At 39.2% G+C, this 144,179-nt stretch overlaps 2 protein-coding genes and 1 long non-coding RNA gene across 6 annotated transcripts in view; 1 reads left to right on the top strand and 2 right to left on the bottom strand.

Moving 5' to 3' along the window:
* fhod1 (formin homology 2 domain containing 1) overlaps nt 1-53,971 on the bottom strand; it is an 88,269-nt gene extending 34,298 nt beyond the window's left edge. Inside the window, exons 1-13 of one of the 4 annotated variants that reach the window (XM_031899812.1) lie at nt 53,646-53,971; nt 35,221-35,327; nt 21,227-21,291; nt 19,187-19,254; nt 18,430-18,535; nt 16,852-16,946; nt 15,939-16,050; nt 13,441-13,535; nt 11,782-11,925; nt 8,830-9,188; nt 7,156-7,254; nt 3,996-4,019; nt 1,987-2,040 (exon numbers count right to left, since the gene is read on the bottom strand). In XM_031899812.1, coding sequence (XP_031755672.1) covers nt 1,987-2,040; nt 3,996-4,019; nt 7,156-7,254; nt 8,830-9,188; nt 11,782-11,925; nt 13,441-13,535; nt 15,939-16,050; nt 16,852-16,946; nt 18,430-18,535; nt 19,187-19,254; nt 21,227-21,291; nt 35,221-35,327; nt 53,646-53,810 — 1,493 coding nt within the window. In that variant the 5' untranslated portion in view covers nt 53,811-53,971. 4 annotated transcript variants of the gene reach the window in all.
* An 11,520-nt stretch (nt 53,972-65,491) lies between these two features.
* Nucleotides 65,492-143,875, top strand: slc9a5 (solute carrier family 9 member A5). Its single transcript, XM_002931691.5, has 16 exons — nt 65,492-65,854; nt 83,141-83,443; nt 91,746-91,909; nt 106,397-106,475; nt 106,609-106,786; nt 111,043-111,263; nt 114,403-114,605; nt 122,170-122,259; nt 123,016-123,086; nt 127,277-127,406; nt 131,460-131,548; nt 132,339-132,465; nt 134,326-134,490; nt 139,819-139,885; nt 142,028-142,150; nt 142,632-143,875. The coding sequence occupies exons 1-16, from the start codon at nt 65,674-65,676 to the stop codon at nt 143,102-143,104; spliced, it is 2,664 nt and encodes an 887-aa protein (XP_002931737.2). The 5' UTR covers nt 65,492-65,673; the 3' UTR covers nt 143,105-143,875.
* On the bottom strand, nt 91,686-95,464 carry LOC116410411. The gene is made up of 3 exons (XR_004222373.1): nt 95,429-95,464; nt 93,413-93,491; nt 91,686-91,904 (listed from the first exon to the last, which is right to left on the bottom strand). It is a non-coding gene; the product is annotated as an uncharacterized LOC116410411 (long non-coding RNA).
* Nucleotides 143,876-144,179: the final 304 nt, after the last annotated feature.

Here is a 144,179-nt window from a genome sequence, read left to right as displayed (position 1 = left end):
TCAGTTGCTCAGACAAGGAAACTAAATTATTCTGGTCAAAAAGGCATTCATTTTCTATATGTATGTGAACAAATTATTATGAAAAAACTTGAATAACTAGGACTTGTGGCTCCTATAATTAGCATATTATAATTATAATATATAATAAGTAACAGCAATATGTATTAATTAAAACACTTTTAAAGTTATTTGAAAATGTCATTTCAATTAAAAGAAGAAGTTGTTTATGCCTTTTTGTTTGGATTTCTGTTTCTGACTCGTAAAACTGTGTGGCTTCTACTATACTGCGTCGGCAATCAGAACCAGTTAGTCAGAGCCAGTAGTGCAGTTATAAATAGCAAGATAGACACTGCTTTCAACAGAATTTACGTTTACACATAACTCTTAAATCACAGAAAAAGTTTAATTACTGTTTACTGGAAAGTCTTTTTTATAATTATTTAATTATACAAAAAAACATATTCAGATTAGAGAAAGGGAACTTTCATTTGAAGCAGTGTAGGTGGTTTTTCACGCAGGGCCGGATTTCTCCGTGAGGCGCCCCGAGGCCGCCCCTGTGGCTGTCCCCCTCTGCGCATGCACGAACGCGGCCCCCAGTGCGCAAAGCGCAAACGTGCCCGCTCCCCAGTGCGCATGCGCAAACCCTCCTTTAAACTCCCATACGGAGCAGTGGGGAGAGGTCCCCACTGCTCCGTATGGGAGCCAAATTTAAAAAATTTTTAGCGGCGGGGCGGCATGCCGCCCCTAAACTTCTGCCGCCCTAGGCCCTGGTCTTTGTGGCCTTTCCACAAATCTGGGCCTGTTTTCACGGTGAGGGCAGTGAGGTTGGGGAATGCCCTTCCTAGTGATGTTGTAATGGCAGATTCTGTTAATGCCTTTAAGAATGGCCTGGATGAGTTCTTGAACAATCAGAATATCCAAGGCTATTGTGATATCTACAGTTAGTAATGATGTTGGTATGTATGGTTTATGTATGTGAGTGTATAGATAGGTAAGTATAGGTCTGTGTGTGCTGGGTTTACTTGGAAGGGTTGAACTTGATGGACTTTTGTTCAACCCTATGTAACCGCCTTCATTCTGCAGCACTGTATTTATAAGGGGTGGCATACGGATGGTCCCTAGCTTGCAAGTCATTGGGCACAAGCTACAAGGAAACTGTACTTATTGCCTGCCTATGTAAGGTGTTAAATACAGAGTTACACTCTGCACAATGCACTGGATTCTAAATGCAGCATGCATGATTAAGAGAGCTGCAAAAAAAAATTCAGCGACTTTTAGTGCTAATATTCCGAATTGAAAAGAAAAAAACCAGATGTTTAGTAAATGGGCCCCTAAGTGTCCAATAAGTGCTCATCAAAAAAAAAGTTGTATCTATGAAGCCCACATTACTCAATCACCTGCCACAAACCAAAGCCCCTTTTCTACCAGTGAGTAATGTGCACTGTGTGCAGAAACAGAAAAAATCTCAACTCATATACAGTAGAACCCTGATTTATGTGCCCGGATTTTACTTTTTCCCGGAATTGATGCTGTTTTGTCACAGTCCCAATCAGGCAAGCTGTGGTTTTTTCTTTCCTGGATTCAACCATTTCCTGGAATTTATGCCACTTTGCCAAAGCTCCCTTGGGAAGCATAAAATAGAGGTTCTATTGCAGTGTATTTAAAAATACACATTCATGGCTTATTATAATGTAACTTTACCCCCCAGGCAATGACCAACTCACTTTTGAAAGTTCTTTACAAGAAGACTTCAAAGCAAAAGAAGTTTCTAATGCTTTCAGCTCTGTGGAAAAAGTCCCAATCTAAGGTGTCTGGCATCTGTTTAAGCAGGTTCACAATGACTGTTTCTTAATGTTTTTCTTAGCTTTGCAACCCAAAAGTTGGTTTACAAGTAGTTACGCACTGTATTTTGTAATTTTCTGTGGCAGAAGAAATTACACTATACTGAGGTAAATGCAAATTTGCATGCAGTTCCAAAGTACTTACGCAAATCTTTTGAAAATTGGCTTATCATCGCACACATTACTATTCTTCTCATGGCTGTGGGAAGAACTCATTAGTCAGTAAGTGAGCTTTGCATGACCTGGGTCACAGTGCTTTTCAATGACACCAAAAGTAGCAAATCCATGCAGTATTCACACCTCACACACCTCAAAACAAATAGCCTGTGTGGCCAATGACTCACTACAATGTGTTCAAAAAGTAGCTGGAGCTATAATTATAATTGCCAGTCCTAAGAACAAGTAACAGGACTGGTGCAAATTAATAAACCAACAATAAAATTTTTCCTTATCTAGTACAAATAAGTTCTGCAGACTTTACAGAAATGATACATAATTCACATTAGTCCCAATTGGAATTTATCACAATCATACACATTACGGTCAATTTTAATCAGGAGTCAATTAACCTGCTTTTATGTTTTGGAGCATGATAAGAAACCAGAGTGTCTAAGGGCTCTGGCACACGGGGAGATTAGTCGCCCGCGACAAATCTCCCTGTTCGCGGGCGACTAATCTCCCCGAAATGCCATCCCACCGGAGATTTACATTTTCACCGGTGGGATGGCATTTCGGGGAGATTAGTCGCCTGTGACGTGGCGGCGCGATTTCAGTGAAATCGCGGAAGTAGCCTTGAGAGGAAACGATTTACATTTTCGCCGGTGGGATGGCATTTCAGGGAGATTAGTCGCCTTCGAACAGGGAGATTTGTCGCGGGCGACTAATCGCACCGTGTGCCAGAGCCCTAAAGGAAACCTACATAATTAGAATTGCACCTAAAACCCCAATGCTAAGACAGCAGCACAAATCATTGCACTACCATGCATATATAATTAGAAAAATATTATAGGCTTATGTGTGGCTGTCAAGATAGCACCTTTTAGGATAATGACACAAGTTTTGTTGCCTGTGCTTAATCTCTTAGGGCCGTGGCAGACGGGGAGATTAGTTGCCGCGCGACAAATCTCCCCGATATGCCATCCCACCGGCTTGAATGTAAATCGCTGGTGGGATGGCATATGCGGCCCTGCGATTTCCCGAAATCGTGGAAGTTGCCTTGAGATGGCCGCATATGCCATCCCACCGGCGATTTACATTCTAGCTGGTGGGATGGCATTTCGGGGAGATTAGTCGCCCGCGACAAGGGGGATTAGTCGCCCGCGACAAGGGAGATTAGTCGCCCGCGACAAGGGAGATTTGTCGCGGGCGACTGATCTCCCCGTCTGTTACGGCCCTTAGACTGGGCAACTAAAATAAATAAACATTTCCTTTGTCAGTTTCAATCTCCACCAGTAAAACAACTGAATAGCCTTTTTCTGCAGTTTTCTGGCAATGTAGTTACTGATGTGTTTAACTGGCAGCAATTTACAGTGACAACAATAGAAAGGTATTTTTTCAGCAAGGGTAATGTTTTGTTGCCCAGACTGAAGAATATTAAGCACAGATGACAAAACGTACAGTGTAATGACCTGATCCTTTACTGTTACGATAATATAAATATTTAAGGGAAATACAAACTATTTCTACATAAGATTATTTCGATTATCTTTCATTATATTCAATATACAATATATGAAATTCATACAAGATTGCAAGTAAAAACAAGATGAACATCAGCCAGAGTTAGAGATCACAAGAACATGCAATGATATAACACAACAATGTTAAAGCTAAGAAAGCTACTCACTGCCAAATAATCCCATGAAAACTAATCACACTATAGCTCAAACAACATGTTATACACTCTCTGGCATTATGTAAGGTACTGACTAAAAAGTAAAATAAAACAACAGTACAGGAGTGGGGCTTTTAACACTTAAAAGAAATAAGTAGCTGTTAAAAAAACAAACAATACAATTTACATCTTACATTTATTCATAAAACCATTATGGTTAACTTGCTGGTTAAAAGAAAACAGATAGTAAGGGAAAAGATAGCAACAGAGCCGAGGTCAGGGTTGGCTCGGTGTGTTAGTGTTGTTGAAAAGCCACTTACCAAACAGGCTCTGTTTGGTGAAGTCTGTAAAGAGAGAAGTTTGAAAAAGAAGGAAGAAAAAGAGTTTTGAACAGAGAATATGGTGACAAATAAAAAATTTCAAACTGACCTATTTAAATAATATTATATTACATGTTTATATTCAGTTTGATCTTGCTTGAAATTTTTGCAGAGCCCAAAACATCTGAAAGGTGAGTGAAACTGAAGTACAGGTATAGGACCCATTATCAAGAATGTTCGGGACCAAGGGTATTCCAGATAACGGGTCTTTCCCTAATTTGGATCTCCATACTCCAAATTCAATAAAACATTAAACACAATAGGATTGTTTTGCATCCAATAAGGATTAATTATATCCTAGTTGGGATCAATTACAAGGTTCGGTTTTTACTTTGATTTAAATGGAGTGTATGGGAGACAGGCTTACCGGAATTCTGAGCGGGTTTCTGGATCCCATACCTGTACAATGAACACTACAGACATATTATAAAAAGTACCTAGAGTTCAAGAATAGCCACGAAAACATCTCTGGATTCAGAACATGCTTACCCCATCCATTTGACACAGAATATGTACAGTATGTGCTGCAGGTAGTATTCAGGCCCTTGAAATTTTGGTACTAATAACACTTGTTCAGGTGAGCGTTATAAGAGACGTTATACTTTATTGCAACAGAATATTTTAGTTTCCTTAACACATCACAGAACTGTTTGCTGAGACTATGACAATTCTAAAAACACAAATTGCTTAGTATGGCAATGGATGTGTCAGACAATCTGTCTGTCAATATTTCTTCATGAGATTGAAAAATACTCTATGAAACTAAGGGTCATGACTAAGCTTAGAAAAGAAGAGCTTAATAAGGTCTCCGTTTTGAACAAAGGGTATAATGCTCAACTTGAAAGCTTCCCCAGGCAAACCACAACATGCCGCTAAACCAGACTGGAAATAAGGACAATTAATTTTTAAACCCCTAAAACTGAGTTTAAAAGATTTTCTGTACTTAATTATCATAACATAGTTCACGGTGAATTAATTTGCATAGTAAATACATTTGGGGTAAAAATAAAATGGACTAATTGTCATTTACGCTTTATTTACATTAAGTAGTTAAAGTGGAAGCAACAGGTTACATAGTATGTTTATGCCTTGTCTGAAACTTGATAAGAATGCTTGAACATGCTTTAAAGGAACAGTAAGACTATATAGGTAAAGTATATTTTTATATACTTAGCAATTATGTACTTTTGCCCTGAACTGGTAAAAGTTGCGTATTTGCTTTAGTAACAGTACTATTTTATACACTAGTTTATATAAATAAAGCTGCTGTATATTCATGTGGGTAGCTATTCAAAATGAAATAGGGCTAAATAGCACAAGTTACACAACAGAAAACAGAAAATCTCTGTAGAATACCACAATGTTTTACAGAGATTATCTTTTATCTGCTATGGATCCTTTAACTCCTTTTTTCCAGCTTGAAATGCTCCTTCCATGGCTACACAGCAGCTTATTTTTATCAGCTACAGAAGTCTTTTTGAAGCAAACACTTTTAGGGCAAAGTCAGATCTGACATATGGTCTACTTCTCTCTGCCTGCGTTTTAAAGTGGAACAGTTCTCATTTGCAGCTCCATGCAGCTACACTGACAGACACACAGCCAGCTTTTCCTCTTTTTGGCCCGATCTTCGCTCCATGTACCTACACTCAGGCCAAAGCTGTGTCTTCTCAGTGCAGCTACACAGAGCTGCTGATGAGCAGATCCACTTCTCTCCGCCTGCATTTTGTAGAGAACTTTATGCCGGGTCTGGCTTTGCCCTTACCAATGCAGGGCAGTAGTAAATTGTACTTTAATTGCTTTAAAAACACTTATTTTTTTGGTGTTACTTTCACTTTAAAGCACTTGAGCAACACAAGTCACAGGACTTTGATCAAATGTACAGCCAATGCACAATGTGCAAAGCCATATTTCTAATAACCATTACTTAGATAGGTGTTAACAGGAGGATTATACTGGCAATTTTGCACATTCCACCCATTAAATACAGCACCAGAGGATTCCTGTTCGCCAGTGGACCTCCACTATGTGCGCATTTGTCAAATGAAGAACTTCCAGAAAACAAACATTGGTCTAGAGTGAAGATAGCTTTGAAATAACGATTTATTAAAAAGTAACCGGCTGAACTCAGCATTATATTGTAGGTTCATTATTCAAAAACAACTGATGACGGAAACACTCAAATAATATAATTCTAGTATGAGAAAGCAACCGTTTACTTACTGCATATTATCTCAGGCAAATCTGCAGGACTGAGATAATGTTTATGATAAAATAATTAATGTCGGTCACTGTGACTGCAGGAAAAAACCTTACTTATATTCCTATAGCTGTGAAAAAGTTTTATCCCATTTTTTTTTTTTTTTATAAAATTAGACAAACTTAAAAATTCACAAAAGAAGCAAGGCAAGAAATTATTTGTTTCTTTAAAGAACAATTGTTTTTCTCATACCTCCTAATGTTGGAGATGTACATCAAGCAAGCAAGATTCAAATTTGCAGCCCAAATATTATATATATATGTTTAAGGTAGCACTCACCGTCATAACTGGAGACATGTCTGATTAGAAATCTCTTTCCCTTGAATGCTTTTATTCCCAGAGTTAAAGCATGGGAAACCAAAACTCAGACATTACCATGGTAACCCCCGAACGACAAAGGCCTTTCCTTTCTCCTCCCATCCCCCTTCTCTGACCACTCATAAGAGGGACAGCTGTATTGTAGTTAGTTGTTAAATGAAATAACTGCAGTTAGCTAGGCATAGGCTAGGCTGCCAACATGATCACATCTAACCCTCCCACTGCTGGAGTTAAGGAAGTACTAACCATAAAAATATAAGTGAAGTGTCAGTGATGCTATAGTCTAATGTCACAGATACAGAGGCACAAGCTTTCTGTCTCTGTGATAAAGAGATTCCAGAGCAAGTGGTGCCAGAGATTTAAGGAAGCAGTATTACGTGTATATAGGAACAAGCCCATATTTATGAACATCACCTAGCTAGCAGCTTAAAACGCTGGATTTCACCCGTGAAGTATTTAAACAGCAGGCATCAATTGGCTGATTCTGTTAAACATAAAACATCAAGAAGCTTATACTAAACTTACTTAAATATACTCCTGTCACCAATGTTAGCCAATTTATCCAACTCTGGGATGGGATTTGAAAGGGATAACGTGGAGGTGCTGACATTTTCAACAGCAGATCTGTAAATCAATAAGAAATAGTATGAATAATACATTTCTAGCTCTAACAGCTGCAGCATAAATCTATTCAGCTATGGAAGAATGTTTGCATTCCACAAACAGAACATTGTATGGGACCGGTTATCCAGAATGCTTGGGACCTGGGGTTTTCCATAATGTGGATCTCCATACCTTAAGCCTTCTTAAAACATAATTTAAACATTAACCCAACAAGATTGTTTTACCTCCAGTAAGGATTCATTAAATCTTAGTTGGTATCAAGTACAAGGTACTGTTGTATTATTACAGAGGAAAAAAAAAGGAAATCATTGTTAAAACTTTGATTTATTTGCTTAAAATTGAGTCTATTTAAGATGAACAAATTCAGAATTCTGGATTTCAGGTTTCTAGATAAGAGATCCCATACCTAAAGTAGGTTTAATATCACTAACATTTTGGAAACATTATAGATTTCAGTGTAGAATGATTGCACCTACTGTCACTGCTCTGTGGCACTTGGGGTATTTATATTTAATCAGCAAAAAAATCTTAAATACCAGAAAAATAAGATACTGCTAGGACCAATGCCTGTGGATCTGGCCTTTCCTCAAAATAAGTCTCAGTTTATCCATTGACATTACAGCCACAATATTACCCTTAATCATACCTGGATTTCAGAAACAGATTAACAGGCTAATGATCTACTAAATAGAAATAAATGGCAATAATAAATGAACAAAAATAAAAGCATTTGGAGTGGTAGTAGAATAAATAAATGTATGTGTAGATATAAAAATTCTTATACTAATTCTACAAATTGTAGTGAGACTGTGTCAAATTGCTTATCTGGGCTATACATATTAAAGTGTTTTTTTTTATAGTGCTTGCTAAGTAGGCCTGATCATTTAGCATTTATGTATTTTATTTTCTGAGGTTATCTGTATAGGCCGCAACATTCTACCATAACATTTTTGCAGTGTATTCTATATTCTTTTAACGCTTACATAACAAATGTATAATTTTCCTCGAGGTAAATTTGGTTTAAAGAGGTGGTTCACATTTAAGTTAATTTTTCTTAGAATTTTTCAATTCTAAGTAACCATTCTAGTAGTCTTCAATAGTTTGTTTTTTTTATTTGCCTTCTTTTTCTAACTCTTTGCAGTTTAAAAAGGGGGCTGACCCCCACAGCAAAAACAATTGTTCTGTGAGGCTACAATTAAATATTTATTTTTACTGCATATTACTTCCACTAGGTCCTTTCCTGTTCATATTTTAGTCTTTCATTCAAACCACACCCTGGTTGCTAAAGTAATTTGGATCCTAACAACCATATTTATGGCTGAAATTTCAAGCTAGAGAGCTGCTAAAACGTAAATAGTTAAGTATATGCAAATAATAAAAAATGAAGACCAATCGCAATTTGTCTAAGAATATTACTGTCCATATCATACTAAAAGTTAACTCAAAGGTGAACAACCCCTTTAAAAATCTGGGTGCAAAGTACTGTGTTAGGTACTGAATACCATGCAATTGAATGTGCTAAGAAAGCTACCAAAAGTAACAAAAGTAGCATTGCTCTGCTAGCATTGCACTTACAGCTCAATACTATTCTCATTTGGAGCATAAGAATCTGCTTTTGTATATGAATCCTTGCACACTGGAGAAGCTGATGGCTCTTCTTTGGCAAGCTGGTTTGGTGGTGATGGTGGCACAATGCTGAACTTAGGGACTTGAAGACTGGACTCTTTGATAACAGGGGTTGGGGCAGCAATGTTTTCATCCTGGGGTTTTGTCACTGAAGAAGTGGAGTTGATTTTTGCCCAAACTTCCGCACTGTTCCCAAGCGAGCGCCTAGAGCGTCGTACCTCTTCAACACCCAATGAGTTTCGTCTACGCTCTTTACGGGCAGTGTTAGATGCTTCCTCACCACCCTCATCTTCCTGTTTTAATGCACTCTGGTTATTCAAATTAAAAGAAGACAGTTAGTGGAACAAAAACATTTTGGTGATTACTGTAAATTAGTGTTGAAAGGTCCAGGCATTTTAGTACACAACTAATTCAGAATAGTGAAGTGTCCTAGTTTACAGTTTTGGAAACACTGATGAGGTATCCGTGCACACAACCTAACCAAACTGTATGATCTGCATATGCATAAAATACTACCCTAACCTTTGTTGACCAGTTTGCCAAGCAAGTATATATTTAAAATATATCCACCACCTTTGGCATGAGCTCATTTAGTTAAGCTTATGAACAAAATGTGCAAAACCACTGTCTAAACTTGAATAAGCAGACATATCTGATTCCTTAAATTGAAAGGAAACTATGATAGCTGTTTGTGATTGCTTGCAGTAAACATCTCACCATTCCCATAGGCTCACAGTCAAATATATCCAACCTCTCCCTCCCCTTGTTCCATTATATAGTGATGGATTCTTATACTTCCACAGTGGGTGATGCATATACTCTGAAAAGAAGATTGATTTAAGTACCAGAATCTATCATTTCACAAAAGGAAATATGGGAGTATGGGAGCAGTTGGACTACTCAGTAAGCCTAAGGGCTCTGGCACACGGGGGAGATTAGTCGCCCGCGATTAACTCCCTGTTCGCGGGCGACTAATCTCCCCGAGTTGCCTACCTCTGCCATCCCACCGGCGAACATGTAAGTCGCCGGCGGGATGGCAGACGCGGCGGCGCGATTTCGGAAATCGCCCCGCCGCGTCTGCCATCCCACCGGCGACTTACATGTTCGCCGGTGGGATGGCAGGGGTAGGCAACTCGGGGAGATTAGTCGCCCGCGAACAGGGAGTTTTATCGCGGGCGACTAATCTCCCCCGTGTGCCAGAGCCCTAAAGGGAATGCAGAGATAGTTCCTGCAAGCACAGAAACACTTATAATCTAATGAATTAGGTATGTCTGTGTAAAAATAGTGTTTATACACCTTTTTAAGTCTAACTGATTTAGCTCATTCCAAAAAAAGGAGGTATATTTTTCCTTTAACCTATTTGATCGCCTAAGTAAGGAAGCCTAATTGGGTTGATCTATTGGGTTGAGTATTTAGCTTTTGGGTCAGCATGGGTTCCCAGGTTATCAGGTGAGAAACTCAAACGATTGTATAGCTCAACCAATATATCGCCAGCTATCCCTGATCACATATAGTTTGGGGACACAATTATTTAAGGTCCATACTAGGCTAGCAGACATATGATGATCCAAAGAGGTGAGACAACAGCCAATGTCTTTAGGCTATATATTTTACTACCATTGAGCAATGTACTGCTCATTTTATTAAACCTCCATAGCTGGCCAAGACAGACAATTATGAGAGCATAGTTTGCAGTATGCACAGAAAATTCCTACTCTGCATGACTGCATCTATGCAAAAACTGTAGAAATGTACACTTATATGAAAAGGTATTTTAAAAACAAACTGTAGTTATTTAAGACATGTTTCCCACAGGTGTATTACAGATGTCCCTATAATACTAAAAACTTAAGGCTGCATGTAAATTCACCACTTTTATATACTTCTACTTTACTTTGCTGTACTTAGAATCTCATGCAGGGAGGAAGTTTAACACTAAGCTGTGTAAGTGACATTTCATCTTCATACAATCATGTCTGAAAGCGTTGTAAGCCTTAAACAAACAAGACAGAGAAGTTTACAGATGAAGGGTTATGTGTGCCAGAAAATATACTGCAGGTTTTACTGTAAGCCAGAGGAGCCATATGTTAGGCTCAAAATCCACTCCAATGGGACATTAGAGATATGCCAAGTATGTATATTAAATCTCTTGCTAAATCAATATTTATCCCACACAGTGTAAAGGGAATACCTTTGCATGCCTCAAACTATAAATAATTTTTTAAGGCTGAAGCATGTAGTGTTTGACAAATCAAATATTATTATATAACCTATAGTTTTACAATGCACCGCTTTCTAAATATCCTCAGAAACATCATATTCTGGTGCTTAAATGTGCAGTGTAAAGCTTACAAACAATAGCGCGGGGATACAAAAGATTGAAAGGCCTAGTGCTGGGGCTTGACTGTGCCGGTGCTGGATGTTGTGCATGGTAAGGAAGGTGTTGGAAGGTGTTGGTGGGGCACCTTTTGACACATCTTTAGGCTAAAGGGTATATTTATCATGCTGTGTAAAAAGTGGAGTGAAGCATTACTAGTGATGTTGCGCGGGGCAACCAATCAGCAATTAGATTTCAACAGTTAGAAAACCAAAGGGGTACTTGGGTGCAAGTGACCCTCTTCCTCTTTCTTCAAAAATCCCAGCTTCACTCTATGACACATGCTTGCCCGCCAGTATCCCAGGCTGGTGCAGTTTTCTGCTAACAGGAGCACCAGCCCAGGGTACCAGGAAGGTGATTACAATCACTGGGGGTGCCTAACCTTTGGCATCCCCAGCATTTCCCTCTCCATTAAACTATTGTTTTCAGACAGTATGAGAACATTAAATATTTAAGGTATTAGAGTTCTGCCCAAAGTATATGTGCAATGTGAAATATTAAGTGTTTTATGAGAAAGCAGTTACCTCATACAGTACAAGTTTTCGTTTCAGGTCTGGGTCAGTTGCTTTGTTGTTCATGTGACGCTGAATGATTTTTTCCATCCCCTGCTGCTCCAGACAATCAGTAACATCATAAAATGAGTCCTGGTCAGGAAGTGCTGAAAGAGTCTATAGAAAGCCAAACAAATAGTCATGCAAGTTCGTAAGAATGTAATATAATCAGCTAGAGCTGACTAACGGACAATATACGGACGGCTATAACAATAAGCAGGTGCCCACCAAAGCAACAACAGTGTCCAACCAAAACTTTTACACCCAGAATAAGGCCTTTCCTAAAACCAAAATAAGTAAGGCAATGAAATGTAGTTCACTGTTTTTTTCAGTGCCTGTCAGTCTTTTTAATAACTAATTTATTGTTATAACTCTTGAATGTTAGAAACACAACCCTACATGTAAACTAAAATGAATCCCATCATGTTCTGTTGTACAGCTTACCACCCCATTTTTCAATGTGAATACTAGCAATGATCAGATTTTTAGTAGTGTCAATGCCAACAAAACTAAGCAGCTGCCAATTCTATTTATATCTGCATCAGTAATATATCAGGTGACAAGTTTCTCGGGCTAAAATTATTTCCCAAATATTTATATAATCATGGAGACAGTTGATTACATTTTTGGTAATATTTGTCTGGTGACCCATAGATGATGTCACAAGGCTGAAGACATGGAGACAAAAGGAAAGGAAAGTAAGCAATATATTCAAAGGTCTCTCCTTCCACACCAATTATAACAGCAGATAGGCCACTAGGCAGGCAAGGAGGTTTCATCTCTACTTTAGCAAATGTTTGGAAAAACATCTGGTCAGTATAATCACTGCAAGATGTTTTAAAGTTCGTGTAGGTCTACATCAGAATAATTTATGCAGACATGCTCATTTTCATTTCTAATGTAGCATGATGTTCTCTGTAACCTTGATCTTTTATTTCTATCTGTTTTAAAAATTATGGCATGCCATATAAAGTTCAGAACCCCGAACAGTTATGTAAGAAATTACTCTGATCCTCTCTATGTGAGAAGGGGGTTAACCCTCTCAACAAAACCCTGTGTTTGCTTCCTTGCTTCTCATGTGGCTAAAGCATAGATATATTTGTCATCTCATCACCCAGAGTAATTAAAGAACTCCATTCATCTCCTTATTAGAGAAACTTATTACATGGCCAAACAGTGGCTGATGTAGCATGATATCTGACAAAATGGTTGTATGTATAAGATACATGGGGCCAAATTCAGTTTTGGATAAATACATGGGTTAAAAAGTTTTAAAATATTGTAATTAATTTATATTTTTCTACATATACTTTCTTTGAGTTTGCTATTTATTTAAGCATAGGCAACACAGGTACAAAATGCTTAAAATCTATCCCGTTCAATTCAGCATTCTTCATGTGCACTCACACAAGTCATTCTGTGTTCATTATAAGCATTTTGTCCCCAGTCCACAGGGCTACTAATCTGAGAGGAGATAATTCTTGCTTGAGGTAAAATCTCAAAATTACTGAATGCGATATTTCCCTAGGATGTTGCCCATATCCTTATGTGTCACTAAGTGTCATAGTAAACAAAAATATCACACTTATAAAACAACTAACCAACAACTGGATATAATATGTGCTTACTTACCTTGTTAATGAGAGTCATTGTGAAAACTAGCAGCTCTGAGTCAGCTCCGTTCTTTTCTTCTAGGATATCTATTAAATTTGACCATGGACTGCAGGCTGAACATGAAAAATGACTTAGGTGTATAACTACAAATTACAACACATTTGAAATTGAATTAACATTTACTGCTGGAAGGCAATGCATTTTAAATGAATGACCCCAGAGAAAAGGATCCCACCCTGAGACCTGACTTATGGTTTTTGATATCCCAAGTACAGCAAGGTGTATGCATTGGTCATCTAAAGCTGCCCATACACGGGCAGATCCGCTCGCTTGGCGATGTCGCCAAGCGAGTGGATCTTCACCCGATATCCCCACCTACGGGTGGGCGATATCAGGTAACATGTAGGCGAATTCATTCATTTGGCCCTGGGGCCAAACAATCAATTTCTTTCGGAGGCAATGGGGCAGTCGGTTCGGGGACCGCATCAACGAGCCGATGCGGCCCCCGATCCAACTGAATTTTCTAACCTGGCCGGTCGATATCTGCCCAATTTCAGGCCAGATATCGGTCGGCCAGGCCCCTCGTTTCTGCCCCTACAAGGGCCTATAAGCTGCCAAATCGGTCCAAGCAACCGATATCGGCAGCTACAATCGGCCCTTGTATGGGGACCTTTAAGGTCCCCATACACCATAAGATCCGGTCGTTTGGCAATGTCGCCAAGCGAGCGGATCTTCTCCCGATATCCCCCACGGGTGGGCGATATCGGGAGAATCCAGGGTAAGCCGATCGTTTGGCCCTGGGGCCAAATGATCGAATTATAACAGCAGGTATAGGAAAAGTTGGTCTGGCGACCGCATCGGCTCTTTGAACCGACTAGATTTTCTAACCCGCCTGATCGAGATCTGCCCGATTTGAAGCCAGATATTGGTCGGGTAGGCCCGTCAGGAGTGTATGTACACGGGCCGATTAGCTGCCGAATCGGTCCGAGTTATGTTTTATTTATTTTTTACACATAATGGAATGAGTCATATATTACAAAATTCAATGCATTACATGACATAAAAGTCTTGAGTTCAATTTCCTCACCAAATATGCAATGCGTGTTGATGGGCCTAACAAAGACACATACAATCTCTTGCCACTCTTCATAGGGTAGAGTGGCTGTGAATTTCTCTTCCCAGTAAAGCATTTATGGGCACTTTGGATAGTTTTCAGTAGGCACCGTAATAAATAGATTATAAGTATTGCTAATTAATATTTTCCAAAAAGGGCCCTACTTAAAAACATGATCAAAGAATTGAAGTTACTTTTTTAACATAATTTGATACTTGAAAGTATTAATAATGTGGTGCAATAGTTACTGCCAACGCTTCTTGTAACTGAGGCAGTGTTAACTGTTATCAGGGGTTATAACATACTATATGTGCAAAGTGCTTTTGCTATGTGAATTTAGCAAACAGGGACTACCCTGGTTTTAACTGTTAATTAAATTATCTTCCAAAAAAATAAGAAACCCCTAATATTAAGTAAATGGTAAGGTAAAATATATATTTTTTATTCAAAAAGCCATTAACAGGGACTATACTGAATGTGTGCTAACGGGGTGCAGGAGTAGGATGAGGATGGTGCTAGGTTTAGGAAAATCTTACACAGGTGTGGGATCCATTATACAGTTACTCATGATCCTGAGAGCTCCAAATTACAGTAAAATCTCCCATTGACTCCATTTTAATCAAATAATTAAAATGTTTTAAAATTATTCCCTTTTTCTCTGTAATAATAAAACAGAACATTGTACTTGATCCCAACTAATATATACTTACTCCTAACTGGATTCAAAACAATCCTATTGGGTTCAACTAACATTTGAGTGATTTTTAGTAGACTTAAAATGTAGCAATGTAATTAAATAGATTCAAATTATGAAAAGACCCCTTATCCAGAAAAACCCAGGTCCTGAATATTCTGGATAACAGGTCCCAGCTAGGCCTGATTCCTTTTAGCATATGTGATTACAAAAGGATGCTTATATGTGCACAAGTACTGTGATTTACATTATAAAGGATTTTTTGCCACCATTTTATGAAGTGCATCTCTTTAGCATTACACATGCTTTACAGTGGTTGAAAATGGTATGGTATGGACTATGCTTACTAGGTAATCTAAACCTTTACTAATTTCTTTTATTTAGAACATATGGATTATGACTGATATTGACATACGGATAATGAATTGTCTAACAGTAAAAATACAGCATAACTTACTATAGGACCAAGGGATTAGCATGTATACACAGAGAAGTACTTATTGTATGTTCAGACCAGCCATGTATAATACGTTACTCCCTCATATTTGTGTTCATTTTGGGTGAATCAAAAGGAAAACAAACACAACCTAGAAGACAATGAATGTAAAGTCTGAACAAAAACACAGTTGACATGTTTTTTTTATTAAACCGGTTCTGAGAAAAATCAGCTTGAGACACCCAAATTGTAAAATGCAAACAACTACTTACCCCGGCGGTTATCTACAGTATTTACTGCTTTAATAAGAAGAGGAGCATTCACCTCCGCATATTCAACAAAGACTATCAGAAGCTTTAAAGCAGTCTTTACCACAAGTCGGTACTGTAAAAAACCAATTGAAGGAATTTGTTAAAAAATGATAAGCATTCTTAACTTATAACAGCAATAATAGTAACTTTTAACAGTACTTTAGCCACATAAGTTGTGTTACCAAAATGAATGAATACAGAGCCAAAGGTTCAGTAAGTAAATAAATATGGGTCGGGAGCTACCTAAGGTATACAACAAAAGGAGGATATTAGGAGCACACAAGAAGGGACAACTATTCACATTACACTGGGAATACATTTGAAGGTTCACTCATTTGGCAAGGCTGCCAAATAAGTGGATTTTAATCCAGTCTGGTCAGATCACAATGGCGGCCTGCGATGACCAAGTGGGAGAGGACTGCATCAATGTGCTGATCAATGTAGCCTACTAGATAGAGAGTAATGGCGCCGGGCATGCCATCCCACCGGCGATTTACATTTTCGCTGGTGTGATGGCATTTTGGGGAGATTAGCCGACCGTGACAACGGAGATTTGTCGTGGGCGACTAATCTCCCCATGTGCCAGAGCCCTAAAGGTGAAGACAGATGGATCTGCTAGTAGCAGCTACTTGTCATGGCTATAAAAACAGACAATGCTGATCATTTACTGATAATTGTCTCTAAGTGTGTTTTAGCAGAAACCATTCTCAGTATTGTCTATGGCATGGTATTTTCTGTCATTTATTAGCAGTGACAAGTAGCTACTACTAAGTAGCTCTGTGTTTTTGCCATAATACTGCTGTTGTATTTACACACAAAATATTGAGAGCAGATTATACATAACTTCTCATTAAGATTACAGAAGGAAACTCACTGGACTGCCACAGAGAGTGTAGAGCCACTGGATGGTCTCGTTGTGATTGATCACACCATTCATGCCATCAACAAACAGCATTATCTGGCTCAAGGCTGTGGGAAAAAAATCAGACCTTTAGCATATGCAACTGTCTTTTACCTGCTCCAGCCAGAAACTTAACGCTTATGTCACACTTGGTGTTTACAACACGTCCCTAAACACAAGGGTCATTTTCATACAGAGACTGCTGGTGTGCCTTTGCAGACCAAAATGCACAAGCACAATGCAGTTGAATTGAAGTCTGCGTTGGCGTTATTCACAGAGTTGTTGATGAAGAAAACGGCATGTGTGACATTAGCCTAAGGGCACTGGCACCCAGGGTATCCTGTGGGTTTTGTCTGCTTGCACACATTCTGCACTCATTTGCCAACACTGTGGAAATTTTCACCTGGGCAGCAACTTATAGCAACCAGATGCTAAGGGGCCCGTTTGCAAAAAATGAGCACAGATATGTCCTCTTCAGTTAGTGATTATTTTCAATCATATAAGAAATCAAACACTTTGCAAAATATGGGGAACTGAATTTTTTACCCTTTCATGAAGAAGAATTACCATTTAGACCATTTAATATTCCATGTGTTTATTCATTTTTCAACATGAAATAGTCACAAAAAAAAAAATCACTTGCTGGCCTGAAGCCTGTTCTCAAAGTGTCCCTTCATCATCCCACTGCAGGATCTGAAAACAATGCAGGACTTTCAGACACAAATTCATTCCTTCCTCTCTAACACAATACCTTTTGATGACAGGGGAAGCTTCCACCTTTGACTCATAATTAGCTTTTGGGCTTTTGTCAGGAAGAAAAACACAAAAAGTAATTTATATCAACTAATTAACCAATGTTGAAATTAAATAGGCACAAATAGTTCAAGAACATTTAAATTATTTACACCAATAGAACTTTACTGGAGGTACACATTGAGTCTATTTTTTCTATTTGATTGAACAGGGAATCTTTTACCAAAGACTTGTCTAAATACCATACAAAGCCCTTATTTGTATAGATAAATTACATAAGCTTAAAAATAATTGCAAACCAAAGTCAAATGGCTTAAAACTAACATGACATTATAGGGTTTGATTTGGTTTAAGTTAGCACTAGGTATTCACCCAAATCCTGTCGAAAGATGCGATGCATCCCTAATATATGGGCAGTGTCACATCAGTGAACATCAAGTAGAATCCCTTTACCAAGAATCCAAAGCAACTTCCCAGCAACCCTTTCCTACTGCTGGTAATGTGCCTAGAGCCTTTTCTAACTTTAAAACTTGGACAGAACATTTTCTTGCTGCATTTAAACACAATGAGAAGCAACTCAGGCTTGGAACTACTATGGCTTTACCTATACTACTCCCAGAGGAGGCTGCATCAGCTGATACAATACTTATGTGTGCGGCAGGTGGCATTTCCCAACCCAAACTGTAAGCGTAGTGCAATAAGCAGAAAAACTGGAAACTGATCACTGCCATAACATGCAAACATAACAAAAGCATTATGAGGCGTAGTCAAAGAAATATTGTATGGTAAATGAGAAACCTCGAAGAATGTAGTTCTGATAGTTCTGATCAGCTTCTGCTCCCACTTTGATTAGACATGTTAAACCCTCAGAGTTGACAAACTCAGGAACAAGATCCTTGTCTTCCTGTAGAAGGAGGGAGATATGATAAGTGTCACAGACAAGCAGCACTTTCAAACATTTTCACTGGACTGCTATATACCAATAAAATAATACAGAAATAAATACATACATACATACATACATACACACATACACACATATACAAACATACACACAGGTATGGAACCTGTAGTATTACACTATGATGTTTGTGAAACATGAAAATGTTTAGATATTGTGAGTTTCCATTACTTTATAGCAGTGATCCACAACCAGTGGCTCTAGAGCAACATGTTTCTCACTGACCCCTTGGATGTTGCTCTCAGTGCCCCAAACCAGGTAGTTATTTTTGAATTCCTGACTTGGTGGCAAGCATTGGTTGAATAAAAACAAGATTTACTACCAAATAAAGCCTCCTGTAAGCTGATAGTGTGCATAGAGGCTACCTAATACCCAATCTTAGCCCTTATTTGGCACCTCCAGGAACTTTTATGATGCTTGTGTTGCTCTCCAAGTCTTTTTACATTTAACTGTGGCTCACGAGTAAGAAGGGTTGGGGAACCTTGGTCTATAGCAATCTAATGTAGCAATCAAATTCTTAGCTAGATACACATTTCACATTTAATGCACAATAACATAGTAAGGAAAAATAATAAAACTGTTTTAAGTCCTCACCTGAAAAAGTTGCTTGAGAGAGAAGAGAGACCTTCTCAATTCAGGCCCATTGGAATTGTATAATTTTTCTGAAATTAAAAAATACTTTAAAATACTTAATTTTAATACAATTCATTCATTTGCAAAATATACACATACTATGTATATCCTTAATTATTCGCAAGAACCTCTTGATTAGCACCTGGTTTTCTTTATTAGTTTCCCCGTTTATAGACAGACTATTAATACAAGCTTATTTGCTTTATATTGATTCTGCTATAAAATTGTAATATTTAATATTTGTGATGCATTTATTTAGTATTTAGTACTTAAGTTTTAAAAATCTATCATGTGATGCTAATTATTTTCTCAAAACTAAACAAATGGGACTGTTATCCAGAATGCGGGGACCTGGGGTTCTCTGGATAAGAGGTCCTTTGTAAATTGGATCACTAAAATGAACCCAATAGGATTGTTTTGTAACCAATAAGGATTAGTCATATCTTAAGGATCAAGTGCAAGGTACTGTTTTATTATTACAGGAATATATGATTACAATGGGGTCTGTGGGAAATGATTTCTGCATTATGGATCCCATAATGATATTATTATATATTTTATTTAAAATTTATCCCAAATTAAAATGTATAATGATGTCAGAAGATTTGTCCTAAAATATGTCCTAAAGTAGCAAATTCACCAGTAGGAGATCTTCTCCAGATTTCAAATGTTTTGCATTTGGATTACAGTCTGAATGAGCAGCATTCTACTATAGCCTCTCATATTTGTATTACTACAAAAACTGCAATAGCTAGGGTGTGGGAAAATATTGATCCACCCTCATATTCCCAGTTTGTCTCTGAAGTCAGTACAAAAGCTTATTATGAATATGTACTCTGTAGTTTTGGACATCACTTGGGAAAGTATAATAAAAATATGCAACCCAGACAAAGTAAATATAACAAAATAACCCCCCACATGCCTACCATCCAATAGCTGAACGGAGCAATGAAGATCAAGTTAGGTCATGTTAAAGCAAGTTATTGTATTTTTATGTATTGTTATTTCATAACACACTTGCTGTGTTTATCCGAGGTAATGTTTATCACTGTTTATTCATTCACTATTTGGTTTGCATTATTTTGGGTATATAGGGTATGGCAGGGTGATCATGCTTACAGTCATCCACAGGTTGCTAAACAACAACTCTAATAACAACCAAAGTAACAATGTTGTTAAATATGTCCTAACTGATAAAGTAAGAATTTAATTCCAAAGCATTTGGTATCAGCCAAATTCGGTCATTGCGTGCAAGATTTCACAGTTTTAAGACAGCTAAAGGACTGCAGGCTGAAAACCTCTGAAATAAGTCCCCTGAGACCAAGGCCAAGCTGTAAGGCCATATAAAGTCATTGCAAAGCCCAGGAATACAATATATTTTTTCTATTACCAATGAAGATGTTGTGCTGTCAATAATTGTGTGACTGTGTGACTGAGGAGGCAGCAAAAGCAATAGTCAAACCGGGGGTTTCAAAAGGGGGCTGGATTTTAGTGTTCCTGTGGCTGTGTTGCTTATTTTCTTACAAAATATCCTATCGTGTCCTGTTGGTTTCATTAAAACATTCTTAGGTAAAGAAAAACCAAGCCACAATGGTTTTAAAACATAAAGTACCATAATTACATAAAAATCATAGCTAATTAATATTGCATAACTAGTTTCTAAAGCTATGAAATATACTTTATACTTTCATCAGTTATATAAATGCTCAGGCTCTACAGCCAGGCGTGATAACTTGGCCACCTATGACAGAAGTTATAGCAACTAATTTATTAGGCCTTTGCAAAGACATAGAAGTTTGAAGGCATGGTATTATCTATGGAAATGAATGAGCTGTGCTTGTGTTCATCATTAATGTCTATACATAACAAAGGTAAAAGCTCAGTCTAGTTAGTTATGTATCATGCATTCTCAATTCAGGGCAATTCTTTTTTTTTTTTTTTTTTTTTTTTTTACAGTAGTCACAAAGGTGAAGGTGTTCACTTACACTTTTACACACTTACCAAGAATAGAGTGAACTCTCACTGACAACTGTGTACGGAGAATAAGTGTAGGTCGTCTTCCTTTGCTAGAAAATAGAATGGCATTTGTAAGTTACCAGTATAAACTAGGTCTACTTATTAGTAATCACAACTGAGCAGTACATTTTTCTACAGGTTCATCATGTGTAGTTACTGGAACCAGCTAATTTGTTTGCCATATTCTCTTTACAAGCAGATGTATCATCCATCCATGTGGTCCAGACATCAGATCCATCATTACATGTGCCTTATCCCACTTCTGGTATGACCCATTACCTGATATAGGCACCACTGGGTATCTCTAGCCAACAAGGTATGCTGTTAATGGTTATCAACTCAGAACTTAAACAATGAAAATGTTTACTCAGGGGTCCAAAACAGACCAAGAATTATTCTGTTCATTTGAAAATTACTGATTTATATAAACTGCAGGCCACATGTCACTATATTGTCCACAATTTGCCACAAATTGCTTTCTCATGATATAAATATATGCTGTGCAATAAGCTACCTTGCACACAGATTTACTATGGTTCGTATTTTATTTTTTTCATGATTCGTTTTTTTTTTTTTTAGCTAAAACTCTGATTTTTTGCGTAAAAAATACATACTTTGTGAATCAGTTTTAGATTAGACATCTAAAACTTTAGACATACTTTGTGATTTATTAAGCAATAAAAACAATGAAAAAAACTTCAACATCTAAATGCTGTCTAGATCATGTCAATTGGAATTGTCCTAGGCAAACGGAAAAATCTTTATTCAATTTGTGCTTTTAGAGGTTTTTGGGGGTTTTCTTGTATGAAAGTCTCCAAAGATTCGTGCAAAAATGTAAAATCCACGAAAAATGTGTGATTTCTGTTTTCTTTTCAGTTCACATTTTAATTAATTTGTGTTTCTTCAATTTGTATCTTTCAATAAATGACTAGACATTCACAGTTTTAGTGGAAATAAGTTTTATTTCAAAAAACCTCTAAAACCATGAAAATAAGAATGTTAAAAAATTGCCTCCATGTGTTTAGCTAAGAATTGTTTACTCTGAGTGAGAAAATGTGCTGTTAAAATTACTTCTGCCCATGGGGTCCTGCCAGGTTATGGGTGAAGTTGTAAGCCCCATATCCACTGTATATTTCGTCTAGCTGTTTTGGTTGACTACCACTAGCCTCCACGCAAAGATATAAGAGCCCATTTTATAAAATTGCAGTCGGTGTAATTTTATTTTTTTTTATATTTACAACGCAACACTTTCACAGTCAAGCACAAAATGTTGTGGCAGATGCCAGGAGCACAGAGATTTATGCTATGAGGGAAAGGAAAGCACATGAAAGCGGGGCACAGGCATACATACCACAGGCAAGGGAAACCCTCTATATACCGCTTGGTCAAAGCAGGTGTTAGTTACAGGGCCCATTTGTTGATGCACACTGCACCTTACACCAGTTTTAAAGGAATTAATAGCTTGCGAAGTGGCGCATAGAGCTAGAATAGATGATTGCAATAAGGTTTAGGTGCAACATCTAATGCAATGTAATGGAAGCAGTTCTGCATCTAGCTTGCGGTTAGTGATTTTAAATGAGCCTTAAAGTCTGCTATTAGTTACACCAGTGATGCTCAAACAGGGTGCAAAGAGTCATATGTTTGTTCGAGAACCCAACATGGGAAAGCAAATATTACTGACAAGCCACTAGGGGCTTAAGCCAGTGGCACACAAAGTTACAGTACAGTATGTTTAGTTTATGACATAAATGCTATCTTGGTGGTGTCAAGGAAATTTATGTCATACAAGCTAATTTCATAACACTGTTTCCCTTTTAAGTAATTGTGTGCAGAATGTTTATAGTAAGGGCAGAGTTGCATGGGTTTTTTTGGCAACTTTGATATTTGCTGTTTTGCATTACATGTTATATCCATAAAACTGCAGTTTATTCACAAAAATGTATATTTAGCATTTCCCATGCACACAGATATGCTGATGCCATGCCTGTCAGTGTGCACACAACACAGGGCACGACCAGACAAGCATTATTTGCACCACTGGCCTTAGAATAAACAGCTGTTTTTATAGATAGAGCATGCAATGCAAGGAAAGCAAGCAACAAAGCACAGCAAAACAAAGCCACACAAGTCTGCCCTTGCTATACAAATTTTGCACACAATTACATAAAAGGGAAGTTTTAGTTAAAAAAATGTTATGACATAACATTATCACTTATCACTGTACTGACACCATGTTAGCAGTCATGCCATAAATAAGACATTCTGTACAACACATTCACCAGGGTGCAAGCTCCAGATTAATATCTTTACTGCACTCTCTTCTGAATAGGGAATTTCCACCTGTGAATGTTACAGGGAGGGACTCTATAGGGCTATTGTGTCTTCTAGTTGCTATGTTACAAACCAACAACTACAAGGGAAGGTTGATGATCTTATAGTGGGTATAGTCCAGCAGGAAAAAGGATTAAGCAATAGGAGACAGATGTCAGAGCTGTATTACTTAGTGGTAAAGAGCTCAGTTGTTCCAAACCAATACTGTCTTCTAAAGCCTGTATAATACTTAATCTGCAACACAGTGGGGAATCTGGCTACAACATAAACTAAAGGAAACTTAGATTAAAAAATTCCTCAGGCTCACCAAAACATTTTAGAATAATGACTATTACATTGTGCCAAATTGACTGCGATGGGTTAGGTTTAAATCATATGGGCTGACTAGTAAGTTTTTCCTTTGTGGACTGTATTAGTGAGTGCTTATATGTATGAGTACTTGGGGGAAAAAAAGTAAAAAGTTTGCTTCCTGCATTTTTGCTGTATCTCCCAGCTATTAGAAATATGAGAAAAGATTTATCAAAGGTCCAGATTAAATGTATTTCATTATCAAATGCATGTAAAAAATACTCCTGCGGACCTCAGATTATATATGCGCCCAGTGTTTATCTTTTTCACAAATAAGCAAAAACCCTCCTCAGGTTGTCACCAACACGGCAACAGGTTATAGAGTTACCTATTTAGGAAAGCAGTTTCGTGGTGTGTTAGCAAAACAGCTGCTAGTTAATCATTGAATAACAGAATACTTAAGAGTAGAATTTAGTTTTAAGAATTTAACGGTTCACTACATCTTCAGATTTTCTTGTAAAATTGTGTTTACTACAGCAGAACACCTATATTCACAGTTTATGATATTCCCTTGTAAAGAGTCTGATAAAACATAGGGGTTTGTTCTGCTATAAAGAGAAAGTGATTAATAAACATTTGGCTGAGAAATAATAGCAGTTTAGGCAAGTCTTAAACTGCAAGATGAATCAGGAATCAGTAATCAGTAAAAAATAAATTGTGTTTCCACTAGATGATTTGCTGTTTCTGAGCTGTGAATGCCCCCCTCTGCCACAAGGCCCCTACAGCGGTACCCCCCCTTTACCCACCGGATGGCAGTCTTGGTCACTGGCCTTAAGACTGCTTATCATTTTACTTTTTAAAGGGGTGGTTAACCTTTAGTATGTCAACCTTCCTAATGCCGCGACCCTTTAATACAGTTCCTCGTGTTGGTGACCCCCCAACCATAAAATTATTCCTAAAACCATCGGAAATATGTGCTTTCGGATGGTTTTAGGCGACCCTGTGAAATGGTCCTTTGACCCCAAAAGGGGTCGCCACCCACAGGTTGAGAACCGCTGAAAGACCAATTCTTTGTAGCTTTTCAATCGGTCTTCATTTTTTACTTTTTGTGGGGACCCCCAACGGGCCTCCATTACCGATATCTGGGTGAAAATCACCCATGTCAACCAGGCAGGCTTGATTTTCCCGTTGGATTGAGGACTGCACCAGTCCATTGATGTGGTCCTCACTCTCATAGCTCATACACCCCCATTTGTAATTTGATTGTTTGGCCCTAGGGCCAAATGTTCTAATTAGTCCTAAAACCTCAACATATGCAGGCATATTGAGAGAAAGATCCAGTCATTTGGCGACCTTGCCAGACGAGCGTATCTTAGCGTCTGGATTACCCAGTCATATAAAGATTCACTCATTTGAAAACCTTACTATAGGAGAATTTCTTAAAATGTATGGCAAACGTTAGAGTTTTTCTGGTGTGCACATTAATAAACTTGTGTTTTCAGTCCCGAATGCATGTTTTGATGTGCATCTATGCCTTTAAAGCATTGTAGGAAGCTGTTCTCATATTACTATCCTTAGCACATGAGTTCTTGGCTCAGTCTCCAAGGACAGTGGCTTCCCACAGTGACTCAAGTCTTCTAAGAATATCACTGATGGCAGAAGGATGACTCACAATCCAAACACACAAACAAAAAAAAAAATCTATACTGTAAAGTCCATGCCCATGTATATGTTTTGTATTTTATATTAATTAACATGAAAATAAAAAAAAGCCTTTTACAAAGTTGCAATACCACTGTAAACGCAGTAAACGCTCAACTTGTGACACAGCAGGCAGCCCCCTTTCAAGAGAGCTTACGTTGACATTTCTGGTTGGAGGCTGCTTGTCACTGCTGCTGGCGGGGGTACTGCAGTGGGGGAAAGGGCCCGCAACTAGTGGTAGGTGAAAGAAGAGGTACCTGTCTGATTTTTAAAGTTATTTTATTTTCAGTTTAGAAGCTATCCAGTTTGGAGTATCAGCAATTATATGGTTGCTAGGGTCCACATTACTTTAGCAACCAGGGAATGGTTACAAAAAGTAATAGCAATAAAACTGTAGCCTCACAGAGCAATAGTTTTTTAGCTGCTGGGGTCAGTGACCCACATTTAAAAACTGAAAAGAATTGCAAGAAGAAGGCAAACCATTAAAAAACTGTAACAAATAAATAACAGACCAATTGAAAAGTTGCTTAGAATAGGTCATTGTAAAACATACTAAAAGTGAGCTTAAAGATGAACAACCCCTTTAATACATAAAAATTCACCGATGTTCTATTCATTCCTATGGGATTTTTAGTGGCAAATCTATCAATGGGTGATCATTAGAGTTCACCATTTGACAATTACACTTCTAAAAATCCCATTAGAATAAATAGAATGTGGGCGAGTATTTCTGTATTAAAGGAAAAGGAAAGTCATTTTGACATTTCACTGCCATAGATTAGCCACATAGTGCCACCTAGAATGCTATATTTATTCTGCAGAAAGCTTTACCTACAATGAAGGATTTTTCAGAGAGAGGAAGTTTGATACAGAAGTGCATGTTTACACAAAAGAAGACAAAGAAAAGCTCTATCAAAAGAATCACAGGATTTCTTGAGTGCTTATGGCTGTATTTACATAGACCTTTCTGATAAAGCTTAATTCGTTTTTACCTTTCCTTCTCATATAAATGATTGTTATCACTTAACACACCAGCTCGGGGTAGCTGCAAGACAGCAATCCTCTTCAGTCTGTCTTCATTCTTTCAAATCCCCGGGCCAGCACATGCACAGTAGGGTGAGAATGCCAACTATCTTGTTAAAGTTTGGTTTTTAAGGGGGCAAACTATAAAGTTTGTTCTTTTACTCTACTGCGCATGTGCAGACAGAAGAAGGAAAAGGATTGCTATCTTGCAACTACCCAGGGCTGGTATGGTTCTCTCCCAATAATTGTACCTTCCCTTCTCTTTTAAGCTCTAAACTTATTTTGATAAATCTGCTCCCACTGTGTATGTAGGAAATAAGATTTACTGAGGTGAGCCAGCTTTATCATTTTCTAGGAGTAATGGAAACAAAATGGATGAGTTCTGCTAACAAATGTAAAGAATTAAGCACCACACAGGTTATATCCACCTGCCAGAAAATCTCTCAGTAGTTCCAGAAAATCAAGGGCATTACTAGTTACTCCTTATGTCATTCAGCAGCGATGGAAAGTTTCTTGCAAACTCATGTAAAGAACTAATCCAGCCATGACCACCAGCTGGAAAGAATTATTTAGACCTCGCCAACTTAGTACACTCCCCACCCCTCAAAAAGAAAACTGCCAATGACAATGGTAATTGTTACAACACTTTGGAAAGACAAGAATTAAGTCAGTCTGATTTACATAATCATCATTGTATCCAAATGATTCTTCTTATAAATACCTAATTGTAGAAATATGTACGGAAAAAATGAAATGTAAAGCAAGGCGCAGGCTCAAAAATACTGGATAATTCAGCCATAAGGAAATCTGTTTACTGTCCATCTGTATTACTAGTCTCTCTGGATATAGCTACACACCAGACCGACAGCTTTTGGCAAGGAAACCTGTTCAGTACAGGTCATTTGGGACTTGACTGCCCAAAACAGAGAGTAGCAGCAACGTCTAGGAATAGCAGCAATAGACACAGACCCTAAATTTCTCTTAAGGTGAATATGGAGACATGCTACAAACCCTAAAATCAACTCTCTACTAAGCAAATCCAAAAACGAAAATATTACAGCATAGTGGCTGTTTAATACAGAATGTTTTATTCACAAATGCCAAATGTTGTCATTGCTAAGCAATGTCCAAAGAATGTGGTCTTGCCTTTATTGACATACCTTTGAGGAGGTATTTTGACATTTAAAGAGTCAAAAGGTCACATTTTCTTAAAGGGGTTAGTCATCTTAAAATTAACTTTTAATGTGCTATAGACAGCAGACTTATAAGCCAATTTGTAACGGATACTTTTATTTTTAAATTATTTACATTTTTGTTCTGAAAAGCTAAGCTTGGAACTTACACTTTTAGCTGTTTACTAGTGGTTAATAACGAGGAAGCAGTTTTGAAACCTAAATTAAAGATTAATAATAGAGGGCCTTATAAATGAAAGATTAATAATAGAGGGCCTTATAATAAGAATAACAGTAAAACTGAAGCATCAAAGCTATCCCCTTTTGGTTGCAGGGGCCCCAACAACCAGACAGCATTTTCAGCTGCAGCCTGGAAGGCACCTGAATAGGATGGCTAATAATTCAGAAATATATAAAATATACTAAGCAAGTTTTCACCGGGGCTTCATTTTTATAAGTTAAGTTATAACATAATTAATGTTATGTAACTGTGAACTTCCCCTTTAATTCACACTTGTAATCATAAAGAAATTTCAGCTTGCACACATGTAACACAAATTCTCTCATTGAAGGCCAATGCAGTGATTCCATATAAATACAGGTATGATGTTTCATTAAAATCAGGCAAAATCCCTAAAGAGCACATTCATTACACACTTTCTAAACATCTGCACAAAGAATTCTTTTTCACGCCAGTGGGGCACAGGAGTAGAGATAAGTTAATGAAGGGGCATGCTTTTAAAACTTAATAAAAATACATAAATGAGATGTCAGTTGAAGGGTAGTTTTTTTTTACCAAGTTGTACTGTGTTGGGCTTTAACCAACATGAAATACAATAAAAATTCCTTTTGAGTAATCAAGTCCACGTATGAGGCCCCTAAAATCATGTACATGTTGTAGGTAACAGCATATGTTGGCAGCAACTTATTTTGAGAATGCTTTCTCTTTTAAAATTTATCCAGATTCTATGATGTTCTGTTCCCAGTTTGTTGCAAGCAATATTTTGTTTACACCCTTTTAGCGAAAAAGAACAAATAAACATTTGCACATGTGAAATAGATGGTTGGCACGAAGACGCTGTATTCTTTTCTGTTGGCTTTAGGATTCTAGTTTCACTGGCCAAACTCCAAAGCAAGATAAAACAGAAATCTGTGCTGCCTACATGTGTAGCTGCTACACAAGGTATCATTTTGTACATAATATATAAAGTAAACAAATGAAGAGTTACGTCTAAATCATATTGAATATACAGGGACTGATTTTTGTGAACTCCCATGTAGTGGGAGGAACAAAAATAGACAGATTTGGGTGGAGAACTCTTTTGTTGAGTTTGTTAATGGGTACCTCACATATAGCAATGAAGTTAATTGGCCAACATGGGTTTCCAATTTGGATGATCTCACATGAGAAAGCCACATACAAAAATTATTATAAGGTACTATTTGGGGTTCAAACAAGGGCTTAAAATCTATAAGAGTAAAATGTATATAAATAAAGGTGTGAGATCCATTATCCAGAAACCTGTTATCTTGAAAGCTCCAAATTATGGGAAGACTGTCTTCCACAGATTCCATTTTAACACATTTAAAAATTGAATTTAGTAAAAATGATTTCCCTTTTCTCTGTAGTAATAAAGTAGCACCTTGTACATGATCCTAACTAAGATATACTGAATCCTTATTGGTGGTTTAAACAATCATATTGGGTTTTATTAATGTTTAAGTGATTTTTTAGTAGACATAGGGATTCAAACTGCGGACAGACCTCTTATCTGCATTCTGCATAATAGGTCCCATACCTGTACAGTTTTGCGTATGTAATCTATGAGATTTCTCATTATATGGGGATAATTTACTGAGATAAATATGAAAATGTATTTAATTTTCCTTTGTTAAGACATGTCAGAAATATTAATCTAGGCAGTGTCTTAAAAAATATTGCACAGCTTAGCACAGTGGTTCTCGACCTTCCTAATGCTGCGACCCTTTAATACAGTTCCTCATGTTGTGGTGACCCCCAACCATAAAATTATTCCGAAATATGTATTTTCCGATGGTCTTAGGTGACCCCTGTGAAAGGGTCATACGACCCCCATAGGGGTCCCGACCCACAGGTTGAGAACCGCTGGCTTAGCAAATATTTACCCTATGGCTTCAACTGGGAGGGCTAATATAATACAGTGAAGATTATTCAGCACAGACTACAACACTAGTAAGTAAAATATTTTTCTGACATTTTCCTATTAAGTGATTGCAAATAATTGCATGCATTGAGGATTAATGCAGGAATGCTTCCAAAGGAGGGCCGAAAATACATCTGCAAAGACCAGCATATTTTGGCTTGGGTTTGCTACAAAATAAATTATACATTTCCATGAAACGTGGCCTGAAGGATGTGCAGTGAATAATCATCTGGTATTATAATTTGCTTGGGGGAATAAAATCTGTAATATATATTATATATGTGCAAAAAAGCACAGGAAATTGAGAAAACAAAGTCAATTTGAAGTCAAGTACATGGCTAGATATGTATTGCTTACAAAGCGGTGTTTCTTTTTTTCCAAACTTTCACATCAATAATCTAGTTTAATACACAGGGCACCAAAACAGTTATATTCCATGTAGTGGGCAGAGAGTTCATTATACAGGTAAAGGATCTGAATACTTTGGACCTGGGATTTTGATGAATGATGAAGACATCAGTGGGGTCACTGGGCAGGTCAACAGGTGTGGGAACCTACATATATGCTGGGGAGCCAAATCCAGCCAAGGGGCCTCCAGTTGGGCAGCCAAGATGTTGGGGTTGCATCTTGTACATAGCAGAGACGTTTACTTTAATACTTGCAATTATAAACAAACATTTATAGGAGTCGCCAACCCCCCATTTCCCCAAATTATAGCAGCTGAGCATATACCTTTGCTGCCTAACCTTATTTTAGATGCTTAGTATTATGTCTAGATGTTCTTATATAGCACTAAACCATCAGGATATTTTCAACATAGAGTGTGTCTTCTGTGTGTATGGTGTCTGAAGCATTCAGACGATATGGGCCCAGAGAGGCACTTAGGCCTCTCTTTATCAAGAGATTTAGTTTTTGCAAGGGATCAGCTTAAAAAAATACAGATTTGTGCTGGTGTCTAGTTTTGGGAAGGGGAGAGGGTGATCTTTAATTACTTTATATTACTGGAGGCCATATGTGATTAATTTCAGAGTTTGGAACCATCACATCATTTATTACTCTAAGTGCAATGGCACATGGGGAAAATGCCCTGCCACAGCGACAAATCTCCCAATAACACCCTCCCCCAACCTCTGCTAACATTTGTGTGTCATTGCCCTAAAGCAAATGTCTTCAATAGCCTGGGTTAAAAACCCCCATGAGGGCAAAGATAAGATAAAACTGTACAGATAAAAATAATCACAGTAAAAAAGGTAACCTAAGGAATTAATGTCTCACTGGCTTGCATTTATTTAAGATTGAGGAAACAATCATTTTTAAGACACTAAACACAAGAAAGCAGTAATAGAATCCATACATGCCATAATGTTTTAAAAAGTTCTAACAATATAAAACTTGTTTCACTATCTAGAAACAACCTTGCAGCAAAAGTTACAAATCGTGTTTCCTAAACATGTAGGCTTGCAGTGACAAACACATTCCATGGTATTTCTCTCATAAAATCTTGTTTTGGAAGGATAGAGATTGCTCTGCAACAGCAGAAAACTGAAACAGGATTCTCTATCCTTATGCCACTGTGTAACCATAAAAAGGTTACCTGTGAGCCCTTGTGCACTGTGTTGCTTGAAGAAGATCAGAATACTGAGGTGAATAAGACAGCTAGACAGATATTTATGATAACTAAAACAGTTCTGACATACTATGTCTGTTGTATAATGAAGCATCATTCCAGTTGTACTTGGAAATAAGCACAGAAGATAAATTACTACCAAAAAGTGGAATGATGATGTCAATGGGTTGGACCATGACATCAAGAGAGGCAGGGATTGGGTGGGACAAGGGAAGAGATTAGCTGGTCAAATGTTGCCTGAAACACCTCTGGCATTCCTTGTACACTACAGCAATAGGAATTTCCACTTTAGGAATGGCAGCTATAAAAGAATAGTAACCATAAAAGTAGTTATAAGCCACCAGCGAGCAAGCATCTTTTTAAAATAAATATCTATTACTTAAAGGTCCTTTTGAATGTTCACCTATTGAAATAGATGCTGAAATCAATATAAATTAAAATGCATTTATTTGTTTTTAATAGTAAACATGAGTAAAATGAAAAAATGAGGCATACTGCATGAAAAATACAGTGGAATACAACTGTACTAAAATATAGGTGTGAAGAGGACTGGTGTGGTACAACCAGCCAGAACAAAGTGGAAGTATTCAGCTCATCTGCCCAGGTAGGCCCAAACCTCAAATCTGAAACAAGTGTCAAACACACAAAAAACACTGTGAAAGGACACCTAGGGGCAGATTTATCAAAATCTGAGTTTAGTGCTTAATACATACAAACTCACCCACATCCTATTCATTCCTATGGGATTTTTAGAAGTGTATTTATCAAATGGTGATTTCTAACTTTCAACAATTGATAAATAAGCTTTACATTTTGATAAATCTGCCCATTACTCTTGAGACCTAAAAATACCCTAGGTACTTTCTTTTCAGACTGTACCCTGAAAAAGAGCACAGATTATACTCATATTGTACACACTTGCTAAAAGAAAACATTTCACTTGCTTTAAGTTAAGGCGTGCCTCAGAGCCATTACTCATAATATTGAAATTAAGAGCACCAAAATATTTAGTAACATGAAACTTTCATCCTTTTATAGAATTTGTAGCCCTCCTGAGAATTCCTGGATTTCTTCATATGGAAGCAATATAACCAATGATTACACAAGAAGTGCAGTTTGAGGGAAATTATTTCGATACGGCAAACCACTGTATGGGTACATGAGCAGAATTGTGCCCCTGTGGATTTCAACACTTGCAGATAAACCAATTTCAGTATTAGGAGCAGTGATTGACCTGCTCTTCTACAGGATTGCCCCTTAAATGCTTGAAAAAATTTAATGACACATTCCTATAAAGTCGAAGATTGTGGGGGACATTTATTTTTCTAATTTTGGGCAGAAATGAATACAAAATATTATGACGAATAACAATCCACCCTTTCAATTCTGTCTACACTTGGCGTGCAGCAAGAAAAAAAAAACTTGGCTTATAAAGAGCAACTTCATTCTTCCTGTTTACCAGATAATTACCAGACTAGGGATAATAAAAAGTCAGTGCTTATAAACTGTTTTAATCTGCAGGAACACAGAGAATACCATTTAGTGTAAACACTTGGAAGAAAAAAAAAAATTATGCAGTGCAAGGCTAAATATATTTAAAATAACCTTAATTTACCATGGACATTACACCACCTAGTTTGGAGTTGCATTGGACACATTTTGATGTAAACAATTACATTGTTTGCATGTATTTAAAAAAAAAAAGATAATATATTTAATTTGCAAATAAGGCAACCACATTCTCTTCTTGTTACAATACTTGTGACAATACTACAATGGCAGACTATACTGGTGCCATCTGTAAGAGCATTTCTAGAATTTAAAATAGTGGGACTAGGACTATGAAAGCAATTCTGATAAACTTTATTTATAGATATAGGACTGAGATCATATCCAAAGGATGAGTGTGACCATGATTCGTGACCATGATTCCTGTGTGAGCTGCAGCCTACTTTTTGGTCCAAGTCACAAACTCCCTGCTCCTCAAATGTTAAATTTATACTGTACGCGCTAAAATGCAAAAGACATCAACTGTCAAAACAATTCTGGTGAAATATCTGTGTATATTTTTGTAGCAAATTAAGACCCATCTGAAGCCCTTCTCTTAAAATCTTGCTTATATTCCCTCATACGTCTGCTGGCAGCTGCAGAGTTGTAATGGCCTGTTAGGGTACTGGGTACCAGTTGCTGCAGTTGCAAACCCATTATGTAGGCCACCCCGTTCTGTAAGTTCCATCCCACCACCTGCACTTGCTGTTCCATGTAGGAACATTTCTATGATAATAGCAAGGATTGCAAGACAGTGTTACATACTGTATGATGTACCTCCCTGCACATCTGACAAGCCTATGATCCAGCTTGGCACCAAAGTAGAGAAATGTCTGTTCCCTTGCAGTTCTTCAGGCATGTTCTCTCTACTGGCTGCTGTTGGAGTAAGGTGTCTTGAAAAGGGCCTGAAGCTCAGCACTTGCAATACTCACTCCAAACTTGAGTGAATGGAAAGGGAAAATTTATCTACCTGCCACATGTTATGGAGGCTAAAAATATTAAAGGCAGTGAGTGTTTAACCATCTTTCTTCCTTTTTACAACTACTGTAACTACAATTTTCCCTTGGATGAAAACGCATTTTGCTGGAAATCCAACAACATCTTAACACCAAATATTTTCTGCAAATTTGCATTGAAGTGCAGATGCAATCACACTAGAGTTGTTAGGGATAAAAACTCTGCATTGCGGGTACAAACCATGGCTATTGTGGCCAAAATTGCACCTTGCGCACTGCCCTTGTGTCGCACTCTCAAACTTTCTCTCACTTCCTGCTGTCTGTCATATTTTTATTGCTGCAGTGAAGTAGTTAAGTGCCTGGCCTTAACACAAAAGCTGTTATGTATGAGTTGATCTGTGTTTAGAGTATGCACAGATATAATGCAAATCAGGGGGAAATATTTGCATGTTCATTTTTAAAACATGCGGTGACAAATTAGGATGATCAACATGAACCCATTCTTTAAAAAAAAAAGTAAGTGCCAAAAAGATTTTGTTTTATCTAAGCCAATAACAGACTTGACAAGCAACAGATCTGCTTTTCATTCTGAAACACACGCTTTTGCCTTGTAATTTCATAGTGCTTGCCAAAATTAATTTTGAAAAAAAAAAAATTAAAGCTGAAAATGCCATAGAAGGGGCCAGCAAGCTAGAAAGATTAAAAAAACAATCACTTCCTTAAAAAGAAATTTTGAATAAATAAGTAGAAATGTTATTAATTATATCCGACAATCTGAGTACAATAACTGTGGAGCATATTAAGTGCCCCTAAAAAAATGTATATATATTTAAGGATATATGTAAAATATGTAGCTATACAAATGCCATAAGATCTTAATGGCCTAACAAAATTTAGATTATTTTTCCCACATATGCAAGCTTAAATAACCACCTAGTATCAACTAGTATGTGAAACTGAAGCTAGTAGTGCCCTGTAAGCAATAGATGACAACTATAAAAATACTAGCAGAATTTTTTGAACTTAATAGTGTTCATATCAGGTACATTTACAACCATATACTTAACAGATAAATGAGTGTGTTTTTTTTTTGTTTTTTTTTTTAAACAATACACATCCGAAAAATACATTAAAATAAACTTGTGCCTACCTTATATCATCATAAAAAGCTTCTAGATAATCTCGTTGTTCTGCCAGTGATAGTTCAATATCCAGGTAATTCCCATTGGTAGTTAACTGGAGGGTGCAGTCTTCCAGCTATAATAAATAAATATAAAGTTATAGTAGTGGACAGCCCTCTGTTGCAGGCTAATATGGTGCCAGATCTGATGAGAAATAGCGTTACGAGAGTTTACCATAAGAAGTCACCTTGTGATGAGAAGCCACTAATGTGAGACTTACTCTTTCACTTCCAGGTCACATTTACCCTATTAAATTGCTAATTATCTGGCCCATGAAATTACATATGCAAAAATACATCACAAGGTTTACCATGCATATAACAGCCGCAGGCAACAGCTTTGGTTCCAAGAACCAAGAATTACAGCACTCACAATGCTTCAGAATATTCCCAACACGGAGCATACATAAGGTTAAAATAAACAACAGCGTAAGGACTAAAAGTCTGACATTCTCTCATGAGTATTTTTGGATTCTAAAAATAAAACTTTAAAATCAAATCTTTAAATTGTATATACAATGTTCTATAGCCATTAACATAGATAAAACTGCCTCAAACCAGTTCTCTGTGCATCTTGATGCCTGTATTTTCCTGCCTGACAGACATGTACAGAGTTTTTCCTCAGCTATAATGATATATTCTTAGCGATCAGAGAGCCAATACATATTGGCACATGCAGCAATAATTGTATTACAAGTATTATATTTTCATATATTGCAATATCAGGCAAACTTGGATAAAACTGCCAGAATAGAGGAACAAATTGTTCCACGTTTGGCAGTAAACGTATTATACAACGTACTGTTTAATGATAATTCGTCATTAGTTTTCCTACCCCTGTATATAACATACTGCCTAACTTTAAGAATACCTGACCGGACATATTTGTACAGTTTTGACCACATATGTATATGGCACTAGTGCAAAAAATATCACCAGTCCAGAGTTGGATACAGGTACCAAATCAGTTGACTAGCTATCTTAAAGGAGACATATTGTGTGAAACACAGTACCATAATAATGAATTGTACTCATCTAAATACAGAAGGAATGTGCTTTAAAAAGTAGTGTTCCAGGCTGATTTATTGAAAATTTCTCATAAAGCCCAACTAGTCCTGCCCATCTATGCCACTTCCTGCTGCCTCCTTTTACAGGCTGTGCAGGGGGGCCGGTGGCACACAGCACACTGCACTTTAGTATAGGAACTAATCAGCAGCTAGGCTTCAGGGAACTGAAGCCTGACTTTTGCTTGTGTGACTGCAGGGCTGTGATTGGCTATCCTTCGCCTACGATGCTTCTGACAGATACGCCCACGCCTCTTTTGAAACATGGACAAGGACCGGAGAAGATCTATAGGGAGCTCCAATAAACGCCCATTTTTACAGATAGTATTAATTTGTAGACCAAAGTGAAACCAGCACCAAATATTATTCATAACTGAATAATAATAATTTGTTTATTCTATAAGTTTCCTTTAATTTTCTGTTTAGATGAAACTACCCAGGTGAGAGCAAAGCTTTATTAGCCAGATATTCCAAATAAAGAAATATGTAATATTGTAGTTCAGGCAAGCTATTGCCAACTTACCAAGCCTCAGTGTGTCTGTACTTAGTTTGGATGAAGAGTATATTACTTGTAGAAATTATGGCAAAATGCCCTGTGACACTGTAACATACTGTACAAAAAGAGTATTTTACCTGTTCAGTCATGCCCCACACTGCACCTGAAGAAAACCTATAGTAGGCCAGTGAAGACCAGCAAGGAGCTTGCTTAGTACTGAATCTCAAACATTCCTTGCAATAGTGTAGCTAAACCTCAGGTTGGTAGAGCAACAATATTGAGAAATAACCTTAAAGGAACAGTAACACCAAAAAATGAAAGTGTATAAAAGTAACTAAAATGTAATATGCTGCTGCCCTGCACTGGTAAAAGTTGTGTGTTTACTTCAGAAAGTCTACTATAATTTATATAAATAAGCTGCTATGTAGCCATGGAGGCAGCCATTCAAAGGAGAAAAGGCACAGGCATATAGCAGATAACAGATAAAACACTATTGTACTCTACAGTACTTATCTGTTATTTGCTATGTAACCTGTGCCTTTTCTCCTTTTTTCCAGCTTGAATGGCTGCCCCCATGGCTACACAGCAGCTTATTATATAAATGATAGTAGTGTTACTGTAGCAAACACACCAGTGCAGGGCAACAGTACATCATATTTTTATTACTTTAAAGCTCTTTCATTTTTTGGAGTTACTGTTCCTTTAAGGTGACAACACTAGACTTTAGTTCCCCTTTATCATTTACAACCAGCCCTGATTGATCAGTTTACAACCCCATGTTGCGGCAATAGCAATACCTACAAATTGTATGCTGCAAATTCTCTGTGGAAACAAATCACTGCTGATAGCTGCAATCACTCATTTGAATTCAGTTGTAGTGTTGTGATTCACAATATAGGTGCTAGATTATAAAATATATATTGCTACTATTGTTTATTTTTTTTTAATTAGCATCATACAATTTAAAGTAAAAATTTCTCTGGACCACATGCTGGACTTAACAATAACAAAGGGTTTCAGTTTCAAAAGCTGCGGTTTATATAATGCTTTAATATTTTTCTCTCTCTCCCAGCTATTCACTGTTACTCTTTGGCTTAATTTCATAAAAATTAAATGAAAGCTGAGCACATACTGTTAATTGTTTTATAGCTGGAAAAGCCCCCAGGCCATAGGTCTGTGGCCAACAATGGGAGGGATCAGATTGCTGCCATATACACAAAGGAATGTCAGTGGATTTGTCTTTAGTGATGATTTAATAAAATAGTCTTTATATTAAAATAGCACATTAATAGAAAATGGAAATGAGAGGACACTATCCCTGTAATGCAAAAAGCAATTTCAATTAAAATTTGAAAGGTTTTGTCTCGCTACAAGCAGGAAAGCAAAGCCGACTTCTAGCATATTTACAGTTACAACTATTGACGAGAAAATAAATTATATTTAGTAAACTGCTACCTGGTTCATATGTATACATGACTGTGTGCATTGGTGTATATTTTAGGTTAATTATACCAGTTAGCTAATTATCAAACTAATAAATCTTTGTAATGAACCTCTGGAGTGCTCCTTTGCCATGCTATCAACACTTGGCAGACAAGAAACTGCAACCATAAAACATGCTTTATAAAAATGTGTGCAAGAATCTTTACTTAGTTCTAAGTCAATTTTATCCTCCACTGGAAACATGTACTTGTATAGGATGCAGTATTCTGAAGCATATTTGGATAAGCAAATTTATGAAAATGTTATAATTTGAGAAAAATTTACCCACTTTCTTTTGAAAGTGTATTTAATAGTAATAATCTCTAACTTTCACCAATGATAAATACACTTCTAAAAACCCAACAGGAATGAATAGAAAGTGGGTGAATTGTCCTGTGGTAAATTCTAATCTCACATTTTGATAAATCTTCCCCTAAGTGTTGTCATAAACACACATTAAAAATACTGAATGTTTTAGTCATTGGCTGGGTTTGCAAACAGTTTCACCAGGTTGCGGAAGAAACATCTGTGATGGTTTATAGTGTTGTTATGCCAGTTCCCATTTTTAGTTTAGCTCTGGCACAGGATGCTCTGTTCTAACAGTTTGGCATCTTGTGTAGAATGATCGTTTCTTTGGAACATGATGCCTTGGCTCTGTCACACAATTTAAGCAAGTGACGTTTCATATGCTAAACTGTATTAAAATTATGCCTTTTTATTACATATTCATCTGTAAAGACTTCAATCCACTCTGTTCTTTTGTCTTCAGAGCTTTTCTGCAAGCAGTACAAATGAAATTACAGTATGTCTCAGGACCTCACATCAGTGAGAATATTTAGAGTATTCTCAAGAGACCAATAAGTGACTAACAGATCTGTTCTCAAGGATATAATTAAAACATTGCCACAGGGTTTGGAAACTATGTTTATACCTTTACTGTCTGGAATTTTGTTTTAGATGTGCTGCATTTTTTAGTGTTATAAAAATTAACGCATATTACTACTACTGTCTATAGCATAAAAAAAGCTAATGAGACTTTCACAAACTAGAAAATAATCCTGTAAGATAAAAACAGAGGATGCCGATTTAAAGGAAAAGTAACACTAACATTTTTTAAGTAAAAAATCTATTCTACCCTGCTTCAATAATTGCCCTATCCTTCCCAGCGTTAATTATTTTAAATGCTTTATTAGAAAATACCATGTAAAATGTTGCATCCGGTCATTTCAAATACGGCGATACAGCGATCCAGAAGATGCAGAATCCACTATGTGGCGATCGATTGATCGATCCTAGCCTTCCTTCTGTATATATACATGTATATAGGAAGGAGTCAGGCTAGGAGAAGATGTCGATAGTAGCATAGTGGATTCTCCATCTCTGGATTGCCATATCGCCGTATTTGAAATGACCAGATGCAACGTTTTTACAAGGTATTTTCTAATAAAGCATTTAAAATAATAAATGCTGAGAAGGATAGGGCAATTATTGGAGCAGGGTAGAATAGATTTTTTACTTAAAAAAATGTTAGTGTTACTTTTCCTTTTAAAGAAGCCTGGCTTCTCAGAGTCAGCAGCTTTGGCCTTTGGCATGTACGATCGATCTTCTGTATAAAACCTGGAATTGGACAATGTATACAGGCTGATTGTTAAATAATACAGATTATTAGTACATTGCACTCAGAAACCACTGCAATTAGCATCATAATGATAATCATAATCAGGCCTGTAGCAGCTGCTTATATGACCAACAAACCTCTTGTTCTGCTTCATAATTTGCGATGACCCCTAAGTTTAGCTTCTCAACAGCTGCTCAGAGTACACGGAGCATATAAGTGTCGCAGACACTTGGATCATTACTACTACAGAGATGCTGAAACTTTAGGTTGGTGCAAAATGTTCAGCATATAAAATATGGCACTTCTAGCACAGATATCGGCTTTGGGCACTATAACATAATACACTGGGTATTTAAAGCAAATTTTGGCTCGAGTCATACTGGCCAGGCCTTGGACTCAACAAAACAAAACTGAAACTTTCTATTCTTTTATTATATTCCTTTTGTAAAATGTGAGAATTGAAAGTGCTGTGGAATACTGGGACAGAGGTGATGTAATGACCACTAGTGACTGCGTTTAGTAGCAGCAGTAAGTTTAGATTTATACTTATGTTTCTTTCAACCACTTTCATTCACTTTCATTCATATCAACCATAATCCCGGCTTGCTGTAGAATCTTGCGGATGTTGATGAAACATATCTTCTTCCACTGCATCTTAATGTGGTTAAAGCATAGTTTCTGCATCTATCCATGGTTCTGTTCTTCACCTGTTGCTGGACTGGCTGTGCTCCACAAACTCTTCTGATCCATACAGTCTCTGGGTGTCTTTCACATTGAACACCTACTGTCAAGCTCTGCAACAAGTTAGATTAGCAGGTACTGTAGGTACTTATAGAACAGGTACTTTGGGCGATGAAGGAATGCAGAAACTTTTCCTTTTGTCATCCATTGTGGTCTGTGGAGATCTTTTGCATATCAGCTACACACACTTCAGTCTTTAGGAGCCATACTTTATGTAGTTGCCATTCATTATTCAACTGTTGCTGAACACTTTGTAGTCAGTTCTTTAGAGTGACCAAGAAAGAATTATCAGTGGCTTGAGGAAATTATGTATAGTGTACTCAAGGGTACAATGCACTGTAGGTCAATTAGAGTGGTACATCTTTCCCCTTTATCTCAGAACTTTCACTTTACCTGCAACTCCAACCATCTGAATACAATAAAAGGGACATGTTAAAAACACCAAAAAAAAAAAAAATGCTATGTTAATGCACTTCTCCTAAGCACATTCCTACACATTCCCACACAAAGATTTTATCATCTCCTAGTAAATTCATTTCCTATAACTTTTCACCCTAAAGTGACATTTTTTTTCTGAAAGACAAAAGTCATACATCTTAATTTGCATTTTTCAGAATTATGCTGTCCCCACCTTAACAACATTTTTTGATTTTTTTCTGATTCATCAAAATCCTGAAATGGGTAAAATTCGGATATGATAATTTCTGATGATAGCAAATATCACGAAAATTCTTAGGAAAAAATCATATTGGTCACGATAATATTGTATTGGCGATCCAAAAGTCACGAAATGTTCGTATCTGAACGATCATAAACTGACTTTGATCCTTCTGTGCATGATTTTGGAAGCCTCCCATAGGACTCAATGGCACTTTGCAGCTCCAACCTGGCCAAAGGAAAGTCACAAATCCAAAACTTTTGTACTTGGCGCGACAATACGATTTTGTCTCGCTTTTTGTCGCAAAGTACAAAAAAGTCGCAGAAAATACGCAAAAGTAATGTTTAAAAAAATGTTACTATGAATCCTCCTACACAAAAATATTTGCATAATAAAAAAATATTTTCCATAGACAATACTAAGAATTGCCTCTGCTAAAACACATGTAGAGACAGTTATAAGTAAATGATTAGCATTGTCTATTTTAGTAGCCTCGACAAGTAGCTGCTACTAGTAGCTATGTGTATCTTCACCCTTAACTGTACAGTTGCTCCATTACAGTACACAAAATTTGGGTAATTGAGGTAAATATGTGAGACATGGCAAGAAACTAAGGGTTTTCAAGGCAACTTCCGCAACTTTGGCAAATCACGCCGCTGCATATGCCATCCCACCGGCGATTTACATTCTAGCCGGTGGGATGGCATCTCGGGGAGATTAGTCGCCTGCTACAAGGGAGATTTGTCACGCAGTGACTAATCTCCCCATGTGTCACAGCCCTAATGAAGAAGTTGGGAAATACTTTAACAGAGAAGCATTTTTTCTACTCCATAGATGTTACTTTATGCTTGCCCTGGGGCACATAAAATACCAACCCACAAACAGGCCTGACTGGTTCTTTAATTAGAGTAGAGTCTTTCTCCCAAACAATGCTTTTTTCCAAGCTACCCAACAGAGAGCTATTATCTTCAATTTGTTGGTTTAAAAAACAAACACATTGCACACTCATCAGTAAATTGGTTGTAACTCATGGGCCAATAAAAGAAAGATAAAAAATGCTAAAATGCTTTTTTACGATTAGCAATAAAAAAGGCTACTGTTCTGAGAAGACAAGACTCGGACTGAATTTTGTCCAATTTCCACTGTAATTAAATTACCTTCAGAACCCAGATACATTTCCCAGGGGGAAGCATAAAAACAGTGTAAACTCTGGGAAAAAGAATCGCAAAAAGAAAAAAAAGCATCAGCTATGGGAAACCATTAAGTCTGGGTACGTAAAATTGGGGTTCTACTATCATTTAGAATTTAGCACTGATTTAAGATGGCCTTACAATATTACATCTTTTCTCCTATATTCATTGTAAAGTCGATTCAGGCTAGACATATTTTAACATTTAGCCCTCAGCTTTAATGATAGGATCACAAAGGACTTTAGGCAGTGAGCTTGGATGGATGCATCATACAGCAGATACAGTGTTAGCAAACCTGATTTTTGACTGTAAATATTCCATATCTGTTATTAATGACTACTAAATATATTTGCAGTCAACTGCAATTATTATAAACCTGTTACACTAAAGGTGGCCATAATGGCATACGCGGCGCAGCGATTTGCCAAAATTGCCATCCCACTGGCGATTTACATTCTAGCCGGTGGATGGCATTTCGGGGAGATGCCCTAAAGGGGTCAATCTGTTACAATCTCTAACTGTTTGGCCACAGTCAAACACACAGAGAGCATATTTACATCCCCACATGGTATATAGCCTTGCTGTTATTCTGTAGATATAGCTTCTCTTTACTACTACCAATGCACTTTGCACTGGCAGAAATGGTGCAGTGGTAGATAAAATCGTGATACCTGCCTGATCCTCAGATTGTAGTACAAACATATCCATCAGCATTATTGGGCCACCATTAACACACACAAACACAGATACCTGTTAGTGCATGGCCAGCTTATAAATTTAATTTATAACTAAGATATTCACCTAACAATAGTGGTGATTTTTTTTTTTTTTATCCCCATGGTGCATCAACTACACCTCAAAAAATCGTAAGTTTAGAAGATTGCAAAAAACCTGTAGTTGAAGCAAAATGTGTTGCCAAAAAGTTTATTTGTACAGGAAAAACATCAGGGACTCCTTATATCTGCTGTTCCACAAATATGCTTACTCATTTGAATGTTAAAGGGACAGTGAGAGCAGTAATATTAATGCTGGTAGAAAAGAACAAATTGTTCGATCCAAAAAGTATAAAAATATATATATGTATGTTTTTATTTATACATTTATAAAGCACCAACATACTTTGCACAACACTGTATTACAACTGTGTATGTGTGTGTATGCCTTTTGTACCGCCTTGGCCTAGACAAAAAAAAAAGGCAAACCAAGTTCTGTATGTAGGATCAGAGGTGTCAGCATGGTTACTTCTATGCCAGGCTATATATTCTACACTTGTGGAAAGGGTTAAAGGCATAGGTTCCTACATTCCTTGCATGGCTGGCTGAGCCCAAACCATGAAAATGCTGGAGGGAAAAACCACATGGCCAAACAAGGAGATATTTAAGATAAATGTTAGTTTGTGATCCTGGTTACTCCTGGATGTTTTACAGGGTAGATGTTAGAACAAGTTGTTGTTTGTTTTTTTTTTTTTTTTTTTTTTAACACATCTTGTTATGGGTTAAAGAGGTGAGAAGAAAATGACTGAATATCACATGCAGGGTTGTCACCTTTTCTGGAAAAAAATACCAGGCTTCCTATATTTTTTTTTATCATTTTTTCCTATTAATAACATTGGCATCAATCCACATTTTTACTGGCCTGGTTGGCAAAATACCGCCATGTGGCAACCCTATCTGCATGGGTCTTCAGCCAAAGAAGTGTGAGACACTGGATAGTAAATAAGCCCTTAAAAAAGGACTACTGCAGGTGAAACTAGTGTTGTAAATAATAAACAAAAAGACTAATACAAAATACTACAGTTCTCACAAAAGGATTCAGAGGTTCAGAGTATGACTGATGTTATACTACACAATTCAGCATGTGACACCTCATTGAAGGCCAACGTACAAAGATCTGCCTAAGATGGACGATATTGGGCTAATTCGATCATTTGGCCCTAGGGCCAAACAATCAAAGTAAAATGATGGGTATCAGAGCCGTAATAGCAAGGACTGCAGCGATTAGCCGACGCAGTCCCTGATGCGACGGGAGAATAAAACCTGCCCAATTTTCGTCCAGATATCAACCAGGGAGGCCTATCAAGCAGTAACCCATAGCAACCAATCAGCAGGTAGTATTTGTCACCTATTTAAAAACAAACATTTTATTGGTTGCTACGAGTTACTGCACCTGGGCAAACTTAGTTTCTTTTATTACACATGAGGGTAAGGGCTCTGGCACACGGGAAGACTAGTCGCCCGCGACAAATCTCCCTTGTTGCGGGCGACTAATCTCCCTGAAATGCCATCCCACTGGCGAGAATGTAAATCGCCGGTGGGATGGCATATGCGGCGCCGCGATTTCCCCGAAATCGCGGAAGTTGCATTTCGGGGAGATAGTCGCCCGTGACAAGGGAGATTTGTCACGGGCGACTAGTGTCCCCGTGTGGCAGAGCCCTAAAATGTAACCATTGAAAAGCAACCTATTAAGTTAACTGAATGAAATATATGACTAGTCAAGAGTCAATTACTTATTGGTATGAATGTTTGGCCAGAAGGCAGAAAAAGCAAATTGAGTCATCTGGTCACACACCCAACCAAACAGCTCACATTTAGATGATATGCACTTGTGACACATATAACTTCTTTATCAGGCATGACAGCATTTATTTCAAAATAACAAATACTTTAAAGAAGAACTAAAGCCTAACTAAAGAAGTAGGCTACGAATGTTGTACATAATGTTTTGGGCTTTTGTACCAGCCCAAGGCAACCACAACCCTTTAGCAGGGAATATATGTGCCTCTGAAAATGCCCCCAGTAGCTCCCCATTTTCTGCTGATTCACTATACACTCGCTATGGAGTTTATGCTGCTGTCAGTTACTGAGCTTGGGGACCAATTCACAATATACTGTATATATAGAATTAAAAAAGTCACAACATAGGGCTGATTCAGCCCTGTAGCATCAGCTTAGTTCAACTTAACAGCTGCTCAGAGCACACTGAGCATGTGAGTGTCACTGGCACTTTTAACAGAATCCAAGATGGGGAGTTCCTGCGATAACTGTAAAGACCTGGATCATTAGTACTATAATGCTGAAACTTTAGGGTGAAGACACATTGAGCTATTAGTAACAGCTACTTACTGTCTCTGCGTGTGTTTTAGCAGAGGCAATTCTCAGTATTGTCTATAGCAGGGTATTTTCTGGCGTTTAGTAGCTGCTACTAAGTAGCTCTGTATGTCTTCACCCTTAGTCTGACACAGTAAGTTCAGTGACTAAAACATGGAATTTCTAGCCATATTAATTTTTAGGGTTTAAATAACCCATTACCAAACTGCAAACCGGATAAGTGTGTAGGAATGCTTATCCTATCAATCTGCTGAAACTATTAGGGCCGTGACACACAGGGAGATTAGTCGCGCAGTGACAAATGACTCCGGCAAATCGCAGTGCCGCGTATGACATCCTACCACCGATTTACATTCTAGCCGGTGGGATGGCATTGCGGGGAGATTAGTCACCTGCAACAACGGAGATTTGTTGCGGAGCGAATAATCTCCCCGTGTGTCACGGCCCTTACAATATACTGCTCTATTCCTGACTACATTCCTTCACTTGTGTTTCTGTATGTTCCTAGTCATCTACTCCGCTCCTCTCAGAGCCATAATTTTACCCCATTCTATCTTAAAATAACACATATCCAGAGGTCATAGGCCTATGCCTCCTTAAAACTCTGCTAGACATGCATTTATCAAATTATTATTATCTTTTATCTGCCTTAAGCCAGTATTCGGTTCACACACCATTACCTGCACTAGCCAGAATATCTGTGACCTGGGGCATAAAAAGCTATGTTCCCATCTGCACCTGCTAAAACACCCATCCAGAAGACCTTAATTTTAGGTAAACATGCATTCGTTAAATGCAACTCTGAAATGCATACTAGGTAACACCAAAGAACATATCCAAATACCTGAAATAATTATCTGTGAGAATCTTTCTGCCTCTAGCATAATGTTAAGCAATATATTAGATTTGAAAAAAGTATTTACTCATAATGATGTATTGATAAGAGAAGCAAATGCCAAATTTATATGGTACTCCTATAAAAATTATAAATACTTGATTATAACAGTATAATATAAAAACATACTTCTTTTACTATAGTGCTTGTGCACAGGGGAAGTTGGTGTACAGAACTGCTCTTTGTACTCAACATCCCTCTTAATTAAAGAATTTTCAATGAGCATATTTTTGGATAACAATCACATTTTTGTGGTAATGAAAGACTCATTCATGATATTTTTTTTTTTACTGATTTTACAAGAATATATTTGTTTGCGTCCGAAGAAGATTACATGCAGAATTTAAGTTGCACCACATGGCAATCGTGGGGGTGTCATTTAGTTGTACATAAAGAATTCATCATCTGTGGCAATAAGATCAGTCCATATAAATGCAAATATACAGAGAAATAATGTTCTTTAACCAGGCATGCTCTTAGGCTGGAAAAGGTGCAAATACTTATTGCAGGCCAAGGAGAAAAGCAAAATCAAAAAGTGATTCTGCCTAATAACAATGTGCTCTGAACCTATCATCCTCAAGATAATTATAACATTGGACACCCTGAAAACACACAAAAATGTTACTAATCAAACCAGACTCACAACTTTCTTCTAGTGACTTTCCCTGGGACAATGGCCAATGCACCACAAAAGTGGAATAAAAAATAAATATGCTCAGGACCTTTCAACTAATGGATGGTAGGACACAAACAAATACAAAATATTATTCCTCAGCAACCTATATCCTCAATAGTTTACATCGACTTCAGTACTTTTTAAAAGCTCTAAAAATAACGGACACCCCAGGAAAGACTGAAGTGAAAAGCCATTTCCTTCATGATTTTAATTAATTGTACATTGTGCAATACTGCATCATTTTTTCAGCCTGTAGCCTAAGAGTGAAAATGAGTAAGACTTAGAAGGTCTGACACACATCTACAGCAGGATATGTACTAGTCATAATAGGAAGAAACGGATGAACCCCGACCAAGATATCCAACCACGTTCTTTAAGGAAATGTGAAAAAAATAAAATGACAGGGGAAAAAGAAGAAGTTAAAAAAATAAAAACAAAAAAACCCCCACAATGATAATAAACTAAAGGAAAAAAAATTAGCAGGAAAATAAATTTGATAATTTGATAAGGAAATTTAGCTGGAGAGACTAAATTGCCACTCAGCGTGGAGTATGTCAGACAAATGTTTACCACTACGTGCAGTCCCTAGAATTTTCTTGCTAGGGCCTTAAAAAAAAGTCTGCCAACACCTCCTGTCATCGCTACAGGAAGCCAATCAGCTGACCTGGAAGTGACAGGAGGAAGCACTCCGCTACAGCTGGTTTATAGTGTACTTGGTCGGCTTAAAGGCGGGACAAACAGATCTGTGAAATTTGGCCTTGCAAAATTTGTGCAAGACTACATACTATCCTCTTGCTTGGCCTAATGCTCATATAATAAGAGATCAATGACAATTAATGACACAAGTAGCAAAAAGCATATGGGGCATATTCTCTGACTTTCTTTTTCAACAGGTGAAGAATCATACAAATTTGTCCCAACTATTCCAGATAGCAGATTTCATAGCTGAGATCTAATCCATAATAGTATAATGTTCTAAGATTTTTTGGATACTGCATCTATCCTAATTACGTAAGGATAAAGATAAAAAGGTCAAATTCAAAAGGCCTACAAACTAACTTTTGGCAAGCATACCACAGGGACCAGTTTTGAGACACAAAATTACCAAAGTCCAAACTGAACCCAGTGCCCATATATTCACTCACATATATAACAATATATATACTAAATTTCTGTAGATCTGAAAATCACAATAGCCTTGAATATTATCCTTGTTCAAGATCCAAACCATTCTTAAAGGCATTAATAGAATCTGCCATCACAACAGCACCCAACAAGAAATTCCACAGCTGTCACAGGAGGCCTCTGGTGTGCTAATCCCCCACTATCTGTCATAATGTCTGGTCTTAGGGCTCTGGTACACGGGGAGATTAGTCGCCCGCGGCAAAACTCCCTGCTCGCGGGCGACTAATCTCCCCGAGTTGCCTTCCCTCTGCCATCCCACCGGCGAACATGTAAGTCGCCGGCGGGATGGCAGACGCGGCGGCGCGATTTCGCGCAAATCGCCGAAAAAGACTCGCGAGGCTTTTTCGCCGATTTCCCGAAATCGCCCCGCCGCGTCTGCCATCCCGCCGGCGACTTACATGTTCGCCGGTGGGATGGCAGAGGGAAGGCAACTCGGGGAGATTAGTCGCCCGCGAGCAGGGAGTTTTGCCGCGGGCGACTAATCTCCCCGTGTACCAGAGCCCTTAGAAGTAGCTAAGGTAATTTGGGCCCTAGCAACTAGGTATCTGCTGAAATACTAAACTGGAAACTAACTGAACACAAAGTGAAATAATTAAAAAACAACAAATAAGAAAAAAAGACCAAATGTAAACTGTCTTAGAATATTACTCTCTCCATCATACTGAAAGTTAACTCAAAGGTGAACAACCCCCTTCAACACATCAACATTATATAGGCATAAGGAAAAAGCTAGACTAGGACTATGTAAGTCATCAATCAGGCAAGAACTGCACAAATCCTCACTCTTCCAAACACCTGACCTGAAGATTAAAGGTGGCCATACACATTAAGATTGCCAAACGAGCGGATCTTCTTCTGATGTGCCCAGATGGACGATATCGGAGTGATCGGATCACTACAAATTGGCAATCCATGTAGCTAAAATATCATCTATCAGTCACTTTCAGAGAAAGCTTTTGAGAGAGAGTGAGAGAGAGAGAGAGAGAGAGAGAGAGAGAGAGAGAGAGAGAGAGAGAGAGAGAGAAAGAAAGATACCAAAGCTTATTAAATGTGTAAATTGCATGTTTTTCTCACAGTGCAACATTCCTTACCAGCGCCATTTCAGGGGTCCTATCTGCCTGAGACAGCCAAGTTGATAAGTTGATATGGCCCTCAGGGGGCACATTGCTATTGCACTCTCTGAACTAGAAGAGCTGAAATTCAGATTTAAAAATCAGAATCGGAATATCGGCTCTTAAGTTACCAGGAGCAGATTTTTTGCCACCCCTGGTAACTTGCTGCTGCCTGAGGCGAGTTCCTTACCTAATATTCCAAGAGTACTGTGCCCACTGCAGTCAGGTGAAACATACTTTGCTAGTCTTTGTGTCTCTGTTATCTAGCACAGGTTAGTAAACTGAAGGTATAATTCATTATAAATGTTATTCATATAATGTTATGAGGATTATAAGGATGACACCACTGGGTAGATGGAAATTCAGCACCTTTCAACAGTACATGTACAAATGTATAAAATTCTATACAGAGATGGTTATGGTTGAACGTGATGGACGTGTGTCTTTTTTCAACCCAACTTACTATGTTACTATGTAGATCTTTCACTTATTCTGTCACTCTGTTTTGGAAACACAGTCTTGGAAATTTTTTTTTATGCAATAGCTCTAATGCCAGGCAAATGCCTTGCTGTAGGCCTGTGAATGTCATAAAGCTGGTTCCTCATCTGCCCACTTTAATGCTGTATATAGACAGATAAAAAGGCATAGAAACAGATTATTACTTGCCAGTGAAAATAATTACTCTCCAGACTAAATGGGACCCTTTACTAATGCTCTGATTTTTTCTTTCTGCTTCTGGATTTTTTAGTGCTAAAAGTCACAGAAAAAAAGTTGCGAATTTTTCGAAATTTACTATGCGTCAAAATGGCTAAAAATCCAAATCCAACAGCTAAAACATGCTGAGATCACGTAGAAGTCAATGGCAGATGTCCCTTCCCTGAAGAGTCCTTCTTTTGCTTTGAAACTTGAGGTTTAAGATTTTTTTATGCTGGCTTTTCGTGCGACAATTCAAAAAAGTAGAGGTTTCTGTGCAACAATTCGAAAACCCCACACAAACTAGAAACAATTCTACCTCCACCTGACAATTCATTGCTCTGGCGCCTGAGCAAAATCTTTTGTCCCACCCGATCGATGAGATGACCGATATCCGAAGCTTTTGCAATATCGTTTGTCTCTTTGATCCACCATACATGCACCAAATATCGCACAAAACTAGGTTTCACTCGATAATATGTGTGTGTGTATGGCCAGTTTTAATGTAGAGATCTTCAGATCCTTTGCTGAAGGTTATTTCGGGAAACAAGTTGTTAGGCAATGCAATTTTTTTTCAGTAAAAAACATTTAGTATAAATGGACCATAAAAATAAACACAGAGCTTGTAGGCACTTTGCTTTACATCTTAGTATTTTTTGATTTATACTGCTTCAATATTTTCCACACAATATTTTTCTTAAACAGGCAAACAAGTAGGCAGGTTTCATGCACACAAAAAAACACATTCTTGTAAAAAGGGTATGGGACATTTCCACTTCCACATTTGTAGAATAAACTTTTGTTTATTGTTTGTAGAAAGATTTACTGAAAAACTGGTTCCTAATGACAGTTTCAGCCCTAACACAATTAAGGTTCAAACTCAACAATTACAAATGCCTGCAAGCTATATTGAACAAAAAATTCGGAGAACAATGTTAGTTACTAAGATGCACTGAAAATAAACCTGTTCAAAACACAGGTTTAGACTTCTCAGTCCATTGTATTCAAATGGGTCAGGATTCCTACAGGGGCCACAGAGAAACTAAATAAGGGTGACAGCTTTCTTAGATACCAAACAATATTATTTGAATATCCTTTGTGCCAGTGACTGACGTGTTTTACTCCATTTAAACCATATTATTGTTATTGAAAACTAAGTTGAAAAAAAGGCTAAACACGTGCAGCATATGAAATATTACTTTGATGAAGTCCCAGATTGAGAAGTTTGAGAAACCCTGGCTCAACTGGTATAGCATGTGTCAGGGTGAAGAGAGTCTAGTCTGATTGCTATGGAGACGGAAATCTTATTTAGAAGCCAGAGAGACTTTAACTAAAAACAGAGAGTGATCAAAGGGTCATGTGGAGAGGTATGTTCCAGAGAGCCAGACTGTACCATGCCTGCCAACAGTTACTTCAGCTAAATTTGGGAAACACACATATATGGAAAAAGGGCGGGTTCACATATGTTCCCAGACAAAAACATTAACCATTGCTTGATGGCTCCGCGATGCAGGATTTTTTTTTGTTTTACATCTGGGATTAAGGCAGTACATATTTATACTCCATGGTCAATTTTCATCTGAATGATGACATAGATTACTATTTCTGTTCATCCCAACAAACCTCAAAATATACCAACCTTTACTTTGAGCACATTATTAATGGACAGAACACAGTAGTGTAATGCTAAATATATTTAAAACAATGCATGATCAATAGGGATTCAGTATTTGGTTTGTGTTTCTTAGCTATAAGCATAGGCCTTTACTATAGGCTAGGACTAGGATAGCATTGTTTCATTACAGCCAAAACAACCAGATTTAAGAGGAAAACAGGAGGTGCTGGAACTTCCCTCCTCAGCTTCTCTCACATGCAGATGCTCCATCCACCTGCTGAGAACGGGCATCAGCAGATTATAGAGTTTAGACTTAAAAGGCAAAATCTGCTAATTTGGCAATCTTTGTCTGCTTTGGCAATAGACTCTCTGAAACAGTGATCCTCAACCAGAGGCTTGTGAGCAACATGTTGCTCACCAACCCGTTGGATGTTGCTCCCAGAGGCCTCAAAGCAGTTGCTTAATTTTGAATTCCTGGCTTGGAGGCATGTTTTGGTTGCACAAAAACCAGGTGTATTGACAAACAGAATCTCCTGTAGGCTGGCAGTCAACAAGCGCAAATAAACTAGGGAGTTGGAAGCTTTGACCAGGCTACCTGAACAGTGGATCTTGTCCAACTACAAAACACTTAGCACACGGGGGAATTAGACTGCCTCACCCATCTCAAGGAGGAGTTAGCATCAACACGCATTACTGCCACATGTATGTGCCATAAACAGCACTTTCCCCACTCTAGCTAATGGGAAGCAGCTGTCAGCAGGGAAGGGTGTTTAGATTGGCACAGTTCTTCCACTCTCATACGGCAAGTGTTAGGTGTAGGGGTAACTTTCTCAATACAAACCCTTATCAACCGATAGCAGTAAAACAATGACTAGTAAAGACTGCAGCCACCATAATAAGAAGGGAATACCTTGGCAGGATGCAAAATAACATTTTGAGACAATGCAACTTCAAGAACTGACTTGTCTGCGCAACAGTCATAAACTGATTTAAACAGAATAGCAGAAGCATGCCATTCCTCTTATTACATACAGTATATACTAACAGAGTAAGTCAACACACTTCATCATATGGGGTTAACTATTCCTGCCTTGCAAACACTACAGGCCAAGAATTGAGCAATATGTTGCCCCAAGTGCAAGCCTCCATCACAATGTTGCTAGAACCTATATGACGATATTAATGAGTACACTCTTTTGTTAGAATTACAAGAGCTGCAGAGAATCCTTATAACATATTCGGACCTGTCACAATTAAAGTCAATAATACAAAGTAAACAAATGGCTCTTTTAGATGATACTGGGGGGGGGGGGGGGGGGGGGGTGCTGATTTCAGCATTAAACCTTTTTCACATTTCTAGCCTGGTGAGAGGGGTTTACCAGACACCTGTAACATTCTTTACCCTTGCCTACAAAATGCTCAGCAGATTTGAGGGGAAGGAAAATGCCTTTGGTCTTGATATGAACCTTACAGTTGCACAAGGCAGGCCACTGTGGTTTTGGAGGAATCAGTCTATGTGATGTAGACTCCCAAGCACTGATGTGTCAGTATGAAGCTGGGCAGTGGGCACATCTCTGGTAAAGGGGTACAACTGCTGAAAACATTCTCTACTCTAGTTCAGATAACTCGTAATAAACCCACAGCCACTCAACTAAACTCTAGCATCGCCTGGCAGGCAGCTGGGAATTAGTTATTAGCTATTATGCCGGTACTGTTCCTGTACTACGTGAAAACCTTCATCCCAGCCAGCACCTCAGGGCGAATTGCCAACAACGAGTTTCTTACAGCCCCGCTTTAGTCTATAAAAACTACCAGGATCCGAGCCCGTATCAGTTCTTCTATGTGCCCCTAACTTTTCAGTACCTTTAAGGGTGCCTCCAGCAGCTTGTGTATGGCGGGGAGCTGATCGAGTAGCGGGGTGTTCTCTGAGAAACTGTGCACCGGCGGTCTTCGGGGCTCTGGGAAGTTTGTACAAATAAAGGGGTCCATGTCATCCAGGTACTGCACCCGGCACTGAAGCGTCGCCATGGCTGCAGCTCTGCTAAGGTGGGAAACCTCCCCTGCACTTCTGTCTGCGACCCGGCTCTGCCTCTTACTTTTCCTTAATCTTACACTCAGCTCACTGCTCCGCTCCCTCTAGGGAGCGAGGGCCGGGCCTGACGTCACCAGAAAGCAGTGGGCGGGGCCCAAGGAGGGTGTGAGGGGATTTGTTGTGGGGATGTCGGAAAAGCTTTGGGGGCGGAGCTGACTGTGCAGGGAGATATAAGTGGAGCAGGGTGAATAGTAGCCGGCGGAAAAATGCTAAATAGGGAGGGCATGTGGGGGGTACAGAAAACCAGTGAAGGGTGAATGATAGTAAACGGTACCGGATGGAGCCATATGCTCTTTAAATTGTAAAGGGCAGGGACAGATTAATTTCGTAGCAGCCGTTGCACAATCTTCCCATGCGATACTTTAAGGAAAAGGCTACTTGTCATTGTCAAGAGGGATCTAAGACTGTAACTAGGTATAGGCAGAAAAGGCACATGGCTAGGGTGCAAAGGTGGAGAAGTTCTACCCCATAACCACTTCTCTCACCCACCTCTATTCTGGGCCCTTGTTTTCCTCACAGTATACCTCTCCCACCTTCATCGCTCACTTCAGTGTCAGATTGAGATGGCAGGGGCCCACCAGAAAACCCTGGATGATGGGCCCACTCTCAAAACTTTAATTTCTCCTGTCCTCCATCAAACTCTATTATTCTAGTCTCTTTTCTCTACATAGTATACTCTATTGTTCCATCTATTAAGCTTCCTTGTTTCCATACAGAAATAGGGAATGACCATGAAATAGGCTAAATAGTTAGAAGCAGGAGGGCTCACCGGGAGTTTTCCTGGTATCCTGGTGGGTCAATCCAACACTGGCTCACTTGTTCATGAATGTACACCATTGGGCAAGGTTGCCTAGGTAATCTGCCCTGCATGACCTGCCACTGATTAATGTACAGTAAGACAAATGAAGAAATGTAGTGAGGAGCAGAGGACTGAAGGGCATCGAATATTAGCAGAAGGATTTTGTATACTCTGCTTAACAGGCAGCCATGCTAAAGGTTTTACCTGAGGCTGAACAGGTTGCCTCTTAGAGAGCGGGAAGAATATAGCAGCAGACTTTAAAGGTGTTAAGATCCAGTCATTTGGTGAGGTTGCCTGCAGAACTTCCCATGATATGCCCACCTAAGGTGGGTGATATCAGGTTAAATTGATTGGCCGTAGGAATTGAATTAAAACAGTGGGTATATGGGCCTTCAAACCAAGGACAGTATCAATGAGCCCTAATACTGAGCGGTCCTCTATTCAGCAGAAAATAAAACCTACCTGATTGAGATCTGCCCAACAGATATCGCTTTGGTAGGCCCATTGCGGTGTGCCTATACACTGGCAGATAAGTTGCCAAGTCTGAAGGAGCAGAATCGACAGCTGAAATCTGACCCTGTATGGCCACCTTTAGAATGATTGCAAGTGAAAGAGGTGGGAGTCTGGGAGATCTGTTATTAGCAAATTGCAGTAGTCTAAACGAGGTAGGATAAGGGTATGGATAAGTGTTTCATTGTGTATTCACAAATAAAGCTGGCCATGTTAAAAACCATCCCAATATTTATTGGGCAGGTTTGAAAATCCTCTTGGACAAGGACTGTAATGGTGCTTGGATGCTGTCTTCATCAGACGGTCTCCCTAGGCTGGCTGTATTGCTACACACTTTTGAACCATCCCAATTTGGTTGGCCGGATCAGACAAACATCAGCTAACAAAGAGATTGAATTTTTCTTTTTTTTTTTTTTAAATAGACCTATAACACTATCCTAACTCATAGGCCCACAGTATGGGCAAGTAATCAGATCAGAACTATGTGGGTCAATGTGTGGGTTGCCAAATCAGGCAGAGTTCTGTTTAGAAAACATGCTACCTCCCCCTTCAATAACTTTTGGATAGCCGCATGTAAAATACTTTATATGAGGCGATCCGACTTAATCGTGTGTAGCCTTGTAATATTTACCAAAAGTAATGTAATATCAGAGTATCACAGTATGGGAACATTTAATAAAGTCTGCTACCAGTGGTTTGTCAGAAAGGCTGCTTTTGTCTGTCTTGATCCCCCATTGGCCCGGTATATGACATCGGCCTCCAACAGGCATCAGCAGTCATCATTTCAGGATCCTAGCCTGCCAGACAATATTTTCAATTTTTTCAAAAAAAGGGGGAACAATGTGTAAGCTATTGAGAGTAATTTTTTTTTTAACTAATGCTACTTTTGTCAGAAAAAGGGAACACTGCATGCTGGTGACTGATACAGTTGAGAAAGAAAGGGGTAAAAGGATAGCTAGGGCAAAGCAAACAAAACCACTAAACTTTTAATGGCATACATATATAAAAACTGTATTTGCAATGTGACCAAAAAAAACCCCAAAATTAAGTATAGATCTGATTATTTTATGAATGACACAGATTCTTAGTCTTTTTTGATGGGATCTGTAGTGGTACTGCATAAACATTATTGAGTCCTTGTTTTTTGTGAGTAGATGGCAGTCTACCTTTAAAAGGCGTGCTTCTTTATAGGCATACTCTGCTTTACATACCTGTCTAGGAAGTATCCTAATACTGTGTTGATTCTGTTCAACATTGGGACTGGGGTGTGTGGGTCCAATTGTGCTTCCACCCCAGGAACCCCACATCCCCCAGGGGCTCCCACCAATTAACTGCCACCCCCCCCCCCCAGGTGCATGTACTTGCCACAATCAGGGGAGGGAGGGTAAGCAGGGGAGCGCCAGTGCACTTTGCATTGGCTCTGGGTGGGCAGGGCCTATGAGGGCTAGGACCCACCAGATTTTTCCCTGTCTTGACAGGTATTGCTATTATAACATGATTAGTGGTGTGTATATTGGTGGTGACATCACTCCACACAGCATATGGACAATTAATAAATAACTGTATGGGCTGTTTATTTAAAGACAGATTGATTAGTTACTAAGATGGTTGGAAAACTTTAAATCTATGATGCACATGTAGAATCTTTAAGCAACTGGGCAGATAATGCTGCCATCTGGTGGCGGATTGATAACAGACTGGAAGAAATTGGATATGCACAAGGTGAATTATCTATGAATTAACTGCAGTTGTATAATTAGATTTTTTGTCTTTGTGGCCTGAACCACATGAGTATCTATTTCAGTTGGTTGGCATAAATTATTCTGTGTTTTAACTTGTGCTTTCATATGAACTTTTATAGGTTTTCTAAGCAAACTTCTGCCTAAGAGTAAATACATGTAAGATCTAGCCTTGCTGACAGACATCTTCCTCCCTGGCTTCCATTGAGGTACTGAGAGCCATAGGGCTCTCTTTACTGTGTCTTTTTGCCCAGACTCCCAGCACCATCCATCCTCTTCCATGCATGTGGGGAGTCCCAATAAATTAACATAGTCACCAATTACTTTTTATGCACTTTGGGTGAACCACGTGACATTCCTCTACCAATGGAAGCATACCCACCACCCAATGATCTCTAAGCTAGCAAACCCAAAGTGGTCAGCCACCTTAATTTGCCCATATGGAGCTAAATGGAGCAGATACTGGCCCAAAAAGCATACTTTCTCTTTTTGTGCCAATATGTGCTTTGTGTAGCTTCACACAGACTAATGCTGGACCGGTCAATGGAGCTACGGGGGATGCACATAAGAGCAGATCCTCTTTCTCCGCCTCTATAAAAAAACGCCTGTGGAGGAAAGTGTTCAATCTGCTTAGGGTGCCCTTTCACTTATGACAGTGGTATGAGTTTCTCCACTGGTGAGAATACAACAGCAGATCAAATTTTGTAGGGCAGTCAGAATTTAGCAAAGCTTTCTGGCACTGTGAGCCTTACAGGATTTAAGTGGCCCCACCCTTTCAAGGAATGCTTCTTGAAAGAGCCTGATAGTCTCTTATCATCTTGGTAGCTGACATTACTGATAAAAACATTTGGAAACAGAATGTTGAAGGGCAAATGTATCACCAAAATGTTGTGCTAGAAGCTCCCTAAATATTCATACATGGTTCACACTCGACATCACAAATTCATGCAAAAATATATCATTGCCATATCTTAGTTTACTTTTTTTTTTTAAAGCAAAACAGGATTTTGCTGCAGATTGTTTTCATCTCTTATCACTTCTGGGAATTATTCGATTTATACCTTATGGGACCTAACAATCTAGAATGCTGATCACACACAGACATACAGACAGTGAAATGCGCAGATAATTGGTCAGTTTGGTTGGCTCAGTTGTTTAGTTTGCTCTGTTGGCCAGCATAGGCATAGGCTCTGTCAGCATTTAAATGAATGACCAGATCATTGTTGGACAAGTCAATGTTTGTCTGCTTACCTGCACTAATGCACAAGATGTCTGCTGTTATATGTGATATATATATGTGATATATATATCAGCTTTCAGATTTCTTTATTTTAATTTAATTTTCAAATTTTGCATGTAGCTAGCCATATTCTTCATTTCCAAAGGTGCAACAGCCATTTGACTTGTACTCTGATAAACTTCAGTCACACTTTACTGCCGAGCTGCAAGTTTAAGTGATATTAACCCTTCCCAGCAGCCGATCAGCAGAAGAATAAGAAAGGTAGCAAGATAGCAGCAGAGAGAATACACTTAGGGGCTGATTTACTAATCCACAAATCCGAATCCTGAATGGGAAAAAATTGGATTGGAAACGAAAATTTTGCGACTTTTTTGCGATTTTTTCGTCACCGTCGCAACTTTTTCGTAGCCATTACGACTTGCGCGAATTGTCGCGACTTTTTCATAGCCATTATGACTTTCGTGAATTGTCACGACTTTTGCATAGCCATTATGACTTTCGTGAATTGTCGCGACTTTTGCATAGCCATTATGACTTTCGTGAATTGTCGCGACTTTTGCATAGCCATTAAGACTTTCGCGAATTGTCGCGACTTTTTCGTATTGAGCGCTCGAAAAATTTGCGACAATTTGCGAAAAAGTCGCAAAATACCGATCATTCGGACGCTTTTCGGATGTTCGTGCATTAGTAAATATGCCCCTTAGGGTGAAGACACATGTGACGATTAATTTTTTAAAAGTTAACTTTTTAAAAGTTGCTGCAAATAATCCGCACAGCGTGAACCACACGCAATTAATCACAGCAACTTGTGAAATAACCTATGGCGGGAAAGTCATCGCAATTATTCGCCGCAACTGACTTTTTTGATAGTTGCGGCTACTAATCAGCCCATGTGTCTTCACCCTCAATAGTAAGAAATCCAAGTCTGACTTGGGACTCCTCCAGCTACATGGGAGTAGGAACACAATAGGTTACCTGAAAGCAGTTTTAATGTGTAGTGCTGGCTGCTTCTGAAAGCTCAGAATCAGGCACATTGCACTGAGATGGCTGCCTACACACCAATATTACAGCTTAAAAAATACATTTGTTGGTTCAAGAAAAACATTTTAAATAGTAGAGTGATATATTTGCTATGTTAGCAGTGTAATTTAGAAATAAAACATATACCATAAAAATCATGACAGTATCCCTTTAATGTTTATTAACCCCCTTGACCCAATTAACCCCCTTGACCCCAGCTTTAGCAACTATTGAAATTTAGTGATGATGATGAAGAGCAGCAAATAGTCATCTCTGGTAACTTGCTACATTTCCAGTCCAGTTTTTTACCTAAATATATGAGTCTTTTAATGCATAGAGTTCATTTGGATGGGCGGCATCGTACATGCTTCCTCAGGCAACAGCAGCAAACAAATTGCCCCTTCTCAGATTTCACCGGAGCCTAGCACCAAAAAACTGGAGACTGGATACTTGCTTGAGACAATATAAATAATGACTTTTCTATTCAATGAAAGTGAAGCCTACAGAATTAGTGACACTTTAGGCAAGCCTTGACATACAGTGGCTTGCAAAAGTATTCGGCCCCCTTGAACTTTTCCACATTTTGTCACATTACAGCCACAAACATGAATCAATTTTATTGGAATTCCACGTGAAAGACCAATACAAAGTGGTGTACACGTGAGAAGTGGAACGAAAATCATACAGGATTCCAAACATTTTTTACAAATAAATAACTGCAAAGTGGAGTGTGCGTAATTATTTAGCCCCCTGAGTCAATACTTTGTAGAAGCACCTTTTGCTGCAATTACAGCTGCCAGTCTTTTAGGGTATGTCTCTACCAGTTTTGCACATCTAGAGACTGAAATCCTTGCCCATTCTTCTTTGTAAAACAGCTCCAGCTCAGTCAGATTAGATGGACAGCGTTTGTGAACAGCAGTTTTCAGATCTTGCCACAGATTCTCGATTGGATTTAGATCTGGACTTTGACTGGGCCATTCTAACACATGGATATGTTTTGTTTTAAACCATTCCATTGTTGCCCTGGTTTTATGTTTAGGGTCGTTGTCCTGCTGGAAGGTGAACCTCCTCCCCAGTCTCAAGTCTTTTGAAGATTGCCCTGTATTTGGCTCCATCCATCTTCCCATCAACTCTGACCAGCTTCCCTGTCCCTGCTGAAGAGAAGCACCCCCAGAGCATGATGCTGCCACCACCATATTTGACAGTGGGGATGGTGTGTTCAGAGTCATGTGCAGTGTTAGTTTTCCGCCACACATAGCGTTTTGCATTTTGGCCAAAAAGTTCCATTTTGGTCTCATCTGACCAGAGCACCTTCTTCCACATGTTTGCTGTGTCCCCCACATGGCTTGTGGCAAACTGCAAATGGGACTTCTTATGGTTTTCTGTTAACAATGGCTTTCTTCTTGCCACAACTTTGTGCAGTGCACGACTAATAGTTGTCCTATGGACAGATTCCCCCACCTGAGCTGTAGATCTCTGCAGCTCGTCCAGAGTCACCATGGGCCTCTTGGCTGCATTTCTGATCAGCGCTCTCCTTGTTCGGCCTGTGAGTTTAGGTGGACAACCTTGTCTTGGTAGGTTTACAGTTGTGCCATACTCCTTCCATTTCTGAATGATTGCTTGAACAGTGCTCCGTGGGATGTTCAAGGCTTTGGAAATCTTTTTGTAGCCTAAGCCTGCTTTAAATTTCTCAATAACTTTATCCCTGACCTGTCTGGTGTGTTCTTTGGACTTCATGGTGTTGTTGCTCCCCAATATTCTCTTAGACAACCTCTGAGGCCGTCACAGAGCAGCTGTATTTGTACTGACATTAGATTACACACAGGTGCACTCTATTTAGTCATTAGCACTCATCAGGCAATGTCTATGGGCAACTGACTGCACTCAGACCAAAGGGGGCTGAATAATTACGCACACCCCACTTTGCAGTTATTATTTGTAAAAAATGTTTGGAATCATGTATGATTTTCATTCCACTTCTCACGTGTACACCACTTTGTATTGGTCTTTCACGTGGAATTCCAATAAAATTGATTCATGTTTGTGGCTGTAATGTGACAAAATGTGGAAAAGTTCAAGGGGGCCGAATACTTTTGCAAGCCACTGTATAAGTAAATTCTTGCTTTTTTTTAGAACTACTTTCATATAAGTGTACCTGAAATTACAAGCATAGCTGTGTAGTCATTATATCAATTTTGTTAGGTCTTTAAATGCTTAACTGTACTATGTAAAAAGAACTCTGGTAAGCAATGTATAATCCTTTTAGAGGAATCTACATTGGGGCTTGTGGTGACTTTAGCAGGACAGATCCAACAGGCACTTATAATCAGAAGAAAACAGTCATTGCTTATATGGTACAGTACTTCAACCTCCAGTTCCCCCCCCCCATCCTTTTGGAGAATAATTAAAAGACCATATAATGCCCCCAATGTTTCAAAGTTTTAAACTTGTGCTTAAGAACAATGTTTAATGTTTAGTACAGATATGGGATCCGTTATTTCCTTTTGTAGTAATAAAACAGGACTTGGCCCTGGCACAAACATATTAAAAATTATATGAGAATATAAGAAATTCATCCATGCCTACATATATACAAAGGACCTCTCCCATTGCTAAGATTAAAGGAGATTGTCAGTTTCCTTTTAAATATGCCAAACCCAGAGGGAGGGAACAGCAATAAGTAGCTTACATATAAGGCATTCTCTGTCTCCTGCAGCATGTGGATTCTTAACCTGCAGATGAAAGCAGGACATGAATTTGCCTCTCCACACTGAAAAGCTGATTGATGTGCCTGCACCCAGAGCTATTGCCTCAGTCTGGGTGCACCAAAATCCCCTCCATCTTACTGTACCCAGGTTGATGCAATGGCTATTTATTTGTCTCTTTGAAGCTACTCTACCTAATCATATCTGCCCTTTCCAAAAGACTTAAGAGCTTTAATAAATATCACTTTCTAGAAAAATCTTTTTTTTAATTGTAAAATATTCATGTATAAACGAACATAGTAGGGGTAATTAACATATAGAAGGGCAGGGCACAAAGAGCAAAAACCAAGTGGAAGGCACCACATTATTTATACTTTGCATTCTGATCAGCCATGAAAACCCGCCTGTGGAGAAATGGAGGCTGTGAATTTGCTCTTATGCTCCAAAATCCGCCCCTCTGTTTCAAAACTATTGTTGTGCCTGCACCCAGAGTAATTGCATTGGTCTGGGTGCAGGCACACATATTCACCAGGGAGGAATATGGATGTGCAAAATCACCACTGTAGCCAAAAAATGCTACCCACCCATGCACAAATGCATCAAATGACGTCACTAAACGTTTACTGCGCCTACGTGGTGCAGGACTTCGGAAGTATCAGGAGAATGCTGCTGTGGAAGACCGTCCGAGAGCCACCAAAATCTGGTAACTCCCAAACAAATAGGGGGATTGATATCTCTGCAATAAGCAGGAGCCTTAGGGGCTTAGCTTTGCTCACTATTGCTCTAGCACCTGTGACTGGGGATTTTGAAAATGACCCTTATATATGTTAAACATAACTATACTTTATTCAGTAGTTTTTGGATATACTTTTCCTTTTACTCTGTTTCCTTTCAAATAGATAAACGAAGGAAGGAACAGCTGAAATGATACTTTCTTTTGTACTGGTAAAGCCAGTAGCAGTCTTGTGAGTGATAATAACAGGAAATGTTGTCTCAGGCTTTGCGGTTGCTTGTTTGAGGGAGAATAAAGACTCCAGAGAATTACAAAAGATCTTTGTATAATGTTTAGTTTGAGGAATATAATCTCCTACTGCACCATGTAGTGTGTTAAAAGGAGTATTTTATTTTAGGATGAAAACATTTACAGCTGGTACTTTAAGTTACACCCTGTGGCAAATTGGCATATTATAGTTTCTCCTTTTGCTAATACACAACCCTAGAATTAACCATGGATTGTCAAGTATCTGTAGTGAGAAGTGTGAAAGAGAAATGTGAAAAGTAAAAGGTAAAACAACCACACATACTTTATATTACCTTTTTAATTTATTGGAATTGGCAGCTGAGAAAACACATATATTATTCATATACTATATTTTAGGATTGGCTGGGTGATCCACTTGCAAGAACATAGCCAATGTCCCATCAATTATCTTTGATTTTAATGCCACGCCTACCAATTCAGAAACTTCTTCTGCATAAGGGGGAGAGGGCTGGTATTCACACATCAATATGTTTCTGAGTCAGATAGCTGTATTACTTTCTCAGTGTTAAACACTGGGGTCCATTTACTAATCCACGAATGCGTCCGAATGCATCTTTTTCGTAATGAGCGTATTGTTTGCGACAATTTTGTCAATTTCACAACTTTTTCGTATTTTGCGCAACTTTTTTGTACTTTGAGACAAAATTGCGGCGCCGAGTACGAAAGTTTTGGATTCATTCAAACTTTGTTATCGTGACTTTCCTTGGGTCAAGTGGGAGCTACACAGTGCTATTGATTCCTATGGGAGGCTTCCAAAATCATGCAGGTTTACCTGCATTCTACGATCGTTCAATACGAAAAGTTCATGATTTTCGGATCGCCAATGTGATATTTTCATGACTAATATGATTTTTTCGTAAACAAATCTTCAGAAATTTTCGGATCCAATTTATCCCATTCGGGATTCAAACTCATGTTTTCATGAACGTTCCCCCTTATCCACTAGTTTTATCACCAAAGACTCATTATGCATTAATTTCTCCAAAGCAGAAAACTGATCTCTATTAAAAATGTATGCCATATAGTGACATTCACCCCTCCTGCATTTATTCTCTAATTCAGCCACTTCCTGGGTGACATTCACTATAAATATTATAATAAACACATAACTAATATCAAGGGCATATTTTTAGACCAAATGTGCAACCAGTATTAACCAACGTATTAGGTGTTCCTGGGGGTTTACTTCCTCAGTCCCTGCAAACTGGGCTTTAGGGGAGGGATACACGGGGAGACTAATTGCGCTGCAACAAATCTCCGTTGTCGCAGGTGACTAATCTCCCTGCAATGCCATCCCACCGGCTAGAATATAAATCGCCGGTGGGATGGCATTGCAGGGAGTTTAGTTGCCTGCGACAATGGAGATTTGTTGCCGCGCAACTAATCTCCCCTTGTGTCACGGCCCTTAAGGTTAGTAGATCTAAATTAAACTAACCAAAATCAGGAAATGATGCCAATCCAAATGAGAGTCCCACCTCTAGTACCTGAAACTGTGAAGAGCCATCTAGACTTGCCACCTAGACTGTAAGCTCTATGGGGCAGGGACCTCCTTCCTGCTGTGTCTACCACATGGCACTTACTCCCTGTGTATTTATACATATTTATTTTATTTATTATAACACTTGTCCTCCCTGTGTGTAAATTTGTATATTGTAAGATTGTACAGTGCTGCGTATCCTTGTAGCGCTTTATTAATAAAGTTATACATACATACACCTAGGGTCTCTTATATACAGGCATTTTTTAATGTGTTTAAAAAAAATTATATATATATATATATTGCATAAATAAGTGTTTTTTAAAACACAGCTAAGTGAATTTTTGTCAGCTCCAAATGCAACCATTTATTCTACCGATTTATGAACGTGCATCAAGAGCAAACAAAAGCAGAATGTTGTTTTAAAAAAATGCGATACAATGCAAATGGAGTAAAACTTAACTCATGAGCGGTGTCGGACTGGCCCACAGGGATACCAGGAATATTCCCGGTGGGCCCTCCTGCTTCTAGACATTTGGCCTAATTTATGGTCATTACTTATTTTTCTATGGGAATAAAACAACTAAATATATAGAATAATAGATTATAGTATATGTAAAAACTAGAAAAATATAGAGACTGAGTAAAAAGTGGATGAAAAATAGTTTGGAGAGTGGGCCCATGTTCTAAGGTTCTCTGGTGGGCCCCTGGCATCCCAGTCCAACACTGCTCATGAGCACAACCAAGCAGAATATAACAAAAATCAATTAGCGAATGTGCTCTCAAACATGCGACTCAAATGCGTAAAAAAACGCCCATGAGAATGTGCTCCTTGTTTCACTGCATTTGCATATAACAATTGTGTTGTATACCTAACCATGACCAATAGATGGCGCTGTTACCGTGCTTTTAAAGGATGTCCAGAGAACGTATCCCCTTGATAAAAGGCAGGGAAAAGGCTGAAACGTCGCTATGTGTTCACGATCTCAGCCATGGTAAATATAAAAAAATAAAGGTTTTTTCAACTGTTAAAGAGGTGCTGTCCATTCATAACTGGCATTGCTGGCGGTTCGTGGCCATAAGCGGAACATGCACCTTATTTCCTAAGGATATTGGTGCAGCCCCAGAATCTCAGCCTGCTGACAGGAAACCCATGTGATGCTGGCTACCTGGCTTGCTCTGCCTTCTCATTGGCTTACACAGGGCTTTATGTCATATTGCCACCTCCTTCTCCGATAACCTGTCCTGAAGAGAGAAGCGCTGGAAGATGATGCTGTGTGTGCTCCTGTTGTCTTTTCTACCAGCCCCTCTGGTGTCAGGGACCCCCACTGAATACCGAGAGGATGCTGCCCCAGAAGGTTTCCAAGTGGTACGATGGGAATGGCATACAGTGCAAGCTCCTTATCTGGTGGCTGTGTGGATACTGGTGGCAAGTCTGGCAAAGATCGGTGAGTTATTAATTCCCTGTCTGTAGCCTTACCATGTATGAATGTCCATCACACGGCCATCCAGCTGTTCCTGAACGCACTACCTAGAGAGTCAGAGTGTAATTAGTGCAGGAGGACTGCAGATTGGGCTTTCTTGCCTTGCTCAGTGTTCAGCTGTATGCTGTCCCAATAGGTTTCTTTCTTTTTATCATGCGTTGCTGGCTGGCATGTTATGTTCCAAAGATTATTTGCTGGCACTTCTGCTCCTTGCAGTTCATTTACTGCTACAAGCAAATGTGTATATGTTTTGTGTTCAGGCTCCTCTTTATTCTAGCCTCTAATTCCTGGTACATCTTGTTATAACAACTAGTATCAGTGTTGTGGCTGAATGACAACTTTTTTTTACCTCCCCAGAAAGCTCTGTCTGGGGGTGACTAATGGAAGATATATTTTTACAACAAGATGGCCTTGCTTTTGGCATTCTGTTATCTGATGTGAAAGTTACAGGGTCTGGGGTGTCTCTTCTTAATGGTTCTCTGCTATATGGACATTTCTCTCCCTACTGTACCCCTATCATTTATTTATCTTCTTTGTATTATCTTTCTCACCCTTTCCATGTCATGTATTTTTCTTTAATTTGTTCTTCTTGCGACCTTTCATCGGATTTGCTATTTAATCCATCCAACACTGTACAACCAAACTAATAAACTGAGTTTCTGATATAACCTCTTGGCAGGGCAATGGTTTACATTGGGTGACGTTGCTTGCAGTGTGGGTTTCTAGTTTAGAACCAGAAAGGGTGCTATTTTCAAGAAGTAAATATGTTCTCCCTGCATTTGCATGGGATTCCTCCAAAATATACAGGCAGTATTATTACAGTGCAGAAAATGACCACGGTATGTAGATCAGGGGCCCTGCTGCTATGAGGTGAATTGAGAAACTTGCCCGAGACAGCAGCGCCCACAAGTTACCAGGGATGGGAGCTGCTCCTGGTAACGTTAAGATTCGAATTTCCAGTTATTAAAGCAGAATATTAGCTCTTCTAGTGCAGAGAGTGCAGATGACCTCCAGGGCCCCCTCCAGGTGGTGCGAGAGGGAGGTGGCATCACAGGAGCCACCTCAGGGTAACTCAGTGCATAGAATTGCCCCTGCCTTATATTGCGAGTAGGGACTGATGTTAATGATGTAAAATATCTGTAAAGTTCTGCAAAATATGTTGGTACTATCAGGGACGAGTCTTTCACATGAAGCTGTGTCACTTCTGTTCCCAGCAACCATCTTGGTGATCAGCAAGCAGCGGTGCACAAACTGGGATATTGGTGTAACCCTATTCTGGCTAATAATTGCCAGTACCGGCTAGTAGGTATGAGCACGGGCACATGTGACTCCAACACACAGGCTGGGCCTTCGCAAAACGGAAGAATTACACTTGAGAGGTGTTGCAGAACTACAACTCTCTACTGCCACAACGTGTATATAAGTAATTATGGACGCCAGAGGTTCTTTTGCATTGAACTAGAACTTGGTTTATTGATGGTACACAGCATATGCAGGGTTAATACTCACAGCTTTGAGGTAGAATAGCACATAAATGTCAAATGCAGTTGCAGATAGCAGAAATAGTATGTCACCACTGCGGAGATAGGTATAGGGGATAGCCAGGAGTCCCAAAGGTAGTGTCTGCTTTATCTGGACCGGATCCCTACAGCGACGGTGGTTCAGGGGTTAATAACAGCCTAAATCCTATGTCTGACACTGCGGTCCCTACAGTAAGGCAGCAGAGCCTTGGGTGTACTAAACCCTCTATAGTCTCCTATGTGGGAGCGTATAGCTGCTCATACTAAATAGCCCTGAACTAAGTCACACTCCTAAAGCGTGCTATAACAGAGTCTAACCTGCAAATGACTACACCTCATTCACGGGGTCCCTGATCCCCGACTTAGAATCACTAGATGGATTGGCTTCCTCTAGGGCACAGACTTCTGGGCCAAGTTGAGAACCCAGGCTCGATGTGCAACCTGTTCTGAAGGATAGGAATGCCAAAGAGGAAGTGCCCACACCCTGCAAATCACTATATTACAGTGTGCAGGAAGTGGTCATCCTAACTAAGGGCCAATAAGTGCATAGTGACACATAACTAAAGTGGCAACATTACAATCTGCTCAGTAACAGCAGATAGCACAGTGTAGGGCTAAAGCCATAGGAAGCTTAGTTCCTATGGGTCCCTACATTCTCCCCCGGGAAAACCCATTCCGACCCGGCAATGGAGAGAGAATGCAAACACATATATCAAAACATTAGTTTGAAAATATTGCAAAATAAAACAGTTCCATACAACCGCTTCAGATAGTCTCTCCTGAGATCTATCACGACATAATGGATACTGCAAGAAAAGGCATAGTTAAGGCACAATAGTGAACTGTTACTGTTACGTTACTGGAACATATATACAACCCACATGAGTGTCTACCAGAGAACACTCAGGCCTGTACTTAGAGAACCATGGGATAACTCCTGTCCCTGCTCAGGGTTTCCCAGGCACACACTTACAACTTGGGAGAGTCCTGCTGCCATCAGGCCCACCCAGGCACTTGCTTAGATTGTGGTGAGGTTTTACATAGTTCGTTACACTACCCCGGTTGGGTTTTTCTGAAAAGGAAAAATCATATAAGGCACATCTTAGCAGTGCAAACTTTAATCAACTGGCCCCACCAAAAACCATTCTTCAGTCAATGCATCTCATCCCACCCTAGCCCAGTGTTCATAGAGTGCCAATTCTATGCACTTTGTAGGATATGAGAAGAGGTAGTAAGTCCCACCTTAATAGGCAAGTCAAAATAGAAGTTATGTTGTGGTGGGGGCTCAGCAGTCTTTTTTTAGAGCCAACTATTTACAAAGCTCAAATTAGTCTCTTAGGAGAGAAAAATGAAAATTATACAGCCCAACAACTTTTGGGCAACAGAGGAGATATGGTGCAAGTCTCTAACTCTTGTGAGTGAGTCCAAGCAAAATCTTTAAGGGAAGAGGTTCCCAATAATGAAGATTATCCAGGCATCCTAGAGCCACTGTGGGTATTCAGACTAGGGTCCCAAACCTCTCAACAGTGTCCTCGTAGGAGATATAGTACCTTGGATGCGGTTTGTCTATGCGAGCACCGCTGGGGAGCAACGCATTGATGCAGAAGTGCTTCTCCTCACTGTATTTGCCACAGCTTTTAACAAAATGCTTCATGATGGTACGGCTGTACCACCACTCATTTACGGTGTCGCACAAATAGGTGAGATCTTTTTCTCTTTTCTTTGGATTTGCGTGGAACAAGCCAGCCGGCCCGATATCCTCGCGGCGACATAACTCCCCGTACAACCACTCCTCCAGGTGTCGATCCACTTTATCAAACACCCACTCAGGTGCATACGGCATGAAGTATCCGTACAGGTCTCGAACCCGGAAATTTATTATCCGTTGCACCCGGGAGACTGTGCGGAAGACTTCTGGGTTTGCTCTACCGGGGAGGACCCAAAAGGTACTCTCATCCACATCTGGAAACCGTCGGATGGCAAGGTGCCTCTCACTTGAAGGGCCTACCTTGGTGCTGGTTGTAGCGGTAGTATCGATTTGTTGAGTCTCTGGGGGGTCATCCTGATCTCCCCATCCTGGAACTGACTCTGGGGCAGATTGTTCTGCAGGAGTATCAAGCACACTTCCTGAAGGTGATACCCCCAGAGTAGGTGATGGTCTGGAGGAGCCACGGCCGCGACCCCTCCCCCTGGCGGGTGGCTTGTTTTCAGCCACATCGGAGTCGGAGGACCCCATGATGAATGGGCCTTCCCCTGGCTGGCTCCCATAAACCTCGGACACTGACATGGGAAATGTGCCCTTTTTCCTCGCAATAGTATAGGATGGTTTGCGTAGGTGGCTTGGAGACAGTCCAGTAATAGGCGCACATTCAGGCGCTGTAGCAGACTCTTTGTTAGGCTCTGTGGGTGGCGCTATAGGTGGCTCAGTAGTATCCACTGGAGGGGTAGCTTCCCCTTTAATCTCTGTGTCTGTGGCGGCGATGGCCTTGAGAGACACGCTGTCCAGGGCTGAGACCACTGAGGAGGCTGGTTCACTGTCCTCTGGCTCCACAACAACATTGAAGGGGCCATTCCAGCACTCCTTTGAGCATTGGGGGCAGATGGAGCTAAACTTGTCAAACTCCTTTATGAGCACTTGCCCGCACTTCCCACAATAAGGGGTTACTAGATGAATATTGTCCCGTATCACCCTTATGCCAAAGTTCCCTGCCCATGTGTATCTGGGCTCAAGCTTTACTTTGTCGGGCTCCCGGAATGAAAAGGGATACTTTACCCGGGGCATATCCAACTCCTCCCATCCGTCCCAGCCGGCGTCCGCCATTTTGTTATCTGGGTACAGATGCTGTGGGGTCCTGGAGGTAGTATCCGCCACAGTGAAATGTCCACAACAGCAGCCGCTGTGTTTGAGTGGGGTGGACTGAGCGCTGTAAAAGCTTGGGAAGCTGTTAAAGGCTTTCTTAGCTAAGTCAGGAAGCGATGCTGCAAGAGCTATCTGAGATGCGTCCGCACTCTCAGCAAGTCCGGCATAAAATGGCGCTCGTGACATCATGTCCGGGCACCTCTCTACAGAACCGCACTTGATTGGCTGCCTTCCCCCACGTGACTGGGGTGATGGGCGGCGGTTTCTGCAGCGCGCGTCTCCTGTACCAAGATGGCGGCGGTTTACTTCGCGCCAAATATGGCGGCGCCCACAGCTTGCAGCGTGGAGTAGGAGATAGGCGCGAAAATCACAAAATACAGTTTTAGTAGTCTGGGCACATGGGGCACTCGGGAAGAACCTCAAACCGAACCCACGGCCTTTTATACAGGTATTATTTCAAAAATCAGGCGCTTTGCTTTAGTGAGTCCGTAGCTGCAAAAGCGCTTGTCAGTCACTTTAATAAAGATACACGGCAGTGTGCAATAAGGGCCCCACGTTGGGCGCCATAAATCTAACCCTATTCTGGCTAATAATTGCCAGTACCGGCTAGTAGGTATGAGCACGGGCACATGTGACTCCAACACACAGGCTGGGCCTTCGCAAAACGGAAGAATTACACTTGAGAGGTGTTGCAGAACTACAACTCTCTACTGCCACAACGTGTATATAAGTAATTATGGACGCCAGAGGTTCTTTTGCATTGAACTAGAACTTGGTTTATTGATGGTACACAGCATATGCAGGGTTAATACTCACAGCTTTGAGGTAGAATAGCACATAAATGTCAAATGCAGTTGCAGATAGCAGAAATAGTATGTCACCACTGCGGAGATAGGTATAGGGGATAGCCAGGAGTCCCAAAGGTAGTGTCTGCTTTATCTGGACCGGATCCCTACAGCGACGGTGGTTCAGGGGTTAATAACAGCCTAAATCCTATGTCTGACACTGCGGTCCCTACAGTAAGGCAGCAGAGCCTTGGGTGTACTAAACCCTCTATAGTCTCCTATGTGGGAGCGTATAGCTGCTCATACTAAATAGCCCTGAACTAAGTCACACTCCTAAAGCGTGCTATAACAGAGTCTAACCTGCAAATGACTACACCTCATTCACGGGTCCCTGATCCCCGACTTAGAATCACTAGATTGATTGGCTTCCTCTAGGGCACAGACTTCTGGGCCAAGTTGAGAACCCAGGCTCGATGTGCAACCTGTTCTGAAGGATAGGAATGCCAAAGAGGAAGTGCCCACACCCTGCAAATCACTATATTACAGTGTGCAGGAAGTGGTCATCCTAACTAAGGGCCAATAAGTGCATAGTGACACATAACTAAAGTGGCAACATTACAATCTGCTCAGTAACAGCAGATAGCACAGTGTAGGGCTAAAGCCATAGGAAGCTTAGTTCCTATGGGTCCCTACATTGGGTTACTGTGAATTTAAGGCTGGACTGGCCCAACAGGGCACTGGAAATAAAATTAGTGGGCTCTGGTCCTGTTGGGCCTCTTTTCACCAAACATGTTGGTGGAAGAGCCAGATTGCTCTTGACCAGTAATCAGTGGAGCTAGAGATGTAGTGTGGTTGCAAAGTAGTGCAGGGGGTGGGTCCTTAATTCACTTCTTTCCATGAGTCCCCAAATACACCAGTCTTTTGGATTCCTCATATGTACTTTTAAAAAAATAAAAGTTTTCCTGGGGTAAACCTACTGTTAGAACATTTTTTGGCCTTGAAATATGAAATACAGAATGCTGATTTCTGTACTGGTGCTTTGAAATTTTGGTAGTGTACTGACTTCTGACACATACAAGTCAGAAATCTCCATAAAACTATACATATTTGGCATTGGCACATTCATGAAACATGTAGATTTCTAAATCAGTTCTTTTTTTACAACACATTAAATTAAAGATTTGTTGTGATATATCTATATTATGCAAAAATAGCAATTTCTTTATTTTTTTGGTATTAAGACTCCTAAATGTTGTTACAAATGTGGCTGTACACAAACATTTTCTAAAGAATTAGAAAGCCCAACATGTCCTGAAAATACTGATGTAAAGGTTTCCTAGGTAAACTAAAAGTACTCTTTAGGAAATGCCCTGAAGTGAAATAACTAGCAAATGAAATGCAAAGAATCATTATGACAAAATGTGGGACTGGGTCTGATGGGAGACCAGCAGATTTAATAAGAGCTAAAGACAAATTCATAAAAATGTTGGTAAATGTGGGTAAAATGACTGGGTTTGATGGTAGACCAACAGATTTGACAGAATTTGTTAATTTTTTTTATAACAAATTCATATAAATGTTGGTAAAATGTGATCTAAAAGACAAAATCTGAGAACTGTCTGTTTACAAATTCACAAAAGTGGAGATAGAGGTTTGTTAATAAGGTGGGAAATCCAACAAACCTATCCCCACTAGTGATGAGCCAATCTGTCCTGTTTCGTTTCACTGAAAAATTAGCAAAACTTCAGAAAAATATGCAAAACATGACTTTTTTGATACAATCACAATTTTTTTGGCAAGGCTTTTTTGATGTGACTGTAAATTTTCCACAGTGAAATTTTGCACCCGTTTCACAAAAAAAAAAATAGCTGATGGAGAAATGTGGAAATTTCGGGCTAATTCGATTATTTAGACCTCAGATTAAAACTATGGGCATAGACACTGTTGGCTCGTTGATGCGGTCCCGAATCTAACAATCCGACATCTGGCCAATTTCAGGCCAGATGTCAGTCGGGGAGGCCCGTCGGTGGTGCCCATACACAGGCAGATAAGTTGCCAAATCCGTCTAAAGGACCGATTTAGGCAGCTGAAATCAGCCCATGTATTGCCACCTTAAGAGTGGAAAATGATCAACTGAAAAGAAGGATAATCATAACAGAATAATGAGAAAAATCTAGTGTTTGCATTTTCCTTATTGCCAGGGTTACTGTCCTAAGTAGGTAGATAGCGTTTTAACTTCCAGACTGAAGGGAAACAAAATAGAATGCAAAAGTAGGATCAACATGAAGCCTTCCACCTTTAAAGATATATTTTCCCTTTAACCTATAATTATGCTCTTGAGCACATGGCTACATGTTATTTATCCCTAATTTCAGTAATGTTCTGGACCATACACAAGTGTGTATGCATCCTTTTTCAACATGAGCTGAATAAATAGGGCTTGTGCTGGACATCATTTTTGCCTATTCTTTTGATTAAGAAATATCTTTTTTTTTGTAACTTAAATTTTTATTGGTTCATTTAATGTGTCTTTAAGTTGCACACTGAAGTCATAAATATCAATAATGTTTTATGTTATTTCAGACACTAAAAAAGAATATGAAGCCAGTTTTAGTTTAGCACTTACTGTTACTTCCTTTTATCTGAGCTTGGTAAATACTGTTTCTGTTGAATTATTCAGTAAAGACTGGCATGTACAGCTTCAAAGATAAAGAAGAAATCCAACACCTTTTATGCCATCACACCAGAGATAAATATTAGAAGGCACTTGATGGCTACAGAGATGTACTTTTGAAAGCCAAATGGCTCTCAAAAGTACATTACTGTAGTTATTTGAAGACTTGTTAAGGGATCACATTGAAAATTATGTTCTGGAAAATGATGAGGTTGCAAACAACTGATTTATAAACTAAAGGTGGCCATACACGAGCCGATTTCACTCGTTCTGTAATGAACGATCTAATAGGTACACGATTGCTTGACGATTGGTTTGCCATCCACGGACAACAATTATTTGAAAAGATGTCATCGTATCGTTGTAAAATACAGAAAGATCATACATCATACATCATAAGATCTGATATCATTTGTTGACTTCCGCTGCAATCATGACATGAGCAGGGAACAATTGTTTAACGACAAATGTCTGGCATTCACACCAACAGTGGCCTGACGATCGTTCATACACCATCAACTATACGATAAGTTAACAATATTATCGGATCGTTCTGGAATCTGTCATTTTAAAGTACAAAATTGGCTTGTGTATGGCCACCTTAAGGTTTGTTGGTCTTAGTTATGCTTTTTGTACATGGATAGGAAACTAGCTAAGGATCAGGGTGGTTATAAAAAATGGCCCTAATACAAGTTGATCCGACTATTAGCCCGATTGCTATCAGGAAGAAATCAAGAGGTCAGGAAGGAATTTATCCCCCTGTGAGGCACATTCATGAGATTTTAAGGGTTTTTTTTTGCCTTACTTTGGATTAATTAACAGTTAATTAGCAGTCAAAAAGGTTTTATATATAATATAAATATATATAGACATAAAAGGTTAAACTTGATGGATGTGCATTTTTTTGCAACCTAAGTTATTGTCTTACTATATTTTCCTCTGCAATGGAAAATGCATAACTTGTAAATGGAGTACAACAAGCATAAATGCTAGGCTGTGTTCTGGAATCATGTCAAGATCACATAGTGCTATGTTACATATTGTTTTGACAATTTGAATTCTCTTAGGGAGAACCAAATTCTGCTTAACTGCCTGTCAGAGGTTCCTATGGAAGAGCATAGGAAACACTATGGCTATGACAGACACTGGCAGGTCAAAAATGAGCAGTGATGTTTGTCACTGCCAGTGTCTGTCACTGGCAGAGCTTTTCTAATGCTTTGCATGGTGACTTGCAATTAATAATGTTTTGGCCATGACAGTTCTCCTTGATATTACCTTGGCAATCAAATGGCAAAATGTGCCACGGCCCTTACATATTGTAAAAATATCCTCTTCTATTTTCCTCTACTGCAACAGTAACTTAAATGAAACCTGTTGACAGGGACACCCCCATTTTCCTACTAAACCAAATGTTGTTGCAGTTAGACTATATCGGCCAGGTGCTCCATCTGTTTGTAAATATATTCTGAAAGCCTTCTGGGGATCTGCAGATATAAACTGAAATGTAGAAAAACTTGTGGTTTGTACAAAAAAAAAAAATCTTATTGTAGACTGATTATTTGTAAATGCTGGCTTAAACATTCACAAAATAACACAATACCTAAAATATATTAATATCTGTGTATTTAAAGCCTTCATATTGGAGGAAGAAAATGTACAGAAAATGTTTTCATGGTACAGATTCAGGAAGTCACCGTATCATTAATTATAGAGCCATAAGTAAGAAATAAAATTATGTTATTGTACATGTCTGGGAAAGCTAATGGCATTTTAACTAGAGGTTATCCTTCCAGGATGGGGATGTTACAGCCTAAGGATCTTGCAATTATGTAAATGCTTAAAGGGACTGTTCAACACTTATTTCAGTTCAGTTATTTTCATATAGTACCAGACTTCTTATAGCTTCTATGCTTTTTGTTCTTTATTTTGGACTGTTTTTAACCCCCGACCTGGCAGTCCACCTCTTTTTATAGAACCACGTCTTCTAATTTCATTAAGGGGGTGTGGAGGTGTTGTAAGCGAAATCTGGGCACAGTAAGTTCATTGATCAGGCAAGCTAGAATAGTCCAATGTGTGGTATCTGATGGGTTAAGAGTCTTTTAGTTGGAGCTCAGGCTTAAGGTGCCCATACACTGTAAAATCTTGGCAAGCGAGTAGATCTTCTCCCGATATCCCAACCTTCCGGGGGACCGATATCGGCAGCTAGAATTGGCCCATGTATGCCCACCTTTAGATTGGACAGGCAGCAATCAGGATTGTCAAAAACAGGCAAATTTAAACCCATCCAGGAACTTGCAAGTCCTATAGTTGGCATTAAACCTGGGTCCTCACCATCTATTTATTTTGAATTTTCATGCCAGACACGATGACGTCATGCATTGACAGCGCATCACTAAGTGGCTCTCTGATGTTGTGACATTTCAGCCAAGGGTGCCGCCATCTTTAATGCAAAGTGGACAGCTCCCAACAGGAGCTCTCCTGACAATTTGTGGGCAGGGAAGAGCTCGACCTGAACCAGCCCCGGTGTGGCCCAAAACGTTACGTTATTTTGTATGTTTTTCAGCTAAATAAATTACATATAATACATAACATTTTTTGGCAATTTACCAAAGCTTCAGTGTGCTACTGGATTTTTTATTGTGCATTGTATATGACCCAAATAGAAGGTGAGGATCTTCCAGTATTAGCACCTGACACCCTTACAGGGGATTAAGGCAAGTGGGTTGAGCTCTTGCAAAGTCACATATAGCGTGATAACATCAGTGGCCATATTGGATATAGCAGTGTTTTGGAGTCCATGATTCACACTAGGGATGCACCTAATCCAGGATTCGCCCAAGATTCGGCCTTTTTCAGCAGGATTTGGATTCAGCCAAATCCATGGTCCTGGCAGAACCAAATCAGAATCCTTAAAATCAAGTGACTTTTTGTGCAAATTTGATTTGGTTCAGTATTTGCTCAGATCTTTCGCGAAGGATTCGGAGTTCAATCGAATCCTAAAATATTGGATTTAGTACATCTTTAATTCACACGTTACTATCTTAATAGGAACAGCTTGATGGTATGGAAAAAAAATGGGGGAAATGATCAAATTCTGCTATGATGTTTGCCAAATGTTGCACAATTACTGCAAAAATGACTAGGCTACAAACACAATCTATTCCAGGGAATATTGTCCATAGGAATGTTTTGTAGGCAAGGTATTGGTGATATTGTCATAGACTGTTTACTATTTAATGAATTGCTTTGAGTAGCTGCAAAGTTGTGATGATCATTGTGTAGCCTAGTGACACCAATGCAAGAGTGCTATCTATTTGGCATTATTATGGTGAAATGCCAAAGCTCTTGGTGCCAATTCACATAAAGCCTTGATAAATGACAGTAGCTTTTCGTGTTTCTTGGTCTCAAATTTCTCAGTACTTCTTTGATGTGTTTTTGATCTGCTTGACTTTCTGGTATAGTGACCCCTGGCCTGATTGCTCTTTCCGCTACTGTGCTGCTGGTTGCTTGACTGCTGCATAATGTTTCTTGCCTGAACCTTACTATTTAAATAAGTTCTGCAATTCCCATTTCCCTCACCGGTGCTCAAGGCCTAGCAACCCTTATAGTAGCCACAATCTGTGATTTCCTATAATTATTGCTGGGAGATGAGCCTTTTTGAATTTTCCAGCTATAATTGTGGATTGTGGCTTTTCTCAATCATTCTTTTTGTAGTGGGAAGGAACGCATTATCATTTTGTCTATATTTTTTAAAATATATCAAAAGCTAAAAATGTTAATGGAAAAGGCATTATGAAAGTGGTGTGACTGTATCTACAGCTGACGTTTCATAATCACACATTATTTTTACATTATGTGATAAAAAATACTTTTAAAAAGAGCTGCTATGCATGCTTTCAGATATATGCCACCTTCTCATATTTTTGTTATCTACATTTAAAATATGACTTTAGCTTTACTGCTAATTTGTTTGAAACTGTATTTTGGGATGTTGGAATCTTGCAGACACAAGATGCTTAACCAGCAGAGATTATGCAGTGTAAAGATTTTGTGAGGCAAAGCCAATGAATTATTGCATAAGTAACACATATTGATGCTATACAAAGCTATTAAGAGGAAAATCACATCTTGTGATTCTGAGTCAGTAAGAAGAGAGTATGAATGTTCATTTTTATTACAAAGGCATAGTCTTTCTCACAGAATTTTATTTCTGGCGTGACAGCCTATGATAGAGAGAGATGTACACTAGAATGTAAATCCATCTTTGCAAATACAAAAACCTTTTCAAATATATATGTAGAAAATAAATGCAAAAATCACCTTGTCACAATATGCATCAAAAGTAATACCAGGCCCACTCTGGAGGGATGAATCATACCAGAGTCACATATAATTGCTATACATTGAAATCATAGGCAGACCAAGATGTCACAAAAAGAGCCTGTATCTATATTGGTGGATGTGGGTCAAATTGGGGTGCAGTCCTTTTGACTTTTGATTGATATATGTACATACACAGCATATACTACAGCCACACATCCAGTTTACAATGTGAGATACACTTTCAGTCTCACTGCTCCACATGTTAAATGCGTATGGCTCAGTCCACGACACACTCATGGTCATGCCACTTCACCACACTGAAGACCCTTCAGTTGTTACTTGTGGAATGAAACACAGATGGACATGACAAAAGTATCTTGAATTGCACTTGGATGGACACAATTATGGGTTCATTTTAGAACTTTTGCTTGAATTTATAAATATATATTGAAGTTATGAACACTGCAAGAAATCCTTTACTCATACACAGACTCTCTGACCAGAATCCTTCCAAATATGATCCCAGTAGCTGAAGACCTAATAGAAGATCATGTACATTAAGGGGGAATGCATAATGGTCAAGGTCACAAGATAATCTAGATCTAAACCTCTTTTACCCTACAACAAAGTGTTTATATAATTACTGAAATATCCCTATGATAATTATGCTGTGTTGAATGCTCCTAGTAAATACAAAGAAGCAGATATACATATGTAAGCAGTAAATAACAAATATATTTACGGTAACCACTTCACACCACAAAAAAACGGTGCTCCTTAGCTAAGAGTTTAATCTTTGCTTTTTTAGTAATTAAATAGTGTATTTTGTTGCTAAGGAAACCAGTTCTTATTTTAGGAGTGTGTAATTAGCTCACTGTCTGTTTATAGGGAATGTGTCAAGTTAGAAGTGGTGCACTGTATAATTAATCATGCTGACAAATAAATCGAATGGACCATACGCTTATACAAACTTACTGGAGAAACTGGTAATTCATTTGATTTAAATGTTGATGGTAGTCAGCATATTTTCTTGCATCTTGAAAATTAAGCTATAACTTTGGTTTGCCTCACGTGGTACAATCAAGAAAGCCAAGATAAAGTCTGATAGGGGTCATACATTTCTCCTTATCTACTATATAGTGTAATTTGAATATATGTTATCTAAATAACTGTCTGCCAGCCTTTTCTTCATACCTTTGTAAAGGCAGTTTTATTATGAACCTCTGCTACCCAGCTAGTAACCCGATGACCTGTAGCAAAGTGTAGGGAAGCAGGGGCATGACAGAGCTGTAGGGTTTGTGAGGCCACTCCCAGTTGGTGGGGATTGGTGGCTTTGGAAGTTGCAGGGAGAAGCGTCAGTAGGGGTATAAATAGTGTGAGGATTTTTCAGGGCTGTGGAGGCAATTTTGGGTACCTGGAGTCTGAGTCGGCAAAAAATGAACTGACTCAGACTCCTACTAAATTTAAATGGGAATAAAAAAATAAAATAAAGCAAGTTTAAATGTCCCAATTCACAAACAGTCATAATTAATGACTTCTCTGCTATAAGAATAAAGCCCAATGCACGCAGTGCATAAACGAACATGTTGAGTGACCATGAAGCATGCTTTTCATTGACTGTATGAATGTATAAAATACATTAGCATATTAAAAACAGAGGAGTCGGAGTCGGAAGTATCAGAAACTGAGGAGTCGGAGTCGGAGAATTTATCTACCGACTCCACAGCCCTGGGATTTTTCCCTCTTCCCATTCCATTTTAGGCAGCACAGTGAAACGCCCATCCTCCCTCCCTACACAAGTGTTGGTATTGAAGTGTTGGTGGCGGGGTGGTTGAGTCCGGGAAGCAATAGTTAGGTTAGGAAGGGAGTTGCACAGTTAATTGGGGCTGGCACGCCTGAAACCTCAGGGGTAAGGAAGTGTACCGGGAAGTGAATTTTGTTGGGGAGTAGCTGGTTCCGGGCTAGAATGGCAGTTGGCGGTGCTAGTTGCGTAGTTATTGGGTTGTTACTATGCATGGTTGTTTAAGAGTTAATTGTTTGTTATACAAACATTTGTGTTACGTTCGACTGTGTTTATGAGATGTTTATGATATGCTATTTGTTCTTTATGGTACATTTTAAATTAAAACTTGAGTTGATGATAATAAAAGATGTTTTGCAGCCATTTTCATCCCAAAACTGGTGTCTGTGTGTTTCTTGGGGATGGGAAGTAAAGGGGGGGGGGGGGGGTTAGTTGGCGAGGGGCAGAGCAAGATCCAATGATTTTCGTGTCATGCATCACATCCAATTAACAGCATTGAGAAGCACTGCAGCTCCCCTGGATGGTCAACTATCAACTAAAAATGCACACATGTTTTTGGAAATTACCAGGTCTTAGGCTGGGCACTTTCTACAGGTAGAATCATTAATATCATCCCATGTTCATTTGCTCTAAAGCAAATCAAACTTTTGTTTGACCTCTGGTTGCTGTCCTACATGTTCCTATGTGATACCCATCTATAGGCAAAGGCAGCTTCCATAGCCATGCTTTTCTGTGGGCGGTAGTTATAGAATATCTGATACTTGCCAAGCCATATAAGGGCAGTGACACACGGGGAGATTAGTAGCGCTGCGGCGTGACTGATCTCCCCGTGTGTCACTGCCCTAAATAACACCTTACAAAAGTCTCTATACCCCCTTAACTTACTATGTATGTCAGTAATATTTGTGTGACTGACAATAATCTGTAGCAGCTTTTATATTTATTTTTGGGAAACTAATCAAGTGATCTGGTGTGTCACTTTCTGTGTGATGAAGTTATATTCAAACAGCTGGAAGTCTCCAGTAGTGCACACTGTGTCTGTGTGTAGACCAGTGCATAGAATAAATAAACTGAAGATATGTTGTTACTAGTGTAGCCCACATTTGTTGAGAGTGCTGCTACTTGCTATTACTTTGGCGCTACAGGAGTCCTAAACCCCCGCTTACTATGGGGGACAGGTACAATACAGCTTTATTGGTGCCTCCACCCAGGGGTTATGCTGTGGGACTATAACTTTCAACCCTGGGAACTTGGTATTATGCAGACTCCTGCAGGGATACTCCACACGACCCACGGTACCTTCCCCCTCCTTTGGGGTGTTTGCTTACCGGGCTGTAGATGATCCCTTAGATATGAAGGAGCCAGACACAAGAGGTTATAGTGAACCAGGTGAATCTCTTTATTCAGGGCAGACCTTTCCAGGAATGGAATACATACATCAGGGCACCGTCTCCTTAACTTCACACTTAGAGAACCTCTCTCCACCAGGTACCCACGGTACTCCCACCAGATGACCCTCCCTTGGGAGCTCCCCCCGGTACTCTCGCCAGGAGACCCTCTCATACGGCTCTCCCCGGTAAAACTCACGACTGACGTACCCCTGGATTAGGAATCTCCCTCTAGCAGGGGCTCACTCCACCTGGCAAGACACTTTGGGCCCTGATCTCCAGCTGATGGATTGCTGGGGGGTATTAACCCCTTTATCACTCCTGGAGGGGCAATGTCTGCCCTTTCTAGCTAATTGCCTACATGTCACTCCTAGAGCGACCTATCACATGAACTTTCTGTCTAACACCCAGGCCTGTTGCACACCTCTATCCAGAGGGAGGTCCCAGGCTGGAAAACCTGCTAAGTATGGGAGCTATCCCCTTTTATATCTTTACACACCACTCTGTGGCCGTAACCCAAACTGCAGGGATACTCCTTGTTAACTAATGACATCCCAGATCACTCCCAGTGTCCCCTTTACCAGTACCCCCCTGGGGGCCTGTCCTAGGGTTATCTATCTCAAGGGGCCCCAATTTAGAGATCCCTACACTAGTTTTACACAGTGTGAAGTGGGGGCTAGGCTTCCAAACTTTACAAAATTTACTTAGTTATTTAAACCAATAAATTGTCCTGTGTGTTTCTAATACGTTAAAAGTTCAAATCTACGTCATCTAAAATTTAATCTGGCACTTGTACTTTCTCCAGGAGGATTCACTATGCACTTTGTTTTATTTAGTACCTACTGTGAGTAGCAATATTTAAATGAATACTGTCATGGGAAAACATGTTATTTTCAAAACGCATCTGTTGATAGAGCTTCTTACATTTTCAAAAGCTTAAACAGATTTTTTTATGTTTAATTTTGAAATTTTACATGGGGCTAGCCATGTTCTTCATTTCCCAAGGTGCCATGGCCATGTGACCTGAGCTTTGATAAACTTCAGTCACAGTTTACTGCTGTGCTGAAAGTTGGAGTGATGTCATCTCCCAGCCTTTTTCCCCCCAGCCGATCAGCAGAACAATGGGTATGTAGCATGATAGCAGCTCCCAGTAGATATCAGAATAGCACTCAGTAGTAAGAAATCCTAAGGGCTCTGGTACACGGGGAGATTAGTCGCCCGCGGCAAAACTCCCTGCTCGCGGGCGACTAATCTCCCCGAGTTGCCTTCCCTCTGCCATCCCACCGGCGAACATGTAAGTCGCCGGCGGGATGGCAGACGCGGCGGGGCGATTTCGCGCAAATCGCCGAAAAAGACTCGCGAGTCTTTTTCGGCGATTTCCCGAAATCGCGCTGCCGCGTCTGCCATCCCGCCGGCGACTTACATGTTCGCCGGTGGGATGGCAGAGGGAAGGCAACTCGGGGAGATTAGTCGCCCGCGAGCAGGGAGTTTTGCCGCGGGCGACTAATCTCCCCGTGTACCAGAGCCCTAAGAAGTCAGGCTTGAATCTCCAGTTACATGGGAGTAGGAGAAACAATAATTTACCTGAAAGCAGTTCTAATGTGTAGCGCTGGCTCCTTCTCAAAGCTCAGACTCAAGCACAATGCACTAAGATGCCTGACTAAACACAAATATTCTAACTAAAAAAATACATTTGTTGGTTCAAATATACAATTTTAAATGGTAGAGTGAATTTTTTGCTATGTGCACAGGTAATTTAGAAATAAAAAGTATACCATAACAATTATAACAGAATCCCTTTAAGAATTAGGATAATAATCAGTGCCCAATCTGTGCCCAATACTACACAATGTGTGCAGAATAACATACTCTCTAATCTCTTTTTACTCTTTGTTGCAGTATTCCACCTTTCCAGAAAAGTGACCACAGTGGTTCCTGAGAGCTGCTTGCTAATTATCCTCGGTCTGGCCCTTGGTGGGATTGTATTGGCCATAGCACAGAGGGCACAGTTCCAGCTGGAACCCAATATGTTCTTTCTCTTCCTTCTTCCTCCTATTGTATTGGATTCTGGTTATTTTATGCCCAGCCGACTGTTCTTTGACAATATTGGTGCAATTCTGATGTATGCTGTAGTGGGAACAATTTGGAACTCCTTTGCCACTGGTGCCGCCCTATGGGGAGTGAAATTAGTTGGACTTATGGGTAAGTTCAAAAGAATGTTTGATACAACCCATTTATGTTAAGTGAGTAGAAATATTGTATGGTATTATGAGTAAAGATTTGTGACTGAAACACACACATTGATACAAGTTATAAAAATGTCATAATGATATGTCTGTTTACGAACACTAAGTACAACAACTAGCTGTATTGTATATTTCTGAATGATGTGTAACTGGAGCTGCAAACACCAGTAACATTTTATACATGGTTCACTTGTTTTTTTATAAAAAATAATGCAACCCTGTACACACAATAGGCTCCTTGCAGCCCAAACCAAAGCCATAGTGTGATATCAAAAAGTGAACACTGAGCCTAAATTCCATACTCTGTGGTTGCATTTATGCTTCTTTTAATTGCAAATAGATATCTTATATGGAATCTGGTACAACGGCCAGCAAGGGTGCTAATGCCATTAGGCAAGTTCAGAAACTCAGCCTTAATATTCAAAATACAGTATGTATTTTAACATTGTTTTCATTGCTTTTCTCTCATGCTTTTCTCATCAGTTAAGTTGGGTTGAAAAAAGACCAAAGGTTCAGCCCCTCCAAACAAACCCCAGTATATACTTTTTTACAGTATATACTTTTACACACCTATCCATGTTCTATGAAAGTGAACTTCATAACACTTAAGTAATAAGTGGTTATTTACACAAATATTTACACATATTATGGAAGGATTACTTTCTCTCACTGCCTCAGACATCTCCTGTTTTTGAGCTGGTTAGATTCAGGATAATTACACATTTACCATTATGTCTATATAGGTAAAAAACATTGCAACAGAACATCAGTAATTATCTCAAATCACTTGCTATTACAATAAATGCCAATCATCGGGCTAATTCCTCTAAAACATGGAGGTGTGCCTTTTTGCAATAATGGGAAACGAACTGAGACAGATCCTGCCATTTTGTATACATGTTCTTTTTCTGCTCTTTTAGCTGGGTGAGAAAACTGAAGCTTTTAATCAATGTAATGATTGCTTTAAGTTCTTTTCACTTCTCCCACCTTGTAAAAGGGAATAGTTTACCTAATTATTTTAAGGGCAGTGGCACACGGGGAGATTAGTTGTCCAACGATAAATCTTCGTTACCGCAGACGACTAACCTCCCGCAATGCCATCCCACTGGCAAGAATGTAAATCGCAGGTGGGATGGCATATGTGTCTCTTCGGTTTCCTTGAGAGGCAACTTCAAATGACTTTGGGAAACCGGTGGAATGGCATGTCAAGGAGATTAGTTGCCCGTGGTAACGAACATTTATCGCGGGCGACTAATCTCCACGTGTGCCACTGCCCTAAATGGACTGTTTTTATGTGAAGTGCAGCCTAGAGTGAAACAAAAGTCTATATCGCCAGGTTAATGTTCACCTGTAAATGATTTTAGCTTGTTACTAATGTCAGCGCAGAAAAAGAAAACAAAGATAATGTAAGATAAATGATGCAGAGAGAAAATGGGAAATGTTGTCTTAATATATACATATATACTGTATATAGCTTTTAGTTACACATTACTGTATTTTTATGTGCCATTTTGTTGGGATGTTCTTTACAGGATGGAGAACTCACAGTCATGCATATAAAAGATTGAATCATGGCTGGAATTATAGAAGGGAATAACCCTTGTTTCAGCCACGCCTCAGCGCTAGTGATGTGCGGGTCAACAAAACGTTGACTCGCGCCCGACCCTGACTTGCATATCACTAGTGCTGCTGCCTAAGGCAAGTTTCTCAATTTACCTCAGGGCTGGAGCTCCCCTGCTTGGCAATACAGGAAGGGTGCAACAAATGTGTATGAGCTGTATGTTTTTCTAACTGCAGTACTGAGTCAAATGAAAGAAGCCAAATCATGAACATGCAATGAACTTTGCAATACTGTTACACAGATTTTCATAATATATGCTGAAATATATTACTCTGATCCATCTTAGACGGAGATACAGCAAGGCTGACAAATACAGAACAGAAATCTTGTTGGTTCTCGAAGTAATGGCTGATGGCTAATCAGACTGAGACACTTATGAGAATGTTATTGTTCCACATTTATTACTTTAATATCTAAGAACCTTTCATATTAAGATAAGAGGCAATTCCCTCCAGAACTCAAGTGTCTTAATGTAACAAATTGCTACTGAGTCATTCACTTAGTTACATCATTTAGAAGTAGTTAAGTAGCTGCTTTCATATTTGATTTTTTTTAAAATATTGTACCCTTAATGCATTTTACATTATAATGTTTGCAAAATTATTGCACTTACAGCATTTTATTTACCCATTAACTATATTTCAGTAGTGTCCTATTATTATTATTTGTTTTACTCTGTAATAGTAAGACAGTACTAAGCTATTAAAAACCTATGTTAATGGGAAAATTTTTTTTTTTAATATCAGGGCCATAGGGTTGTCAGGAATTTTAGTTCACTAGTGTAGGGCATGAGTACCTGTGTGTTAAACCCACGAACAAACATTTTCCAGTGGATAAAGTTATCATATAACTCATCTGGAATGTCTTGAATAAGTGATTTTTTTTCCAAGTTTTCTTTTTGCTAGACACCCATGAAGAGAGGAGCAGCAGGTTGGATCTAGAAGAAAACATATTAGGCAGGTTTTACAAGAGATACATAAAAGACATTGGGACTGCACATCTGTGACGCCAGTTGAAGTCAGATGGCAACAGAATTTGAAAATAGGAAAAGGACAAATAAATATGGGAACTCCGACTTTGACATTCCTGGTGGATAACCAGACTTTGTCGCTGTCAGAATATAGTGGGGATGGTTTTTTTTTTTTCAGTAAATGTCAAGAATGATTTTTCTAAATATTTTTTACAGCACAAGATTGTAAACATGTGACCAGGGCTGTATTTTTTAGATACATATTAGGGATTTGCCGATTCCAGGATTTGGTTTAGGATTTGGGACGAATCCAGGCTTTTTTTGAGGGATTAGGTTTCGGCCGCAGTCCCACAGTCCCGGCCGAACCGAAACCGAATCCTAATTAGCACAAGTTAGCATATGCTAATTAGCATTCAGAAAGGGTTAAACGGGCAGAGGAAAAAGATTTTGCCACGCGTGCAAATGTTAATTAGGATTCGGATTCAGTTCGGGATTCACCCGAATCCTTCAGGGTGGGTTTGGGGGTTCGGTCGAAACCAAAAAAGTGGGTTTGGTGCATTCCTAATACATATTACGGACACCAAAGGGCACATGCTTAGCAGTGGCAGAACTGAGGGAGCTAGCCTGTATTATTAAACTGGCCCATTTGTTTGAACTTTCCTGTGCAAGCCCTGTTCGCATAGGTTAGTGAGCGGGACCATGGTTGTGCTAGGATAGTGCCAGTTATAAATCTTGTGCTGAAAGTGAGCGAGATTCTAATTGGAAGCCAGGAGATTAATAGAAAATAAATTGGGGGAAAAGACAGAGGTTGTTAGCTATAGATACACTGAAATTACATTTCCAGTGGATGCATGGGAGGTAACCTGTTTACTAGCTATACACTCTTGTATACGTAGGTATTAATGTATACACTTGTCCATTGAAGAAAAGTGATTTAATTTTAGTTTTTTAAAAGAGAAAATTAATAACCTGCCTTATATTCTAAAAGTCACCTTTGGACAGTGCCGGAGAGGAAAGCATCAAATAATACAATTTAATACAAAGCTTAACTATAGAAAGAACCTAGCAGATTAATATGTTTTAAATCAGTTTTTCACTTGAGAAATTTTCAACTATACGGATACAGAAAGTTGTTTTAGAAATATGTATGATTTTCTTTCTATTTCTTTTATAAAGTTGTAAATAAAAAATACAGCCCTTGCTTTTCTTGGCATTATTTCCTTTTAGTAAGCCATACAGTTAGAATGCAATAAATCATTGCTTGTGATAGGCTGTGTCTTCTTCAGCAGTTTCTGTGTCTTAATTTAGCACAGCAATAGATATTAATGCAGTTGCTACAAAGAGTTTACTAGTACATTTTAAATTGGCTACACAAAGACTGACCATATGGTTTGTGATTTGTCAGAAGCTGAGTCAAATGTTGAGACACAGCGCAAAATTGCTTGGAGGTACACTAATATTATTTAGTTTCACGAGCATGCCCCAGTCAGTGCTCCAATATACAGTGGTGTGAAAAACTATTTGCCCCCTTCCTGATTTCTTATTCTTTTGCATGTTTGTCACACAAAATGTTTCTGATCATCAAACACATTTAACTATTAGTCAAAGATAACACAAGTAAACACAAAATGCAGTTTTTAAATGAGGGTTTTTATTATTTAGGGAGAAAAAAAATCCAAACCTACATGGCCCTGTGTGAAAAAGTAATTGCCCCCTGAACCTAATAACTGGTTGGGCCACCCTTAGCAGCAATAACTGCAATCAAGCGTTTGCGATAACTTGCAACAAGTCTTTTACAGCGCTCTGGAGGAATTTTGGCCCACTCATCTTTGCAGAATTGTTGTAATTCAGCTTTATTTGAGGGTTTTCTAGCATGAACCGCCTTTTTAAGGTCATGCCACAACATCTCAATAGGATTCAGGTCAGGACTTTGACTAGGCCACTCCAAAGTCTTCATTTTGTTTTTCTTCAGCCATTCAGAGGTGGATTTGCTGGTGTGTTTTGGGTCATTGTCCTGCTGCAGCACCCAAGATCGCTTCAGCTTGAGTTGACGAACAGATGGCCGGACATTCTCCTTCAGGATTTTTTGGTAGACAGTAGAATTCATGGTTCCATCTATCACAGCAAGCCTTCCAGGTCCTGAAGCAGCAAAACAACCCCAGACCATCACACTACCACCACCATATTTTACTATTGGTATGATGTTCTTTTTCTGAAATGCTGTGTTACTTTTACGCCAGATGTAACGGGACACGCACCTTCCAAAAAGTTCAACTTTTGTCTCGTCGGTCCACAAGGTATTTTCTCAAAAGTCTTGGCAATCATTGAGATGTTTTTTAGCAAAATTGAGATGAGCCATAATGTTCTTTTTGCTTAAAAGTGGTTTGCGCCTTGGAAATCTGCCATGCAGGCCGTTTTTGCCCAGTCTCTTTCTTATGGTGGAGTCGTGAACACTGACCTTAATTGAGGCAAGTGAGGCCTGCAGTTCTTTAGATGTTGTCCTGGGGTCTTTTGTGGCCCCTCGGATGAGTTGTCTCTGCGCTCTTGGGGTAATTTTGGTCGGCCGGCCACTCCTGGGAAGGTTCACCACTGTTCCATGTTTTTGCCATTTGTGGATAATGGCTCTCACTGTGGTTCGCTGGAGTCCCAAAGCTTTAGAAATGGCTTTATAACCTTTACCAGACTGATAGATCTCAATTACTTTTGTTCTCATTTGTTCCTGAATTTCTTTGGATCTTTGCATGATGTCTAGCTTTTGAGGTGCTTTTGGTCTACTTCTCTGTGTCAGGTAGCTCCTATTTAAGTGATTTCTTGATTGAAACAGGTGTGGCAGTAATCAGGCCTGGGGGTGACTACAGAAATTGATATTGAAATTGAAAATTGAAATTGATAAACCACAGTTAAGTTATTTTTTAACAAGGGGGGCAATCACTTTTTCACACAGGGCCATGTAGATTTGGAGTTTTTTTTCTCCCTTAATAACGTAAACCTTCATTTAAAAACTGCATTTTTAGTTAACGGTTTTTGATGAGCAGAAACATTTAAGTGTGACAAACATGCAAAAGAATAAGAAATCAGGAAGGGGGCAAATAGTTTTTCACACCACTGTATATATACTGTATATATATATATATATATATATATATCAAAATAAAACAGCCAGCACCAAGGGTCTTTGTATTTCAAAAAATCTCTTGTGTATTATAATATACACAATACACAAAAATACACAACGTCGGTTGTACATGCAATTATAATACACAAGAGATTTTTTGAAATACAAAGACCCTTGGTGCTGGCTGTTTTATTTTGATATTTATGTGATATCCCGTGCACAGGGGCAGCTGCAGAGCAGCAGATTTTGGATTGTGGTGCTGTCGTGTGGACTGTTTTATATATATATATATATATATACACCACTCACTTTCCAGTTAGTAGTGGTTTTATTATCATATGGTTTGGAGTTTGACCTTTATAGGTAGATGCCCAAACTGCACAGATTAAAGGACATAAAGCCTACATTTGCCTACAATGTATATCAGTTGGGAATGTCTCCCCCACTCAAATGGCTTAATTTGTACTGCATATATCCCCTCCACTTGCCAGCACCATCACATTTTCCTAAAGCAAATAGTAGCTTTCATCTGGTGGCCATTTTTCCTCTGATACATAATCAGGTACATTTAAATCTGCAAACAGCACACACACACAGACCCTTATTCAGCATACATTTAATCAAGAATACAGTCTCACACAGGCACAACTGTCTCTGATAAAAGTTCTGCTTGTTTGAGCTCTGTAATGGTAAAGCTGAGCTCAGGAGAAAAAAGCTGAAGCAGACAGCTAGAGCTGAGTTTCTATGGGAACCAGCAATGCCATCTCTTCACTGGCTGCTACACTGAGGGGGCGTGTTTAGTAATCTGAGTTTAGAACAACTGAGCATGCCCACAAGCCAAGAGCCAAAGCAAATTCCTGAGGGAGGGGGTCGAGTGGGTTACAGGAGGAGAAGGAAATCTAAGTGATTAAGGGGATGCTGCAGCCTTACTATTAACCTCTCTAGACAACCAGTATGGCAGGTATTGATAGATTTCAAAGAGGCTGTTCACTGATTACATTTTTGTGTGTGTGGGGTTTATATGTCCTTTAAATAGCTCAGAAAACAGGACTCTAAACAACATAAAAGTGCAGCCACTTGCATTTCTACATTAGCAGGTACCTTCTGACACATGATGATGGGAGCAGACATCAACATATTTTTTTAAAGGCTAGGACACAATTTTAACAATGCTGAAACACATAGCAAAATTGCTTGAAGGCCTACAGTAGCATTCAGTTTCATAAAAGCATGCCTCAGTCACCTGCACAAAAATATATATATTTGCACCACGTCTCATTTCTCAGGTGGTAATGGTGATATATCCCTTAAAAAGGTTAAATTTTCTGGTCCTTTACTAAAGGCTTTGAAACAAAGGTGTGTTTTTTTTTAGCTTTAACTGTTTGTGGCTGGCCTTCTAATTCTTGATGCTTGCATGCATTCATTTGCTACACATTGAAGAAGAGAATCGCCTGAAGCTACCCAAACCCAAGGGGTGCACCAAGATCATAGTTTCAAGTTGTCTTCTTTCTATTACAGGTATGGGACCTGTTATCCAGAATGCTCAGGACCCAGGGCTTTCCAAATAAGGGATCTTTCCATAATTTAGATCTCCATGAATTAAGTCTACTTAAAAATTATTTAAACATAATTTAAACCCAATCGGATTGTTTTGCCTCCAATAAAGATTCATTATATCTTAGTTGGGATGAAGTACAAGGTACTGTTTTACTATTACAGGAAAAAAGGAAATCATTTTTAAAATTAGAATTATTCTCTTATAATGGAGTCTATGGGAGATGGCCTTCCCAAAATTCTGAACTTTCTGGATAATGGGTTTCCGGATGACAGATCCCATACCTGTACCACTTACTTTGACCATGGGTCTCACTTTTGATTACTAGCTGCTGAAAGCTGCGGTTCTCAGCACAGATGCTAAACATATAGGAGGTCAGAAGAGAGCGAACAGGGCACAACAGCAAAATCAGTAGTCAGAAGACTTGTCTAAATCAGGTACAATTCAGGTTGAAGTTAGGGAACAGGCTATGGCCATTCTAACTAAATCCCAGGTACCTAGTAGCAGGTAAACATTTAGGCTCCTTGTGGCAAGCTCAAAAAACTCAATAGCAAAGAAGACACTTTGATGATAATATATTATGGTAAAAAAGACCAAGGCAAATGTCACAATTACATGTAAGCAACACAAGAAAGATAATTCCCTATATGCATAGTGTGCACTAGAATTTCTTTTGTGTAATATTATTTTAAAAAATAACTGTCCAAAATGTTAAATAAATAAAAACTTAAAAAGAATTAAGGACTAATTAGTTTAGAATACCACTGTCTACATCATACTAAAACAGGGTCGGATGGGGGAGTGCAGGGCCGACTGGGGCTGCCACCGCAGGGGCCCTGCACCCCCCAAGGGACCCCCATCACTTTTATAATTGTACATAAATTGGAATTCCATATTATCAAATGATCTTGCTAAATTGAATACAGTGTATGAATACATCTTGTATTACTTAACATCTGAAGGAATAATCCCTTCTAATAATTCTTTTTTTATTAAGATTCGCAGGTCAATGCTGGTCTAATGGATTTCTTGCTCTTCGGAAGCCTGATTTCAGCTGTAGACCCTGTTGCAGTACTGGCTGTGTTTGAGGAAGTCCATGTCAATGAAACTTTATTCATTATAGTTTTTGGAGAATCTCTGTTGAATGATGCTGTGACTGTGGTAGGTAAATGCATTGAAATACATGTAAATTATAAAATGCAATTTTGGCTTCTCTGTTTGATAGGTCAGAGCAATCCCCTTAATCCTAATACTAATCATAATAAGATTCTTGTTAAATGCAAGGTAAAAGGTCCAAACGTCAAATACATTTAGATAATCACTTAAAAAGTCTTAAGAATGTGCTGGTTAGTGTTTTTTTTATCAATATATATCCTAGCACACAGACAGAGCCTACAGTTTTTCTAGCTTGTGCTACTTTTACTGATATGCATACTGTATATAATATTAAGAAGTGCTGGTTTGTAAGGAACCACCCAGGCCCAGATTTGTGGCAAGGTCACAAAGGCCCTGGCCTAGGGGCATCATGCTGTCCAGCCGCACCTGAACTTTGCTTTCTGTGTGCACTGTTCCCAGTGCCTTGTGCGAGAGCTACATGAATGTGCTTGCGCGTTATCCTGGGGAGGGGTGGGCAGGAGGGTCATGGGATGTGTGGGTCCTCTGGGCACCCAGTAGGGAAATCCAGAGCTTGAACCACTTGCTGCATAACCACTTGCAACTAAGTGAGGTTCAGGCCAAGGGTCAAAACTGGTGAGACACAGACTTAAGAACCAATATTATCTGTTTCGTACAATATTCGGTGTGTGGTGGATCGATAAGACAACAGATATTAGCAAAAGCCTTGGATATCAGTCGTCTCGCTGATTGGGCAGGACAAAAGACTTTGCTTGGACGCCGTTGAAGGCATCCGAGCAAAAGCTACTTTTAGGGCTGAATTGTCTGATAGGGGTAGAATTCCTATTGTTTCTTCCTCTATATCTGACCATTCAGCCCTTTCCTGCGACCAATGGCTTACATCTCTCTCTATCCATATGTATATATATATATATATGGACTGTCATATAAAGCAGGGCACTCACAGGACTTAAAAGTATGGTGAAAAAGAAATAAAGTTTATTTGTTATTCTAACATTTCGGTCTTCCTTGAGACCTTTGTCAAGGTAAACAGAGTGAAAAGGTCTCAAGGAAGACCAAAACGAATAACAAGTAAACTTTATTTCTTTTTCGCCATATTTTCAAGTCCTGTGAGTGCCCTGCTTTATATGACAGTCTATATTTACTCTTTTGCAGTGTGCACCCAGGCACTCTCTCTAATATGCGAGTGCAGCTATATTTTGCATTTATATATTTATACATACATAAGGGTAACATTTGTGGTGGCTGACATTATGGCAAACAAACATTATTTCACATTTAATTTTTTAATCTACTGTTTGTCTCCTTGACCAATTTTGCAAAGTATTATTTTGTACTAAAATTGTACAAAAATGTTATGCTTATTTATCATAAATTTGAAAAGCTGTGCTCTTTTCAATTAGGACATGCTCTCCATATTTCATCTGTTACAAAGCTGTTATTTTAAAAGTCTGAAAATACACAACAAAGTGTGTGATGATTAATCTTTAACATAATTAAATGTGAAGAAGGGTTTGGGTGGGGTCTTACATTAAAAAGGTTATTCTCAGAGGAGATTACAGTAATTATAATGATCCTTCTTATTTCATGAATATTCTCCAGTGACTGCCTGTAAATACAAATTCTATGAATTATTTATACCATACTGCCATATTACTCAGGGACTAGTTAGAAGATAAAGAGCAATGTTTATACATTAGCAGACTAATATTCTGATCCACAGAGAATGTTCTAGATTCAATACTGTCCCTTGTGCTTGATGTCACTACCATCAGATTTTCTGTGTAAAATTACAAGGGATAGTGTCTGCCTGTGGTCCCCAGCCGTAAGTTGTCTATGTCCTCAGTTTGTTATTTGCACCTTTCATATTCAGACATTAGACTTATATTCTGTTTAAGAAGACACACAAAGTAAGGGCTCATACTTTCACCATGCATTCCCCTGAGTTAGAGTTTACCTGCGCTTCACCGCAAAGGACCACAGGACAAAACACAATCCATTCTTTATTACAGGGCTGTACTGACACAGGGCAGTGAAGCTGAATGCAGGTAAAACACAACATGATGCGTTCCACTCGTGTTCGGTGCCTGCATTGCCTGTGTCAGTATAGCCTTGTAAGAAAGAATGGATTGTGTTTCGTCTTGTGCTTCCCTGCAGTGAACACAGGGTGAGACACCCATCTGTATGAGCCCTTAAGGCTAAAATTAAGATTATTAATTAGCCCCTTAATATGTTAGCACTAAATAGTAGTGCCTGTGATTAATTCTGAAAAAATATTAAACCACCTGAATCAAAATCAACATTGACTGTAGAAATTAATTTTTATCCTTCATAACTGAATAATTGTAAAGTGCTATAGTGAAAAAATGTGCAATTATTACAAATAATGTGTTATTATTGGTCACAAATACACAAAAAGTGGAGACAGTTCAGTCCCTTTGCCCTATGCCTTCCCACTTGAAGATTTCCTTCATTTCCATGTGCTGGCAAAAAGTGTTGTTCTTGGGTTGAGGAACATGGGGTATCAGATAGGTAATGTAAAAGCATTTGGGGCTGCCATATTTGTGCAGCAGTAGGCCGTTAGTATTAGAAGTTGTAACTGACAGGTTGTAAAGGGACAGTCAGGTTGGCAGGTTGAACTTCAAGTAACAATTACTTACAAAAGCAGACCTGTCAGTGAAAAATGATCAAAACAACCTATAGGTAACTTTTTACGTACATTAATATTTTGGAAAAGTAGTTTTTTCGTGCCAGTATCACTTTAAGGTTTTTGTTATTTACATTCTTTTACATTTACATCTATAGAACTACTGTATAATACGTAGTGTTAGTAAAGCAAAGCAAAAGGAAATTTACTGAATTCAGGCTTTGCCTCATTACCAACTGAGCCCCACCTCCAGCTACAGCTCTCTCTGTATACTCCAACTACAGCTCTCTGTATATTCCAACTATAGCTCTCTGTATATTCCAACTACAGCTCTCTGTATATTCCAACTACAGCTCTCTGTATATTCCAACTACAGCTCTCTGTATACTCCAACTACAGCTCTCTGTATACTCCAACTATAGCTCTCTGTATACTCCAACTATAGCTCTCTGTATACTCCAACTATAGCTCTCTGTATACTCCAACTATAGCTCTCTGTATACTCCAACTATAGCTCTCTCTGTATACTCCAACTATAGCTCTCTCTGTATACTCCCACTATAGCTCTCTCTGTATACTCCCACTACAGCTCTCTGTATACTCCAACTACAGCTCTCTGTATACTGTAATGAGTTGCAGTATCTGCAGCTCAATGTCACAGCCTGGATTCCTATTTAATAGAGAGGGTACATTTTTGGGCCCAGGCTGACTTCCATGCTGCCTGAGTGACTACAGTGAGATTAACTGCTGTAAAGCTGCAAACAAACAAAAAAGAGCCTAACAAACAGCCTGCCAAAATAGTTCTACCCCGAAAGCCAGCAGTATAGTAGGGAGTTAGTGTGTATATACTGCAGCTAATAACATTATATTACAGAGAGAGCTCTGCCTGATGTTTCTACCTGTTCAGAAGATAGGAAGTGAACTCCTTCTCTTGTGACATCACATCCCTATCCTCCACCCCCCAGCCCAGCTTTCCCCCTCCTTAACTTATTGCTTCTCACCCAATCACAGCTGCATCTGATTTTTCCAATCTTTAAACATAAACCAGTGTAATTTGGCTGCTGGTCATTCGGATCCCTTGTTATGCAGCCCCTGCGTTTATAGCTTCAGGGCTTCCTTTCGTCCTCCTTTCATTCCCCCAACCACCTCACCATCCATGGGCGTCCACAGAAGGGGGCAAGAGGGGGCACTTGCCCCCCCCCTGGAAAAGTAGCAAAAAAAACGGGGAGAAGGGAGAAGAATTTTTTTTTTTTTATTTTTTTTTTTTAGTTGTAACATTATTTATATCCCCACCTTGGCCATTATAAAACCGCCGCCCAAACCCCCCTCTAAAGGTCCCAGGAACTGAGTGCAGGCACCACCTTCCCACCCTTCCCTATACTGGAGCGGCGCTTACCTCCGTGCGCCCATATGACACGCATCCGTATTGGGCACGCCCCCCCTACGCATGCGTGTCTTTGAAACAGAAGGCGCCAGAAGGCGCTTGGGTGCGGCGGCGGTCGGTTGTGGTGTGGGCTGGCTGAGTGAGCAGGACTGCTGGCCTTGGCTGACTGGCACCTGGGACTGGGATTTCGAGGCACTGCTGCTGCTGACAGGTACAGTTGCTGGGGGCGCAATATGAGGGGGGCTTGGCTGCTGGCACAGTACAGATGGGGGGCTTGGCTGCTGACACAGGTACACAGTGATGCTGGGGCCTTGCTGGGGGCGCAATATGAGGGGGGCTTGGCTGCTGGCACAGTACAGATGGGGGGCTTGGCTGCTGACACAGGTACAGATGCTGGGGCCTTGCTGGGGGCGCAATATGAGGGGGGCTTGGCTGCTGGCACAGTACAGATGGGGGGCTTGGCTGCTGACACAGGTACACAATGATGCTGGGGCCTTGCTGGGGGCGCAATATGAGGGGGGCTTGGCTGCTGGCACAGTACAGATGGGGGGCTTGGCTGCTGACACAGGTACAGATGCTGGGGCCTTGCTGGGGGCGCAATATGAGGGGGGCTTGGCTGCTGGCACAGTACAGATGGGGGGGCAATATGAGGGGGGCTTGGCTGCTGGCACAGTACAGATGGGGGGGCAATATGAGGGGGGCTTGGCTGCTGGCACAGTACATATGGGGGCAGTATGAGGGGGGCTTGGCTGCTGGCACAGTACAGATGGGGGGGCAATATGAGGGGGGCTTGGCTGCTGGTACAGTACATATGGGGGCAATATGAGGGGGGCTTGGCTGCTGGCACAGTACAGATGGGGGGGCAATATGAGGGGGGCTTGGCTGCTGGCACAGTACAGATGGGGGGGCAATATGAGGGGGGCTTGGCTGCTGGCACAGTACAGATGGGGGGGCAATATGAGGGGGGCTTGGCTGCTGGCACAGTACAGATGGGGGGGCAATATGAGGGGGGCTTGGCTGCTGGTACAGAACATATGGGGGCAATATGAGGGGGGCTTGGCTGCTGGCACAGTACAGATGGGGGGGCAATATGAGGGGGGCTTGGCTGCTGGCACAGTACAGATGCTGGGGCCTGGGGGCGCAATATGAGGGGGGCTTGGCTGCTGGCACAGTACAGATGGGGGCAATATGTTGGGTGCTGGCACAAATACATGGGGGCAATATGATGGCTGTTGGCACTGGTACATAGGGGCAATTGGGGGCTTTTTTATGTGGCATGATAATTTTGATCCATCTAATGTGTGTTTCTGAGTACTGAATTATGTGAATAGTAGGTAGCTGAGTAGAGCAGAGTAGTTGTAAAAGGCACTAACAGTTGTAAATGTATTCATTAATTAAAATATATTTAATTACAATTGTATATTTTTACATACAGACACACGTAAACTAGTATCATCCTGCAAAAAAAAAAAAAAAAAATATATATATATATATATATATTTGTCTGTTGCAGGATGATGCTAGCTTACTTGACCCCCCTTGGAAAATTTTCTGCGGACGCCCATGTCACCATCTATAATTTTGTAGCTGGTGCATGGGCATGGGCACCAGGTCCTCCATTCTGGTCTCACATTTTATTATGGACAACAAATATAGAAATGAATTGTATTGAAGAATACAAAATGTTCTGCCGTTCTCATCATTTATTTAACAGAATTTGTTCTGAATGACACAGAGACCTAATTTTTACTAATTTGTAATTATCTTGGCTGTCTTAATCTCTAACTAAGCATTAATAAGATCAGATGGTTGCAGGCATTTAATCAAGAACAGAACACCAACTGCTACTAATAAAGAATGCGCATAATATGTGTCATGTAGAGTTTGATCAAGCTAACATTAATGTAAGGCTTTAATGCACTGAAATTATAAACCAACTAATGGAACTCATACAGCACATGGGGGTGTAGTTACTTAGAACATAAAATAACCGTATTAGATTGTAATATTTTTCTGTCTTTAGCATTATAAGTCAAATTGCATTTGGTCTTCAGTTTTTGTTATTTTGTTGCTATGAAGTAACAAGGTATTTGAAAGTGAAAAAAGACATCTATTTAAACCCCAAATCATTTATATTGCATATATTGTAGGGACCTATTAAAACTGATAACCAAACAACTAGTGGTTCACCTGCCACCTCCAGCCGTGGACCTCACTTCCACAACAACAGTGCTAGATATAAACGCAGAGAGGTTTGGCTATGTGATTATGGGTTTGGGCTTCACAAGTCTTTGCTGAATTGCCCCTGTCTGTGGGCCCCCCGGTTGTGAGGTCTGATCCCCCCTTGGTTATGCCACTCCAAACAACCATCCCACCCTTTGTTTATTTATTAGTACAGCTTCTGTCAGTCAGGCAATGACATGCCAATTTTTTTTTTTATAACTTTATCATCATTATATAGAATTAGTACAAGTATGGGATCACTTATCCGGAAACCCGATATCCAGAAAGCTCCGAATTAGGGAAAGCCTGTCTCCCATAGACCCCATTTTAATAAAATAATTCAGATTTTTAAAATTGATTTCCTTTGTCTTTGTAAAAATAAAACAGTGCCTTGTACTTGATCCCAACTAAGATATCATTAATCCTTACTGGATGCAAAATAATCCTATTGGGTTTAATTAATGTTTTATTAATTTCTTAGTAGACTTAAGGTATGAAGATCCAAATTATGGAAAGACCCCTTATCCGGAATACCCTTGGTCCCAAGAATTCTGGATAACAGGTCCTATACCTATAACTTGTACTCATAAAAAGTAAAAAAAAATATTAGGGTGAAACCTCCTTTTCTTTAATCTCAAAGGTTGCCCTCTTATCTTCTAGATGTAGATATAGTAATAAATATAGATAATGATTTAAAATGTTTATTTAAGGGACACCCACTATAAAATCTCTGATTTATCTGTTTGATCTGCTTCCGAAGTGATGTCATTGGTGATATCATTTCTGATTTTGCAGATCTCCAGGTTAAATTTGGAAGTAGGGCAGGTAGGGTTTGGTAACGGGGATGGGGTGGTAATATAGAGGGTCCGTGGGTTTGGGTCAGGTTGTGGATCAGTGGTTCAGGCACAGGTCTGCCCACTGTAACCCATCTAGGACTCTGGTCCCAGGTTTCAGCACTGACCAGTGACTCCAAAGAAATTCAGGCTTTGTGGCTGCAGTACTAAACGAGTTTATTCTAATGTTCAAAAATGTATTATATATTACTAACTGGAATGTGTTACAGTGTATTTTGTACTGAAGCTATTGGCTCTATAATAACTGTAATGAGTAGCTCCCATAAGTAATTATCTATGCTTACTGTTGAGCCCCTTATTCTCTGAGCCTTGTGGGTCTTGGTCTTATTGAGCTCTGTCACATGATATTTTTGGCATATGATCACAGGTTCAAACACGATTCTGCTATAAAGTTTCAAGCATGCTGCCAGGGAAGCAGACATGAGATTTTTTTTAGGGGATATTCCTTTAATAGACATTTTTATAATAGCCAGTCTCTAGGGTTTCATTGATTAAATAAATTGTGGCCCCTGGAGTAATTTAGGGTCATCATGCTCTTTTGAACTTGCAATGTATTGCTGCATTCCCCATCATTCTTTGTATAAAGAAGCCACTCAGTCACGAAAAAAAAAGCTTAAACAATAAGTCTGAGCAGCAAAGCAGCTTCCAGCTGATCGATATTCACAAAAACCTGTTGTTACAAAAGCACAAGGCCTTAGGAAATCTTTTGTAATCACTGACCTAGTTACAAGTTCTTTTTTCCTTTTAATCTTTTTATGTCAGATTTTCAGTCTCAATATAAATCGTTTTATATTATTTCGGAAACACACTTAAAATTAACTAAATAACAGGTAACAAACAAATAAGCAGGTTGTATTAGCTGCAATCAACACAACAAAAGCACATTAAATATTAACTATAACAGATGCCCGTTACAGATGTACCCTGTTCATCTGAAAAAAGTCAATGTTATGTACTATTGGAAATGTTGCCCTTAAAGGACAATGAAAGGTTAATATAAATTAAAAGTAAGTCTAAAGGCATTCTTTTTAAGTACTTACTGCATATCTAAATTCCCAGATCCCTGCTTGCTTCTCTGAGATATGGTGCTGGCAGCCTACAGCAGTGTGACAACTACAGTGACATGAAGACAAAAAGGAACACCAAGAGCCCCAATAGTGTAATATGTTTTTACAAGGAGAAATGGTAGAATAAACAAATTAATACTCACAAGCCAGGGTTACCAATAGGCAACCACTGTATAGGCAGGTGGGGAGATTATCCTGACCCCACTCAGGAATAAGAAGTCGCTCTCTGTAGAAGGAAGAAAAATGGGGATAACACCCCTCCACTCGGGGTGGACTCGGTATAGTGATAAGACAAAACAGATGCGCCAAAAGGATAAAATTAGCTAAAAACACTTAAAAACCCAATGGGTAATTCAGAGGAGGTAGTAATGAACTTACCTCCTCCAGGCAGACACCAACAAAAGTGGTAATTTTCAGTAATAGTTTATTCACAACAATATTGCAACGCGTTTCGCAGTCATTTCCTGCTTCATCAGGCAATGTAGAATAGGCGCAAAAAAAACAACAGTGTCTTTGTATAAACACACCAGGAGCCTTCCTGTAGGCTGCCAACAGTGTCTTTGTATAAACACACCAGGAGCCTCTGACAGAGGCTCCTGGTGTGTTTATACAAAGACACTGTTGTTTTTTTTGCGCCTATTCTACATTGCCTGATGAAGCAGGAAATGACTGCGAAACGCATTGCAATATTGGCGCCTCTGTTTTGTCTTATCACAACTACAGCTGGCAGCCTTCCTATTCTCTGAGCATGTGTGTAACTTGATCCTGTCTCCTGTTCTGAGCTACACATGCCCACCAGCCAATCAGAAGCAGATCTGGCAGAGGGGAGGGGGGGAGGGAATGAAACACATGTGCAGTATGAAGCAAGGAGGGAAAGGAAGGGAGAATACCTTTTTAGAGATGGCTGCCTGTTCTAGAAAATGTGAAGTAAGTGTGACTGAGTAAATATTTGATTAGGTGAGCCAAAAGTGTGGGGTTTTTACTAAACAATAGGAGGACTATTGGGCAGTATGATTTTTAAATTTTGACTTGCATTCTCCTTTAATAGTACTACTTATTTTGTGATATAGTTCCCTATTCTGACTTTGTGTAAAGTTACTAAAAATGGGGAGTGATACATTATAAATAACTGGGATAATTTGATACCTTCTACATCAGGGGTCCCCAAACATTTTTTACTCATGAGCAATATACAAATATAAAAAGTTTTGTAGAGAAACACAAAACCTTTCCAGGGTGTTGCTAAAAGGCTGTGATTGTTAGCCTTATGTGCATAGATGGAGAGTGAATTTTATGTTTGGGGAGGCTAAAGGTGGACCATTCATAGACTGACCTAAAGCTAATGTGAGATTTAGTGAATTCCCTGCTGGCGTAAAAAATATACTCCCAACTACCTCTTGCGGTTTTTCACCTTAAAATGCTTAGGATGTAAAAGTATTCATACATGCATTTGTGTTTGTGATCAATTAGCTTAAATGTGTTTTAGTGGGTACTGACATCCCAGGCACATTATATACAGTTAAATTCAGTCTTTATTTACAAAATTAGCACATTATATGCAGTGAGATCAGTACTGATGCCAGATATTCTGGAACTTTAACATTGGGACACAACATTGGTTTGTTTCCCAGCTATGCAGTCTCATAAGGCTCCACTGTAACTAACTAGAAATGAAAAAAACAATGACAAATGTAAGAAACCTTTTAAGTGCAAAAAACAACAACAAATATATAAAAGCACAATTAGCTTTTTTAGGGGGAAAGAAATAATTTAGGACTGGAGCAAGAGTGATAGGGATATTATTGATACCAGGTGACAAAAAACTATTTACTATTTCAGCTAAATATTCAGCCTTTATACAGTATAGTACCTGTGGGAGTGGGATGATGATACAGTATAGTACCTGTGGGAGTGGGATAATGATACAGTATAGTACCTGTGGGAGTGGGATAATGATACAGTATAGTACCTGTGGGAGTGGGATAATGATACAGTATAGTACCTGTGGGAGTGGGATGATGATACAGTATAGTACCTGTGGGAGTGGGAGGAGGATACAATATAGTACCTGTGGGAGTGGGATGATGATACAGTTTAGTACCTGTGGGAGTGGGATGATGATACAGTATAGTACCTGTGGGAGTGGTATGACGATACAGTATAGAACCTGTGGGAGTGGGATGACGATACAGTATAGTACCTGTGGGAGTGGGATGATGATACAGTATAGTACCTGTGGGAGTGGGATGATGATACAGTATAGTACCTGGGGGAGTGGGATGATGATACAGTATAGTATCTGTGGGAGTGGGAGGAGGATACAGTATAATACCTGTGGGAGGATGATACAGCATAGTACCTGTGGGAGTGGGATAATGATACAGTATACTACCTGTGGGAGTGGGAGGAGGATACAGTATAGTACCTGTGGGAGTGGGATGATGATACAGTATAGTACCTGGGGGAGTGGGATGATGATACAGTATAGTATCTGTGGGAGTGGGAGGAGGATACAGTATAATACCTGTGGGAGGATGATACAGCATAGTACCTGTGGGAGTGGGATAATGATACAGTATACTACCTGTGGGAGTGGGATGATGATACAGTATAGTACCTGTGGGAGTGGGATGATGATACAGTATAGTACCTGGGGGAGTGGGATGATGATACAGTATAGTATCTGTGGGAGTGGGAGGAGGATACAGTATAATACCTGTGGGAGGATGATACAGCATAGTACCTGTGGGAGTGGGATAATGATACAGTATACTACCTGTGGGAGTGGGAGGAGGATACAGTATAGTACCTGTGGGAGTGGGATGATGATACAGTATAGTACCTGGGGGAGTGGGATGATGATACAGTATAGTATCTGTGGGAGTGGGAGGAGGATACAGTATAATACCTGTGGGAGGATGATACAGCATAGTACCTGTGGGAGTGGGATAATGATACAGTATACTACCTGTGGGAGTGGGAGGAGGATACAGTATAGTACCTGTGGGAGTGGGATAATGATACAGTTTAGTACCTGTGGGAGTGGGATAATGATACAGTATAGTACCTGTGGGAGTGGGATGATGATACAGTATAGTACCTGTGGGAGTGGGATAATGATACAGTATAGTACCTGTGGGAGTGGGATAATGATACAGTTTAGTGCCTGTGGGAGTGGGATAATGATACAGTATAGTACCTGTGGGAGTGGGATACAGTATAGTACCTGTGGGAGTGGGATGATGATACAGTATAGTACCTGTGGGAGTGGGATGATTATACAGTATAGTACCTGTGGGAGTGGGATGATGATACAGTATAGTACCTGTGGGAGTGAGATAATGATACAGTTTAGTACCTGTGGGAGTGGGATAATGATACAGTATAGTACCTGTGGGAGGAGGATACAGTATAGTACCTGTGGGAGTGGGATGATGATACAGTATAGTACCTGTGGGAGTGGGATGATGATACAGTATAGTACCTGTGGGAGTGGGATAATGATACAGTATAGTACCAGTGGGAGTGGGAGGAGGATACAGTATAATACCTGTGGGAGTGGGAGGAGGATACAGTATAGTACCTGTGGGAGTGGGATAATGATACAGTATAGTACCTGTGGGAGTGGGAGGAGGATACAGTATAGTACCTGTGGGAGTGGGAGGAGGATACAGTATAGTACCTGTTGGAGTGGGATGATGATACAGTATAGTACCTGTGGGAGTCGGAGGAGGATACAGTATAGTACCTGTGGGAGTGGGAGGAGGATACAATATAGTACCTGTGGGAGTGGGATAATGATACAGTATAGTACCTGTGGGAGTGGGATAATGATACAGTATAGTACCTGTGGGAGTGGGATAATGATACAGTATAGTACCTGTGGGAGTGGGATGATGATACAGTATAGTACCTGTGGGAGTGGCATAATGATACAGTATAGTACCTGTGGGAGGAGGATACAGTATAGTACCTGCGGGAGTTGGAGGAGGATACAGTATAATACCTGTGGGAGTGGGAGGATGATACAGTATAGTACCTGTGGGAGTGGGATGATGATACAGTATAGTACCTGTGGGAGTGGGATAATGATACAGTATAGTACCTGTGGGAGTGGGATGATGATACAGTATAGTACCTGTGGGAGTGAGATAATGATACAGTATAGTACCTGTGGGAGTGGGATAACGATACAGTATAGTACCTGTGGGAGTGGGATGACGATACAGTATAGTACCTGTGGGAGTGGTATGACGATACAGTATAGTACCTGTGGGAGTGGGATGACGATACAGTATACTACCTGTGGGAGTGGGATGAAATCTGCAGCAAAAGTTCAGAGTTGGTAAGGATCTTAGGTAAACTTTACAGCCAAGCAAATTTGATATAGGTTTGAAAATCCACCTATACTTTGTGCACTGACAGTCTGTAATATTATTTGTTTCCTGTTATTTATATAGTGGGGACACATTTCTCTAACGCTTTAAAGAGGTTATAAAATTTGTGTCTTTATGTCCCCAAAGCTTGCCTCCAAGCCAGGAATTTAAAAATAAGTGCTTGCTTTGCTGCCACTGGGAGCAGCATCAAAGGGGCTGAGGATCACTACACTATACATTTACTTGCAGAAATAAACCCCAATTTTACAATATTACACTCTTATTATAACTTTTATTTTGCACACTTTCATTTCCTATTGCTCAGTTATGCCTACTATACTTAGGTGACAATATCTATTTACTGGGTAATTGGCATCAGGTCTCATTAAACTGGAGAAATAGCAAAAAAGGGGAGCACTCACCAGATGGGTTGAACTGCAACTAGGTACTCCATGCTGCAACGTCTCAAACACGGCCCCCAACTCAGTGCAATATAGATAAATTGTGGACGGAGCACAGGAACATCCTTCCATAAAATATCACTTTTATTCAAACAATTAAAACCATCACGGAGTTAGGCACCCACAGCTTTACGCGTTTTTATGGCTTCTCGTCACTTCATCAGAAGCTACACATGAAACTGGAGGAAGGAAGTTAAGAACCCCCTGAAATGTTGATTTTTACAGTAGCAAAATGCTCACAGCATATTAATTGTTGTGGTACCCCTGATAAATCTGTGTGCAGCACTAATGTTTTGATAACCATCTATAGGGCTCTGGCACACGGGGGAGATTAGTCGCCCGCGACAAAACTCCCTGTTCGCGGGTGACTAATCTCCCCGAGTTGCCATGACCCGCGATCTCACTGGCGAACATGTCAGTCGCCGGCGGGATGGCACACGCGGCGGCGCGATTTCGCGCAAATCGTCGAAAAAGACTCGCGAGTCTTTTTCGGCGATTTCCTGAAATCGCCCCGCCGCGTGTGCCATCCCGCCGGCGACTGACATGTTCGCCGGCGGGATCGCGGGTCATGGCAACTCGGGGAGATTAGTCGCCCGCGAACAGGGAGTTTTGTCGCGGGCGACTAATCTCCCCCGTGTGCCAGAGCCCATAGAGCATTACTTTACTATAGTTTGCTTCATGCAGATCAGATTTATTAGCTTTTTAAGAAACATCCCACTTTCACAATAAAAATGTTTTGAAATCCTAAAACAGACATTATACTAGCAAAGCATACTGCCATAGGTAAAGTCTAAAATCAGTTACAGTGCATGGGGATATTTAAATGTTTTTTAAAATGGGATGTGAATGTAAGAAACAAGTTTCCATAATGAAAGAAAATATATTTCCAAGCAACTTTGCAATATACATTTATCACAAATGTCCAATGGTTTAACATTATTTGTAAATAAAATTGCTGTTGAAAGTAGGGATGTGTTAAGGTCCAGTGCTGCTCCAGCTTCTCCCACTATTGGCATATGTGTAGATGTCCCATCAGTTCACAGGAGATACAGCTACCCCCCTTAGCTCTGCCACCCAATTTAGAAGTAAGTATCCGGCAGAGAGCTGGGGGATTTTTTTTTCAGCTAATTTTTCTATTTGCAATATAGGTACTCATGGGCTGCCTTCTAAAACTGCCATGCTATGCATGTCTGTATGGTTGATACTGCCCTGACTGAAAGCAGTATTTGTTTGTCCTTTCTCCTCTTGATCCTGGTGGCAGAAATAATGAACAGAAGTCATGTGATTGGTAATCATCAGATCCCAGCATCCTCCAGCACATAATACATATGAAAGAGCAGTGTTAGTCGATAAAAGGTGTGCTTTTTTGAAGGCTGCAGTACTTTATTTCCAGCATTGTTAAGTCATATTGGGCCTTATAAAGTTCAGCTGCCTGTTAACAATTTATTTAGAAGACCTATTGCAGTGGATAATTGGATATCTGTCATATCTTCCTGTTGCAGGTTCTATACAAAGTATTTAACTCTTTTGTTGAAATGGGCCCAGAAAACGTCAAGCCTATGGATTACCTTAAAGGTGTTGGTAAGTAAGCATGTTGGGTATCCAGATCTGTGTAAAGCTCATAATCAGTAAATCACTTTAGGGCTGGCTGGGTTTGACTATTTTCTGCATAAACACTAGCTCATTGTGAGAACTGTATTTCATACCTTTTCAGGTTCCTTCTTCGTGGTGAGTATCGGTGGTACAGCCATTGGTCTAGTGTTTGCTTTTCTACTAGCCCTTATCACCAGATTCACAAAGCGTGTCCGCATCATTGAGCCTCTTTTTATCTTCCTTATTGTCTACCTGGCCCACCTTACTGCAGAGATGGTGTCACTCTCCTCCATACTAGCGTAAGTATTTGCTTTTTGCATTTTGTTTCAAGTGTTATTGGAGTGTTTGAGGCTTTACTGGGGCAAAGGGTCAGGATTATCATAATGCATCTTTTCAGTTTCTAGCAGGTTGCTGAGGTTCATGGGACCATGGTACCATGATATACCTTTGTATAGTTGGTGAGGTGGTATGTCTCTAAAACAGTTATTTGCTCAAAATATAGCCTATGTAGTAGTTTCGAAGGGAAAAGTATCTGTTGATTCCACAGGGAAATAGTACAATCCATACAACGAAGTGGCAATGAGGTCAGTTTGTGGGTCAGTTTATTAATGTCCTTTCCTGTATTTTACAGTTTCCTAAAATTATATTGAAACTGCAATTATCTTCTGTGTCAGTTTGACTTGAAACATTGTGGTCCTAAAATCTCGGGGATGTATAGCCAAAAATCGTAATCCTTGTATGCAAAGCCTTTGTATTTTGCATCTTGAGTTAAGATTTTTACAACTTACCTCGGCTAAATTCTGGGAGTTGTAGCATTAAGGAAGGAGAGACAAGCAAAGTCCCCTGGCAAAATAGCAATCTTTTCAAAACAGTCGGGAATATATCTGAAATGCTCACTGTCTTTCAGTTTGCAGTTAACCGATAAGGCAATAGTGAGATAGCATCTTGCTAAATCCAGTTTGTTGCAGCTAGGGTGACCAGAATCCAGCCGCCTTCTATCTTTTATCTTTCTTCTTTATTAGTAACATTGGAATCAGGTTTCATTTTTTTACCAGCCAGGTCAGTAAAATACTAACTATATGGCAACCTTTGCTGAAGCTATAGTGTATGTGGTGAGCTTCTGACACAAAAAAAAGCTTTATTATTGTTTTCCTTGCCTATATTTTTTATTAGAATAACACAGTTTAAAGCACAGAAAAAAGATGCAGAAAGAAAATAATGCAGGGTGAGGCAGATTAAGACATTTTGGAGAGGCTCCTGTATTGCTAATCAGTAGCCATAATTATGGACAAAAGTTGTTCAGTAAAAGTAACCTTGGAAGTTTGCAGAATCCCAGGCATTGCTGAGCATCATCTTCCTAAGTGTACTTTACCATTAACTGCTGAACGCATGACTTTGTTCAGCCCTGAGGATATTGTTTAGGCTTTTGTTGGTCTAATAGAATAGAGCTTAGTCACAGCTGCTAGAAACCTTTTTTTAGAGGGACAAGGTGAATATCTAAAATGAATGCCGCACAAGCATACCTATTGACTGCAGTGAGTCATAGCGCTGAGCCTGTTTCAGTGTGTTGCATACATTGTGGTTGCAGATTTGAACTTCTTTGCCCATGTGATGACTCACTTAATAGCCCTTTTGTATGTAATTAAATGCCAGTAAATTTCTTATAGGTCTTTAATTTGGACCCAGTTCTTTTTTTAGTTCCTCTGGCCACATCAGTCATGGTAAACTGCAGACCTTTAGATGTAATTAATCCACAAATTTCACAGTGAAATTAACAAAATTTATTGGTTCAGATAATTAACACAACATAACAGAATAACCAAAACATACTATACCAAACGACAAACAGGTGCTACCCAAACTCCGCCCTCCTAGGTTATTCAGTTATGTTTTGTTAATTATCTGAGCCAATAAATGTTTGTTTATTTCACTGTGAAATTTGTGAATTAATTATATTTATATTCAGGACCTAACAGTGAGTTTTTAAACACTAGGTTCTCTTTCTCAGTCCAATATCTATTTTGCTAAGACCTTTAGATGTACAGTAGTTGCTTTATAACCCACAGCATCACACAAAAAGCTAAAGGCTAACAGGGATTCTGAAAGTTGTAGTTTACCAACATCTGGGTATGTGAAGGCTATCTATCTCTGGCCCCTGTTGTAGTCCTCTGTCACAAAATAAAATGGACCTATTGCTTTTCTCTTAATATACCAGAGAAAACATGGGTTTTCAGTGTTTGCTACTTATTTTTTAACTATAATATTGTTCACTCTATATACCCCACAATTTTGTAAAACTGATCTGCTTATAACTATATGTCTGCTATCACTATATGCAACACATGTGACATAAGTTAGTACTTACTGTTTTGTGTTGTAATGCTCTGCATTAGATAGAGTGAATATTAAGGCTTACAAGTCGCGGTAACTTTTTAGCGTGTCGATTAGCGAGTAATCAACCTGTCTGTCTTCACCTTCACAGTAAATATCCCCACAAAATCTCTCCACGTCAGAAAATGAATGCAAGTCTCAGTATTCCTATTGCACAAGAAAAGAAAGATGGCATCATCTAGTGGCCATTTCAGAAAATAAAACTGATGAAAAAGGAAGCTATATCTATATCTTACATTTTGTTTCAGGAACTTTAAAACACAGGAACAAAAAAAACAGTTATTGTGGCATGTGCAAAAGTTTGGACACGCTTTTATTAGTAGCATACTCTACTCAGTATTATGTCTTCTGTATGTGTATAGGTTTCCTTCCATTTTTGTAGGGATTTTTACCCACTCTTCCTTGAAGATCACTTTTAATTCCAAGATCTTCTTGCATGTTTTTCAAAAAGGGGTTAACTCGCCTATTAGTTAACTTTTACTGTGTTAAAAATGGCTTAGACTTCTGGACGCTATTCTTTATTTTATTTTTGATAGTATTTCATTTTTACCATTCTCTTTTACCTCTTTCCAGATTTCAAATGGGAGGTCACTGATCCTGGCAGACAAAAAAAAACAATTGTTCTGTGAGGCTAAAATGTTATTGTTGTTGCCACTATTTATTGCTTATCTTTCTGCTCAAGGCCTTCTCCTGTCTGTATTGCAGTCTCTTATTCAGACTACTGCCTGGTTATTTAAACAATAATCTAAATAATTTAAAAAGTACAAAAATAAAAAATGAAGACCAAGAGCAAATTGTCTAATATCATTATTTATCCCATACTAAAACTTAATGTAAAGGTGAACTTCCCCTCTAGCCACCATTTTTCTGCACTTTTGCACATACCACAATTAACATTTTCTATGTTCCTATGTTTTAATTTGTGAAATAAAATATAACTGTGCATTGAAAACTGCAAATATGTTGTTTATCAACACACAGATTCCTGCAGTAGTTTTTTTATTTACAAGATTAATTAAATATTAATTAATTAATTAATTAAATGAATTTGTCAACTTATGTGTTATAAATAGCAAAAATAACTTTGCACCAATAAAAGGACTGTTTCATTTTCCATTAAGTCCTGGGAGTGCTGAGTTATTTTTGTATTTATATATACATATATATATATATATATATATATGAAAGACGTAGTAAGGGTCAGGGCATAAGGAAAAATAATGTGCTTTATTTGGAGGCTTACATATATATATACACACATAAGTTGACAAATTACATATTTATTTAATTAATTTAATGAATAAGTATTTAATTAATCCTGTAAATAAAAAGTTTGTATTCACAAAACAACTGGGCACCCAGGCTCAGAATGGTGTTTTTGGAGAGTACCCTTCAGTCTTTTTATCTTTTTGGAGGGGCCTTACAATCTGTTCTTAAAGGAGAAGGAAAGTCACTTTGGCATTTTACTGCCAATAGATTTGCCACATTAGTTCCGCCTAGAACAATATATTTATTCTATATTTATATTTATTCTATTCATAGCTTCCTTTTTGCAGGCTAGCGTTATAGCTCAGATCACGCATTCCTAAGGGAGGGGGGAGTGAGTTTTATGAATTCTTAAGGGAGGGGAGAGAGAATGAACAACCTTTTTGAAATCTTTAAATACCTGCCACTCCAGGTTTTAAAAGGTTAATAGTAAGGCTTCAGCATCCCTCCCTTAGGAATTTACTTTGGCTGTTGGTTATAGCACATGCGCAATTCTTCTGAGCTCAGATTACTAAACACACCCTCCAGTCTAGCAGTCAATGAAGAAATGGCTTTGCTGGTTCCAATAGAAACTGTGCTCTAGCTGTCTGCTCCTATCTTCTTCTCCTAAATTCAGCTTAACCATTACAATGCTCTTCCAAGCAGGACTTTCTATCAAAGTAAGTCTTGCCTGTGTAGTCCTGCATTCTTATCTGCATGAACTTTACAGTTCACATGTTCTGTAAATATCACTGATGATGTGTCACTTTAGATTAGTCTTGGAATGATGAAGGTTTGAGGTGCGTTTGCTCAAAAATGAAGGCAGTACTGGAAAATGCAGCAAATTTTTAGAATCCAAAAAATTACTCATTACACCTTCACTACAAACTGACCTAATGGTGTTTTCCTTTCTTGATAGAGTAACATTCTGTGGCTTGTGCTGTAAGAAGTATGTTGAAGCGAACATCTCAAACAAGTCCAGGACCACTGTGAAATACACAATGAAAACTTTGGCAAGCAGCTCAGAGACCATTATTTTTATCTTCCTTGGCATATCTGCAGTAGATACTTCCAAATGGATGTGGGACACTGCTCTTGTCCTGTCTACACTTATCTTCATCCTAACTTTCAGAGCTGTTGGTGAGTAATTTCACTCTCAATTTAATTACAGTGTCAGCTTGTCATACTTTAGATGAGGAATCTTAAGGTGGCCATACACTTTGCGATCCACTAGTTTGGTGAAGTTGGCAAGTTTGAGGACCACATTAAGAGCCAATACAATCCCTGATCGGAAAATCAAACCTGTCTGATTGAGATCTGCCCTATTTGAGGGGGTGCCCATATACGGAAAAATAAGCTGGCGAATTGGTCTGAAGGACCCGAATCAGCAGCTGAAATCTGCCCTTGTATGGCCACCTTTAGCAGTAATTCTTTTTATTTTTTTTCAGGTTTCCTTTCATCTGTATACTTCAGATGCAGAATAGTCCTTCATAATGGGATCATAATGTATTATTTTTAAATTGATGCATGTTTTACTAATTCACACCCAGTTACGCCTAGCAGAATCAATCATATAGGTTTAATTTTATTACTTTTGTTTCGCATGACTTTTTCATACGCTTGCGCCACTTTTTCATACGCTTGCGCCACTTTTTCATACGCCTGCACGAAAAATTCGGAAAGGTTCTGCCACTGTTTACAATCGTCCGGTACGAAAATTTTGTGACTTTCGGATCGCCAATACAATATTATCGTGACTAATACGATTTTTTCGTAAGCATTTTCGTGATATTTGCGATCCTTTTTAATTTTTCCCATTCGGGATTCAAACTCGTGTTTTAATGAATCGGCTCCCTAGTCTCTGCCGCAATGCGCTCCTCATTTACTATCTGTGCCTTCCAGATTGCAGTTTTACAACACTTGTTATAGTGTTTATATTCCTATTCAACTTTTGTCCCCTCTATTTCTTAAATGCTTTCCTTTTATCCACTATTAACTTGTTTACCAGGGTCTTTGTTGCCCCAGTGTATATTTGTTTTTTGCACCAAACATTAAATGATATAACATTATTGTCGCTATATGTTCTGGGTTGTTAGAGATCACTAGATCCAGTATACAGGCCCGGATTTGTGGAGAGGCCACAAAGGCCCGGGCCTAGGGTGGCAGAAGTTTAGGGGTGGCATGCAGCCCCGCCGCAAAATTTTTTTTAAATTTGGCTCCCATACGGAGCAGTCGGGACCTCTCCCCACTGCTCCGTATGGGAGATTAAAGGAGCGCATGCGCACTCGCAGCAGCGGGGGGGGGGGGGGGCGCGTGTTTGCGCATGCGCACGGGTGGAGGGGGCGACCAACAGGGGCGGCCTCGGGGCTCCCAGAAGACAAATCCGGCCCTGCCAGTATAGCAGTGTTCCCCAACCAGTGGCTCGTGAGCAACATGTTGCTCCCCAACCCCTTGGATGTTGCTCTCAGGGGCCTCAAAGCAGGTGCTTATTTTTGAATTCTTGACTTGGAGGCAAGTTTGGGTTGTATAAAAACCAATAGAGCTGGGCGGTATGACCAAAAATTTATATCACGGTATTTTTCAAAATTATTTTGGTGTCACGGTATTTGACGGTATTTTTTAAGTATATTTAATGTATCATCTCACAATTACATCTATACTGGATACTGTTCCATACATGCAGAAAGCAGCCTATCCCAAGCACAGTGGGGCATTGCATGCAGCCGGGACACAGCATAGAGAGAACCAAATTACACTGCATGGCCAGTCATTAAATACATGTAGCAAGTTATGCTGGCCACAAAGACACATGAGCACACATATACACAAGTAACATCCAAAAGGCTCCCTGGTTTTCATATAAGCAGGGCGGACGCGGTATGTGCAATGTCAGTGGATATCTGTTATACATTATGTGCAATGACATACGTGCCTAGCAAGCTCAGATGCAGAACGAACAGCATACAACTGGATAAGTAAAGTTGCAACTTGCCGCCCAGGCGAGAAACTCACCAGAGGAGAGCAACTGGGAGCCCGTGGCCAAGCTCCTGACCAAGCACGACCTCCATACCAGGCGGCACTCCTGGGCGGGACGCCGCACAAGGGTCACTGTACTCAGGGCTCTCATCGCGCTCAGCAATCGCATCGGCATTTTGCTGAGCGCTGAGCTCCAGGTGCCGCGCCGATACAACGTTCCGGGTCGGCGTGAGATCAGGATAAGGGAGCGCACATGCGCACTTAGGGGGCGGGGGTGAATACCCTGACACAACGGTATTGGGGTATATTCCAAATGAATATAATTTTAAAAAAAAAACACCGGTATTCGGTATTAAAAGGTATACCGCCCAGCACTAAAAACCAATTATAATGCCAAACAGACCCTTCTGTAGGCTGCCAGTTCACATAGGGGCTATTAAGTAGCCAATTACAGGTCTTATTGGCACCCCCAGGAACCTTTTCCATGTTTGTGTTCCTGGTTGGCTTCTCAAGAACCTGTGACATAAAGTTGTCATGCAGCAAGTTTTTAAACTTGTTTCCATTTACTGTGCTGGCAGTACTATTGCTCCAATCAATACCTAGGTAATTAAAATTCCCCATTATTATTATTTGTCCCAAACTAGCAGCCATTTCTATTTGCAACAGGAGCTAAGCCTCGTCCTCTTCACCTGCATTAGGGGGTCTAAACCCCTAGGATTAAATTGCTTGACTCTCTGTTAAAAGCTCAACCCATAAGGCTAATCTCCCATGGAGCAATTCAGTCGCCCGTGATAGATCTCTGCTGCAATCACTTTGAAATGCCTTTCCAATGGCAACAAAAGGAAACACCAGTGGAAAGGCCTACTTCCAAAGTTGCCTGCAGGAGGAAACTTTGTGTGTCTTCAGAAAACTGAAGCTATGAGTAGGCCTTTCCACCAGTGATTCCCTTTATTGCTGGTGGAAAAGCATTTTAGAGCAATTAGTCACCCGCGGTAGAGAGATCTATCACAGACGACTAAATTGCTCCATGGGTTATTAGCCTTAGGCTTCAGCTCCCTTATTTATCATCATCACTTTCTCCTTCATATTGGCTTTTAAATCCTACTTTACGAACAGACATGCCCTTCTTCCTTTTCTATTGCCTCACTCCAAAACAAAGAATAGACTTTAGATAATTACATGATCATGTTTATTCTTTGCAATGTATAATAATGGAGGGAATAGTTCACAGTTAAAAATCCTTTATGTCTATGAGTTCAAAATGTGTAGGAGTTCATAACAGATAAAATGTTCTATATTCTAGGTGTTATCCTACAGACCTGTGTTTTAAATCGCTTTAGACTTCTTCCCCTGGACAAGATTGACCAAGTTGTAATGTCATATGGTGGCCTGCGAGGGGCAGTTGCTTTTGCATTGGTGATTCTTCTGGATGGCTCCAAGGTTAAGGCAAAAGATTATTTTGTGGCAACAACTATAGTGGTGGTGTTTTTCACTGTAATGTTTCAGGTCAGTACAATGGTCATTCATTTTAGTTCATATGTTCATTTTTCTATGCACCATGGGATTTCAGATAACTTACTCTGCATATATTTGCAAATCATTACAGATTGTACAGATGTCTGCTTTACAAAATATAAACACAGTAAATTAACTGTACACTATAAAAACATAAATGTATCTATCCCAGGGCTTTCATTTACTTTAAAATGATGTGTGCTAATTGCATTGACTAGGTACTACAGTAAGTCTGATCGGACCAACAAGGCAGGTAATACTTAAATGCACAAGTATACTAACAGGTTATGCAGGGTATAACAACTGCAAGTTGTTTTCTATACAAAATTGTATGTTTTTGCCACTATTCCAGTACTTTTTGTAAGAGGATGATCAGACATTAATAAGAAATGAAGGGTTATGGGACCCAAATATAAACAATTGCTCCCTAACCCAAACCCAAACATTCTATTAATACAAACTCCCAAAAGCAAAACAGTTACATAATTAATATTCATTCTAACAGTCATTTTAAAGGAGAACTATACCCCCGGGTGCTAAAAGCCCCATTAACTTTCACTGCCTAGACCCCCCTCACCTCTCCCTTATTGCATAGTTCCTATGTTTAAGCACTGTCCCTATCACTAACCCCTAGCTAAAAATGCAGAGTAGCGCAGCAGTGTACCTGCCCAACATCTTCTTACCAACTGAAGACACTTCAGGTCTCTCTGCCAATAAGAACCTGTTTGCGCATGCGCAGTTGGTGGTAGCAGGAAATCTGCTAAAACTACGCAGCCGCAAACAGGGTCCGTGTCATCGGTGAGACCCGAAGTGTTTTCAGTTGGTAAGAAGATGTCGGCCAGGTACGCTGCTGTTATACTCTGCATTTGTCCTACATAGAGAACCCTCAGCCCCAGCATTGTCACTTTACAGCACTGGGCTCTAGAATGACAAAGGCCAGTGCAATGTTTTCAGTTTCTGCAGACACCCCTCTGCTGCTTCTGTGTCCGTGTGGATAACTTTGAAGGACACATCGCTGGTGGGCCGAGGTTCAAATCAGATGATAAAATACTGTTCTGGGCTCCATCCAGAGCTCATTACTGTGACAGGGTTCTATTTGCTAGAAGATTTTGATTGGAAAGGCCTTGCATAGAGGATTAACATTATTAACTCTTGATCCTTATTCTTTGGAATGATCTATGATTACAGCAAGACGAGAAAGAGGAAGAGAGACATTCAAAGCTACTTTTAAAGCTTCTCAGAAACAGTTTGTTTAAAAGCTCTAAAGCAAAGTGGCAAAAATGCTCTGATGATCACTTCCTACAAATTTACTTTAAAGGAGAATGAAAGTCTGCTTATTACCTTGGCCCCCTCCAGAGGAGTTGCACGATTGCTTTAGCTGGTTCTAAAAAGCAGAGCAGGATGGCAGAGAAGAGGACTTAAAGCTCTGCAAGATGTTTCTTGCCAACCCTGTTGTGCTGCTTTGCTTTTAAGAGGTCTAGGGGGGACAAAGTATTCAGCAGGCTTACATTCTGCTTTAATTTAATGTTTTTGAAAAATCTAAAAGCAAGTTAGTGAACAGAATCATGTATTACCCTACAAAATGAGTTTCATTATATATTGTATCTTAATATATTTCATGTCCTCATACACGTAAACAGTAAAAGCTGTAATTCTTTTAACCAAAAACATTGCAACAATGCCTACCAAGCTACTGTATAAATTTAGCAAAATTTTGCAGCTGATTTGATATACTTAAATGGAGTAATGATACATGTTGGGAAATCATAATGGGAACATTATCTGTAAATGAGAAACAATATGCAAAATATATAAATGACATATAATGAGAAAAAGTGTTGCTTTTAACAACCATTTTACAGTTGTAGCTAATAAATGTATCCACTGGAGGGCACCATTTCCAAGTTATAGCAATGAAATTGACCTGGGATCTAAAACCACTCTGCCTACGTTGTAAAAAAAAATAATGGAAATTTTAGTTTATCTGCAGATGGAGTGACATAGATTGGAAAGTCAAGCAATAAGAGTTCATATTTGAATATCATATATTACATTACCTGTGACTCAGGAGTATTAAGTTTCCCACATCAGTAGAAAGTACAGGATAGTCATCTCATGTGATATGCATTCTTGTAGGCAGTGCTTTCTGACAAATCAAGTCATGTCTTGGTGAGGCTTAGTGCACACAAACAATTAGAAGTGTCAGCTGTTCCTAAGTGCAGTGAACAGCTCAGTAATTTTCCAGGCAGTGGGAATTGTTTGAAGTCTATTACTTGTTAAATGCAATGACCTGCAACACAATGATTCTGAATGGTTTGTGGACTTCTCTCCTAGAGGGCATAGACTGGTGTGAGAGATTTTCACTCTGGCCCAAAAACAGAGCTCTGTGAAGCAAAACCCTCTGTTAGTGTAGTGGTTGATCATAGTCATGGCTCTAAAGCTGGCCTTGTGAGTCGTCACCCAGAAGTGACAAGGAATTTCTGACCCATTACACAGAACTATAAAGCATGCTGAGATAAACCTACTATGCACCTAAACATTATATGTGGGCAGGCTAAACTGTGAATTTGTAATTGTCATGCCTTAAAAACAGAATAATGTTTACAAGAATATGCACTATATGCAATATTTACACTTTTATGGAAGGAAAGTGGACTGTCCTACATAACATGTCAGCAGCCTATTCCGTTATCCTACATAAAACTGTGTAGAGAGAGATAGACTATTTTTAATTGGCTACTCTGTCTGTAGCAGGATAAAATTTCCCATGAACATATATACAGCTGATACATCATGTCCTAGAGTGCCTTGTTCTTTTTATTCTTTATTTATAATTCAAATCACCATTTGATCAAAGTATTGTGGTTACAACCACTATAGTAAGTATAAACAGACACATGACAACAACCAACGAGCAGCCGAGAGAGTAAAGGTCTTTGAACTTGCAGGATTCTATTCTCTTTGTTGTGTGCCTTGTTGTAAGATATAGTGTTTGTATAAAGCTGTGCAAGGGTATAAGTATACATTGCGGTGGGGTCCATTGCCCCCGCCTCTATTTCCCTAATGTTTTTCTTGTCAACTTTATGACCACATTGACTGCTTCTTCAGATAGGTAGAGATTATCTGGCAATACTTGGCCATTCATATTTAGATGTCATCCATGACAGCTTGCTTCTTTGAGTATCACATTTGAGTCCCAATACCCAACAGGGGTTCTAAGTTCAATTCTCACGTGTGTCATCTGCAAGTAGTTTCCTCCCACACTCCGAAAACATACAGACAGTTCAGCCTTTTACACTGCAGGCAGAGTGCATCTAGCTGTTCTGAGAAAGTATAAAACAGAAAGTGCTGTTCACAGCCATTGGAAAGCATTATTCTTCCATTTTTGTATGCTTTATTTATGTAGTACTGGCATATTGCACAGCATTCATACCCTAGCAGAATTTAAACACTATGGTCAATTTCACTGTTTTGTTTATGAGAGGGAACCAGAATACATATATTCCCATCACGTTACTCACAGAAAATCTCTTAATGGCTATACAACACCATAAACAAATTTTCACAGAAACCAAGGGACAGTTTGACATCTCTGGTCATTTAAAATGATCCAGTTTTTGAATGAAGAATATTTCTACATTTTCCTAACAAAATCTACGAAAATCTTCCATCTTTCATCCATAATCTATGAACTCCACAGGTCATAAGGCAGCCTGGTTAAATTCACTAAGGCAAGGATTGAAACTAGGTTACAATGATAATGTGACATGAGCATTAATATTCTTTTCTCTACACAGGGCACTTACCCATTCTTTTGTGTGTGTGTAATATAAAATTATCCCTTGCACAGCCATGATGGGGCTTTCTTTTGTAAATTATAGTTCTATCTAGCAGAAGATCCCTCTAATTTCTTTTTGTTGCTCAAATGTGATTTACATTTAATTGGTTTGTTATTTGGATGTTTGTAAAGTATGCTGTCTCTTTTTGTCATGATTTAATTAGCATTTAGAAATGTAGTAGATTCACTCATAAACCCTGTTACTGCAGGGAGTCCTGTTAGTTCATCAGACCGTATGCTGAGAGGATTTGGCCATAAGGGTAGTTCCAGGTGGTAAAGCAAACACAGCCAAGGGCTTCTTAAATCATCAGAGCAAATCATTCTCACTAGAGAAGGCTGCTGCTTCACAGTGGCTGCCATTTAACATGAAGATTTAATAATCTGCTGCCACTTGGCTTATCTGACATAGAATAGTGCACACAGCAGGAAAGGGAACATTATGTGCTCCTTCCAATTCTTTGACAATATAATTAAGGTTAATATTTGTAAAATGTATTGTTACCCTTAGTATGATATTGGTATTGGCTTAAGGCAATTTGCAGTTGGTCTTTATACCACAGATAACTAAACAAATACATGCAGACAAATTGGGCTCCCTGGGAAAGATATCCTTTGCAAATAAATCGGTACAATAAATAACAGAAAAATAAAGTATATATGATACCTGCTGATAAAACAGGTACATTTCCAATTTATAATAGATTGTGAATTAAGTGCTGAAATATTTTGCTTATATTGCTCACAGTACATTGTGTTTGTAATTATTCCCTTACTCAATTTTACTTACTTAAAATGCCTACCAAGAAACATGTCCAATACAGAAAATAGATGTTTGTTCAGTAACAAGGTTTAAGGTTTGGAAACTTTTACTGCAGCAATAATACTCCAAAGAAAGTCTACCAAAATGTGGTGAACAGACTCTATGAAACCATTCACAAGACCAAAATACTTTATTATGTATGTGAGTTGCTAGAAGAGAAAAAGCTTACACAATAAACAAAACAACCAGACTTATAAGTCGATTTAACAGCAATTATGATGGAATCATTTTAAGAGAAAATAACTGTATAGAATGCTATTAGGCAGCCTTTATGCACACTATCAGCTTACATGAGGCTTTATTTGGTAGTAAATATTGTTTTTATTCAACCAAAACTTGGTGAGCAGAATGTTGTTCCCGAGCCATTGGTTGGGGATCACTGCTATATAGAAAGAATCTTTGGAAGAGGGATGTTTATCAATATGAGTGAGCAGCCATGAGAAGGAAACATCATCCAATGTTTCTGGCAACACAATGCAATTTGGTTGCCCTAATGTTGTGAAAAGCAAGGTAATGTCTTGGTACAAGACTTAAAGGAATAGTCCAGTGTAAACATAAAACTAGGTAAATAGGCTGTGTAAAATAAGAAATGTTTTCAATATAGTCAGTTAGCCAAAAATGTAATCTATACAGGCTGGAGCGAGTAGATGTCTAACATAATGACCAGAACACTACTTCCTCCTTTGCAGCTCTCTAACCTGTTAAAAGTCAGTAACCAATCAGTGACTTAAAGGAACAGTAACACCAAAAAATCAAAGTGTATAAAAGGAACTACAGTATAATGTACTGTTGCCCTGCACTGGTGCAACTGGTGTATTTGCTTTAGAAACATTACTATAGTTTAGTAAATGAAGCTGCTGTGTAGCCATGGGGGCAGCCATTTAAAAGAGAAAAGGCACAGGTTACATAGCAGATAAGTTCTGTACAATACAATGGTGTTTTATCTGCTATGTAATCTGTGCCTTTTCTCCTTTTTCCAGCTTGAATGGCTGCCCCCATGGCTACACAGCAACTCTTTATATAAACTATAGAAGTGTTTCTAAAGCAAATGTGCAAATTTTACCAGTGCAGGGCAACAGTGCATTGTATTATGATTACTTAAAAACATTTTTATTTTTTGGTGTTACTGTTCCTTTAAGAGGGACCAGATTTGACAACTGTTTGCTTTTGAATCTGGCCTGCGTGCACAGCATATCTATTTACCCAGTGTTTTTTTACACTGAGCTGTTCCTTTAAACAAAGCAGAAACTTGAATTAATTTTACTTGAAAATAGTAAATAATCAAAATATGGATTATTCTTTCAACACATTACACCTTTAGTGTAATTACTCTTTATAATCCCTATGTCAGCTTGAAATGTTTAACAAGATTTTGTGATACGGCAGTAAAACTGTGTTTGCTCCAAACTGTCACTACGCTAGCCAAATAAACTTGTTTACGTTCATGCAACCACTGTTAACTGCCCTTTGTAAAGAGCCATATTTATTCTTAAATATCACACAAGGCTGAAACAAAACTGGCAGTCAAGGTACATCATCCAGGAAGATTTAATCCTTTTAGCACACAACTCTATTTAAACCCATAACACATTAAGCTCCATTGAGCAGATGAGGAGTTGAATGCATTCATTTTGTTGGGCGACCTTTAGCTCTTTTGGGAAACAGGAAAGTGTATGGTATTTTGTGTGAATAATTATTTGGTAAAGTACATGTCAAATTATAATCCACTATGGGTGGCATGCTAATACAGTGGTTAGAATGGTTGCTTTGTGGTACAGTCTGCAAGGAGGTTGGATGTCCCCACGTGTCTCTGTGAGTTTCCTTCAGTTTTCTTTTAGAAGCATAAGGAGGGTTTCTCCTGATGACCCTGGTTTGTCTGTGGCTGGGAATGATAAACAACTTCTGTAAAGAAGCTTACCCTAATCTAGTTTAACATAACCTCAGTGTGCTGCTAAAAGCATGGTCATGCCCATTCCCACACCTTGTGTCTCAACCCTTTCTCCCTGTAGATTGTAAGCTCTTTTGAGCAGGGCCCTCTTCACCTCTTGTATCGGTTATTGATTGCTTTATATGTTACTCTGTATGTCCAATGTATGAAACCCACTTATTGTACAGCACTGCAGAATATGTTGGCGCTTTATAAATAAATGTTAATAATAATAATAATAACATGTTGGTACTACATAAAGAAAAGATTATAATATAGGGGCCAGGTACAAGAACATGCGGCACTGTCAGCGAGCAAGAAGATGGAGATATCTGACAAATATTTTGGCTGCAGTATCGTTTGCAGTATTGTGTAGTAATTTGTATTGGAAAGTTGCGTCATATTACACATTATTTCAAAACTTCGGTGGATATCCTCTTTAAACGATGTTATCACTGAAAAACAAAGCTGTCAGAGCAGCTTTTATAACTGGGAAACATAAATTTTTATTAACTGGGAATAAAGTCCACTTTGCGCATGTGCACACATATACACACAATGTAAACTGACTGTTACCAACCCTCTCAATAATGTTATTTTTCATGACTACACCCAATGCTTTGTAGTTAACCAGCCTGGCAACAATGCTAAAAAGGTCACATTAATATCATTAGGAACTGCAACTGGCTTTTCTCTTTAATACATCAATAAATCTTTGTGAATCAAGGAATAATTCCACATTATTTTAAAAAGGCACACAAAATATATGTTTTGTGCATACTACCATAATTACATTAAAAGCAACATTGTTACATGCAGAAAAATATTTATGTAAACTGCATCGAAAATAACACTGGAAAAAATCATGGAACCAGTCATGTTATGTAAAAAAGCCACCACAGATTTATATGCAGCATGGTGGTATGTCCAGTTGGCATCACTTTTACTGTGACTATTTTTCCTATTACAGGGTCTGACCATCAAGCCTCTGGTAAAATGGCTTAAGGTAAAGAGATGTGATCACCACAAGCCAACTCTAAATGAGGAGCTACATGAACATGTATGTCTATTTAAATGGATGTTATTTTCAGTGACCATCAAGTGTTTTCTATCCAGTGCTGTTCTAGGTTCCTTTTGGCAGCCCCCAATGCTTACTGGAGAGGGCTTGCCCCCTGCCCATCAGCCCCGTCTGTTTGTAGTAACTGTCCAGTGGCAGGCTGAGGTTTTGGAAATGTTTTTGGAAAAAAACATGTATTTATTTGCAGTTCTAGGCATGTGTTTTGATGTGTTTTTTCTATGATTGAAACCAATATGTTGTAGAAAAATTGAACTACTGCTGGTAAATGATACACTCACTGTAACTATTTTTGCTTTTAGTAGTTGCATAGTGTAGTTCCAACTACTTTAATGTAGGCAGTCTTTTCTTAGAAGAAAGACTATAGCACTGCTAGAGAGTTCAGTTCTGCTGCAGAGTTCACTTTTTATGATGCAGCCAAGTGCCTGTAGATTCACTATATCAAATACCAGGATATAATGAGAAACCAAATGCTAAACAAAGGTAGAAGAACCTGTGCACTCAGGTATTTGTGATTGCTGTTGTCTTCTGCCAGAGAACCATAGCAACCAGAACACCAATATCCACAGTTAGATATTTACAATACACTTCAATGGAAAACCTACTATACAGTAGAGACCCCATTTTACATTTTTCAGGGGAACCGGAAAAAATGGTATAAAATCTGGGACAATTTCAAAATAAATGCCTCACTGATGTATTCACATGATTACTGAAAAATGATCCTTCTCTTTTTTTAAGGCGTTTGATCACATAATGGCTGCTGTTGAGGATATTGTAGGTCACCATGGTTACCATCACTGGAGAGACAAGTAAGTTAAACTATTCTAGTTTTTGTAACAATGGCCAGTCGTTACTGCTGTTAAAATTACCCCTTTACCTGTAATAGTTCATCCCAGCGCTGCACCTAGAGATAGGCGCAACTGTTTGCCACTCATGCTGGGAGCTGGATTTTGAGAGTAATACAACTATTATCTTTATATCTAAAAAGTAAACTTACCTGTGACAGTCAGGAGTCTGCCACAAAAATGATCACGTATCTGCCTCTGCAAGTTGTCTGTAGGAATCCCGTATGTGACATTGTCAGGCTCGCAAAGACTCATTTAAAGATGCCTCGTTAAGGACAGAATTTGACCAAGTAAAAAGCCACTCACAAACTTCTTGTAACTACTTGTGCCACTATAATAGCAATTAATGATTTTGCACCTACATTGCAATTTTCAACCTTTTTGACCTCATGGAAGACCTCTGATTAAACCCGCCTTGCCGAAGTGATAAACTACAGGGCTTCATTTGGTAGTTGCTCCTGTAGGCACATGATGTTACACCAGTTGAATCAAACAGGTGTGTCTCTGGTTTCGGCGCCAACTGCTTCTTAAATGAGCACAAGGGGCCGCACTCCTTGGTGCTCTAGCATTTGCATTCCTGGGGGTCCCCTAGTTTTTTTTAAACTTGTAACTAAAAACTCCTATTTTGAAAATGTATTCACTTGCAAAGACTAAATTGTAAATAAAACAGGGGTCCAGACCAAGTTGGCACCTTATTGGCCTGTGAATGGGCCTGCCGTGCTAATATCTGGGCAAAAATTGGTAAGATACCAAAATGGCAGGTTTAAAAATCCAGGCAGCCCAACATTGCCCAAGACAATTTTGGCACATTGGGAAAAGATCTGCTCATTTGGCAACCCCCCTGTGACCTATATTAAATATTGGTTTCAGGGTCCTAAACATCATGGAGTCCCTTACAGTTGCACACCCTGTACCCCCACCCCCAGATGGCTGCCCTGGACATGAGTTCAGTGCCAAGATACTTAATGGAAAGACTGCACTTTGAAATGCCAAAAATTACTTGAACACTTGCTTGAGCATTTCTGAGAAGAGTTTTGCCTGTCACCGCTACATGTGCCTCAGGCAGTACAGTTCCTATAAATTACAATAGGAAGTGGTGACAGGTGAAGTACAGCGTTTTCAAAATGCTGTGTGTCATTAACCTTATAGACCTATGTATCCACTACCAGGATCTTTTATGCATTTCTGGACTTGCAGTGGAATTCCATTTCTGATAAATATAGCTTTACTCTTTGATTTAGTATCTGCTCCAGTAAAATATTATTGCTTGTAACCTTTAAAATGGTTTAAATGCGCACATATCTTTAAAAGACTTTATACCTATATACCGAGGGTTATTATTGTATGTAATCATAACACATTTGAAAACATTACATATAAGTACCATAGTCTATCTGTATAGTATGTACAGAGACCCCATCTCCCCATTGAAGAAACAGGATAAGAAGAACGTGGGTAAGAGGAGAAGGGGGGTAACCTGCCAGGGAACTGGGAGAATAAGCAACCTAAAATAATGCATTCATTAGGAAGTGTGTCAAAGACTCCTAGGCATCTCATCTGCAATTAATAGAAAAGCACTGACATAGTAAAGAGATATTTCTTTGTAAGCAAATTCCTTGTTCATGAATCACATGAAACATAGTTCCTCTAACATGAATGTAAAAATGCTGAGCATCCGAAATGTCACGACCTGGGAAAGACCTCAAAATCCTGTATTTTAAGAAATGTCCTTGATCTTATTATTATTAACATTTATTTATAAAGCGCCAACATATTCCGCAGCGCTGTACAATAAGTGGATTTCATACATTGGACATACAGAGTAGCAAATAAAGCAATCAATAACTGATACAAGAGGTGAAGAGAGCCCTGCCCAAAAGAGCTTGCAATCTACAAGGAGAAAGGGTTGAGACACAAGGTGTGGGAATGGGTATGACCAGAGTTGTGAGAGGTGTGGCACAGGGTATATTGCTTTTAGCAGCACACTGAGGTTATGTTAATCTAGATTAGGGTAAACTTCTCTAAATAAATGTGTTTTTAGAGATATCTTGAAGGCAGAGAGATTGAGAGAAAGTCTGACAGTTTGTGGGAGCGAATTCCAGAGAAGGGGGGCAGCCCTTGCAAAGGCTTGAATGCGAGTGTGTGAGGAGGGAATGAGAGAGGAGTTGAGGAGCAGGTCAGTAGAGGAGCGTAACAAGCGGGTTGGATGGTACCTAGAGATGAGTTCAGAGATGTAGGGTGGGGCAGAGTTATGAACTGCTTTGAATGTGAGAGTCATTAGTTTGAATTTTATCCTGGATGGTAGGGGAAGCCAGTGCAGGGATTGGCAGAGTGGCACGGCAGAGGAGGAGTGGTTGGAGAGGTGTATGAGCCTGGCAGCAGTATTCATTATGGACTGGAGTGGGGACAGTCTTTGGAGGGGAAGGCCAATTAATAGGGAGTTACAGTAGTCCAGGCGAGATATTATAAGAGAGTGAATAAGAATTTTGGCAGCATCTTGGGTGATAAATGATCGTATTTTGGAAATATTTCTTAGGTGAAAGTGACATGATTTGAAAAGTTACTGGATATGAGGAGTGCAGGACAGGGCAGAATCAAGGATAACCCCAAGGCACCGGGGCCTGGGAAGATGGGGTGATGGTAGAATTGTTAACCGTTATAGATACCTCGGGAACAATGTGGGCGTCGGATGGGGGAAAGAGAACCAATTCAGTCTTAGAGAGGTTTAATTTAAGGTAACGTTTGGACATCCAAGTGGAGATAGCGGACAGGCAAGAAGAGACACGAGTTAGAATATAAGAATCTCATACATTTTATCTATTCCGCTAAACAACCTAACCTGTGTCAGATGCGAGCACAACAGATTTTTTTAGTCATTGCCTTTATGCAGGTTTGTCCCATTTAAAATACAAGCAGTGGCAGTGATGTTGATGTTAGGGCATGGTAGCTCAGGGAATATCTACAGTAGCAATATACGTTTAACAGCCTTTGTGTTCATTATTAGATTCAGTTCACCCATTCAGGATAAGGGTAGATGCTGAGAATTACTCTCTACTTGCTTCCTGAGACAAATATTTCCCCAGGGAAACTGTCAAAAACTGAGCTGCCCATGGAAGTTAAGAATTGTAAATAACTATTGCAATCATTTTAAAGGGTTTCTTTCTTTGGTCCACTGTTTCTAACCTGTGGCAATTCCTTAAAAATTTTCCTGAGGCTTAAGTTGACTGTGCTCCCCAGGCATGGGAACAGTAACACAAAAAATAAAAATGTTCGAAGTCATTAAAATATAAGGTACTGTTGCCCTGCGCTGGAAAAAGTTGTGTGTTTGCTTCAGAAAGACTGCTGTAGTTTATATAAGGATGAAGACACAGAGAGCTACTAGTAGCAGCTACTTGTCGTGGCTACTATAATAGACAATGCTGATCATTTAATGATAATTGTCTGTGTGTGTGTGTGTGTGTTTTAGCAGACGCAATTCTCTGTATTGTCTATGGCAGGGTATTTTCTGGTGTTTAGTAGCCGTGAAAAAGTAGCTCTGTGTGTCTTCACCCTTAATAAGCTGCTGTGTAACCATGGGGGCAGCCATTCAGACTGGAAAAAAGGAGAAAAGGCACAGGTTACATAACAGGTAACACATAATCTCTGTTGAATACAAAAGAAAACAATGCAATTTATCTTTTATCTGGTCTGTAACCTGTGCATTTTCTCGTTTTTCCAGCTTCAATGGCTGTCCTTATGGCTACACCAGATTTATTTATACAAACTATAGTAGTGTTTCTGACGTGAACACACAACTTTTACCAGTGTAGGGTACAGCACATTTTATATTAATTACTTTAAAATACTCTCATTTTTTGGTGGTACTGTTCCTTTAAAGTGGTGGGATAAAAAGATTTCATTTTTGTTTCTGGAATAAAATCAGAGGTTCCATTAAACCTGGTTTAATGGCAAATAAATTCCTTGGTGATCTGTTAAGTAAAAAACAGCATAGAGTTACTACTCTAGATAAAATATGCCCTGCACTCCTTTGTAGGTAATTGACTTTAACTGCTCATTCAACGCTGAGCTCTCTATTTCCTGACGTGCTTGTGTCTAACAGCCTTGGTCCCTTTTTTGCTGAGCCTGACTTTCTCTTTCCTCCCCATGTGTAACAGATGGGAACAATTTGATAAGAAATATCTGAGCCAGTGGTTAATGAGGAAATCTGCTTATCGGATCAAAGATGAAATTTGGGAAGTCTGCTACAAACTCAATATTCGTGATGCTCTAACTCTAGCAGATCAGGTAACTATATATCATTTTCAGGTAATACATTTCCTGGCCCCTGGAGAGTTACTTTTTTAGGCAACACAATTCCAGTTCCTGATACAGTGAGGGCTGATCACAGATGACCCCAGAAATCTCTGGTAAGAAAAAGACATGTTTGTGCTCAGTGGGACGGAAGCAGCTGCTGCTTCTATTAGTATTGTGTCACTCAGTACTCATCCCTCTGGCGTCAGGTCTTTCCACAAGGGCAGCGAAGACATCTACTGCAGATTACTGTATATACTCACTCTGAGACTGTCAGCAAGATCTGCAAAGTGCTACTTGACGTAAAATGAGTTACTGTGTATGCCAGTATGTGAGAGAGTGAGTGAAAGTGCTTACTTTCTTTTATTGCAGGGCTTTACAATATAGATTTGGGGGCATATGTACCACTAGAAGTTTGTTTATACAGTTTAAATTTTATTCTTGTTTCTTACATTTACTGCAAATGTTAAGGGTGCCAGGTGAGTGATTGGTTTTGTCTCTTCCAAAAAAACTCAACCAAATTGAGTTTAAATTGGTGAAAAGTAGCACTATGGCTACAGTTTTCAATTTCAGTTACCATTTCAGCTGTTGGACTACAACATCTAGTATGTAGTGTTACGTAAGATGTTAAGCGGTAGGCAGGGCATAGTAGTTCTGCAACTGATGTGTGATATTATTTGCCTGTCCCTTTAACACTTCTGACATATGGCCCCTATGCAGCAACATCACAGCTAAGCCATTGTTCACATTGGTTAATTGAGACCTGTAGACTGGCTGAATCTAAGTTTGTGTTTAAAGAACTAAGGACACCTACCCTCGACATCTTACCTATAGTTGGTTAAACCTCCAGACTGTACATCTTGGCACCTCTGGGAACTCAAATTCTGGGGATTTTCTGTACAAACCCTTAAAAATGGTATAGTTACACCTGCTTAGAAATGACATTAATATTACAGCAAGAGGTGGAATAAAAGGGGAATACAAATTTCAGGAAAACTGGTGACTCAGTGAATGTCACAGACATTGTAGCCAACAAGCACTCAAGCCACTAATCTCTCAGCTGTACATTTGCCTCTTAGTGTATGACAGGGGTGGTAACAATCTGTTGCCCTTTTCAAACCACCATTCAAAAATAGATCTGTGAAAATGTTTAAGCATTACTCAGAATAAGTTTTACTATGGACTGCTTTCTCTTCTTAATAATGTCAATGTAGTCAATAACTGTCTCATAATCTAACAGCTTTTGTATCATTTGTGTGCATGCATAAATTTGCCAATAAAGTCAGTTCTCACTTTTTAGATGGTTGTGGAATTCCTTACTAACCTTATAGTTCTGACTTGCCTCAAAGCAGTGGCGTAACAATAGAGGAAGCAGAACCCACGGTCACAGGGGGGTGGGCGACAGGGAGGCCCAGACCACAGGGTCTGCTGTCTTCAATGTTGCATAGAAATCTCTGCTTACCGCTGGCTCTCAGGATTTAAATTAGAACAGGTCTGTGGGATGCGGGGAGACACCTCAAAGTGGGGAGATGAGGGAGGTGGGCTTTCTTTGTTGTGCCGAGCCCTTCCAAAGATCTTTTTGCAGGGGGGCCAGGTACAGATTAGTTACACCACTGCCTCAAACACTTACCTATGTTATTTCAGTGAGGCACTCCAATTCGGAAAAACAAAGCAACATATATGCCTTTCCACCTTACCTTCCCGTGGGCCATCAGCCTATTCAACATATTTAACAAGAGATCAGGGACCCATATTCTCATATTTTGAGAATTATGACCACTGTGCTCTGGGCTAAAGTTTCATTGTGAAATTCTAGCTTCCATAAGAAAACACACCTGACAGGAGTACACTGAAGATGTATAGTCCACACACAAATTTATAAAACTAATCATTGCAAACAGGGTTGCACTGGCCTCCCAGAGTAGCAGAGAATCTTCTGGTGGGCCCAATCCGAGGACAGTGCCAAGAGAAATGCCCTTTCTTATTTCCATCATAGGTTCATTTTATACATTTTACATTAGATACATCTAATTGTTATTGCAGTTTATAGTGCTTCAGATTATGCCTTGTATCAACCCCTTGTTGATAACTGTAACATTTTACTGCTGCAGCTATGAAAGTACAATTTAGAGACCAGCATAGGATTGACTTGGGTTAGTTTGACTTTGTTGGGAATGTTTCCTCTAATATTTCTAGTTTGCCTAGCCACATTTTTATCCTACATCTTTACAAAATCTACATTTCCTATCACTATTTTAAATTAATCTATGGAAGAGCAGTTTGTCTAAATAGGAGGAAAGATTTCCTTTTTATAAACAGGGTTTATTTATATATTTCCTTTTATATATTCTTTCCCATGCTGACCATGTTACCTTGCATAATATATACATACAAAACATAACACAATGGCTAAAATATTTCTGTAGAGGATATTTAAGTTTTTCTTAGTTGAGACATTATGGCAGCATTGTTCATGTGTAGCTGCCAGTATGTCCAGGATAATCTTCACTTTGTCCATTAATATAATTTTTATTGAAAAGTCACATGCAGTGATTTCCTGTAACTTAAGAATTGCTGTAATTTGCTTGTCACTATAACAACCTCATATTTTCAACTGATAATTATCAATTATATATAAGCCATACTTGCCGGTGATTCCCACTGATTCAAATTTAATACATTTTTATAATACATATGAAATGTGTGGACCAGCACTCCAGTGTAGAAAATTTTTTATTTCATTCAGTATCTCACTGTGATTGTAGAAATTGTGGTGAGTGGTTGAATAAGGAAATTTGTGCTGGTCCATACATTTCATATAGTTTGAGAATAATTGGTTGAGCTCCCAGACTTAAAATTGTTTGAGTGTGGGCTTCATCTGTAATTAATTTGCTTTTATATGCTGTATATACTTTCCATTCCCTTTATCAAATTAGTATCTTAGTATTTTCTAAGTGATACTGACTTTAAAAAACTACTCTTCAAAATATTAATATACATTCAAAGTTACCCATAGCTCGTGTTGATCCATTTTCACCGATATGGCTGTTTTGTAAATAATTGTTACTTGAAGCTCCTAAACCTGACTGTTTACCAACCTGACTGTCCCTTTTTAGCCTGTCAGTTATAGCTTCTAATGCTAAGGGATTAGATATGGTTGGACAGGTTACTGTCTCATATTTGGAATTCATGTAAACTTTCATCTTCTGGTATTCTATTCTAGTGTTCCATATCTTTATGGCATTTTTGTTACCACAAATGTCTGAATAAAATATACCTAGTGCTATGTGTTTTGAGATCACAAGAAAAAAGATGGACATAAAAGTGAGATTTAAAAACTTGCTTCATTTTATGTGTATAAATACTTGACATCTGCCAGTTTTAGATTAATTAACCATAATTATCCATGTAGGTAGTCGGTTCTGTCTGTAAAAGGAACAGTGCCTCAGAGTGGGTGATACATTTAGATAAATGCAATAGCTATATAAATGTAAAATATTTAACAAGTTTTACCATAGTCTCAGGAGAAGCAAGAACCTGTTCATAACTAGAGGCTAGGGGCGATCTCGTAATATAAGCCAACATTTGTGAAAGATAAAAATCCTTTTTACTGGTTTAAACAGTACTTGAGCAGAGGCCAAACAATTCAGCTAAACGAGTAGAAAAGTGACACGTCTTGCCTGCAACCCTAACTCTTTGTTTAGATATTTTTTAACACGCTGCTGATACTTTACCTTGCCTCCTGGGTAAAACTTACTGATTGCATGCCTGTGGTATGTAAAGTATAGGGTTCTCAACAGCTCTACCCTTTTTATTATGCTTGTATTAAATAACCACCTGTATGTTCTTATCCTTTTCATTAAGCCCTGCAGCTTTATTTGTCTTTGCTTTGAGCTACAGTTGGCTGTGTCAGTGGAGTGAGATGTATGATCATGTTTTGTAAAAAAAGATTGCCTTCAATTTGGGCTAAATAAGTAGTTAAAGATAAAGTAAAGACAGAATCCTTATAAATGAATCAAAATTATAAATATTTATCTTTTAATACAGGGTGGCCATATTGTATCACCTGACAGACTGTCTCTGCCATCAATGCCAAGTCGTGCTTCAATGTCTGAGACCTCCGTGACTAATCTCCTGTAAGTTGGAATATGAATACAGTTTGTACAAAGGGCAATCTATTTTATTTTTCATATCCATCAAATGTTTGTATTTCTCATAAAGGATAAGGAAAGGTTAAAACTAAGGAAGCTTTATCTCAAAGGTCTATGTAAATACAGCCATAAACACTTACAGAACTGCTGCTCTGAGTCCTCAGTGAAAAGAAACACCACATTTCTTTCCTCTTATTCTGTATACATGATCTTCTGTGTCAGACTTCCTGCTCTTAGAAAAATCCTTCAGGGCACTGCACAAGTCTGTTCAGTTTGCTCCTTTCTCCCCTCCCTTCTCCTCTGACCTCTCCTCTATACCCCTTCCCTCTCTGCTGTAGTCTGAGTTTAAAGATGTTCCGCCAGCAGTGTGCCGGCAGGGAAGTGAAGTCAGTCCAAGCTAAACTGACAGCTGCTATCTTAAACAAGCAGAGAGAGATTCTATGGCTATTTACTCAGGAATAGCAAAACATTCTGCATAATAAATATAGCGTTCTAGCTGGCACTATTGTGCATAATATAATTTAGGATATATTGGTGTGGGGTAAATAGCCTGCATGAATCATGCATTGTTCTGATTTGTCACTATACTCTTCTTCTTTGTACTCTAAAAATATCTGGTCATTTGAAAAATCAGAACTTTCACGCTAAGACTAGCTAGTACCGCTGAGGGATATCAGAGCATGCCCACTACTTCTTATTTTATAGATTTGGGTCAGATTGTGGTTGACAGTTATTTTTCACATGCTTCTTCTCCCTTTCACTGTTCCATATGCAGAAGAGAGAATGGGAGTAAGGCATGCTTGGATCTGCAAGCCATAGACACTGTAAGAAGTGGCAAAGACAAGGAAGATGCTGTCATGCATCATGTTCTACGTGGAAGCCTATATAAGACACGTCGTAGGGTAGGTATTCTAACTTTTACATTTTAATGCTGTTAAACAACCACTAACATTATGACCATAATATAGATTTAGGCCCCTGGCTGAACCTGCGGTATTTCTCATTACCTGGCTTATATTGTAAGGGTACCTTATTTCATTTAATATAGTAGTTTTTGATTTCTTTGAGTTTTGCTGAATTTATATATTTTGTGTCAGACATTGATATAGGAATGTCACTTAAAGATTGTTACATCTTTATATCACATTTGTTAATTGATTCTCTAGTTGTTGAATTACTATATTGCCACAACAAATATAGGGGGTCGGTCTTGGCAAAGTATGTGGGCAGGAATGTTCAAGTGCATTTATCACTTTAACACCAGAGAGAAACAAATACAAGAATAATTATATTCAAAAGCTCACTATTTTAGAACCAGGCCAACGTGAACAGACACCCAAGCCAAAGTCCCCAGCGTCGGCTGTCCCAACTCTCCATTCAGCAACCACATTGCCCCTCTTGGCTCCCTCATCTTCTCCCTCCCAACCCGCTCAGCAACTCTCCTGCCACTGCTGCTTCCTGGTCAAAGAGCAGGGCTGCCAAGTTACAGGTAGGAGGGCCACATGCCATAGGGTCCCAGAGCCACCCCCGCCTACCCCTAGTTTCTGCCCTGCATTACAATAAGCAGTTAAGTGTATCCTTTTCATTGGTACTGATGTCAGAGAGTAACAAGTAAAACTTTCACTATACCTGCCCAATCTATTTCTACAACACAAACATTTATTATACTTAACAAACAGTTTTCTCATCACTCCTGTTTCATATGTGCTACTTCTACAGTGACAATGCTATTATGAATTGAGCATAGATTCAAAATCCCATATTACAATAGTTCCACAAAAACTGATACAAATATTTAAAAAAAAAATCCAGACTTGTTTTTTTTTTCAAGCAATTAATCAGTAGAAGCAAAATAAAAGTATTTGTCCCGCAGAACCGACCATATTAAATGGTCACTAAACGCACAGTGACTTGACTTGAGAGGTTGCACTATGCCTTATATATTTCATAAATTATTTCTAATTTATTTAGTTATCTATTTTCTAATGTACAGTTTACTTAGTACAGGTATGGGATCCCTTATCCGGAAACCCATTATCCAGAAAGTTCCGAATTACTGAAAGGCCATCTCCCATAGACTCCATTTTGCCTCCAGTAAGGATTAATTATATCTTAGTTGGGATCAAGTACAAGGTACTGTTTTATTATTACAGAGAAAAAAGAAAACCGGTTTGAAAAATTAGAATTATTTGCTTATAATGGAGTCTGTGGGAGATGGCCTTTCCGTAATTCGAAACTTTCTGGATAATGGGTTTCTGGATAAGGGATCCCATACCTGTATAAAAAGATTATGGTAATTTGGTAAAATCCTTACTTTTAACAGTACAGGGTATATTATCTCTTATAATATGTTGTTTTTTCTGGGGTAGAAATGGGCTGTGTTAAGATGCATAGGAAGTAGTGCAGAACAATAGTAATATGCAGAGATGGCTGCCTGTGCCACACAGTGTAGGTCAATTAATTTAGTGGCATCCTTGATACTAGTGCACAGATAACATGTATAAGTATAATTTTCACATGTGCATGTATGTGAGGGTTATGGCTGGTACTGAGTACAGAAAGCAGGACTGAAGGCAGGTCATATCATCTGTGAGATGCTTTAATAGTTGTATATCTAATATCACTGTTAAATATCAATTTATATTTTACTGTATATGTAAAGCTTGTGTTTTATGAGGGTACACACAAGGGATAATTTTGATTATACGGTGTGCATTCTTGTAGTCTATAATTAATATAAAAGACTTGCTTCAAATCTGCAGTGCAAAGCACACTACAGCCGCCATTTTATGACCCCAGATGAGCAAGCCCGGCAGGAAAAAGAGGTGTTTCAGCAAAATATGAAGCGACGACTGGAGTCATTTAAGTCCACCAAACACAACATCTGCTCATCCAAGTCCCGTGCTAAAAAAGATGGTCGCAAAAAGGTAAGATAACTACATAAACTTTAGAGATTGGGCACTGTCTGTGTCGTGTTCATAGTACAGTACAGCAAATACATTAGTGTTGTTAAATGCACAGTACAAGTTAGAACCTGTTAAAAAATGATTTAAAAATTCATAAAAGGTTGTCCTTACCTAATACACACTATTAGATTGAAATATTGCACAATTCCAAGGAATAATAGGATACCCTCATTTGAAGTAGAGTTTGGAAAGGGCTCAAATAGAAATTCTGTCATCTGCAGTGTAAAAAATGATTGTATTACACCAGGCAGATGTCTATTACAAAGTTACCCTGCAGTCATTAGGCATTGCTGTAGGTGCTTGAGCAATGCAACATCACATTGAGTTGAAAACTACTGAAACATGACACAAATTCTATGTATTACCATGCCAGAGCCATTTTTATAAATTCTGTTTTTGAGCTTGAGGCAACTCCTTGCTCATCCATGATATAGTATGGTACTGTCTGCGTGGCAACAACCTTATTGTGGCTCTGAGACATAGATGTCTACAGAGTCAATATGTGGGTGTCCTTTAAAACTTCCTAACACGTGTTTTTTTATTTCTTTTATTCTTGAAAAATGTCTCCTATTTGGAATGTTGGTATTTATTTCCTTTAGCAATGTGGCAAACAGTGTATCTTCACCAATGGATTATTTTAGCCACCAAACGAGCCCAAAAGTATGGCAGCAACCTCACTATACATATATATAAATAATGCAGAAGAACAGCACTCACAGGATTTGCTGAATCAATCTTCCAAAGGCTCATTTAGAACAAAAAAACATTTTTTATGTGATATGTGCTTAGCAGTAAAAGCCCCAAATGCCCCAACCCAATCACATACCGTAAATACTTGAGTATAATCCGATCCGAATATAAGCCGAGGTACCTAATTTTACCTAAGAAAACTGGAAAAACGTATTGACTCGAGTATAAGCCTAGGGTGGGAAATGCAGCAGCTACTGCTAAGTTTCAATAATCAAAATAAATACCAATAAAATTACATTAAATGAGTGGGGTATATGTTTTTAAATATTTATTTAAACTGTAAACTAGCTCTAGTGGAGAAGAGGTTCAACAAAAACAAAATGGTATCAATGATGATACCACAACGTACCACTCCCTTAGCTCAATCAGCAACCAAGCCAAAACACAAAGAGTTAAAATCCTTCAAAACTATATATAGTTTATATAGAATATAAAGTGCAATGTTTAGTGCAGAATGGGACAGGTGAGGATGGTAGATGAAGATGAATTTGGGAGTGGGCCGGGACACTGGAGGGTCTGGTTGCAGGTGGCCTAATTTGCACACAAAGGACAGAGGGTGCTAGTCTGGAGGGACCCATGGCACTCAAGTATAAGCCAGGGTGACTTTTTCAGCACATTTTGGGTGCTGAAAAACTAGGCTTATACTTCAGTATATACAATACTTCCTGAACTATTATTTAAGTCTTTCCTTGATATATACCGTAGCTCATAATTTTATTTGTTAGTTTTATCTTGATAGTTTTATCTGTTATAAAGCCATGAGTATACCACCTTTGTTTTATTAACAGTCCTGTATGTTTTAACACCCACCAAGTTTTATTGCCTTTCCCAGTGTTTATGTTCTGTTTCCCCTTGTACTTTTTTTTTAACTACAGTAGTGCTGTTTTTCAGTTGGTTTTTGACAAATAAGCTTACACATAATATTAGCTCAGAACATTAGGACCTTCCACACTGGAAAATTCCGAATACCTAGTCAGCATTCCACTCCACACTGTTGATTCTAAAATTCTCCAATATCTGTTAAGTTGCTACTGTGTGTCTGCCAGCACTATGAGAGAACACAGCAGAAGAATATTTTATGGGTAGTAATACGTGTCATGTTTAATACCTGCCAGCACTGGCCCTGTGGCCATATTTTTCCTATTATTAAAACTGGAGTCTCATTTCATATCAGCTTGGACACTTTACAAGTTGTATAATGTTTTTGCAGAAGGGAAGGCTGCTGTTTAACCCTGCCTGAGATGGTCCCTGAGGCAGTGCAGAACACCCAAAGGAATCAGTCAGGTATAGATTTATGAAACACAGTGATAGAGGTAATGTTGCAAGCATGCTAAAAGAACCAAAACATCAAGAATCTTTAGCAATGAATTATGGAATACCATGATTCCTGCTGTCCTACCATCAGGCCACTTGTCATACATTAACAAACAAATGTGCTATGTAAATCTACAAACACAATAGGATATATGCTGTGCCCTACATAATTATAATTGTGGCAGTATGATTTTACTGTGAGCTGGCATAAAGAATGTAATTTTAATGGGGAACTGCATACCCCTTGGATATTTGCACCAGTGTTGTGTCTTTATTAAATTGCCCAGTCTGCTGTGCTATTATTAGTCACAGCTAGAAAATATAAGGAATAGGGCCCCAACCACCACCAGATTTTAAAGGAACCTTATAGTGCCTGCCCCACCAGTGAGCTTACGTTGCTTGCAGCTTCCTGGTTGGCTGGAAGAAATTAAAGATGGCTGTGCGTTCCACTGTGGATTGGCCATCTTTAATTTCTTCTTTTTTTTTTTTTTATTTACACCGAAGTTACTGCTACACAGAGGAGCCAGAAAGAGACAGAAAAAAAAAGTTTGTGGTATACTGCTTTCAATCTATTTATTTATACAGTGACCTTACTGGTATGTCTATTATTAATGGAGTCTCATTGGCCATTTGCAGTGATCTAACTGGCAAGTCTAGGGTTAATAGAGTACTCATCGGTAATTTCTGCAATAATCCTAATGGCACACTCACAGGATTTGTTTAAAAGGTAAATTACAGATTTACTGCGGTGAGATCACTGTTTTGGTCTATGTAAAGACCTTTATTAGTGAGTGCTGTACTCCTTCTATTGGTTTTAGAACTTTTCTCTTGAAAAAACTGTCAAAAAATAGACATATAGAGAAAGAATACGCACACCCAGGGACTTGGTGCAAAAGAAAAAAAAGTTTATTAAAAAAAACAAAATACATTTTTTTTCTTTTGCACCAACTCACTCTCTCTCTCTCTCTCTCTCTCTCTCTATTAAAGAAACCAAAGGAGCACTCCCTACAAACAATTAAGTGCCCCAGGTGCTGGCCAAAGATTTATGTAAATGAAAAACAGAATGCCGCACACACACAGATTTAAAAAAGAACAAAAAATCTTTATTAATCCAATGTTCAGTTTTTACATTAGGATTATCAAGATTAGAACAAATTATGGAATACAGATGTTTGCCTATTCCTGCCCTGATCTTCCCTGTCAACTTTACAGAAATTGCCAACTGTTTTTCTCAGCAAAAATCAGGACTGTCCTGTGAAGAAAAAGGCAGGAATGGAATCCACTATCCCAGCATAAATTATCATCCAATTCACTAGTTATGGCAAAATCTAATTAAGTGTAAAGGAAGAATCAGTTGCCTAATTAGTACACTTGTATCAAAACCAGTATAACTATACTGGTTTTGATACAAGTGTACTAATTAGGCAACTGATTCTTCCTTTAGCCAGTCTGTACCCAACTGTGCAAGTATCATTTGATTTACACATTTATAAATATGGCCCTAGTGACGCAGAGCAGTCCAGCATTACAAGTTCCTTGTAATGTTTTTTTTAGGCTTAGAGATGGTTTCTACATTTTAATATTACTTCTTACCATGGATTGACCCTGATTTCTGTACCAAGCTCCAAGTACATCCATTCTACTCTGACTATCTTTTTCCAGACGTGCATTACTTGGCTGCACCAGCTCTGCTCTTCCTACTCAGCAGATTGGCCAGCAGTTCAGCACTGGATGAAACAGCACCTCTGCTTCTAATAAAGAAAAGGACATTGAAAACACATGAAACTACTGCAAACTGTCCAATTAACCTCTAAATCCACAGACTATCGGATTTGCCAGTTTCTGCCTGAGAGAAATGTAATCGGCCAGTTTATCTAATGCGAGTCTGTTTGGTACAAAGTGTCACTTATCTGACTGTAACTCAATCCAGCTCCTGTGTTTCATCCAGGCATTGTTAAACTAAATTTAAAGGTTTCCATGATAGTTGGCTTCATGTATAATTGATGCCTGCACTTAGGCCTTTTTTACACTGATAATAAGCTTTGTGGAACTTGAAAATGGGAAGTTCACGTATGTTGCTCATTGAAGTAGACAACTTTGCCTCTGGGCTTCATTCTTGTATGTTTACAAGCACTGTAATAAGTAAGTATACAGAGATCCAGTGGTAAGAGGCATAGTAGGATTGAGTTTCCTGCCCTGTAAAGCTTACAATCTATTAGAAATAGTTAAATTGATTAGAAAAACTGGGGCAAGAAGTAGGGATGCAACAACGTGCCCCTTAGTGTACATTCAACCAGCACTTATTGCACTGGTCTGCAACTCATGCCAGACAAACCATCCAGTACAAGGTGCAGGCTGGATTGTCAGGGGGCACAGGCCTTGCTGCTTGCCACAGGGTTAAGGGTAGGGCTCCTTTGTGGCCAGCATCCTCTGTTGCTCTCTAACTTGTATGTCCTCATGACACACAAGTTAGGTGTTAATGCAGGCACTATTATGTTTATAAGGGGAACCACAGATCTCTTTGCTCTAAAATGGAGTGCAAATCTAGTCACACAATCAGTATTGCTTGCCAAACTTACCAGATAACAATGGGGTTCATGGAGACCCACCATGGATTTTATCCTCGGCCCTGACTCCCACTTGCTCTCAGTAGCTCGAGTTTAGCTTGAGAAATAAAAGATGTAAGGCTTTCTGCTATCACTCTAAATTAACTCAATATGTTCTGGTACCCATTTCTGCTTAATTCCTTTAATTTAATTCAATTTTATTCAACTCATTTCTTCCCTTATCTAAGATGGGAATTTTTTTTTATTCAGATGGTGGTATTTCTAACATTTCAGTGTGTTAGTGGTAGTGTCAATTTATAATTAAAACAAAGAGAACAAATTCTATAATCTATACTATACACAATATCATTTTAAGATGAACTTGCCCTTTTAGTAGACAGTGGTTTTGGATCTTTTTAATTATAACTCCTGCAAATGGAAATAATTAGCAGTTGTCTGTGGTCTCGTTTGGAAACCCTCAATAAGGCAGCGATGCTCGGGGTAGAATTGGCAAGGAGCACTGGACATACAGTAAGCAAATATTAAGAATGGTCTAATATTAAATTGCATGTTTGAAGTAGATTTAAATGTTTATTCTTTATATCAGCTAAGAGGAATAATTCGATGTGGCTTTGACTGAAAATTGTAATTATAATGATCTCATTTTATTCCTTTACAGAGACGAAATAGCTTGGAAGTGGATCTAAGAAATGGAAGAGAAAATAAAATTAGCTGGCAGAGCACTGGTAAGATCAGACTTTGTGCCTGTTTCTTGCACTTTGCACCTTGCCCAAAGCTTAGGAAATATAGCCATTTATCAGTAATGTAATTGTATGTATTTATTTCTGTTCTGTTTATTGTTCCACAGTCTGTTTTTATCAGTTTATTGTTTGAAATTAGAAATTGTCTGCCATCACTAGTTTCTGTCAGAAGTAGCAGTGAGTGAGAAGAAGCTGCTGGAGGAATTAAGGTTTTTTTTCTGCCACTGTTCTCCCTTAGGGCACGGTCACACCTGGCATACAGTCAGCTTCTTTCCAGCTATGTTTTGGATGCAGGTGGGGATCAGCTTCTATATGCTCCTGTATGTAATTCTACTCACAGGCACAGCGTGAACCTGGGCACAACTGCACGGAGTAGAGATTGATGCATAAACATGCATTTTCATGTCAGTCCCTGCTCCTGTGTGTAGCTGCACTCTGGGGTGTACACACTGGGGTGTATTTATTAACATTGAAGACATTCATCACCGGTGATGTTGCCCATAGCAACCAATTCATTCTCTGCTTTCGTTTTCTAACGTGTAGGTGACTGATCAATCCCAATTTATGATTGGTTGCTATGGCAACATCAATGGAGATGTTTGTCTCAAATGTTTATAAATATGCCCTTTAGCTGCTGCTTCTCTCTGCCTGACTACAAAACGCAGATGGAGCGAAGTGGACCATGTGCCATATGTGACTGAGCCCTTGGAGGCTCCATCACAGACACCCAAGTTATGCCACTATATTCCTATTCATATGCCTTAGACATCAATGTGAGGTGCATCTTCATAATTCTAGCAAGATAAATATCTTGATTACTTCTGTGATTTTTGCCATTTATAATAAAATCCATTAAAAAATGTTAATAAACCCTGGGATGTATGTTGAACCTTCTGGTCAAGACTAGTCAGCAATACTGTGCAGCATGTTAGAAATTGATGAGATCTGATTTAGGGTAGAGATTTGCCATGGTCTTTAAATTAATTTTAGGTATGATGTAAATAGTGATATTTCAAGGCAGTGGTGTTAAAGACTTAAAAGACTTGAAGACAAATAGGAAGGTGCTTTAAAAGAAAGATAAGGAATAAAAAGTAACAATAAAACAATATAAGTTTAGACTCAGAAAGCAATAGCTTTTTTGACTGCTGAAGTAAGTGACGCCCTTCTTGAAAGGAGCAGAACAGGAAACCAAATACTTTAAGGGTAAGAACCAGTTGTTCGCGATAGATCTCTGATAGATCGCTCCTGCAGGCAACTTCGTGCAACTTCAAAAAACAAAGTTATGTGAAGGGCTTTCCACCGGTGTCTTCTATTGTTTCTGGTGGAAAGCCATTTCAGAGCAGTTAGTCACCCACTACAGCAGAGATCTATTGCCAGCGACTGAACTGCTTTGTGGGTTCTTAGCCTAAAAAATAAACAACAAAGACCACTTGAAAAGTTGCTACGGATAGGCCATTTTATAACATAAAGTTAACTTAAAAGTAAACCAAGTGATATGGGGGTCACTATAAAAATGAAGTTAGGAGGGGATCAGGTAGTCAGTAAGTATGGTCACAGCATGAAGTCAAGCTGACACTGAAGCTAAAGCAGGTAGGTCAGAATCTTTGAATAAAACTAAATATGCACAATGGCATATCAGCCAGTGAAGTGCAACTAATCACAATGACGATGGCAGGCAAATTGAGGGAAACAGGGTTGGACTGGGCCAGCTGGACACAAGGAAAAAATCCGGTGGGCCCCGACCATTGGGGACCCTGCCAGCCCAGACTCTGTCCCCGCCGGAAACTAGAAGAGCTCCACCTTGAGTTCCCCCAATTGCAACTGTACGGGAGCAGTAAGAGGTTTGCACAGGATGGGGGGAGGGGTGCCTGGTAGAGGACCTCACGACCGGGGCTGGGGGTGGCTCTGAGGCTGCCCTTGGACAGTCCAGACCGACCATGGAGGGAAAGATATAAAACTAAAAGTTTGCAATATCTGTCGTTTAATCAGATAAACCAGAGATGTATAATTTTCTATTGCTGTCGAAGGGCTGCGGCCAATTATTCCTTCACTGGTATTACTAGTAGCCACATGTCCTTTATGGAGCACAGTAGAACATTATTTTTGTTTTTTTTACATTTTACTCAGCATCTATAGTGGTGACGGCTGATTCTGAAGAAGAAAGTTCAAATATTGAAGTTGAAGAGGATGAAGGCATTACTTTTGTGGCTAGAGCTACAGATGAGATTCTTCAGGGTGTAAAAGCATCAAGTAAGGCATTGAGTATGTTAGCTAAAAGAAACACATCTTTCTAATTCAAAATGTCATGCTAATTTAAGGACACTATCCAGGTTTCAGTTGCATATGTGTGGTATTTGCATTTTCATATACAACCTTTAGTTAAATAACCATAGCAAAATGGTTCAGCATAAACATCCCATTACTGGGTTTACACTGAGTGTGCCTGATATTTGACATTGATCTCCTATTTTCTTTCATTGTCAACCTCAAGAAAATTTGAGCTGGGGTGTAAATTTCTACTGTTATTCTTATTTCACATAGATATGTTTGTTGCCAGTGCACAAAGTAACAAAGGATTGCAACATTAGTAGTGCTTCTAGTAAGAAAATGCACTTGAGCAACAGCAGTAGGATCACTTATCTTAAGAGTACACTGTTTCCTCTATGGGGATGGTAAAAGTGGAAGCCATAATGCATCATACATAAAGTATAATATGATTTTCTATCTGCAGGCATGTTGGGAATCTGTCAGAGTCCTCATATTGTGCCACCCTCCCCAACATTGGCTGAGAAAGTGCTGCCATGGAAAACAGAACCTGATGAGAACACTGTCTGCATTTCATCCGAATCAACCAAGATTGTTCCTGTGGACCTGCAGAAGTCCTGGAAGCAGAGTATTTCCTCCCTAGAGAGCATTGGTTCCCCTCCTGTTCTAGATATGCCCCAAGATGCAAGTGCAAAGTGCCTAAGGCAGGACGTTAGGAGCCCATCAGTACTTCAGACGTTGCCAGAGACTTGTAGCTGTTTTCCATTTTCTAACTCCACAGGACAAAACGTGACTGTGCATTTGGACCCAATGCCTGTTCAGGAACAAGAACTGCAACCTCTCATGCCAAGAGGTGGTGGCACTAGCGTGAGCCCCTTAGCGTCTCGGCATAGTCATAGCAAAAGATTGCTGCACCTGCACCGGCCTTCCAAAATTTGACACAATGAATAGAAAAAGCTGTGACCTAAAGAATGTTGCACTGAAATTATCATCTTTTATTTATATTGCATTAATATATTTGTGCAGCACTTTACAGGGCTTTATCCTCATTCACATTGGTCCTAGCCTAAGCCTAGTGTAGCTTACAGTCTAAAGTCCCTATCACGTTCACACATACTAGGGTTAATTTCAAGAGACAGTTAACCTGCCTGTATGTATTTGGTGTGTGGGAGGAAACCCACACGGACACAAAGAGGACATACATATTCTACATAGTCTGAAGATATTGCTAAGGTTAGAAGTGAACTCAGGCGCCACTAACCATGCCACCTATACTCATCATTGGAAGATCATATTTGAGTTAAGCATAGGAAGGTGGAAAAAGTCCTAACTGCATTTACAGATTGGGGAACAACATTATTTGCATCTTAATATCCAGCATTTCATCCTCCTGTTTTCGGTATTGCTGAGTGCCACCTGACAAGTTTTGCATTATAGCCGACAAATTCTACAATGTCACTTGTGATTTATAGCCCACTGACACTATATTTTGTATTCCTTTAAACAATCTAAATATTTAATATTATTTAATCCGAAAGCTCACCATTGAACCAAACCTCTTGAATGAATATGCCAATGTTTCAGGGAGTCCTGTTGTCATGTAAATATGTTGTATCAGCTGAACATTAAAATATGTCTAGAACTTGTAGTGCACATAGTGTTAATAAACACATTAGTAAATAAAGCTTGCAGGCAAATTTTATTACAAAACTGTAGCATTTTCTTTTAAAAGAGCTGCCATCTTGGTGTTTTAACCCCACAACTAATTTGTCTCTTATGATATCTTTAGAACAATGGCACACAGTATGTTTTGTCACCTTTACTTAATCTTCTGCAGCACCTGTGACAAAATATCAGTAAATACATTTGCACTGGTGATATTGTGATTTGTCACAATGTTGTCACAGAAATTAACAGCTTTTTGCCAACTTTTTGCGGCACATGTACAATCCTAATATTTTACCACCAGCAGTTTACACTGACACTAATGAAAAAAGTATTTCCAGATGTTTTG

The sequence above is a fragment of the Xenopus tropicalis genome, chromosome 4 (assembly GCF_000004195.4).
Source record: "Xenopus tropicalis strain Nigerian chromosome 4, UCB_Xtro_10.0, whole genome shotgun sequence".
NCBI lineage: Eukaryota > Metazoa > Chordata > Amphibia > Anura > Pipidae > Xenopus > Xenopus tropicalis.
Note: the sequence above shows the minus strand (reverse complement) of the source record. Positions and strands in the feature narration are given on the sequence as shown.

What these genes read in the sequence shown, in the direction of transcription:
- slc9a5 (XM_002931691.5), top strand. Translation starts at nt 65,674, where the DNA reads ATGATGCTGTGTGTGCTCCTGTTGTCTTTTCTACCAGCCCCTCTGGTG. An exon ending in TTTTCACTGTAATGTTTCAG is followed by an intron (nt 114,606 to 122,169) that starts GTCAGTACAATG and finishes TTCCTATTACAG; the next exon opens with GGTCTGACCATCAAGCCTCT. An exon ending in TATATAAGACACGTCGTAGG is followed by an intron (nt 132,466 to 134,325) that starts GTAGGTATTCTA and finishes TCAAATCTGCAG; the next exon opens with TGCAAAGCACACTACAGCCG.